This window comes from Nicotiana tomentosiformis, chromosome 5 (genome assembly GCF_000390325.3).
Source record: "Nicotiana tomentosiformis chromosome 5, ASM39032v3, whole genome shotgun sequence".
In the NCBI taxonomy this organism is placed as follows: Eukaryota; Viridiplantae; Streptophyta; class Magnoliopsida; order Solanales; family Solanaceae; genus Nicotiana; species Nicotiana tomentosiformis.
This window is the reverse complement of record NC_090816.1, coordinates 26,643,946-26,788,124: the sequence shown is the minus strand read 5'-3', so window position 1 is coordinate 26,788,124 and position 144,179 is coordinate 26,643,946. Positions and strand designations below refer to the sequence as shown.

At 38.3% G+C, this 144,179-nt stretch overlaps 6 protein-coding genes, 1 long non-coding RNA gene, 1 other non-coding gene and 1 pseudogene across 11 annotated transcripts; 6 read left to right on the top strand and 3 right to left on the bottom strand.

The window, feature by feature from the left end:
* Positions 1–40,546: 40,546 nt before the first annotated feature.
* Positions 40,547–49,555, top strand: LOC104095889 (probable methylenetetrahydrofolate reductase (NADH)). Its single transcript, XM_009602134.4, has 12 exons — positions 40,547–40,847; positions 41,153–41,388; positions 42,322–42,382; positions 42,849–42,931; positions 43,067–43,240; positions 43,814–43,987; positions 44,099–44,199; positions 44,281–44,392; positions 45,931–46,011; positions 46,091–46,268; positions 48,210–48,544; positions 49,194–49,555. Exons 1-12 carry the CDS (start codon positions 40,682–40,684, stop codon positions 49,275–49,277), a joined length of 1,785 nt encoding a protein of 594 aa, XP_009600429.1. The 5' UTR covers positions 40,547–40,681; the 3' UTR covers positions 49,278–49,555.
* A 404-nt stretch (positions 49,556–49,959) lies between these two features.
* Positions 49,960–50,046, top strand: TRNAS-GGA (transfer RNA serine (anticodon GGA)). Its single transcript has one exon. It is a non-coding gene; the product is annotated as a tRNA-Ser (tRNA).
* A 992-nt stretch (positions 50,047–51,038) lies between these two features.
* LOC104095888 (uncharacterized) lies at positions 51,039–52,876 on the top strand. The gene is made up of 3 exons (XR_011407725.1): positions 51,039–51,164; positions 52,338–52,448; positions 52,658–52,876. It is a non-coding gene; the product is annotated as an uncharacterized lncRNA (long non-coding RNA).
* A 2,330-nt stretch (positions 52,877–55,206) lies between these two features.
* Positions 55,207–58,368, bottom strand: LOC104095887 (L-ascorbate oxidase homolog). The gene is made up of 3 exons (XM_009602131.4): positions 57,342–58,368; positions 56,507–56,960; positions 55,207–55,628 (listed from the first exon to the last, which is right to left on the bottom strand). The coding sequence occupies exons 1-3, from the start codon at positions 58,234–58,236 to the stop codon at positions 55,328–55,330; spliced, it is 1,650 nt and encodes a 549-aa protein (XP_009600426.1). The 5' UTR covers positions 58,237–58,368; the 3' UTR covers positions 55,207–55,327.
* Positions 58,369–71,394: 13,026 nt separating this feature from the next.
* Positions 71,395–75,618, top strand: LOC104091027 (2-alkenal reductase (NADP(+)-dependent)). The gene is made up of 5 exons (XM_009596272.4): positions 71,395–71,871; positions 73,309–73,486; positions 74,449–74,615; positions 74,706–74,788; positions 75,075–75,618. The coding sequence occupies exons 1-5, from the start codon at positions 71,596–71,598 to the stop codon at positions 75,451–75,453; spliced, it is 1,083 nt and encodes a 360-aa protein (XP_009594567.1). The 5' UTR covers positions 71,395–71,595; the 3' UTR covers positions 75,454–75,618.
* Positions 75,619–78,099: 2,481 nt separating this feature from the next.
* Positions 78,100–109,398, top strand: LOC104116861 (protein transport protein SEC24 C-like). Of its 4 annotated transcripts, none has more exons than XM_070174752.1 (26): positions 78,100–78,239; positions 78,423–78,555; positions 80,345–81,189; positions 88,768–88,998; positions 89,237–89,311; positions 89,482–89,580; positions 90,477–90,588; positions 91,950–92,077; positions 92,895–93,014; positions 94,934–95,014; positions 95,967–96,044; positions 96,160–96,252; positions 96,960–97,014; positions 98,187–98,263; positions 99,346–99,417; positions 99,536–99,619; positions 99,790–99,909; positions 100,026–100,094; positions 101,180–101,257; positions 101,713–101,851; positions 102,830–102,994; positions 106,389–106,534; positions 106,686–106,865; positions 108,148–108,236; positions 108,410–108,441; positions 108,892–109,398. In XM_070174752.1, the coding sequence occupies exons 3-26, from the start codon at positions 80,368–80,370 to the stop codon at positions 108,996–108,998; spliced, it is 3,252 nt and encodes a 1,083-aa protein (XP_070030853.1). In that variant the 5' UTR covers positions 78,100–78,239; positions 78,423–78,555; positions 80,345–80,367; the 3' UTR covers positions 108,999–109,398. The 4 variants fall into 4 exon arrangements, with proteins under 4 accessions (XP_070030853.1, XP_070030856.1, XP_070030855.1 ...); XM_070174753.1 differs by having other exon boundaries at positions 78,109–78,239; positions 78,429–78,555; XM_070174755.1 differs by lacking the exon at positions 80,345–81,189.
* On the bottom strand, positions 104,991–105,086 carry LOC117281629 (U2 spliceosomal RNA; annotated as a pseudogene).
* Positions 109,399–110,272: 874 nt separating the features above from the next.
* Positions 110,273–111,115, top strand: LOC104116859 (uncharacterized). Its single transcript, XM_009627805.4, has one exon. It carries the CDS (start codon positions 110,367–110,369, stop codon positions 110,922–110,924), a length of 558 nt encoding a protein of 185 aa, XP_009626100.1. The 5' UTR covers positions 110,273–110,366; the 3' UTR covers positions 110,925–111,115.
* Positions 111,116–132,789: 21,674 nt separating this feature from the next.
* LOC117281628 (uncharacterized) lies at positions 132,790–134,226 on the bottom strand. Its single transcript, XM_070175764.1, has 2 exons — positions 133,574–134,226; positions 132,790–133,456 (listed from the first exon to the last, which is right to left on the bottom strand). Exons 1-2 carry the CDS (start codon positions 134,224–134,226, stop codon positions 132,790–132,792), a joined length of 1,320 nt encoding a protein of 439 aa, XP_070031865.1.
* Positions 134,227–144,179: the final 9,953 nt, after the last annotated feature.

Sequence of the window (144,179 nt, the reverse complement as noted above, 5' to 3'; positions counted from 1 at the left end):
CAACATTAACTACAACACCAGTGTTAGTGTTGCCTTCCGGTTCGGGGATGTATACAATGTATTGTGATGCTTCACGCGTCGGCTTGGGTTGTGTATTGATGGAGGAAGGGCAAGTTATTGCATATGCTTCACGTCAGCTGAAGCCCCATGAAAAGAATTATCCGGTACATGATTTGGAGTTAGCTGCGATTATTCACGCTCTTAAGATTTGGAGGCATTATCTTTATGGGGTGTCTTATGAAGTTTACACTGATCATCGCAGTTTGCAGCATTTGTTCAAGCAGAGGGACTTAAATTTGAGGCAGCGCAAATGGCTGGAGTTAATAAAAGATTATGATATTACTATCCTGTATCATCCGGGCAAAGCAAATGTGGTTGCAGATGCCTTGAGCAGAAAGGCGGGGAGTATGGGTATTTTGGCTTTCATTTCAGCAGAGGAAAGGCCATTAGCCTCGGATATTCAGTCCTTGGCTAACAGACTAGTGAGGCTGGATATTTCAAAACCCAGCCGATTTCTTGCATGTGTTGTGGCCCAATCTTCACTATTTGAACAGATCAAGACTCGCCAGTATGATGACCCACACTTGATGGTTCTTCGTGAAATGGTACTACGAGGTGGTGCCAAGGAAGTTACTATTGGTGCGAATGGTGTTCTGCGACTCCAGGGTCATCTATGCATTCCTAATGTGGATGGACTGAGGAAAAAGATCCTAGAGGAGGCACACAGTTCTCGGTATTCTATTCATCCAGGTGCTATGAAGATATATCATGACCTGAGGCAACATTATTGGTGGCGACGAATGAAAAAGGACATTGTTGAGCATGTAGCTAGGTGTCTAAATTGTCAGCAAGTTAAATATGAGCACCAGAGGCCAGGTGGCCTACTTCAGCAGATGACTATACCGGAGTAGAAATGGGAACGCATCACTATGGACATTGTAGTTGGGTTGCTGCGGACCTTGCGGAAGTTTGATGCAGTTTGGGTCATTGTCGATAGGTTGACCAAGTCAGCACATTTCATTCCGGTTGTGACTACGTATACTTCAGAGAGGTTGGCCCAAATTTATATTCAGGAGATAGTTCGGTTGCACGGTGTGCCAATTTCTATCATATCAGATAGAGGTCCTCAGTTTACTTCACATTTCTGGAGAGCAGTACAGAGTGAGTTGGGGACCCGTGTAGAGCTCAGCACAGCTTTTCATCCGCAGACCGACGGGCAGTCAGAGCGAAAAATTCAGATTTTGGAGGATATGCTCAGGGCATGTGTGATTGACTTTGGAGGTCAGTAGGATCGTTTCTTGCCTTTGGCCGAGTTTGCTTATAACAACAGTTACCAATCCAGCATCAAGATTTCTCCATTTGAGGCTTTGTATGGTCGACGATATCGTTCGCCCATCGGGTGGTTTGAGCCCGGTGAGTCTAAGTTATATGGTACTGATTTGGTGAAAGATGTCTTGGAAAAGGTAAAGTTGATTCAGGAGTGACTTCGTATAGCACAATTCAGACAAAAGAGTTACGCAGATCAGAAAGCTCGCGATTTATCCTTTATGATGGGTGAAAAAGTTCTCTTGAAAGTTTCGCCGATGAAGGGAATCATGAGATTTGGGAAAAAGGGGAAATTGAGCCCAAGGTTTATATGCTCATTTGAGGTGTTGAAATGAGTTGGGGAGGTTGCTTATGAGCTTGTATTGCCTCCCAGCCTATCGGGAGTTCATCCGATTTTTCATGTATCTATGCTTCGGAAGTATTATGCCGACCTATCACATGTGTTAGACTTCAACACAGTTCAGCTAGATAATAGCTTGGGTTATGAAGAGGAGCCAGTTGCCATTATTGATAAACAGGTTCGCCAGTTGAGGTCCAAGAGGATTTTTGCAGTTAAAATCCGGTGGAGGGGCCAACCAGTCGAGGAAGCGACTTGGGAGGCCGAGGAAAACATGGGAGTAGATATCCACACTTATTCAGCACTTCAGGTATAATTCTAAACCCATTCGAGGACGAACGTTTGTTTTAGAAGTGGAGAATGTGATGACCCAAAATGTCATCTTTAAATTTAATAATTAATTTTGTGTTCTAAGACCTCTAAAAGCACTATTTATCATTCCTCGACTTGCGTGCACAATCCGTAAAAATTTTCGGAAAGTTTTTATGTGAAAAATGGATTAAAATATGAATTAGAGCTTCAAAACTCAACTTAGTTGACTTTGGTCAATATTTTGAGCAAACGGATTCGGATCAGTGTTTTGACAGTTCCAGTAGGTCCGTATCGTGATTTGTGACTTGGTCGTATGCCCGGAATCAAATTCCGAGGTCCCTAGCCCGAGATATGGAATTTTGATGAAAAATTAAAAGTTTAAGTTCAAATAGTGATCGGATATCGAATTATGTACAAATGACCCCGGAATAGAATTTTGATGATCCCAACAACTCCGCATGTTGATCTTGGACTTAGGAGCATGATCGGAATTTTATTTGGAAGTCCGTAGTGAAATTAGGCTTGAAATGGCTAAAATAGGAATTTAAAGTTTGAAAGTTTGACCGGGGAGTTGACTTTTTGATATCGGGGTCGGAATCTAGTTCTAAAACTTTTCACAGCTCCGTTATGTCATTTATGACTTGTATGCAAAATTTGAGGTCAATCGGACTTGATTTAATAGGTTCCGGCATCGAATGTAAAAGTTAAAAATTCTTAGTTTTATTAAGCTTGAATTGGGGTATGATTTATGGTTTTAGCATTGTTTGATGTGATTTAGAGGTTCGACTAAGTTCTTATGATGTTTTATGACTTGTTGGTATATTTGGTTGAGGTCCCGAGGGCCTCGAGTGAGTTTCGAATGGTTAACGGATCAAAAATTGGACTTAAACAGCTGCTGCGATTTTTCTCTTCTGCTGAAAATTCTGGGCTGTGATCGAGCCTAAGATCGAGGCCCAAAATCGAGCTCGCATGATCGAGCTCCCAAGATCGAGCTCCCATGATCGAGCTCCCTGATCGAGCTCCCTGGTCGGACTGGACAGATCTGTAAGTTATAAAAATAGAGGCATTCGACCCATTTGTTATTTTTGACAAACTTGAACTTGAGCAGAGGCGACGTTTGACAGATTTTCAAGGAAAGACATTTGGGGTAAGTGATTCCAACTCGGATTTGGTCTATATACACAAATATATCATTGTTTTCACCATTTAATTAGTGTTTTGAGAATGAAATTATAAAAAATTTAGAAATCTCATAGAAACGAATTTTTGAGATTTCGGTATCGATTCGGAGTCGGATTTGAGTGAAACTTGTATGGTTGGACTCGTAATTGGATGAGTTATCGAATTTCATAACTTTCGCCGGATTCTGAGATGTGGGCCCCTATAAACAAATTTTAATTAATTTTGGAATTTTTATTAAAAATATAGTATTTTTTATAGAATTGACTCCTATAAATTTTAGTGATTGTATCGAATTATTTATGGGTAGATTCGAGCCAATCAAAGTTGGATAATCGAGGAAAGGCCCTTCTAGTAGATTAAATTCGAGCATATTGAGGTAAGTCTCTTGTCTAATCTTGTGAGGGGGAAATTTACCCCATAGGTGATTAAATTAAATAATTATTGCTAAATTGCGGGGGCTACGTACGCATGAGGTGACGAGAGTCCGTGCGTAGCTACTATTAATGCTAAAGTCCGGGTAGTTTAGGACTCAAAGCATGAATTACTTGTATAAATAGTATTCTTTATTAATTAAAATATTTGATGTATATATTGTGAATTGTTATGAAAGGTAGAAAAAATATAAAATTTTAATATGCTTAATTTTTGTTTAGATTAATTAATTATTGAAATAAATTGTTATCCACTCGAATGAATTTTACAATAAATACTCTTATTCTGGAGGTACATAAGAAAATGGATAGATGCATCTATGGATCGTGCCGCACGTCCCTCGGCAGTGTACACAATATTCTGGATCGGGCCGAACGACCTCGGCAGAAATCGTGCTTAATAATAATAATTACACGATACTTTGATGGTTTATTGTAGCTTGTGAAGCTAATTGATAAATTTGGAAATATTTGGAATTTAAGGATTATTATCCCTGTTAGCTAATGAATTAATGTTATTTCTGTAAATGAGATTAATTGATAAACTAGAGAATTGTTGCATTTGAAGGAATTTAATTATTTCTTCTAGTTAAATAAATTATTGTTATATTCTATGAATCATGTTGAATTATATATTCTAGTTCTATTTCAATTATTATTATTGACCTGTAGTGAGTGTTAAAGTCGGCCATCACATCTCTACCACTTCGAGATTAGGCTTGATACTTACTGGGTACATGTTATTTACATACTCATACTACACTTGCAGCACTTTTTGTGTAGGATCTGAGGCAAGTACTATTGGGGGACCTACCATCTTACACCCATGTTATCTAGGGGCATAGCGGTGAGCTACCTTTCTGGGCAGTTCTGCAGCTACCAGTGTCTCTCCTTGTATTTGTTTTTCTTCATTCTGTCTATTTTTATTTCAGACAGTATTTGAGGTTTTCTATAATCTACTAGATACTCATACACTTGTGACACCAGGTTTTGGCATACACATTGGTAGAATTTGGGTATTTTATTATTTTCTTGGATTAAAAGTTTAATCAATATACGTTAATTTATTAGTTGGCTTGCCTAGCTGTAGTGTTGGGCGCCATCACGACCTATAGGTGAAATTGGGTCGTGACATTTATATCATGAATCCGTGAATTTATGGAAGAAAAATCAGATTTTTATAAAATCTTCCAAAAATATAAAATTAAAATTTGAAAGCCAATCCGATGTCGGAATTCGATAATTTTTATATGGTTGAACTCGTATCAAAACGGGTGTTTGGATTTTGCGAGTTTTTTCGAGATTCGAGACGTGGGTCCCACTATTAATTTTAAAAAAAAATTTAGATTTTTATCCGGAAAATTTATAAATTCATATGGAATTAATTCCTACGAATTGTATTGAGTAAATGAATATATTGGAGCAATGGATTGCACGCCGCAATAGAATTGATTAAAATAAATATATTGGAGGATCGGGTTGCACGCCGCAACCGAATATATTGGAGGATCGGGTTGCACGCCGCAACAGAATTGATTGAAATGAATATATTAGAGGATCGGATTGCACGCCGCAACAGAATTGAATATGAATATATTGTGGGAGCGGGTTGCACACTGCAACAGAAATTGATGGAAATAATAATTGGTTATGACTGCTGAATTGGCTCCAACTGTTAAAATGAGTTACATGATTTATTTTCATTATTGTTGTTATTACTATTATTGCGTACAGGTTAATGTAAGTGACCTGCCTTAGCCTCGTTACTACTTCGTCGAGGTTAGGCTCGACACTTATCAGTACATGGGGTCGATTGTACTGATACTATACTCTCTACTTCTTGTGCAGATTTCAGAGTTGGTCCCAGCGGCGTACAATAGACTTGCTCGGATTTCAGCTACTCAGAGGAGACTTGAGGTACAACTGCACAGCGTCCGCAGTTCTGAAGTCCCCGTCTACCTTATTTTAGCTGTGTGTTTGCTTTCAGACAACTTTATTTTATTCAGACCTTTATTTATATTATTCTAGAAGTTCGTGCGCTTGTGACACCAATTCTGGGATGGTATTTAGACATCGCTATTATTATGGATTATTCACTACATTTCAGACTTTACTTCCGCATTGGTTTTCTTGTTATTAATTAATTTAAAATTATTTAAAAATGGCTAATATTATTCTAACGTTGGCTTGCCTAGCAAGTGAAATGTTACGCATCATCATGGTCCCGAAGGTGGAGATTTCTGGTCGTGACAATCATAAATGAACCAATGTTTGCTTTAAATTCTTTTCGCATTAGCTGTCAACACTCAGTATTTTTTTATTAATATTTAGAATATAAAGAACATCTGTAATTTTCTTAGTACCTAAATTTGTTGGATTGCAACAATTTTATTCCTTTTTTACTAGAATATAATCACCATTTTCAATTTTGACTTTTTTGTTTTCCATAGACGTGAACTTTTTAAAATATGTCTTGTCATATATCATGTGGTTTGTACAACCACTATCAATTTGGGATGTGCATAATTTGGTAAATATCGAATTACCATACCGAAACCGAAAATTTTGGTAATCGGTATTGGTATTTGGTTTAAGTTTTAAAAAAATTTAGTATTAGGTATGGTATTTGGTATTTTAAAATAAAATACTAAAATACCAATGCCGTACCGAAATATATGTTATATTACACAATATACATCTTATTAATTATAATATAAATATAAAAAATCTAAAATTTTACTTTTATTTATTCTCTAAGTTCATCAATTAACTCTAAGCAATTAACAAGACATTTCTAATGATCAAATTTATTCCTTTATGTAGAGTTTTCTCTCTCTGGGTTGATATTTGTTAGTTTTGGACAAAAGTTTTGTCAACAAACGCTTTTAGTTTTGTATTTTTGAGTATTTAATTAAGAATATTACAGTCTATGATCCTATGCACTAGTTAGTATTCAAACTGAATAAACCGAAGTTATCGAACCGAATAAACTAAAACCGAAGGGAGAAAAATCGAACCATATCAGATTTAATTAGGTACGGTACTGGTATAGCATTTTAAGAAATCGAATACCGAAAATATCAAGCCGAAATGTCTAAATACCGTACCGTACCAACCGATGAACACCCCTACTATCAATCATCCAAAAATTAAATCTCGTGGTTGAAAGAAAAGTTGCCACAAACAAGTGATCTTCGTCTTCTTCTTTATTGGCGACTTGGGAATTTGCTTCATACTTTTGAGATTTACCTTTGTAAATTATAGCTACATGACCAAGCTAGTTGTAGATTTTGCACTTTGTGTCTAGCCTCTTTCAACATTTGAATGGTGGATGACTTTTTTTTACCATAGTGATGACGAAGTGGGTAACTTTTTTTTTTGAATTATTACCCTTGCTTTGAGTTTTGTGATTGGCTACCAAGACTCCTTCAATCATACCATCTTGCCTCATGAGTCTCCTTTGCTCTTATGCGTGCAATATATTTAACAATTCTACCAAGGTGATCTTGAATATATCCTTTGTGTTTTCTAAGATAGTTATAGATACTTCATATCATTCCGACACCACAACAAGAATTTTTTCAATAATTATTGAATCTTTAAATCTAGTACAAAGAAATCTTACCTTGTTAACAATATCAAGCAACCTATTTGAGTATTCTTTGACGGTCTCATTTCCTTCATTTTCTGTAACTCGAATTCCCTTATTAAATTCAACACCTTCATGCCGCGTATTCTTTCATCCGTTGTATATTCTTTGTTCATATGATCCCAAATTTCTTTTGCTGAATTGAGTGCTATAACTCTCGTGAAAATTATTGCAGACTCACCAGCAAACAAAGTTGCTTTTGCCTTTGATTTTTTGATTTTTTGTTCCGTTGTAACTCTTGATCTACGCTACGGTAGGATTTTTAGGCAACAGAAGAACATCATAATCCTCTTCCACGGTCTCTTAAAGATCTAAGGTCTTCAAGTAAGTCTCCATTCTCACTGCCCACAGTTGATAATTTTCACTATCAAAGACGGAAGGAGGCAATTGGAAAAAAATTCGTTTCAGTCTCCATCCCGCTCAAGAAAAGATTTCACTCAAGTCCCTTGAGAAGATGACTCCGATACCAATTATTGGTTATTAAGAAAAGAAACTAAGGAAATGTCACGACCCAAAATTCATTATAGGTCATGATGGCGTCTAACACTGCCGTCGGGCAAGCCAACAGTGATTTATCAATTTAATTACTCATTTAATATTTTAAAATTATAATTTTCCTTAATTGAACAGTATAAAATAGAATTTACAAAGTAAATGAAAATATTTACATGAACCACAATAATGAATAACCTGAAAAACCCCCAAAACCTATATCACAAGTGCATGAGCATTTTCTAAGAAGTACAACAACAATACAACATATGTCCAGAATGTAGATAAGACAGGATAAAATAGTTAGTACGATGGAGACTCGGTAGAATGCGATGCGTAGCCTGGGTTGCAGCTCATATAAAGTCTCCTCAACAGATGCGTCTGCGCGCCAAGATGATCTCCAAATGAACCAATCAGATCCTATACATTTAGTATAGAAGTGTATTATGAGTACGTAAATCAACGCGTATCCAGTAAGTATCTAGCCTAACCCGGAGAAGTAGTAACGAAGGATCGATATCGATACTTACTAAAGGTCCAAATAAATAATATGATAATCATAACAGATGTGAAGTGTACAACTATAGTGAAGTAAATCCGTAATCCCATAATTTTCTAATTTGTCCCCCTTAAAGAATAAATTTCCTCAATCTTGTATTCTTCCTCAATATCTCAGAACATGCCAAGTGTCAATACCAAATATACTATAAATTTTCGGGCATCAGTGGAAGGTTATCTCGTGAACGTTCGGACTACTAGCGATATAAAGCATGATTCCACCGAGATCGTTCGGCCCGATTCAGAATAACGTGTACATTGCCGAGGGACGTGTGGTACGATCCATAGATGTATCTATATACTATCGAGGAGTTTGGCCCTCTCCACAAGAAAAGGAAGGTAGTTACCGAATTACGAGACACGTATTTACAATACCATACATGAGTACAAAATGGATATAATCTTTACCGTTTATCAAATAACTCGCCCACAACTCAAAGTGTTAAGGTTTGGACTAGTATACATATATTTATTTCTAAATCAATTTCATTTATAACTTTAATTAATTAAGCCGGCAAAATGAGTTTAAATAATTCAAATATTATATGATAAGATGCTAAGTCTACCCGGACAAAAATATGTTGTAGCTACGTACGGACTCTTATCACCTCGTGCGTACGTAGCACCTACAACTAGTTGCACAAAATAATAATTATCACCTAGGGATAGTTTTCCCCTAATAAGGTTAGACAGGAGACTTACCTCGCTCCGAAATTTCATAACCGGCTCCAAAGCCTCTCTAACACCTCAAAGCGATGTCTGTCGATCCAAAACTAGTCAAACAAGGTGCAAACCAATCAAAATATACTCTAATACCCATAATTAATCAATTTAAACAATTTCCAACTCCGCTCAAAAAATCAATAAAGACAACCCTCGGGCCCACATGCTCGAATTCCAAAAATTATCGAAGATAAACCTTACCCATAACACTACGAACTCAAATTTATAATTTATTCTCAATTCCATGTCCAATTTTGTGGTCAAAAATCAGAAATACCAAATTCTAGGTTTTTTACTAAAACCCCTACAATTTCTACTATTTCCATGTATACATCCTTATACAAATTATGTATTTAACTTTTAATAGATGAGAATCACTTATCTTGTGTTGCTTGATGAACATCTATCCTTGAAACTCCCTAAGATTGCCCCAACCAAGTGAAAAATGGTAGAAAATGGGCCAAATTCCATTTTTATAAAAACCTCACTGCCCAGCGACCTTTCGCACCTGCTGCCACTTGACCGCTTCTGCAGTTCCGCAGGTGCAGCCAAAATACCGCTTTTGCGATCCCCTTCAACCCCTTTGCCTTTGCATCTGCGGACCAGACTCCGCTTCTGCGGAGTCACACCTGTGAAGAAGAATTCGCTTCTGCAGTCTTGCAGGTGCGGTTCAAACCTCGCACCTGTGCCTCCAGCTTGCCTCACTCCTTACCGCTTATGCAACCCCTAGGCCGCTTTTACGGTCACGCAGGTGAGGGAATTCCTTCGCACATGCGGGCTCTTTCCACCTCCCTTCTAGCCGCTTCTATGGTCCACTGCCTCGCTTCTGCGAGGCCTCTTCTGCGATGAAACTTCTGCAGAAGAGGTTGCACCAGCAACCAAAATCCTCCAGCTTCCTTAAGTTCAAAAATTCGATCCGTTAACTATCCGGAATCGACTCGAGACCCCCGGGACCTTGACCAAATATACCAACACATCCCAAAATACAATGCGAACTTAGTCAAAACCTTAAACCACGTCAAACAACATTAAAATCATGAATCGCACCCCAATTCAAGCTTAATGAACTTTAGAACTTCAAACTTCTACATTCGATGCTGAACCCTATCAAATCAAGTCCGATTGACCTCAAATATTGCACACAAGTCATAATTGACATTACGAATCTACTCTCACTTTCGGAATCAGAATCCGACCCCGATATCAAAAAGTCCACTCCCGGTCAAACTCCCCAAAAATCATTCAATTTCCAACTTTCGCCAATTGTCACCGAAATAAACTACGGACCTCCAAATCAACATTCGGACATGTTCCTAAGACCAAGATCATCATACGAACCCTTTGGAACCTTCAAATACCCGTTCTGAGGTCGTTTACTCCAAAATTCGAACCTTAGTCAATCCTTCCAACTTAAAGCTTCCGAAATTAGAACTTTCTTTCCAAATCAATCCCGAACTTCCCAAAATTCAATTATGACCACACGTATAAGTCATAATACCTGAAGTGAAGCTACTTAAGGCCTCAAACCGCCGAACGACGTGCTAGATCTCAAAACAACTGGTTGGGTAGTTACATTCTCCCCCACTTAAACATACGTTCGTCCTCGAACGTGCTAAGGATTGCTCTGGAGTTGTCCAAAATCATTGTTTAACACCTCGTGCACCTACCCGTGCCACCACAATCCAGTTGAACACATTAGCTCAAGTCAGACTAAAGTTCCTCCCTTTTATTTAGTCAATAAGCCTTAGAACCAAATTCTAACCTTTGAATTTCTCTACAAAAGCTAATTCTAACATACGAACACCGTACCATTCACCATACACTGTACCAAAACATGATCATGCACCTATGCTGAAATCACACCATGCACCACCTATGTCGGTTGCCCATAATAACATCATATGACCCCAATAGCTGTAATTCCATGAATCTGATACCCACAATACATCTCATGACACATATAAATATTATTCGAACCCTCGCAATACTGCCACAACGAAAGAGACGTGTAAAAACTCATAACCACCTGCCGAATCAATAATTCATGGAGTCTCTCCTCCTAACAAGAACCATTACCTCATTCTGAACTAAATAACAATGTTTTCTCTTTAATGTACCTTATATATATATATATATATATATATATATATATATATATATATATATATCTGATTGCACTAATTCCAGGTCCAATAATCTCGTCTCACCCAGTACAAACTGCTCGGGCAATAAGCCACCTCAGACACTGCCAAAAATATCATATGACGCCCACAAGCTGCAAACTCGAATGTGATACATAAGGAAAAACGAACTCTGAAAAGGACTACCCTGCCCGCGTAACGAACAAAACGGCCGAATAAATGCTATGAACTTACCTCTGGGATGAAAACAAGACACACAAAACGAGTGTAAGAAACTATGCTCAATATCTCGCTGTTGTAGCATGCAACCTGATTCACACAGGATACCGTTACGGCGTGCAACCCGATCCACACATAGCAATAGAGAGGAAAACACACACATCAAGTCGTAACGCTTACACTTATAAAATGCCCGAATATCGACCATAAGCACGCCAAGTGCATAATATAAATCCTGGGGAGACAGATAGCGCCATGCGCTATGAAACCCAAGCACAACTAAGGTGCAATAAATAACTTGCATCTCACGAGCCATCCTGCTCACATGACACCACAATCTACACGGGACCTCAACACGTGTGCGAATAATCAAGACGTCTCACAACCCACATGGCATAATAGAGATTTACATGGAATAGCTGACGACGGGAATAACATCCCATGCCCGACGACTCCTCTGTAATCAATGCTATGATGAACGAACACATCCAACCTGACGTAGAGCACACACTCACATTAGACCCACCAATGGACCTCGCACCAATTTGGATCACACCATACTGGGCCAACAACCTTTCAAGGATCCACAATGGCTCTATCCATGACACACACGAGTAGCCATCCCATCCGAAATTAAACTCCCATAATCCAAAACCAAAGGAATAGAGCGCCTTTCAGGCATAAATTCTCACATTAACGATAGTACCATAATTTTCATACTTGGTTTCCAATATTTAACAATCAAGTGACTAATATGTCACACTTATACAGATTTCCCCGTGGGATACTCTCACACGACCTTCCGCTCAGGTAGCAAAGTTCACACATCCATACCACCAACCGTACTAATTTCGTAAGGCAAATCATAATCCGCAAATCAATACACAGTGCCTCTTCCACGGAATACCATTCTCAGGCGACACGAAGATAACGCCAGCTTACTCTAAACATCTTAATTCTTCCCTGCTCATCCGAGCTCGTGACATTCTTACCAACACCGGACCGCAACCTTGATCCTCAACTTCCAGTTCCCATGTTGCTCACTGTACCCATCATGCCGCTATACCAGAGTACAATAATCCATCATAGCCCCTGAACTACTAGTAGAATGAACACTTCATTGGCTACAAACCTTTCACTTAGCTCATTTCAGAAGAACCAATGCAACACGTAACTAAATTCCCAAACCGCAGAAAATACAAACCTCAAGTCGTTATCTAGACCGCCATGACTCTTCCGGGATCCATTTACACAACAAGAACATTCGAACCCAATACTCCCCAAATCAATCAAGTTATGGTGGCTTCCAAGCCCGCACGCACAATTACAAACCACATGTATGACTTCACATGCCGAAGTAACTGATCATTGCCACAATCATGTTGATTCAACCATTACTAACCGACCCAACTTCTTCATATTTACTCTGGACTTGCCTCAAAAATAATAATAGATCCATTCAAACATACGAACCCAATCCGCACTCCTACCGTCTCAATACTCATGAACCATCTCATACCCTCCTTATGTGCTTAATAGCATCTCTGACTGGTACACCCATTCTGCAAGCCCTTCCGTGAATCCGAAGCTATTTCTTCCTTTACTCCAATACTGCACCGCATACCCAACGATGACATAGAACATTCCAAGTTCCGTTCGCAACCTACTGCAAAAACTCGGTCCTTAACCACACAACATACCCAAAATCCTTAGGCACTGCACTTTAATTATTGAACCCACTAGGACTGCTTGTTAAGATCACCCACTCTGACCCGATCCTGAATATAACCAAACTCCAATGCTCTGCTAGCACATGAACACCCTCTCAAAGAAGCAACCGGCTGAATTCTTTCCTTGTACATTACATCTATAAGAAGCATAAACTCGGAGTCTTCCCAACTCTTGCACCTCAATCGATAAGGCGACGTATAGAACACATTCATCGGGCTCCTTGTTCGACTTACTCCTGACATTTCCTTTTTCTTAGTCATAAATAATCCACCAACACATCGATAACTAGAAACCGCACCAGAGACAACCACGCGATCCAATCATAGACGGTGGGGCTCCCCCAATTAGCTTTAAGCTACCATCACCTCTTTCTCAATTACCATGATCCCATACCATTAACCCGCCAAATTTTTCAAAATCTTTTGTTAAGCCTTTCATGAACATTCTGAATAATCAGTCACAATCACATATTCGACCTCATACCGAGTAGCAAGTAGTATACTTCGTAGAAGTTTAATCAATATCACGCGGCCGCTACCCTGCTCACAGGAGATAACCCACCTGTGGAATTCCTTACCGACATACTCCAATAACGCTGCACTGGGTACAACTACCTCGAGTTCAGTAAACCCTCCTGAGCCCATGCTCATCCGCTAGTTGTACCAGTCTGTTCCTTCCCTGTTGACATTAACTGAAAGTGCAACAACAACTTCCAAACTCAAAGCCATGTTGCATCCGAAACGATAATCAAATCTTCACACCCTTCTTCATTTCAAGCAAATCCTTTCTGTCATATTCAATCTTTCTCCGTACAGTAACCATCATTCCAAATAAAATCCGTAGACCAAATCACCTTCCGTCACCATTCCCAAGCCGTTTCGCACCTCTCAAGGCACGCGGCTATCCTACCACATATTCCATATGCTAATCTGCCACTCTTACTTCGGTTAAACTATCTCCTTTAAGCAACTTCTCAACCTTTGCTTTTCATACTTGACCTGCTAGTACTACAACAACCGCGAAACACTTCCCGCCATGTCCTTCCTCATTCTCCACTGCTCAAATGTTGCGTCAAATCACAAATCCATCTCTGTAACACCTGAACCGATAAATTATTATCGACTCTAAGCCTCTTCGAAGATCATCTTTCTCGAGCCATCAATATTAGAATTACCAATTCGATTCTGAACCGTTGCACACTGCTATCTCTGATAACTGCCCCTTAGGCACCATTTCACAACGCCCTTCCCCGAAGGCAAAATCAAAGGAGATCATCAAAACACCGGCGAACCGTATTGTGTTTAAACAAGGACGACGACACCGCATCACAATAAAAATTCCACCACGCTCGAAAATACCAAGTCTCGTTACTCCATCGACCAAAACCTGAACATTCATAGTTCGATTGCCTTCCCTTTGTCGGAATTAAATGCTAAACCTCTAAATCATGCACTGAGAAATCCTCATTTAGAGTCATTCACTGCTGCAATCCATAAATAAGCACTCTACCATTACACCAACACGGTGCAGTAACAACTCATGAACATCATAGCAACCCGTGCATAGCCTCAAAACCATCGAAAATACAGCTACTGAGCTGAAATGACAGAACATTCTTTCGCAAGGCGACGATATTAGCCTGCCCGAACACGCAGGGAAAAAGATCCTGCACCACGTTTGTAGTACCAATACAACTCCTGAACGTCCAATTGACAACAAACGCTTCACATTGCATAAGATTGAGTAGGAAGAAAATAAAGGCACAAGCCCCAATGGAATCAAATTGCACGATGAGGAAAACAAGAAGGGAAGTGCTCCTAACATCTTTGTAACCTCTCGAAGATAAGTACCGATGTTTCTGTACCGATCCACAAGACTCTACTAGACTTGCTCATGACTCGTGAGACCTAAGTGAAGCTAATGCTCTGATACCAAGCTGTCACAACCCAAAATCCACTATAGGTCATGATGGCGCCTAACACCACTGTCAGACAAGCCAACAGTGATTTATCAATTTAGTTACTCATTTAGGATTTTTGAAATCATAATTTTCCTTAATTGAACAGTATAAAATAAAATTTACAGAGTAAATAAAAATATTTACACGAACCACAATAATAAATAACCTGAAGAAATCCCCAAAATCCGGTATCATAAGTGCATGAGCATTTTCTAAGAAGTACAACAACAATACAACATTTTTCCAGAATGTAGATAAGACATGATAAAATAGTTAGTACGATGGAGACTCGGTGGACTACGATGCGGAGCCTGGGTTGCAGCTCATATAAAGTCTCCTCAACAGATGCGTCCGCGCGCCAAGATGATCTCCAAATGAACCTGTCAGATCCTGCACATTTAGTGCAGAAGTGCAGTATGAGTACGTAAATCAACGCATACCGAGTAAGTATCTAGCCTAACCCTGGAGAAGTAGTGGTAGGGTCGATATCGACATTTATTAGAGGTCCAAATAAATAATACTCCTTCCGTTTTAATTTATGTGAACCTATTTTCTTTTTAGTTCGTGTCAAAAAGAATTATCCCTTTCCCTATTTGGAAATAATTTACCTTTATGCAATGATTTATAGCAACACAAAATATATGTGCTTCATTTTACACCACAAGTTCAAAAGTCTTCTCTCTTTTCTTAAATTCGTGCCCAATCAAATGGGTTCACATAAATTGAAACGGAGAGAATATGATAATTCATAACAGATATGAAGTGTACAGCTATAGTGAAGTAAATCTGTAATCCCATAATTTTTTTAATTGTTCCCCTTTAAAGCATAAATTTCCTCAATCTCGTATCCTTCCTTAATATTTTAGAACATGCCAAGTGTCAATACCAAATAAATAAAAAATACTATAAATTTCCGGGCATCAATGGAAGGTTATCTCGTGAACATTCGGACTACTAGAAATATAACGCACGATTCCGCCGAGGTCGTTCGGCCCGATCTAGAATAACGTGTACACTACCGAGGGACGTGCGGCACGATCCATAGATGCATCTATATACTGTCGAGGTGTTCAGTCCGCTCCACAAGAAAAGGAAATTAGTTACCGAATTACGAGACACGTGTTTACAATATCGTATATGAGTACAAAATGGATATAATCTTTACCGTTTATCAAATAACTTCCCACAACTCAAAGTGTTAAGGCTTGGCCTAGTATACATATATTTATTTTTAAATCAATTTCATTTATAACTTCAATTAATTAAGCCGGCAAAATGAGTTTAAATAATTCAAATATTACATGATAAGATGCTAAGTCTACCCGGACATAAATATGTTGTAGCTACGTACGGACTCTCATCACCTCTTGCGTATATAGCACCCACAACTAGTTGCACATAACAATAATTATCACCTAGGGGTAGTTTCCCCCTCACAAGGTTAGACAAGAGACTTACCTCGCTCCGAAGTTCCATAACCGGCTCCAAAGCCTCTCTAACACCTCAAACCGATATCCGTCGATCCAAAACTAGTCAAACAAGGTCCAAACTAATCAAAATATTCTCTAATACCCATAATTAATCAATTTAAACAATTCACAACTCCACTCGAAAAGTCGATAAAGACAACCCTCGGGCCCACGTGCCCGGATTCCAAAAATTTTCGAAGATAAACCTTATCCATAACACCACAAACTCAAATATATAATTTATTCTCAATTCCACGTCTAATTTCATGGTCAAAATCCAAAATACCAAATTCTAGATTTTCTACCAAAACCACCATAATTTCTACTATTTTCATGTTTAAATCCTTATACAAACCATGTATTTAACTTGTAATAGGTGGGAATCACTTACTTTGTATTGCTTGATGAATATCTCTCCTTGAAGCTACTCAAAATCTCCCCAAACAAGTGAAAAATGGGAGAAAATAGGCCAAATCCCCTTTTTATAAGGACCTCACTGCCCAGCGACCTCTCGCGCCTGCGACCACTTGACCGCTTCTGCGGCCCCACTTCAGCCTCTTTGCCTTCACATCTGCGGAGTCACACCTGTGACCAAGAATCCGCTTATGCAGTCTCACAGGTGCGGTACAAACCTCACACCTCCGCCTCCAGCTTGCCTCACTCCTTACCGCTTCTGCGAACCCTAGGCCACTTCTGCGATCACGCAGGTGCGGGAATTCCTTCGCACCTGCGGCCTCTTCCCACCTCCCTTCTAGCCACTTCTGCGGTCCACTGCCTCGCTTCTGCGAGGCCGCTTCTGCGATGAAGCTTCCGCAGAAGCGGTTGCACTAGCAACCAGAATCCTCCAGCTTCCTTAAGTCTAAAAATACGATCTGTTAACCATCCGGAATCCACCCGAGACCCTCGGGACCTTGACCAAATATACCAATGCATCCCAAAATACGATATGAACTTATTTGAAGTCTTAAACTATATCAAACAACATCAAAATCATGAATCGCACTCCAATTCAAGCTTAATAAACTTTAGAACTTCAAACTTCTACATTCGACGTCGAAGCCTATCAAATCAAGTCTGATTGACCTCAAATTTTGCACACAAGTCATAATTAATATTACGGACCTACTCCCACTTCCGGAATTAAAATCCGATCCCGATATCAAAAAAGTCCACTCCCGGTCATACTCCCCAAAAATCATCCAATTTCAAACTTTCGGCAATTGACGCCGAAATAAACTATTGACCTCCAAATCAACATCCGGACACGCTTTTAAGACCAATATCATCATACGAACCTATTAGAACTTTCAAATCCCAGTTCCAAGGTCGTTTACTCCAAAAGTTGAACCTTAGTCAATCCTTCCAACTTAAAGCTTCCAAAATTAAAACTTTCTTTCCAAATCAATCCCGAACTTTTCGAAATTCAATTCCTACCACACATACAATTCATAATACCTGAAGTGAAGCTACTCAAAGCCTCAAACTGCTGAATGATGTGCTAGAGCTCAAAACAACCGGTTGGGTCGTTACAGGAAAATAACAAGGAAAGATTACAGGAAAATAAGAGGAGTATACTGGAAAACTGTAAAAGGAACTCTAAAGAACTGAAGCTGAAAGTTCTATATTATTTCACTGCAATCTGGACTACAATTTAAAAGAGAACTACTAACTTCAAAGACATAAAGATCAGTACAAAATCTGTTGAAATAACAAACTCCTAGAGACTAGTTCACTCCTAGATACTAGTTCAAAACCGTTATTTCAAATTCAAACTAAATTACTATAAATAAACTCTAAGCCGAGACAGTAAAATGATTTACTAAGAGCAACTTCTAAAGCATTTTTCTAACAGTTTGCCTAAATTATATATTTTTCAAAAATATTTTTTACTATCTTATCAAACACTAGAAAATAAGTGAGAAAATCAGTTATTTTCCAAAAAAATATTTTTCAGAGAAAATATTTTCCTTTACATCAAACACAATGGAAGTGTTTATGGCTTCAACTCTGGTGTTGAAATTTAAATGGCATGTTTTTTTTTCTTTTTTTTAAATAATTGCTAGAAATTGAGCCTAAAGACGGTACTCACATTCTGTAATCTGTATACAAGAATAACAGCTTCTAGGAATGATGATTCTATTAATCCGGCAATAGTGTACTTAAACGCAAAAAGTAATCTATTACTATAGTATTATTTATAAAAAGAAATTGAAAAAAATATCAAAGCGTTAAAAAATTAGCGCTTTCCCAAAGAAAATTAATGATTTACTCTTTTTGTTACCATCCATGTTCAGCAAATTAATCTAATGTCCAAACTGTTATATTAAGTTTGGGAGCATATAAATAGAATCAATTCAACAAAAAGAGTAAATCATTAATTTTACTATTTTGTTTAGATTAATTTGCTGACATGGATTCTCGTAAATCAAAAAGAGTACATTTTTACACTTTTAAGTTACAAGAAATTCTAGTCACACTATAAAGTATAAGAGTCGGTTTAGGGGTTTAATAAATCCATTAAAAAGGTTTTTTGGATTTAATATGATTCGAATATATTCTTATACCATTGATATACTTTAACCGATTGTGCGTGGCACTTATCTTACGTTTCGAACTCATTATTGAGTAGGCATGGAATCTAAGTTTTTTTTTTTTTGGAAACCTATGATAGGCTTTTGTGGGGCTTTCAGTTTAGCGACTATAAAAGCTTTTCGTTAGGATAAAATGAGCAAAAGGGGAAATTTAAAATTAAATTATTTTATTTATAAAAATATTTTTTTAAAACATATTAATAAAAAAAGCTATTACATAAATTAAAATGGAAGAAGTATAAAGTAATTGCATGCAATGTCTTTAAAATAGAATTTTTTTAGGAAATAAAAGTATTATATATTAATACTAAAGTTGGTTGATAGCATAATATCCCATAGAAACGCCACTTAGAGTATTTTGATTGCCAAGTTATTATCCGAAATAAGTCTAGCAAAATAGGTTGCTTCTCTATCCGCGAAATACTAGGCTTCAAAGAATGGAGGTGGAGCTGCAAAATATATCTGTTGATATAGTTTGCCACTTGATTTCCTTGCCTGAAATATGTCTGACCATCACCTTCTCCAACCGGAGTATTAACAACCTGCAATCACGAATAATAGCGTCATATGAAGGATAACCTTGTTAGAGGCTCTTAATTACTTCTGACGAGTCTGTCTCATTTTCTGTTTGAATGAGCTACGCTCTCATGCCATATGGAGGCTTTCTTTTAGACCATTGCGTAGCTTATTATTATGAAAAGCTCCATCACTATTGAGTTTAAACCACCGAAAAGAAGGTTTGTGCCAACTAACACTTGATAGGCTTTTTCTTATCAAAACTTTGCAGCTGACTGTGAGGAGTTTGTATTCCATTACTTGTTGAAAAACAAGTTTAGGACATAAAATGTGGTTAATGTTTTTCTTATTATTCTTATTTCTATTATTCCAGATGCTCCATATTGCAAAAGAAAAAAGATCCTCCTAGTTGATAGATTTGTGATAGAGACTGTCTTTAAGGTCTTTAATGGCGGGGAGCCAATGAGTGTCTCCATAGTTAGAGGGTTAGAGATACCTAAGCTTTCCCCAAAAGCTTTGACTATAGGACAGAAGATAAGATATGAAAGATAGTTTCACAATCATTTTTATTCATAGGGCAAATATCATTAATATTTATTCCTATATAGCTTAGTGTCACGATCCAAAATTCCACTTTAAGGATCGTGATGGTACTTAGTCTCTAAAATTAGGTAAACCGATCACTAACAACAGCTAAACCAATTAAACATGATATTATGAAGCAGAGTTTAATATAAAAGCGGAGAATAAAGGTGATACAAGCCAATACGGTGATAATCACAATAAATTTCCAAAACTAGATAATACAAAGACATAAACTCCAGCTGAATATATAGAAATATCTCAAAACAAAGATACAATATTGTGCTGATAGAGAATTGACAGTATAAACATAAGGAAAGGACTCCAAGGGATTGCGACGATCAAGCATCTCTACCTTGAATCCTTGCGATCAAGAAGCTAACATTGCCTGGAACCACTGGCTCCAACACTAGTATCTGCACAAAATATGCAAGAGTGTAGTATGAGTACACCACGGTCGGTATCCAGTAAGTATCAAAACTAATCTCGGTGGAGTAATGACGAAGTTCAAGTCAAGACACTCACTAATCAAATAACCTATGCAGAATATCAATATAAAGCTAACAACGGAAAGCAAAGTAACTAAATGGCATAAAGAGAAATCGTGTGATAAAGTAGCAAAATAATCAAGCAAACACAAAGTACAAGTGAAAGCAATTATGGAAAAACAGCGACAATTCTAATCATCAAACCGTCCGGACACAAAATTTACAACAAGAATCACCCCGAGGTACCACATCTCATAATCACAAATCAAAAGTCCCAAATCACAAATAATATACACATGGAACCTCCTGCATATATTATCAATCGCACTCGCATGGCAAAGAACTCGTGCCACAATATAACTCACAACCGCAGGGACAACTCACGTTTTGCACGAATAACTCACGTGCCAATATCACAATCCGTCCGACGTTGTCACAGACCCAATATCACAATCCGTTCGACGTAGTCCTAGGCTCAATATCAAAATCCGCCTGGTATAGTCACAGGCTCAATATTACAATCCCACTGGCGCGGTCAGGGGCTACCAGTTCATCAATATCGCGGAGAAAACAGATATACAAAATACATGTACATGATCAATGAACATCAAGTTTCATACTCCCAGACTGGTATAAAGGACATATTACGATGTATGCATGTGCAAGTGTACTATCACAGCTCAAATCAATAACAACAACAACAACAACAACAACAACAACAACAACAACAATAAACCCAGTATAGTCCCACAAGTAGGGTGTGAGGAGGGTAAAGTATAAACACGCCTTACCCCTGCCTTTAAAAAGAAAAAGAGGCTATTTCTGGTAGACACTCTACTTAGGAAAGAAAAAGGAGAGGGTCAATAACAATCAAATAAATATGACAATCGAAGCGAAAATACAAAATTAATACTAAGTAATGCAATCATAAAATCGAAACAAGGCAGCAACAAGTAATAACAACAATCTAGGGATAAACAACAAGTAATAACAACAATCTAGGGATAAACAACAAGTAATAACAACAATCTAGGGATAAAAAATACACGAAGGACACTAAGTAATGTATCAAAGCTATTGTTATAAATAAGTATAACACTCGGCTACTTAACCCTCTACCTTTATACGCAACCTCCATATCTTCATATCCATGGTCATGTCCCTAGTTAGCTGGAGCAACGCCATATCTTGCTTAATCACCTCTCCTCAATACTTCTTCGGCCTGCCTCTACCTCTTCGTTGGCCCTCCACTGCCAGCCTCTCACACCTCCTCACCGGAGCATCATTTCCTTTTGATAAATAGGGATTTTGACTACTTGTTTACACTATTTTACTTTTGTTCTAGCTTAAAATTGCTTAAACGTATTCCCGAAAACTGATGAAATGCGCTTTCTTGCAGGAGTGTTGGAATATGAGTTAAAGAGAAGAAAATCAACTCAAGAAGGAGTAATTTTAGACAAGGACCAAAACAAAGCTAAAAGGCAAAAATGCGGACCGCACAATATTGAGTGCGGCCGTAGAACATGAGGAAGCCTCTGACAAAATTTCCATGCAAAATGCGGACCGCATAATTATTGTGCGGCCGCAGAAGATGAGATTCAGAGAGATGGATTCTGGGGTCATGAAGACGTGCGGACCTCACCATTATTATGCGGTCGCGCAATCAAAAGTGCGGCCGCACTCAGAAATATACGGTCCGCAGAAGTCTTGCATGTCCAAGCTAAAACTCGAGAGTGCGGCAGCACTCAAAAATGTGCGGACCGCGGAATTTGAAGAAGTGCGGCCGCAACCTAGAATTATGCGGCCACAAAAGTCCACCTTGTCAAGCTAGTGTCAAAGTGCGGACCACATACATAATTGTGCGACCACAGAATCTCCGCAAGGGTAATTTTATCCGATAATTTTAGCTGGGTATAAATAGATTTTTTTGTCATTTTTAGGTTAAGTTTGAACTCCATAAAGTATATAGCCATTTTTCCTTTACTGTTTTGGAAAACTTTGTAATAGTTTATTATTTTAATATTAGATTTTCTTCCCGTAATCATCTATTATGAGTTTTATCTTAATTTCTTCTTTAATTTCTTCATTTTCTATGAGTAGCTAAACCCTTAGCTAGGGTTGTGACCCAACCCTAGTATGGGTACTTAATGGGTGATTGATTTAGAGCTTATTTATGATTGCATATATGATATTTAGCCTAGTTCTTGCTTGAATTTGAGAATTGATGGTTGCAAACATTGATTCATACCTAATTGACTTAGTCTCTATTTGAGAAAGAGAGACTAAGTCTAGGAATACTTGGCTAGCAAGAAATTGGAGTGAACTCGAGAAATTGATAGCCCCAATTAAAGGGTCGAATCTAGAGATAGTAAGACCCGACTTGAGCATTTATCACTTGTTTCGTGAGATACCCATTTGGACTTGAGAAAGTCAATTTGGGCAAAATCACTCAAACTAGAGGTATAGAGTGAATAATCGTGTGTGATTGCTATATTGTATCTCTACCAACCAAACATGCCCTAAAGCTCTCAATCCGTTAGGTAACCAACTAGGCGGAAGTTACAACCCTAGATCTTTTATAACCTGAAAAACAACAATACCAAAAACATTGTCCCTTAGCTTTACAATTGCAAGCATTAGCATAAAAATTAGAAGTAGAAAAGAAATAACCGAATATTTGGAAGTGCAATCTTGGGCACGTCATATAGTTAGACTAGGTATATACCTAATCCAACATAAATCTCTCTGTGGAATCGACCTCGACTCGCATTGGGTATTTATAATTACATCGACCACCTCACAATCCCAATTATTGGTGTGAGTTTGGGCGACATCAATTTTTGGCACCGTTGCCGGGGAGCTAAAAACGGATTTAGCTATATATTTGGTTTTGTGTGTGACTTGTCTTCTTTTCCTTCCGGTTTACTAACCTTTTTGTGAATCGATTGTAGGTACAAAAATGGCTCTTAACAATGATCCTCTCGGAAACATGCCTTTGGGGGATGTGGACGTGGAAGATGACCCAGTTGAAGAGGTTCCTCTTGAACCTCAAGCAAATAGACGAGGCCGACCGCCTCAAGACAATATTCCCGTTCCTCCCCCAAATCCACCAAGAGCGGATCCATACCGGGTGTTGCCGAATGAAGGGTACACAAGTGCCATAGTCCCTCCCCACATTAGGGCGGGCAACTTTCAAATCACAAATGTTATGCTTACATTGCTTGAGCAACGAGGATTCTTCACCGGGGCTCCGAATCAAAATGCGTACAAGCACTTGAAAGGATTTGTGGTCACCTGTTGGGGGAGTAAACAGACCAACGTCTCCGAGGATGCTTTAAGGTTGAGACTATTTCCTTTTCTCTACGGGGGAAAGCCTTGAACTGGTTAGAAAGATTGCCAATCATGGGATGAATTGGCGGAAAAATTCATTGCCAAGTTCTTTTCTCCCGGGCATATGGATACTCTTAGAGACGAGATTCTAGCATTCAAACAAGAATCCAATGAGCCTTTGCACGAGATATGGGAGAAGTACCGCACTACAAGAATCCAATGAGCCTTTGCACGAGATATGGGAGAAGTACCGCACTATGGTGAAAGAGTGCCCGAATAATGATATGACTGAGGCTATGATTCAACAAACCTTCTACAGGGGATCAATACTACCAATCAATGCGTGGTCAACCAATTTGCCGGTGAAAATTTTATGACAACACCATATGCTGAAGATTGTGAAATCTTAGATGAAATGGTGGTTACTTCATCGGCATGGCAAAGTAGAGCAAATGCTCCTCAAGGTGATCCAAATGTGATTCACCTACACAAAGAATTGCATGATCATTGGCAAGCAATTGCAGAGTTGACCACTACAATGAATCAATTGGCCAAAGCTCAACTTCAACAGGTTCAAGGTCCTAAGCAAGTAAATGCAATGGAAGGTGTCAATATGATAGTGAACAAGCGAAGGCAAAAGGGTCAACAAGTGAAAAACCGTGTGGAACAATTTATGCAAGATGATACTGGGTTTGACCAAGACGAATCATAAAATAAGCAAGAGGAAGAAGTGAAATATGTGAATAAGTACCAAGGGCAAAGGAATAACTCTCAAGGCCCGAATCAACAACAATGGCAATCGCAAGGAATTCAAGGAAATTGGAACAATCAAAACCACCAAGGCAATTGGAGTGGTGGTACCAACAATCAAGGTAATTGGAACAATAACAATAATCAAGGCAATTGGAACAATCAAGGCAACCAAGGCAACTGGGGTGGAAACAATCAAAGATATTTGGGAGTGGGGAGGCAACAACCAAGAGGGTTGGAACAATAACCAAGGAAATCGTTGGTCGGGCTCTTAAAGGCCCCCGATGTATCAACAACCAAACAACCTGCCTCCTTATCCCTCTCAAGGTTCTAGTTCTTCCAACAATGAGATGGGACGGATTGAAAATATGTTACAAACAAATGATGGAGAAAAATGCCAACTCCGATGCTCGATTAGCCTCTCACAACACTTCAATCCGCAATTTGGAAGTTCAATTGGGGGAAATCTCGCAAGCTTTAAACACTCATCCTAAGGGGGCGCTACCTAGTGATACGGTGGTGAACCCGAAGTGTGGGAATAACACGGGACATGCCATGGCCATAACAACAAGGAGTGAAAGAGGTGAAGATGCAACCACCTCAAATCAAAGAAGAATTGTGGATGATGAAGTAGTGGTTCAAGAAGATGAGATTCCAAGCAATGTGGTTCAAGCTAATGAAGAAGTGAGAATTGATATTGATGAAAGTGTGGAGGAGACCCAAGAAGAAGTGAACCCATCTAGGGAATACGTGAACCGGAACCGGTAGTGCCAAGGGCCAAGGCACCAATGCCAAGGCCTCCTCCTCCATACCATCAAAGGTTTGCCAATGAGAACCAATTCAAGAAGTTTACTGACATGATGAAGAGCTTATCCATTAATATGCCATTGGTTGAGGCATTGGAACAAATGCCCGGTTATGCAAAGTTCATAAAAGATTTGGTGATAAAGAAAAGATAAATGAATTGTGAGACTATCAAGATGACACATCAAGTGAGTGCTATTGTGCACTCAATGGCTCCGAAATTGGAAGATCCCGGCTCTTTCACAATCCCTTGCACTATTGGGAGCGCCGATTTTGCCAAAGCTCTATGTGATCTAGGGGCGAGTATCAACTTGATGCCCTACTCAGCGTTCAAAACTTTGGGGATTGGGAAACCAAGACCCACATCTATGAGGTTATAAATGGCGGATCGTACTATGAAGAGACCATTGGGTATTATTGATGATGTGTTGGTTCGTGTTGATAAGTTCATCCTTTCGGCGGACTTTATGATTCTTGATTGCGAGGTGGACTATGAGGTGCCTATTATTTTGGGTAGACGTTTCCTTGCTACGGGGAAGGCTCTTGTTGATGTGGAAGCCGGTGAGCTCACCTTTCGAGTGGGCGATGAAAAGGTGGTTTTCCATGTGTGCAAATCTATGAGGCAACCGAATAGCAACGAAGTTTGTTCGTTTGTGGACTTAGTGACTGAGGTAATTGTTGATGATACTAGTGCTATGATGAATGTTGATGATACTTTGGAGGCCGTATTGCTTAATCATGATAATGATGAGAAGGAGGGCTTTGTGGAATGTGTAAATGCATTACAAAGAATGGGTTCGTATACTTATGAACCCCAAAAATTGTCCTTAGATCTTGAGATTCGGAAGACTCATCCAATAAAGCCCTTAATCGAGGAGCCTCCCACTTTGGAGTTGAAGCCATTGCCTCCACATCTCAGGTATGAATTCCTTGGGCCATGTTCTACTTTACCGGTTATTCTTTCCTCTTGTTTGACTAATGTGCAGGTAGACTCCACTTTGACGGTGCTATAAAAGAGGAAGAAAGTTATAGGATGGACATTGACGGATATTTTGGGTATAAGCCCCTGCCTTTTGCATGCACAATATTATTTTGGAGGAGGATGCCAAACCCTTCGTTGAACATCAAAGATGACTAAATGAAGCAATGCAAGCGGTGGTGAAGAAGGAGATCATAAAATGGTTGGATGCCAGGATTGTTTACCCCATTTCCGATAGCTCGTAGACCTCTCCGGTGCAATGTGTCCCAAAGAAAGAGGGCATGACTGTGGTCACCAATGACAAGAACGAATTGATTCCCATAAGAACGGTGACCGGGTGGAGAGTGTGCATGGACTATAGGAAGCTCAACAAAGACACTCGGAAAGATCTTTTTTCGCTTCCATTTCTTGATCAAATGCTTGATAGGTTGGCCGGACGAGCTTTTTATTGTTTCCTTGATAGATATCCCTGCTATAATTAAATTCTCATTGCTCCTAAGGACCAAGAGAAGACTACTTTCACTTGTCCCTATGGTACTTTTGCATTCTCACGGATGCCATTTGGGTTATGCAATGTACCGGCGACTTTTCAATGGTGTATGGTGGCCATCTTCACCGACATGGTGGAGAATTTTCTTGAGGTCTTTATAGATGATTTCTCTGTGGTTGGGAATTCCTTCAATGATTGCTTTAACAACTTGGATAAGGTCTTGGAAAGATGTGAGGAGACAAACTTGGTTTTAAATTGGGAGAAATGTAACTTAATGGTCGAAGAAGGCATAGTCCTCGACCACAAAATTTCAAAGCATGGTATTAAGGTCGACAAGGCCAAAATTGAGGTGATATCCAAACTCCCTCCCCTACATCCGTGAAGGGAGTGAGGAGCTTCTTGGGTCATGTGGGGTTCTATCGCTGATTCATCAAGGACTTTTCTAAGGTGGTAAACCCCTTGTGTAAACTTTTGGAGAAGGATGCCAAGTTCCATTTCAACGAGGATTGTATGAAGGCATTCGAATTGCTCAAGTTCAAGTTGACTACTACTCCTATTATCACCTCACTGGATTGGAGCTTGACTTTTGAGCTCATATGTGATCCAAGTGATGTGGCGGTCGGAGCAGTTTTAGGGCAACATATCAACCAAATCTTCCATTCAGTCTACTATGCTAGTAAGACCACGAATGATGCCCAAGTCAACTACACAGTGACCGAAAGCTCCTTGTTATTGTCTTTGCTATGGAGAAGTTCCGCCCGTACTTGATAGGTACAAAGGTGATTGTACACACTGACCATGTGGCGCTTCGATATTTGATGAGCAAGAAAGATTCTAAAGCAAGATTAATGCGGTGGGTGCTTCTATTGCAAGAGTTTGATCTAGAGATTCAAGACCGCAAAGGTAGTGAAAACCAAGTGGCGGACCACTTGTCTCGTTTATAGGAGGAGGGGAGGCCACATGACAACCTTGAGATAAATGATTCCTTCCCCCGACGAGCAACTTCTAGCCATTTCAATGATCGAGATGCCATGGTTCGCCGACTTAGCCAATTATCTTGTGAGTGGTATTGTACCGAATGAGTTTTCTTCAAACCAAAGTAAGAAGCTCAAACGGGATTGCCTTGACTATTATTAGGATGAGTCGTATCTCTTTTGGATTTGTACCGATGGTGTGATTCGACGATGTGTGCTGGAGGAGGAACAAAGGGAAATTCTTGAGGCTTGCCACTCTTCACCATATGGTGGTCACCATGGTGGATCTAGAACGGCAACAAAAGAGTTGAGTTGTGGATTCTATTGGTCTACTGTTTACAAGGACGCTAGCGATCTCGTCAAGCATTGTGATGAATGTCAAAGGGCCAGTGGGATTTCTAAGAAGAATGAGATGCCACTCACCACCATCTTGGAGATTGACATTTTTGATGTGTGGGGCATTGATTTCATGGGTCCGTTCTTGCGCTCTTGTGGGAATACTTACATATTGGTAGCTGTGGATTATGTGTCAAAGTGGGTTGAAGTCGTGGCTTTACCCAACAATGAAGCTCGAAGTGTGGTGGCATTTTTGAAAAAGAACATCTTCACGAGATTTGGTACTCCAAGGGCCATTATTAGTGATGGGGGATCGCACTTTTGTAATAAAGATTTTGATACCTTACTCACAAAGTATCGTGTCACTCACAAAGTGTCGACTCCCTATCATCCTCAAGCAAGTGGGCAAGTCGAAGTCTCCAACCGGGAGATCAAGAGTATTTTGTCAAAGACCGTGAATGCTGAACGTACGGATTGGTCAAAGAAACTTGATGATGCTCTTTGGGCTTATAGGACGGCTTACAAAACACTGTTTGGTATGTCTCTGTACCGGTTAGTGTTCGGGAAAGCTTGTCACCTTCCAGTGTAACTCGAGCACAGAGCTATGTGGGCATTGAAGAAGCTTAATCTTGAATGGGATGTCACCGCCAACTTAAGGGTGGCACAATTGAATGAGCTTGATGAATTCCGGTACCATGCATATTCAAGTTCGTCCTTATACAAGGACAAGATGAAGTACCTCCATGACAAGTACATCCGGAACAAGGAGTTCAAAGAAGGTGATCTTGTGCTATTGTTCAATTCTCGGTTGCGGTTTTTTGCGGGAATATTGAAGTCCAAGTGGAGTGGTCCATTTGAGGTTGTGCATGTAACACCCTTTAGTGCAGTAGACTTAAAGAACAAGAATGATGAAGTGTTTAGAGTCAATGGTCACCGGGTGAAACATTATCTTGGCAAAGTTGATGATGGCCACGTTGTGGCATTAATCCATTTCAAGTGATTGATGGTAACTTGTCTCGTGCCGCGACATTAAATCAAGCTCTTCTTGGGAAGCAACCCATGTGTCTTTTTCTTTTTCATTAGATAGGCTTTGTTTTATGCTAACTAGTTTTGAAGTGTATGCAGGAATGGATGTGCATTGCAGGGACTGTGTCATAAAAATATTGGCTAAGTGTTGAAAAAGTGCAGACCACACATTAATTGTGCGGACCGCATAATTCTAAAGGCAGCAGCAGAAATCACTCTACGGTCGCACAATTCTGTGTGCGGTCGCATAACTGGAAGACCAAAATTGCAAGTTCTCTGAAGTTGGCCTGTCAAAATTCACAGCCAATCTGTGGCCGCATACAAAATTGTGCGGTCCGCACAAATTCTGCGGCCGCACTCACTTTTGTGCGGACCGCAGAGTTGCATCAAGGTCCAGGTAAGGAGGGCGGTCCACACTCAAAATTGTGCGGCCGCACTCACCTTACGTTTGGGGTGACTTGGTCAACCTATAAATAAAACTTTAATGCACTATTTAAAACTTTACGACTCTGCGTTCTTGAACCCTAAGCAAACACAGTGCACATTCAATTAGTTCACAATCTTCCTTTATTTCATCAGTGTAGATTCTTACCTGCATCCTTCATAACTGGTATGTTCATTACATCTTTAGATTTTGCAATTTATTTTAGTTTTTGTTCTTTTGTGGTAGAGTTATTGTTAGACTTAAAATGTCAATTGTTAATCATGTGTGCTTAAATTCATGTGGGTAATATCATATATGTTCATTGGGGCTTGGAAGATCATTAATCGTGTTTAATTACAAATACCATGTCTAAATTATGCAAACTTGCAAAACACAGAGTTAGTGCCGCGTAATCTCAAATTGTGCGGCCGCACACAAATTTGTGCGGTCCGCAGATCTTAAACTTAGGGATAAAATGTTTCATGAAAAGTGAGGACCGCACTCAAAATTGTGCGGTCCGTAGAAAAATTGTGCGGCCATAGAAAAATGTGTGCGACCGCACTTTGGAACTTCAGAGAACCAGTGTTCTGGAATTAGGATTGTGCAGCCGCACTCGAAATTGTGCGGTCCGCACTTCAGGATGTGCGACCGCACTTCAAAATTGTGCGATCCGCACATGGCAGCCTGCGACCGCACTCAAAATTATGCGGTCTGCACTGCCTCTTCTGCAGTCTATTTTCCTACAATTGTTATGCATCTGCATACACTATTTAAAGCTCTAACTGACTTATGTGCCTCAAATTGCAGACAATTGTTCGTTCACAAGGTAAAGGAGATACATTTAAAGGGAGAGGTGAACCCTCCTGAGGCTGGGGCAAAGGCACTCAACCTTTGGGGGTGCAAAAGAAAACTTTGGCAAAAAAGCAAACCCCGAGGAGAGGCAGGGCCACAGAACCTTCTGAATCAAGCTCATATATCCCGTCTAGGGAAGCCTCTGAAGGTCACTCAATGGGAGAACAACCTGAGGCCCAGTCCCAACCATCACGCTTTCCAAGGAGATACCAACTCTATGACGAACCCTCTACCTCAGCAAGTTCTTCTGAGGGTTCAGATGCGGGTAGCCAGGGTTTAGAGCCCTCATCTACATACTCTCCTCCTTCTCCTATTTATTTAGATGATGATGATGATGATGGTAGAGGAGGTGACACTAGAGTGGGTGGCCTTGAGAGGTCGAAAAAGAAGGAGATGTGGGAAGACAGGTTTGTGAGTTTGACAGCCTTCAACAGGTTCAGAGAGTGGTGGCCCCAGAGATCGCTCACACTTGAGCGACAAATCTTACTGAAGGATTTGGATAAATACAATCCAAATGTCCTTAGGCAGTTTAGGGAGTGCCATGGGTGGATGTGGTTCACCCAGAGTGTCAAGGATGCCAATGAGCACTTGGTACGAGAATTCTATACCAATGTGGCACACATCAAGAAAGGTATCAAAGTTACCAAAGTGCGGAATTTGAAAGTTAGATTCGATCAGGGCACGATGAACCGGTACTAGGGATTCAAGGAGTTAGAACCAGTCCAGTACTTGGAAAAGCTCTCTACGGGTGATGCAATTCGCCATTGGCTAGCAGAGATATTGGCAGCTTCAGGACCACCACCACCATGGATCACAGCAGGGGTTCCCATTGCTCGGGCCACCTTCAATTTTGAAGCAAAAGGGTGGCAAACTTTTGTGTGCAATCGCTTAGACCCCAACCGGAATGAAAACAATCTTCCCCTCTCCCGAGCAGTTTTGGTGGCATCCATCATGGCCGGGTACCCAATAAATGTGGGTGGCATCATGTCGGCCAATATGTCATTGGTGGTCCAAAGAGGTGAAAGTTCTTATCCATATCCCAACACACTCACAGCATACCTCACGGATGCAAAGGTGGAGCCGAGGAGCTTTGATCAAAAGGTACGGGCTAAACAGCCCTTCCCATAGTACTCTTTGCAAGGTCCGAGAAACCCAAAGTTCAAGGGTAAGGCAACTACTACCGGTGGCCAGTCTGATGAGCCAACGGTGGTGGTTACACATTCATCTACTGAGCCTCTACAGCTGCCTTGCCTTCCACAACAGTCGATCCTTCCTCCGAGACAACTGACATGCCACCACCTCCACCCTCTAGACCATCTATATTAGTGCCAGTGCCCGCTTCTTCCACATATCCACTCACTATGTTGGGAGTCTCCCAGACATTGGCGAGTCTTAACAACTAGATGCAGACAACTACTTCAAAGTTGTCCGACATATCCAGTGTTGTTGCATCACAGTCCTTTACCCCAGCAGTACCTCGGGTACCTCCGTCAGTGGAGGACACTTTGAAGAAGATCCTGGAAAATCAGAAGACTATCATGGGTACAGTGGTGGCTCACTGGAGAGCTATTGAGGAGTTGGGCAAACAGGTGAAGAAGATGCGGAAATCTCAGGCATAAAAGAAATCAGTGGAAAGATTGTGCTCCGAGGTGGCCAAGCTTGCATCAGCTGGGGATATTCCCCTTGACCTTCTGATGGAGACAGCACCAGCAACACCAGTAGTTCCACCAGTACCTGAGGCATCAGAGACAGCAGCCGGCCAGTCTGAGCATCATAACTTCTTCATTTTGTTTTCTTAATAGTATAGCTTCTTAGTTACTTTAATAGCTTCTTTTTGATTTGTTAGATCCTTTTTGATTTGTTAGCTTCTTTTTACGTTTAAGTGAACAATAAGCCTTTGATTTTCTTTATGCCACGGTTCTTTCCAAATGTGGGTTTTGTGTGAACCGGGTGGCTCTTTCCAATGATGGATGGCGTGATAACCTTCTTAAGGGATTGAGTCTGTTCTTGATGTTTAGGTAGAAACAGTAGTATAAATGAATAAATAAGGGTCAAGCATGCTTCACTTGGTACTAACACATTTACCTACGGCCTTATGGTTAAAAACAAGTTTTTGGCAGAAAATAACTCTAGTTGTGAATTTTTGACTCTTGTGTTGACTTAAGCATTCATCGAGTAGTTCAGTCGAGCCATTTGTGATTTTCAAATCTTAAATAGGGTTGTTGTGGGACCTCGACTTCATTCTCTTTAGCAATCCAGCAGCGTGAGAGGTGAGGTATTTAGTTGCAAGTCCAAGTACTCGTGCTAATAGTCTAGAACTTGCCCCGAATGTTATTCTAGGCGAAATGCTAAGTTTGGCTTGGCTTGAGAAATGAGTGTAGGCTCTCCTTGATCCAATTTGAAATTTTCCATAGCCTACCAATGTGATATCTCTAGTCAACCCATTTGAGCCTAAGCCTTTTTTCATTTAATAACCACATTACAAGTATGTACCCATCTGCAATGACCCTCTCTTGGCACCCGATCTTTGCTTGGCATTATTGAGAAACAATTTGGCTAAAACATAAGTTTGGGGGAGAGACGAGGAGTTTGAAAGTGATATAAAGGTACAAAGAAGAGGAAAGAAATGAAGAAAAGGGAAGGCAAAGAAAAGAAAGAAAGAACAAAAATAAAAATGCTAAAAAGAAAGTGAATAAAGTAAAGAGTCGAAGGGATTCAAAGAAAAACAAGGATGAAAGGCATGGAGTAAACAAAGAAGGAGAAAATGAATATCATAACCAGAAAAGTGTGACGTTAAGTCTCTCTAGTTCCCCCAAGGAAAAAGAACATGTCTCAAAGAGTCGACAAAGTATGAGCCAAAAAGAGAAAATGGAGTGCTTAAGGAAAGATGATATTCCAACAAATCCTATCTTAGTCGAAAAGCCTTCATTACATCCCGAAAAAGCCCTACGTGATTTCAAATCGAGTGAGCTTGCATTAGTGGTGATTTACATGAGGGGCAAGCATATGGTACTTTGAGCCGTACTTGTGACATTCTTTTGAGAGAGATGAGCGAACTTTTCACAATCCTTGTATTGAGTGTTATATTCTAAAGTGAGATATGCTAACAGAGAGTAGAGGAGGAGGAGTTTGGGATCCACAATGACCTATATGAAAGAGCGAGCTTCCGTGGTGAATAAAGTCAACTCTTGATGCTCTAGTGTCACATTAGAACTATTGTACTTAAAAAGTCAAATCATTGCATTGTTGATAATTCATAAGTGTTGTGGGTAATTGTTGGTCGCAATTGATGTGTGTTTGATTCACCTTAGGCTAGCTGAAATAACTCTTTTCTTGTGGAGGTGGGAATTACCTTATTTGCTTGAGGACAGGCAAAAGCTTAAGTTTGGGGGAGTTGATAAGTAGGGATTTTGACTACTTATTTGCACTCTTTTACTTTCATTCTAGCTCAAAATTGCTTAAAGGTATTCTCGAAAACTGATGAAACGTGCTTTCTTGCATGAGTGTTGGAATATGAGTCAAAGAGATGAAAATCAACTCAAGAAGGAGTAGTTTTTGACAAGGACCAAAACAAAGCTAAAAGGGCAAAAATGTGGACCGTACAATATTGAGTGCGGCCGCAGAACATGAGGAAGCCTTTGACAAAATTTTCATGCAAAGTGCGAACTGCACAATTATTGTGCGGACGCAGAAGATGAGATTTAGAGAGATGGATGCTGGGGTCATGAAGAAGTGCGGACCGCACCATTATTGTGCCATCGCAGAATCAAAAGTGTGGCCGCACTCAAAAATGTGCGGTCCGCAGAAGTCTTGCATGTCCAAGCTAAAACTCGAGAGTGTGGCCGCACTCAAAAATATGTGGACCGCGGAATTTGAAGAAGTGCGGCCACAACCCAGAATTGTGCAACCGCAGAAGTCCACCTTGTCAAGCTAGTGTCAAAGTGCGGACCCCACACATAATTGTGCAGCCGCAGAATCTCCGCAGGGGCAATTTTGTCCAATAATTTTAGTTAGGTATAAATAGATCTTTTTGTTATTTTTAGGTTAAGTTTGAACTCCAGAAAGTAGATATCCGTTTTTCCTTTACTGTTTTGGGCAACTTTGTAATAGTTTATCATTTTAACATTATATTTTCTTCCTTTAATCATCTATTATGAGTTTTATCTTAATTTCTTCATTTTCTATGAGTAGCTAAATCCTTAGCTAGGGTTGTGATCCAACCCTAGTATGAGTATTTAATGGGTGTTTAATTTAGGGCTTATTTAAGATTGGGTATATGATATTTAGCCTAGTTCTTGCTTGAATTTGAGAATTGATGGTTGAAAACATTGATTCATGCCTAATTGACTTAGTCTCTACTTGAGAAAGAGAGACTAAGTCTAGGAAAACTTGGCTAGCAAGAAATTGAGGTGAACTCGAGAAATTGATAGCCCCAATTAAAGGGTCGAATCTAGAGATAGTAAGACCCGACTTGAGCATCTATCACTTGTTTCGTGAGATACCCAATTTGGACTTGAGAAATCCAAATTAAGCAAAATTACTCAAACTACCGAGAGGTATAGAGTGAGTAATCGTGTGTGATTGCTATATTATATCCCGACCAATCAAATATTCCCTAAAGCTCTCAATCCGTTAGGTAACCAACTAGGCGGAAGTTACAACCCTGGATCTTTTATAACTTGAAAAACAACAATACCAAAAACATTGTCCCTTAGCTTTACAATTGCAAGCATTAGCATAAAAATTAGAAGTAGAAAAGATACAACTGAATATGTGGAAGTGAAATCTTGGACACATCATATACTTAGACTAGGTATATACCTAATCCAACATAAAGCTCTCCGTGGAATCGACTCCGACTCGCGTTGGGTATTTATAATTGCATCGACCGCCTCACAATTCCAATTAGTGGTGTGAGTTTGGGCGACATCACCTCTCCTCTTAACATGCTCGAACCATCTAAGTCTCGCCTCTTGTATCTTATCCTCCACAGGGGCCACGTCCACCTTGTTCCAGATAACTTCATTTATAATTCTATCTAACCGGGTATGCTCGCATATCCATATCAACATCCTTATTTCATACACCTTCATCTTCTATATATGAGATTTTTTGACTGGCCAACACTCCACCCCATACAACATAGTCGGTCTGACCATCGCTCTATAAAACTTGCCTTTAAGTTTTGGTGGCACATTCTTATCACACAGAACACCGGAAGCGAGCCTCTATTTCATCCATCCTGCCCTAATATAGTATGTGACATTCTCGTCGATCTCCCCATTCCCTCGTTTAATAGACCCAAGGTACTTGAAACTTTCTTTCCTAGGAATGACTTGTGAATCAAGCTGCACGTCTTCGTCCACTTCCTGAGTCACACTACTGAACATGCACTCCAAGTATTCTGTTTTGGTCATGTTCAACTTGAAACCTTTAGACTTTAGGGATTGCCTCCAGACCTTCAACCTCTCGTTAACACTACCTTACGTCTTGTCAATCAGTACAATATCATCTGCAAATAACACGCAACACGACACCTCCCCTTGAATGTGACGCGTCAGTGCGTCGATCGCCAAGTCAAACAGAAATGGACTAAGGGCTGACCCCTGATGTTACCCCATCACTACCGGGAAGTATCCCAAGTCCGCTCCCATTATCCTCTCCTGAGTCTTAGCTCTATCGTACATATCTTGAATAACCTTAATGTATGCAATAGAAACGCCTCTAATAAATAAGTAATATCAGAGACACCGAGTACCACATTGAAAAAACACAACAAATCATGTAATACGCATGACACAGACAAGTAGGTCAAAAGCAACAACCAAAATATTCCTCTTTCATCAACAACACGCCCCAAGGCTATCACATAACATCCCCAGATAGCCACCCTTATCTCACCACGTTGAAAATATCAATAGCCGCACGTATCGCTCCGCCCCGACAATAACATAATAGCTACCCGTATCACTCTGCTAGACAATAACACGATAACCACCCGTATCACTCCGTTTAGATAGTATATCAATAGCCACCCGTATCGCTCCGCACAATCAGCAACAGTGAAATGTCACCCTTATGCTTCACATAACAACAATCAATCCCTATAACATGTCCACATATGACACAATATTGCCAAAATAATAATACTATATCACAATAAAAGCATAGCCCACGGCTCAACAACAATGTATAAAAGAATTTCAACAACAACAAAATAAAACGGGAAATAACTTGACAATGAAAGATATCCATATAACAACAACTTCAATTAAAAGCATATTAATAACCTAAGAGTCTAAACCGTTCAATTTCCATATATAAGTCCGGCTACACACTTGTCACCTCGTGTACACATATTTCACATAATTCAAATAATGCAATTAGACCAAATCCTATGGGGTAGTTTCCCTTACACAAAGTTAGGCAAGATACTTACCTCAAACAAGCTAAATTAATTCACTAATAAGCCTTTCCTATGCGAATCTATCTCTGGACGGCTCGAATCTAGTCAAAATAACATAATATCATAAATAAAATCCATAGGAAACGATTCAGAATAATAAAGCTTTGATCTTTAATAAAAATTAAAAAGCCAACCAAAAAAGTCAACCCTAGGCTCGCACCTCAGAACCCGATAAAATTCATAAATTCCGAACACCCATTCCGATACGGGTCCAACCATACCAAAGTCATCCAATTCCGACCTCAAATCAACCTTCAAATTATCAATTTATGTTTTAGAAAAGTTTTTACTAAAATTCCCAATTTCTCCAATTCAACCAAACACTAAAGTCGATGTTAGAATCATGAAATATAAACAAATTCGAGTAAAAAATACTTACCACAATCCAGATCGTGAAAATCTCCTCCAAAATCGGCCAAAACTGAACTCTCTAACTCAAAATGTGATAAAATAACAAAAGCCCTCGAAATATATAAGCACTGCCCAATTATATGCATCGCGTTTGCTACATATCCCTCGCGATCGCGTAGAAGATAAGTAGCACACACTGCCAGCAAAAGAACTTCGCAAACACGACAACTTCCTAGTGAACCCGTAGCTCCACTCTATCACAACTTCGCGAACGAGTCTTAACCCACGCGAACGAGATGACCAAAATCCCCCAACTTCTTTGCTGAAACGCGATCACGAACCACAGGTGCAAATGTGAAGAACAAGTCTCTCCATCCCAGATTCCATTATCCGCGAACGCGATGGCTTCCTCATGAACGAGATGAACAACGATCCTAGTCGACAAAATGCCCATCATGATCACGTCTATGCTCCCTCGATCGCGAAGCTCAACTGGAGCATTAGAAAAATCAAAGAAAACAACAGCTCATACAACCTTCAAAATAGTCCGAAATCAATCTGAAACACACCTGAGGCACCCGGGACCCCGTCGAATCACACCAACCAATCCCATAACATAATGCAGACCTACTCGAGGCCTCAAATCACACCAAACAACATCAAAACTATAAATCGCACATCAATTCAAGCATAATTAACTAATGAACTTTGAATTTCTAAAACTCACGCCAAAACATATCAAATCAATTCTGAATGATCTTAAAATTTGCATGCAAATCACAAATGACGCAACAGACCTATACCAACTCCCGAAACCACAATCCGAACCCGATATCAACAAATTCAACTCTCGGTCAAACCTATCAACCTTCCAAAACTTCAACTATCCAACTTTCACTAATTCAAGTTAAACAACCTAGGAACCTCCAAATTCACATCCATACATATGCCTAAGTCTAAAATCACCATCAGACCTAACGGAACCATCAAAAGTCTGATACGAGATCAAATACACAAAAGTCAAACTTGGTCAACTCTTCCAACTTAAGGCTTCTAAAATGATCATTTTTTATAATTGAAAATAATTTACCTTCATGCAATAATTTATAGCCACAAAAAATATATGTGCCTTATTTTATATCATAAGTTCAACGTCATTTTTAGGACGAAGAAGATGTCCGATGAATGGAGGTGGAGTACAATGATTCCTCTGAATAAAAACAAGGGTGATATCTAAAGTTGCAATATTTATAGGGGGATTTAAGCTGCTAAGCCATACTATGAAAGTTTGGGATAGGGTGGTTGAAGTAAGGGTGAGGACCAGTGTGTCCATTTCTGAGAACCAATTCGGATTCATGCTGGGGCGTTCGACTATGGAAGCCATTCATATTGTAAGGAGATTGGTGGAGCGGTATAAGGATATGAAGGAGGACTTGCACATGATGTTCATTGACCTAGAGAAAGCATATGACAAAATCCCGAGAGAGGTGCTCTGGCGATGCTTGGAGGCTAAAGGGGTCCCAGTAGCCAACATTAGGGTGATTAAGGACATGTCTGGTGGAGCTAAGACTCCGGCTAGGGCAGCGGGAGGAGACTCAGAACATTTTTCGGTTATGATGGGGTTGCACCTAGGATCATCTCTTAGTCTATTTCTTTTTTCCTTGGCGATGAACGCTTTGACGAGACACATTCAAGGTGAGGTGCCATGGTATATGTTATTTGCTAATGACATAGTTTTAATTGATGAGACGCGGGGTGGTATTAACGAGAGGCTAGAGGTTTGGAGGCAGACCCTAGAGTCTAAGGGTTTCAAGTTGAGCAGGACCAAGACAGAATACTTGGAGTGCAAGTTCAACAACGGTACCCAGGAAGGGGATATGGGGGTGAGGCTTGGTAAGCAAGTCATCCCCAAGAGAGGTAGTTTCAAGTATCTTGGATCTATAATACAAGATAACAAGGAGATTGATAAAGATGTCACGCATTGTATCAGAGTAGGATGGATGAAGTGGAGGCTCTCTTCCGGTGTCTTGTGTGATAAGAAAGTGCCGATGAGACTTAAAGGTAAGTTCTACAAGGATGTAGTTATACCGACTATGTTGTATGGAGCATAGTATTGGCCGGTCAAGAACTCTCATACCCAGAAGCTAAAAGTATCTGAGATTCGGATGTTGAGGTGGATGTGTGGGTATACCCTGTTGGATAAGATTAGGAATGAAGTTATTCGGAAAAAGGTAGGAGGGGCCCCTGTAGAGGATAGGATGCGGGAGGCGAGGTTGAGATGGTTCGGGCATGTTAAGAGGAGAAGTATAGAAGCCCCAGTTTGGAGGTGCGAGCGGTTAGCCTCGGTGGGTAGCAGACGGGGTAGAGGTAGGCCTAAGAAGTCTTGGGGAGAGGTTATTAGGCATGCCATGGCGCAACTAGAGCTGATCGAGGACACGACCATAAACAAGAGGGTGTTGAGGTCAAAGATAAGGGTAGAAGGTTCGTAGGTAGTCGAGCATTTCTCTTTGTCTTACTCAGTTCGCTAGCATTAAAGTTAGTATGATATCGTTTATCCATAGATGGCTATTACTACCTAGAGTTTGACTGCATTCTTTGATTAAAATTTATTTCATCTTGATGTTATTCCTATTTGTTGTAATTACCTTTTCTTTTTCATTCGTTCTCTAGCCGAGAGTCTATCGGAAACAGTCTCTCTGCCTTTTCAGGGGTAGGGGTAAGGTTGCGTACATCTTACCCTCCCCAGACCCCACTTGTGAGAAACTACTTAATTTGTTATTGTTGTTTTTGTTGTTGTATTTTATATCATAAGTTCAAAAATTTCTCTTTTTTCTTAAATAGATTAAATTGAAACGGCGGAAGTATATATTAGTCAAACTCTAAAAAGTAAAAAATGAAAACCTAAAAACAACAAAGCTTTGAAAAAAGTTAAATGTAAAAACCTGGTGACCCTACAAAAGTCAAAACAAAGTTGGTAGATTTCACGACGGGGCCACAAAGGTTGTTGGATCTTTCCTGCATTCTTCCCTTTGTAGCCGTACATCACCCACCACCTCTCACCAACTCTCCTCATCTTCTTCTACCTATATACCTCTCAACCCTCCTTTCTCTTCATCCCCTGTATCCATTTTCACAAACCCTTCTCCTAACACCTTCCATTTCTTGATACATTGTTTCTTTCCCAGTTAAACAATGAAGGTAATTGACAAAATTCACGAATCAGCCAAAACTGATAGAGTAGTCTTCTCCTTTGAATTCTTTCCCCCCAAAACTGAAGATGGGGTTGATAATTTGTTCGAAAGAATGGAAAGAATGGTGTCACATAATCCTTCTTTCTGTGATATTACATGGGGTGCAGGTAATAATTTTTATTTCATTTTCTTTTTGTTTATTGGTGGCTTGACATGAACTTAAATGGAGAAACATGATCAATGAGGATTCATAGTTGCGGATCCACGATTCTTAGTTTATGAGTTTCAAGTTAATATACAATAATAACTGGTTCACAGTCAAATATTTATAGGTATTTAGCGGATATCTTGATACATATATAGGGGTATAGGCGAAAGCTATTGGATTCACGTGAACCCATACGTAACAATGTGGATCTGCCCCCGACTTATTTGGTACTAATGCGTAGTTGTTGTTGTACACGGGGTGCAGGTGGATCAACAGCAGATCTGACACTTGAGATTGCAAACAGAATGCAGAACATGGTTTGTGTTGAAACCATGATGCATTTGACTTGTACAAATATGCCTGTTGAGAAAATTGATCATGCCCTTGAAACTATCAAGTCTAATGGGATCCAAAATGTTCTTGCTCTTCGTGGCGATCCTCCTCATGGACAAGATAAGTTTGTTCAAGTTGAAGGTGGTTTTGCCTGTGCCTTAGATCTGGTAATTCCTCATGTCCTATCCAATTGCGTGGATCCAAGACTTAAATTTGATGGATGTAGCCTTTAGGTTCTTATATTGAACCCTGTTTCAGTTTCGAAATTATGAGTTCAAAAATTTAGTTGAAATTTTGGTAATATCTATCTATGTTCTACTTTGAAAATACTGGCTAAGTTGAACGCGTTGACTACATGGTCCATCCGTCAATGTTTGCAATAGTTTCAACTGAATACATTGATATTAGCTTCTTGAAACTTGTACACATGAAAAACAATGGAACTTTATATATTTGATGGCCACGTCTACTGTGAATCCAAATCCTGCAATCGGGTTAGGTTTATTATTTGTAGTCTTTGATCTGGGATTTGATTGATTAGTCTCATTCAATAATTCTTCTTGAACACATTGTTTGCCGCAATTTTAAGTGAACATATTGCTTTAGCTTGAAACATGTGGACATAAGGAAAAAATTGGAACTTTATATATATGATGGCCACATCTACTCTGAACTCATTGAATCTAGATCCTGAATCCTACTTACACTCATTATTTGTAGTCTTTGACCTGGGATCTGATTGACTTGTATCATACAGTTATTCTACTACTATTACTACTACTACTACTACTACTACTGGTACACAGAGGCGGATCTAGGATTTCTAGTAAATGGGTGCACTACTAAAAAAAGGAGGAAAAAATGTATTAAGTGGGAATTGATCCTTATTCCTCTTGCTAAATAACTCAACTGCAGCATTCAACCTTCTTAAAGCATGGGTGCCAACAGTTAACATTGTAACCAATTTTAGAAGATATATACATAAAATATCTAATTTTATGGAGACCATGAGTTCACGTTCCCCATAATCCCCCTATGAATCCGCCCTTGCTGGTACAACAGTTGTGTTAATATTTGATTGATTTGGTCTTCCTTCGCAGGTAAAGCACATGCGGGCCAAGTATGGAGACTACTTCGGGATAACTGTCGCAGGTTACCCAGGTTGGTTACCAATTTCTTGGGATTTTTGGTGTATTTACTTGCTCCATTTATTTCAATTTCTACAACACTCTTTCCATTTTGGAATGGTCTTAAATGGTTGTTACTATTATACTTGTATCCTACTTTCACAACTTCAAGAATTCATTCATTAAATAATTCAAAATTTAAACTTTGAAAAAATTAAACTTTTATTTTTCTCCGTCAATCTAACTATCGAACCATTATCTTAATATATTGTTTCACTATTGCTAATATACGATATAATTCATACTTTAAACCCCATGTCTAGTCAAATACTGGTATATAAAATGGAACAACGGAAATTATAACTAAAGTTTCTCCCATTTCAATTTTTTTTTGTTTCGTTTTTTACTGCGGATTATGATTTTCTTCTATACAAATTTTGATAAATTTGAGGTTTTTCTTCGGTTCCTATGCTGTTATTGACTGTGTGATTGCTTCTCAGAGGCACATCCTGATGTTATACCTGCTAATGGAATAGCTACACAAGAGACATATGAAAATGACCTTGCCTATCTAAAAAAGAAGGTAGTTATTCCCAACATTACGCTTCATCTTCGGGTGAATATGATGTATGTTGCATTAATCTGCTGTGAAGAAGAAAAATGGAGTGCTTTTTTCGCTTTTAAGTTTCTGATACTTATGCAAACTCACCTTCTTCAGGTTGATGCTGGAGCTGATCTCATTGTAACTCAACTCTTCTATGATACTGACATTTTCCTCAAGTTTGTCAATGATTGTCGTCAAATTGGGATAACTTGTCCTATTGTCCCGGGAATCATGCCCATCAACAATTATAAGGGCTTCTTGCGCATGACTGGTTTTTGCAAAACCAAGGTATTCCCTTATTAGAGTATGATCTTTTTCTAAGTGTTAATTTATGTGTCTATATGTGGGCTCAAAATATTGCTTTATACATATATCGATGCATGATAATGCCAACAATCTTGAAATGTGATATTACAGAATATTCTGTTAGGTACTATCCTATTGGTGCCTTTATCTTGTATAATGTTATGAAACCTTTAAGGTTTAAGAAGCTTTGTGATATCTGGGCCCTTGAACCCAAAAAAAGGAGTACTTAGGTTGCAGCATCGCTCGCTGGTGAAGATGTTTGGTTTAGTGCTATATGTAGACATGCTAATTGGAAGCTCATTTTACTCTGACCAAATGTTTTAGATCCAACATTTTTCTTCTTGATGTTTCTTAGGTTAACCGCATGCACATGTTCTGGTGAGTATCCATTTATTCTGTATATACTTGGTGACGCTTTTGTGATCCGTTGTTGTATTTTTTATGTTCAGTAAAAATGATGTCTTTGATTAAGACACAAGTTGATTGTCTCCGTCTTGGATGTTTAGCTTCTCCTGCATTGCAGATGCTCATTTATCCTTCTTAATGACATTATAGATCCCAGCAGAGATTACAGCTGCCTTGGAACCGATTAAGGATAACGAAGAAGCTGTCAAAGCTTACGGAATTCACCAAGCGACTGAAATGTGCAAGAAGATTTTGGCCACTGGCATTAAGACCTTGCATCTTTATACATTAAACATGGAGAAATCAGCACTAGCCATTTTGATGGTTATTTCTCTTACCTTGTATATTGTTGCTTTAAAATAAAATGAAATAGCGGTATAATTTCAGAAATAGCATTAATTTTGCTTACAGTTGCGAGTTGTTTGTGATATGTAGAATCTTGGATTGATAGAAGAGTCCAAAATTTCAAGGCCATTACCTTGGAGGCGTCCTACAAATGTTTTCCGTGTTAAAGAAGATGTCCGTCCTATATTCTGGTATGTCGAGATACAAATCAATATCAAAATATTGCTCCTTGTTGTGATTAGCAGCTGATCTGTTATTTGCATTGATGTTAGGGCCAACCGTCCGAAGAGCTACATTTCAAGGACCATTGGTTGGGATGAGTATCCACATGGCAGATGGGGCAATGCTCAAAATCCATCATATGGAGCACTTAGCGATTATCAGGTGATTGCCACAGATTGAGATCATACTTTTCGGTGTCTAAGGGGTCGTTTGGTAGGATGCATTAGATAAAATAATGCATGCATTAGCTTTGTGTGTTAATAATACCTTGTTTGGTATACTTTTTGAACCTATGCATTAGTTACGCAAGCATTAGTTATACACCCTATTTGATATTATCCTATGTATAACTAATGCATTGGAAACCATGGTATTAACAATGCAATGGGGTTTAATGCATGCATTAGCTTTTAGACCAAATTGCCCTTCAAAATTTATGCTTGATTAAAATATACTATTATGTTAATGCAAGTTTGATGTAAAGTTTGATACTAAAATTTCTTCCGCTATTTATATCTATATTCCGCCAATTTCTTCATTGTAAATTTATAAATTTGTACTCTACTACTACGTACTGGAATGCACTTGTAATCAACTCATTTTTCATTTATTTTTTTAATTCAAACTTTCTTTGCCTAATAATCCAAGAAAGTGGGAAATAATATTTATATCCCTAGTATATAAATAAATACTTGGCATATTTCCTTTTTTATAAATAAATATTCAGTTCTATATTACAATATAGGTAGACAAATGAAATAATTTTTCTTAAACCTTTTTCATATAAAAACATTTCTCAACATAAGTTTCTTTTAAAAAGATAAAGTGATAGACTGGTTATGTGGGTATTTTTGTACACAAATAATTCTTTTAGAAATTGTACAATGCTTTAATACATCAAACCAAACAATGGATAAGAAATATGTCAGCATAACTAATGCTAGCATAACTAATACCAGCATTACTAATATACCATATTCAGCATTATTCTTATGCACCCTACCAAATGACCCCTAAGTGTCTTAACTAGTTGAAGAATACTAAGAGTAATAGTTATGAGGTAAAACAAAAGATAGTATAGGATACCACGTAATCCTGGAGCATTGCTGAAGCCCCTTTGTTCTGTTTCCTTTTTAGTCATATTGCTATAACATGTATAAAGTCTGTTGGGGCAAGATGAATAAGGATTTTATTCATTCCGCTTGACTTGTGGAGCTTTAACCTTGTTTGAGGCTAAAGTAGGCCAAACAAAGTCATAGTAATATAATTATTTGAGTAAAGTCCAATGAGAACTGTCTGTTTCCTGGGCTGGGCTAATCAGACTACGTACATATACACTACTTGAATTCTCAATTTAGATGCTACATAGTTGGTTCTCATCCTTCGAAGACTACGGGTGCAATAGGAGTATCCGACAAAAGGATCACCCTAAGATGATCATTTAGCTCATTTACTATTGTTTCTAAGCTTTTATTTCTACCTAATTAAGCTATGCTGTTTATTCCTGCACATCTTTTTGGTTTCATCATCCATCTTGGGAAACTTTGCTCAACATTATTTAGATATGATAATTTCCTTCTTAAATCAAACCAAAATAAGTATAAATTGAAGATACAAACCACCAACTTCGTGCATTTGGTCTAGAGTGTTTTAGTTACCTCGGTTACCTCTGATATACCTTCCTTGTTACTCTCCAACAGTTCATGAGGGCACGTTCACGTGATAAGAAACTTCAAGAGGAATGGGCTGTTGCTCTCAATAGTGTGGAAGACATCTATGAGGTATGATTTTGAGTTACACTGAACTTATTGTCAAAATCGGACTCATTTCCAAGTCCTAACGGAATTTTCACATCATCAGAGATTTATGAACTGCTGTCTTGGGAAGCTGAGAAGTTGTCCTTGGTCTGAGTTAGATGGGCTTCAGCCAGAGACGAAGATCATCGATGAACATTTGGGTAACATAAACACGAAAGGTTTCCTGACTATTAACAGCCAACCAGCAGTTAATGGAGCAAAATCTGATGCTCCTTCTATTGGTAAGTTTGATGCTCAAACTTCTCATCTGTATGCAAGGACGATTAATTTGTTCTTTTACTTACAAATGACTGTAGCTATATCTTTTTATTTCAAATTCCAGATGTCCAAACGTTTTTTCTGAAAATTCTTACCTTGTTAGAGCTCCTCGTTCCTTACTACCTTGTTTTAGATGTGGTGGGTACAACGTTATCTGTTCACCACTGTCAACATCCCTCCACCCTTAGCTGCCTACTGCTTGTGGATTTGATTGCAGAGTTTTGGTTGGTGACATCACCCATTGTTAATGATCTAACTAGGTTGCCGGTGGACCCATTTAAAAACTAAAATTCTTTGTAAGGGGCATCTTTTTTCTTTTTGGATGCCAGAGAAATCCATTGTTTCAGCTTCAAAACTCGGGGATAATGGTCCTGCTCCTCTACCCATCTCCAATTAAATGACAGAATTGGTGCAACAACCGTGTTTCGGATCCTGACAATTGTCAACCACACATCCCCGTGCTTGACCACCTTTGGGCTGAACCAAAGCCATGGGGCTTATGGGGGCATCTTTCTTTGTTTTTTATCTCAAGACTTCTCTAAGAAACTCTGGTTGCGAGCCGTGGGTAACTGTCCACCTATGTCTGGCCAGTCAATTGCCAACTGGCAGCAACCATAAGATACTCTTTTGCTTGGACCATAATGAAGTAGTGTTCGTCCATGAGTGATGGACATAGATCAGATTTATTTTGTTTGGTTTTGGGGGGGGGGGGGGGGGTTGAAGGTGGGGAGAGGTGCCTATACTTCGGGTCACTGTTGTCTAGCTGTGGAAGAAATACAATAATCTACCTTATCTTTTTCTTCCCGTTGATTCCCCCGACTATCAAGCTGCAATTCTTTCTAACAAGTGGCTGAGAGTTAGCAAGCAACCTTGGCCTATTGGCAGCAACCTTGGCCTATTGGCAGGAGGTTCACTGTCCCCCTCCTTTCCAGTCCAGCCGCAGTACGGCACCTGAACTCGAAGCTACGATCAGATCTGATTGGATCTGGTCTTTGGTTGATGAATTAAGACTGCCCCTCCATCTGAATGAAAGCCCGAGGGAATATGAAAGCTACCTAGAGGATCTTGGAAACAAGGCACACAGGCCCCTGAGCTGAGCTCCTTTAGTTTTTCATTGTAACTGCAGATGTTTACCCTTGAGGGGCCAATCTCTTAGCTAACCTCCAAACAGGGAATGCCCCATGTCTCCGCTTCTCAAGTGTGATCAAGTCTTTTGATATACTTCCCGCGCTTACTCTGTTCAATTGATTTGATACTTGAGAAACAAACACAAGGCTACAACAGGTAAAACTTAACTAATAGTGCAGGAGTCCTATGTTTGACAATAAATGAGAGGTAAAATGTAGGTTCTAATTGTCAAAAAAGTAGTAATTGTTGGAGGCCCAAAGTATTGTTTCCTCATGTGTTGACACTTATTTTCACAATGCTTAGTTTTCGTTAGCTAGTTGGTGTTTTTTCCTCTTTTCTACTTATCGAGAGGGTGGGGATCCTAAGGCATTGAAACTTCTTTGCTAAGACCTTCCTGGCCTATTATTATGGAAACTTGATCAAGATATGCCAGTTTTAAACCCATCGTTGCTTCATGAAACCAGAAGTCCCTAAATGCCTGATGGGAAATAACTAATAATGCAAAATCCTTTATGGGCTGCAAAGTACTTTTATGCCACATCCTGCTTCACATTTCAAGGATGCTCTATCTACCCTTACTTTTCTTGCCATTGCCACTAGTTAACTCCATGTTGTCGATTAGTGCCTACTTTTGATTACTAGAACATCATGTTTTTGTCCTAAAATGTATGCTGATTCCTTCATAACTCGTGAATAATATAAATGCATGACGTCTTGCCGGATCTGATTATATTAGCTTTCCTGTTTTGCTTAGCTTTTTGACTTCTTTTTTACAGGATGGGGCGGCCCTGGTGGATATGTTTATCAAAAGGCATACTTGGAGTTCTTTTGCTCTCGCGAAAAGTTGAATGCTCTTGTCGAAAAATGCAAAGCTTTCCCCTTCCTTACCTATATGGCTGTGAACAAGGAAGGAAACTGGATTTCCAATGCCAACCAAACCGATATCAATGCAGTGACATGGGGAGTTTTCCCAGGTAAGGAGATTGTACAACCAACGGTGGTCGATCCCGCCAGCTTCATGGTGTGGAAGGATGAGGCATTTGAAATCTGGTCAAGAGGTTGGGCTCAATTATACCAAGAGAGTGATCCATCAAGAAAATTGCTTGAACAAGTACGTTCACACACTTGCTCTTTCCTGATCAAAGAATTTGTCCCTTTTCCATTCATCCTAATTTGTGATGTATGTTTGCTGAGTTAATTTCACGGATGCTCATCCAATTCTCAGTTTATTGCACCAAAATCATAAAACTAATAACGGAATCAACTATGCATAATATTACAAAAAATAAACAAATGCTGGAAAATGCTAAATCTGTTCTTGCAAACACAAGGTGGCTGCTACTTTTGCAGGTCACCTTACATAATATTCTAGCACCACACCAAAAAAAGAACCGGAAAACATATATTCACACCCAACCGAATACCTGATCTCTTTCATTATATGTCATGTCATGGGTTTTTTTAGTGTCAAAAGATTGTTTTCCAAAATATTTTCCAGTGGTGCCACGCCGATTATTTAAGGTGAGTTGCTGATGTGACAAACTTACATGTCAATTTTATACATGTGGCGTCCTACTTGCATTTTTTCGAGATCAAATCTAACATTTTCCGGCGTTTATTAAATTCCAATGATATATAAGCATAGTTGTCTTCTTTTATTGTTGCAAAAATAGTTTTATGACTTTGACGGACCATTGGTGAAACTATCCCTTCTGTGTTCTTGAACGGCTAATAAAATGGCTTCTTCATTTTGTTCACAGGTTCAGAACAGTTACTTCTTGGTTAGCCTTGTCGACAACGATTACATCAATGGAGATTTGTTTGCCATCTTCAAGGATATCTGAATGTAGCAGCCATACAGAGCTCCTAATTATTTATTTACTCACAATGAGGTTTCTTCTTTGGATTTGAGTACAAGGTTATGATTGTTGTTTTATGTTCCTGTAACAGGAATAATTCACTGGGAATCTGTTCCCTTCATTTTTTAACTGCAAGTTTGATATACATTGTTCCTCAAGTCTTTTACAACAATTATGAGCAAACACTCCCCTCCTCCCCTGAGCATCTGTATACAATTCTTAGTTTAGATGTCTAAATATATAGACATGGCATTATTCTTCCAGATATAATTGTTAAAGTTGAATATTTTTACTTTGCGTTTTTGTAAGGCACAAAACTAATACAACAACAACCAATCTAGTGTAATTAGGGTCTGTGGAGGATAGTGCATACACAACTTTAGCCCTACCTATATATATATATATATATATATATATATATATATATATATATATATATATATAGGGAATGTTGTTTTTGCAAACATGAATCGAATTTTTTTTTCACAATTTTTACGCAAAATTGTATCTTTATCCCGGAGCCTCGAAGGAAAGAAAAATCGTTCTTTGCTTTGACTTTGATGAAAAATTTTCAGTTAAAATGGATTGGTCGTACCTATCCAATAATGGAATATGGATTATGACTGACTCGCTATTCACTCGGTTTTTGGGTCATAATCGTTATGTAGGAGAGATGGCCGAGTGGTTGAAGGCGTAGCATTGGAACTGCTATGTAGGCTTTTGTTTACCGAGGGTTCGAATCCCTCTCTTTCCGTACCTTCGCTTAATTCACCAATTTTACTAACAACAAGGGCTCAAATAGCAATGGATACCATTATTCCAACAGCTAGACCCTTACTTTGATCTAAAGATATAGATTCTCAATTCCTAATTGCTGTGACGCGTAAAATAGAATACTAAAAAATAATCATAATCAAAATACTGGAAAGAAAAGAGTAGACAAGGAATGAAAATGGATCCTTGGTCTATGATAAAAAAATGGGGGAAATCCAGATCAAACTCGGATTTATCTTACTTAACCTTAGGTAAATTTTATTTCATATATGATAATTTACACTTATATATATATGACAAGCGTTGATGATTTATTCTCAACTGTTCATTACATCGCTCGAATGCTTGATCGGTGAATAAATAAGAAAATAAATCTTGATGTTTAAGTGACTAGATGCTCCGGTATAATGAGTGACTAGATGCTCCAAGATGTTTACAATCGACGGAGTCTTGAATATTTTATTTGAATATTTTATTCTCGATCACCTTATTAGTACTTTGCTCGGAGTGGATCAATGTTCTAGCATTTTGTTATTAATGGATGATCCAGTCAAATTTCTTTTAGCTGAAATAAAATTTGTGTTTGCTTACAGCATTATTCTGGAGTAGTGACTACTTGAGTTGAGTTGAGATCTCAAAAGTGATTTATTGGATCAGTTAGTGACTGAATCTGTCAAAGATAGTCATTGACCCTTCTCCCATTTATGGGCCAAGTACAAGTGGAAATCAGATGCGTTTCACAATTTACATTGCTGCCTAATGGTCTATTGGTTTTCTGGAGTATTCTATTGTCAAATTCAAAAGTTTGTTCAACACAACAATATTAACTGTTGGGCTTTATCTAGTATTTTAGATTGGGTGGGACGAACACTGAATAATTATTATTATTATACAAAAAAAAAAAAAACAATATAGTTTGTACTACTATAAAGTTGGATCCATTTTATTGGTAATTGGAATTTAGCGTTTTCCTATAGACACGTGTTTGTACACAAACACGTGTATCATCCCTATCAATGAGCAGCTCTCTTCTTAAAGTTCTGGAGTCTAATTTACCATCCATTCTTCTGTCCAACGCCATGGGCCATGACTACAGAGGTTTGCCTTCGAGTTTAATTTGCTGACGTCTCTTTTTTTCCTGAGTTTTCTTATGTTCTTTCTCTATTTAATCATTCAGTAACGGACCTTTGTTGAGTCTCTGTTACTTCTCATTTTTTGTCCAGTTTTTTCATTTTTCATTTTTTTGACTTCTCTCTGTAACTTTGTTTCATTTGCAGACACATAAGATACATTCATGCATAATTTTGGATATTTGATGAATACAAATCTTATTTTTGGGCAATCAAACATACTCCCCTTTTTCCCTCTTCAATTTTTGGGGATTTTATTTCTCCATTTTTCTGTTTATCTTTCCGAATTTATATTCACTTTATTCCTTCTGGTTTTTTCTACTTTTCCCCTTAATATTGATTAACATATGAACATTACGGTTGTTTGCGTTCTAATATATTATTCTCTCAGCTTATAATAAAAAGGTTAAGACAAGATATTGCGTTTAATATGGGTGTAGTCAGGCTCCTTTCTTCTCCTTTGACTTAAGTTTTTAGTTGTAGTAATTATGGTAGTGTTTACTGTTCAAAAGTTTTGAAAGCTCAAAGATTGTAAGTATTGGAGCAAGCAAGAGCAAGATAAATGATTTACCAATTTAACGACCTGATTAGAAATGACTTAAATGACAAAATACTGAACTATAATAGTATCCATTACATTCTTTTTGGATCTTATTAATTGAGATATTCGATCCACCCCAAGTGTTTGATGAAAACTAAATAATAGTTTATTATTTTTTTCGTTTGACTGATGTTCTACAACATATACTCATCTATCATTCATAATTCGAGAGGTACATTATTTACATCTATTGGATAGTATTGATAAGCAATATTTATGGGGCATGTGTATTTCTGTTAAAATATTGCCTCAATTTATCTCTTATCAAACGAAAAAAATTGACGCTATTTGTCGAACTCTCCTTTCAAGAAAATTAAAAATAACTTTATTTTTTCTCAATTGGGTGTTGTATGAAAAATTAATTGAGCTGAGAATATGGACATAATTGATTAGGTGGGTATTAAATATAAATGTGTAGTAGATTTTTTGGCGACAACCAAGTCACGAGAGGAAGAACATAGAATACTATTCAGTAATATGTCTATGATATACACAACAAATGCGTCTTGGCTAACAAATATTTAATTATTTTAATTGCAGAATAAGCTTGATCCCGGGGTTGAGAGATGAAGAAATAGGTGAAAGAAGGAAAATTATAACCGAGAAGACCTATCCATAAATAAGGTTTGCCGGTTTCTTACTATTATATATGTGAGTATTTACCTAAAATAGAGTTGTACTCAAATTACCTTTTGATGCCAAATGTCCATTTAAGTGGTTTTTCCTAACCTATTGGTTGAGAAGTTCTCAGTCATAATCTTCAAAAATGACAAGGTTATGGTGATGAATATTTCCCAATGTCTTAACGTCCCTTTCAAAATCTTCCTGAAACTTAAAGCAAGTTTTTTTTTGATTCATAGGTCTCTGTGTTCAGATATCAGGTCCGAATCCAGTTGCTCTACGGACACCAAGGTTGACATCACATGAATTTGAGATTTCTAGCTAATGAATGGAACTTACTTGCATTAACGTTAGAAGATATATTTGTGTTTTGTACAAAAAGTAATGGTACATAAAATACATTTTGTATGTACAGCTCTAATGCAATGGCAATTAAGATACTAGCCTTTACTGAAAAACTTTAGGTAGATTTGTATACCAAATGAATCATGTTTGGCCCAACCTTGCTAGTTGTAATTAAAGTAGAAGATAGAGAAAATACTCAAGTATGTGTCCTGAGTAGATTATCTACTCATGTCATGACCTTAATCTGACCACTTTACAAATGATGAAATAGAGGTATCTAATCTAACTAGAAGCATCTCCTAACTAGTAGAGGCGGAACCATCTCCTATCAATCTCCACTTGTGACTTTTGTCCACTCAAACACTACGACCAGGGGCGAAGCTATGTAGGGTGGTCAACTGGTCAACTGATCATCTTTTGTCGAAACATTATACTATGTATAAGGTAAAATATTATTTATTATTGATTAAAAATAGATTTTGAACACTCTTGTATAGCCCATTGGCGAATTTGAACACCCTTATTAAATTTTCTGGCTTCGCCATTGCTACCAGTTGCCCGCTGATCCCGCAACTCGGCGTTGTTTGTGCAAATGACTCGAATTTTTGGACAGTGAATATGAGATACTTCAAGTTAGTTAGGCTTGGTAAAATATCCACACATCTATATCATGAATCTCTAATTAATAACTTTTGTTCCTTGTGTTGAATGCTCAAATACTTTGGACAGTACAACCACATGTAATAAGCACAAAGACTCATATTCACCAACTACTCACAATTACCTAGAATATCGACAAGGCTATTGCTTATCGTCAGGGGCGAAGCTATATTACACCAAGGGTGGTCAACTCCACCAAGGGTGGTGGAGTTGACCACCCTTCGTCGAAAAATTATATTATACGTATAAGATAAAATATTACTTGTTATTGATTAAAAATAGACTTTGAATACTCTTGCAGCAAATGTTTGAACACCCTTATTGAATTTTCTGGCTTCGTCACTGCTTATAGTACACAACCCGAATTTTAGGGTTTTTACAATAACGCAACCTTTTAAATAGTGAGCATCAGCTAATATATATCCATTTAGCTAAACCGCTTGAACAAATCTTCCCTGGAATATATATAACGCTTTTCCAATTATAATACATTCCTGAATTCAATGAATAAATCCACCCTCCAGAATTTTTAACACAAGAAAGCGAAATCCCTTGGAGTTTATTTCATTTTTAAAAGTTGCATCGTAACATGTAACAAGAGCATGTCCAAAATGATGAAAATGAAACAATTCAACATTAACACCGTGTGATGATAGAAACTTGTCCACAATCGACAGTTTTTTCTTACGTTACAAGGAATAATGCCTGCCATATTATAATTAAAATCATTATTACCACCAACGTTTACATAAAAAAAAAAAAAGCGAGATAAGAGCCTAGCTTTTATGTATAATCTAAAGGTTTTGGTAATTGGTACTGGAAAAAGGTTTCTTTTTATTTTGTTTCCCTCTACCTATAGGACACTTTCACATTACTATCTCTCTAGATCTTCTTTTAACCCTAAATATTTTTTATAACTCTCCATTTACTCCCTTTCTTTCGTTTTATGTGGCATGTACTTGTGTAGGTCAAATTACTTAATTTGTAGTGTAAATTTGGACATAAGCTTTTTAGTAAGTTTCTTTGACATAAAATTCATATATTTAAAAGCTAAACAAAAAGTATTATAAGCGACAATTGGAGTAAATTTCATGGATAATATGTAAATTAATGTTTTGTTGTACACAAGTACCTAAACTTAATACTGCAATTGCCCGCAGTATACCTATATACAGTGGCGAAGCTAGTAATTTACTCAAGGGTATTCAAATTTGAAAGAAGTGAAAAAAAATTCCGACAAAGAGTGTTCAATATGTGTTATATACCTCTAAAACGTAATATTTTATCTATATACACAGTGTAATTTTTTGACGAAGCGTGATCAACTGACCACCCTTGTAATCATGTGGCTTCGCTTCTGCCTGTGTATAATAAAAAATAGCAGTCACCGCCTCACTCGAAATATCATATTTCCGCTAACTTCCATGAAAATTTACTTTTAAAACCCATGTTTTTCATATTACCCATTTTTTAAAATCAACTACATTAATTTTCAAGATTAAGTGATTTTACTGAGTGAAAATATGCATTAATACCGAATTAGCTTAAATAGAGATTGTCTTTATATGGTAATAGAATGTCTTTATTAGGTTGGTTAAAAATAATATATACTACTCCATCGTGTGCGCTATATATGTACAATATTTTTTCCTTTTGAATTTAAATTATATCTACCGATATTTTTGATAGAGTAACTTACTGATATAGTGGGTGATATTATTATTCCACTGGTATTCCTAATACACAGTAAATAAAAACTGAATAAAAAGACAAATGAGAGAAATTACAATGTGAAAATGCGCCATTCTCAATTATAATTTTCTTGGAAGATGATGTACAATTGGAAATCCTAGTAACTAGGAGCACAAAAAATGATACTTTAAGAGAATACAAAAAGTGTGTTTTTATATAGAGTAAGGTTTTGGAAGAGGCAAATCCTTGATAATGCCACACAAGATATCATTGTCTGGCATGTTATACTCATCTTTCAAAGAGCAAGATGGGGAAAGAACACTAAAGTAGAGTTGGTGGCCCAAATATTGCCTCTCTAATGAATTGGACCTTAGGTTCCAAAGCCCAGCATTGTCAAGAGTTGTCATAATTGCAGCCCAAGAGTTTGGGTAGACTTGGATTGTGTTCCTGCTCACTGCATCAAGTAAGTTGTAGTTTTGCCTCCTCTCTGGTTTCCATCTCCCTGCTTCAATCCTGCATGTGACATGTCATATTCCATTAGTTGAGTTTTAGGAAGAAAAAAAATTAGGAGACAACATAAGAGCTTTTAGGATACTTTAAAGAGGCTCAAAAGTATGGACGGATTTCATATTTAGGTCAATCGATCGTGCACAATTCAACATGATCGACGAGAATTCATATAGTCGACTCCAACTACTTTGGAATGAGATTATTGATGTTGTTTGGAGAGGCTCGAAAATATAGGTATACTTTAAAGAGGCTCGAAAATATAGGAAGATTTTATTTTGGGTCAGTCGATCAATGAGAATTCATATAGTCGACTCCAATGATATTATTGATGTTGTTTGGAGAGGCTCGAAAATATAGGCTGACTTCAAAGAGGCTCGAAAATATAGACGGATTTGGTATTTTAAGTCAGTTGATCGTGCACAATTCGACATGATGAATGAGAATTCATATAGTCGACTCCAACTTGCTTGAAATGAGACTATTGTTATTTGGAGAGGCTCGAAAACATAGGTTGATTTGCAATTTTAGGTCTTTGATGTATATTTTAACGATGAGTATGCACTAAATATGTATGTATGCATGATGTCTATTGTATATGTGACCTTAAAGAAGTGGCCAGCATTCCCTACCAAAAAGTTACCTGATACCTCCGTCTAAAAATTGAACTCAAATTTAAATTTTATATTCAACTCATCTCAAGCTTCGTATGGTCCACATTCTATATGGCGTTGACATTTATAACTGCCAACCTAATAGCTTCTTTTTTTTTTTTTTTTTGGCCAACCTAATATTATTTCAAAATAGGTTTAATAGATACTTAGTAGTTTTCATTTGAGCAAAACGAAAGTGATGTTTAGAAGAAGAAAGTTGGGGGTACTCACGCAACAGCAAAGAAGTTGTAACCAGCCAAGTGCCAAGATTGAACACTCTTCTCATGGTTCTCAAGTATGATTTCCACAAAATTGCGGTATGTAGCATTAACCACATTAGGTGCGAGAGTGATCTTTTCATTACCACTTGGAGCTATATACTCATCCTTAATCAAGTCATACTTGAACACTTTGTCTGCAACACCATAGAGCTCAGCCAACTTAATTGGAGTTGTAGGATCCACATGTGAGACGCCGTTGATGGCGTATCGACGTTTTCCATCGACATCCCCGGCCGTGCTCACCAACCTGATCGTACGCGTGATGTTGATTTGGCCGTAGTGGTAACTTCCTTGTGGATTAGGCCTAGCTGCACTTGCTGTCAAATTCCAACGGAATGAGCGGAATTGGTTTAGAGACCATTCCCATCCTTCTGGGGCCTTTGGCAATTCAGGTGAAGCAGGATCTTTAATTAAGTAATTAAAATCGTGTGAGGTAAACATTTTTAACATTGTATTAGAGCATGTATACAACGTCCTAGGTTCATTTCATTGTCATCCAAAAGCAAAAAATATGTTAACGTGTTTGACTCATGAAAAAGAATCGAATATACACTTAAATGGGCGCATTCTGAAATAATATAACTAAGTAATTGGCAATGTTACTACTAGAAATCTTTGGATTTTCCACGGATGTCCTTGTCAGAAAGTCATGGGTAATTTGTAATTTCTCACGACTATTCATTTCAAATAATTTTCAACGGATTTTCTTGATAATTCTTTCTATTAATATGTTTTCTCTAACATTTTAAACTTTTAGATGAGATGGTCAGACAATTCAACATTACCATTGGTATAACGGATGGTGGCAGTGGCGATATGGGGTTCCTTCGTAAAGCGCGAAGAAGCCACGAGGAAATAGTCCTTGGGTTCTTGATCAGCAGTCACCAAAACGGATAAACATTGTCCCAAGTGAATATCCAATGATTCATACATGTTTTGAACTGTATGAGATCCTTCCATTTCTACCAATTTCATTGTATGGCCTTGGAATCTTACATTAATAGAATCCTTCATCCCAACATTGCAAAACCTGTACCTATATGTCTTTCCAGAGACCATAGAAAACATAGGCTCGTCCTTTCCATCTCCTTTCCCATTTTTACCATTAATAATAATTCCTTCTGGCCTTCCTATCGAACGTCCTTCATCTAAAATACTTCTCAATGTTTTATGACTTTTAGTGTACCAATCACTAACAAAAACAGAGAATTCTTCCTCAGGGGAATCAAATGGGACGGGAATTAACAAGCGACTATGGATACTTATAGGACCATAGCCACCAGTCGCACGATGTAACGCGGTGGTGGGATAATAGTAATAGCTTCCAATTTGGTCCTTGACCTGGAAATGGTATGTGAAATTTTTTCCAGGAAGGATTGGACAATTTGTGCCTAAGGTACCTTCTTGCCACGAGTTTTTCCTCTGTTGGATTCCGTTCCATGTAAGAAGGAATGGCTCGTCCAATTGGTTGAACACATTGACAACTATGTTATTATTGGATGTGCAATTAATTTTAGGTCCGGGGAATTGACCGTTGATTAAAATGACTTGTTGAGGCACGCCAAGGGGAGAAATAGTTCCATAAGTGACATTCCAATCAAAAAATAAGTATGGATCCTCTCCATGTACCTTTACCAAGCAAGAAAATAGCAAAAGAAGAACAAAATTTAGTCTATCCATGTTCTTCTTTTCTTGTAAATGTTCTCTCACTTTTTTCCTCGTTTGAGTCTAACATATAAAAACCATATAAAGTTTATATGTTGATGAGAGGAATTAAGGACAACCTAGGACAAGTTGACGTTTTGTTGGAAAAAAAATACTTTGCTCTTTATATATACGCTACGTGAGGTTACAAGAAAAAGACAGCCATCTAAATTTCATGCGTAACCCGGAAGTACCGTTTGCTCTTGTTTTTTGCCAATTGCTCGTCTTGCGCTATACCTTTCTTTATTGTTTTTTAAGGGGAAAATATAATATTGGCCGGTCGATCAAAATTAACTGCATTTGCTAGCCAAAAAGTATATAAAGTATGTATATTTTATGTACAAAATACACACACACACACACATATATATACATTTTGTCGGCTATTATTTTTAGAAGTGACTAAAAGTATACATTTCTCATTTTTTTCTTAATGCGGGGAGGATACATAGTTACACACACACACACACACACACACACACACACACACACATATATATATATATATATATATATATATATATATATATATATATATATATATATATATATATGTCGGCTATTATTTTTAGGAGTGACTAAAAGTATATATTTCTCTTTTTTTTTCTTAATGCCGGGGAGGATACATTTGGAAGCTAAGGGTTAAGTCGAACCAAATAAATTTGACAAGCTTTGTATATGTTGTTAAGAAATCTATTAAATAAGTCTAAATAGTAAATTTTGGACTTTGGTACCTCAAATGGTCAGTCAGTTTCGGGGCATTCCGAACCCATAAAGTTCAAATCTTGAATTCGTCTTTGCTAAACACCATAATGAATATTTAAATTGAGTTTTCCTTGCGTAAAAATCAAATCTATAATTACAAGGAAAAAAATACAAATTAAAAGAGTGAATTTTGTACCTTGAAAATGAAAACTATACAAAATTTGAAAACATTGATTATAACTATTGAAATTAGGCTTCCGAAATAAAGTTATTTTGAGCTACAACTTTTCGACTCCAACGTCATGTTACTTTCTTGTTTTCACTATGTGCAAATAATAGATGATTCAAAAAAAAAAAAAATGAAGTTTTTGTACTTAAAATTATTTAAGAACTGCAAATTAGTCTGTATTGAAGAAGTTATTCTTTCTATAAAAAATTAAGTTATATATTTCTGATTGAACGTAGTGTCTTTGTTTTATCTTGTGAAAGTTTAACTTAATGCATATAGATAAAGATTATTGGAGTTGCAGTCTAAGTTTTGTTATTATTCTTTACCCCCCAAAAAAAAAATATATATATATATATACACACTAATATATAGATGCGATTTATGTATTTAACCATTGATGTAAGTCTCGAATCTAAGCAAAATCCTTCCTCTTTTCCCCCATTTCCCTTTCTCACTAGACACGTAGCTCAATCCGACTTCTAAAGAAAATTAAATAAAAAATTCTTGGTGAAGAAAGTCAATAAATTTTCAAATTGTGTTATTAATATTTTGATACATAAACTGCATCAATCTATTATATATTAAGTATGCTTTAGTTTAAAGTGTTGTATCAAATGAATATTTTTTGCGATCTGTCAAATCGGCTCCAAGTACACATTTATAGAGAACAAACTTACTCACCCATTATTTACGCCATACCACATTAATTTATGATGATAAAACGGTAAAATTAAGGTAAACTTTGCATTAATTAATCATGTGAAATAAAATTGCATATAAATGACATCCTTGTGACGTATTCATAGGTGTACGTATGGAATGTTGGATCACCAAAAGTCTTGGCACCAAGTACTCCTCAATCTTTAACTAGAGATTTCAAGTTTGAGTTCTGAAATAAAATTACAATTTGGTAGGAGCATTTTATTTTTCGGCACGAATCCAAATTAATCTTACCTCAAATCGGGGTACCAGACGAGAACCAACAAATAAATATGGGATCTTTACATAAATAGCTGGACATGCTCATTATTTATCTTTTCTAGTCGGTATATATAAATTACTGTACATAATTCTACATGTATTATATATCTGTCGGTTATGTTTGATTCTTCAAAAAATATGGAATATTGTGGTACATCTTGCACCGTTCAATATACAATAACTAAAGTAGGGGTGTTCGTCGGTTGGTTGTCACGCCCCGAACCTAGGAGCGAGACAAGCACCCGGTGCCTCACCTAACCTGGCGTACCAAATTGCGACTAAGGGACTCTGAACACATAATGTCATACTTTGGCCATGGGGCCACCTTGCAAGACAATTTGCGAAGCAAAATATAAAACTGAATGGAAACTAGCGCTAACTAAACATCAATATAAAGCTAGGCTGAAAAGGCCGTCATAGCTACTACAGCTGACAAACCACCAAATTATACATACCAGGCCTACAAACCCAACATACTGCACTAACCAACAGGATATGTCTACAAGTCTCTACTGATAGATATATTGTGATCGGAACAGGGCCCCGACCTACCCATATTATATATATAAATACATACATAAGATGCACACAAAAACCTAGACCCGATAACTCCGAAGGATGTGGAGCTTACCGATCAGGCTAAACTCTGGAAACACCTACTGAGGAGGTCTACTCGTCTGTCTATCTGAACCTGCATGCATGAAATGCAGCGTCCCCGAAAAAGGGACGTCAGTACGAAATAATGTACCGAGTATGTAAGGCAATAACATAACTGAAAATCGAAACTGAACTGATAATATAATAACTGGAAGTAACTGGGAGTCAAAGATGATCTGGAGATATACTTACCTGCTGATAGTGACTAAACTCCTTCAATATAGTAAGTAAAATAAATGTCCGGCCATATAAGGCTCGGTACGTGTAAATGCTCGGCCGTAGTAGGCTCGCTCATAGGCGCTCGGCCATACTGGGCTCTGTATCTCGGCCATCCTGGGCTCGCTCATAGGCGCTCGGCCACAGTAGGCTCGGTATATGTAACTTACCATCTGATCAGAGGTTGCCCAATAGGGGCCTGCCCACCGATTATAGCTCGATGGTGGTGAAAATAGTGTAATACTGTATATATATATATAGACCCTCTATATATATATAGAGCATATATATATAGACCCTCTGCTCTCTTGACTGAATAAAGACAAAACTAAACTGAATATGAAGTCCCGATAAGGAATAATATTGTAACTTATGAGACTAGAATAATGTGAATAAATTCATGAATACGAACTTCTCTTTATGTCTCATTATTAACACATGTAGCTATGAGATCATGCCAAAATGAAGGAAGGGCTTAGCCTTAACATACCTTATCACAATCTTTCCAATCACCAAGTTGAACTCACCTCTTTGCACCTTAATCTACAAGAATAATAATAATGCTATCGTTAAGTTACGAAAGGTACAACTATCGCACAACGAACGACAAACTTATTTTGTATTCAAACGGACAACATCTCCCCTATAATCCTTACTTCCTCCAAATTCAAGATAACACCAACAATACAAGAACAGAACAATAACAACATATATACATCATATTCCAGCCCTATATACACCATCAAATACTACAAAACAGCCCAACACACCCCAATCTCTTCGTACACAAAACGACCACCGTAGTAGTGTCAAACGACCCGAAAATGTTATGACGAACGACCAGCCAACCACCCTACATTTATATGGTGTTTATAAACCCCCTTCCTCCTCCAAAACTCCACAAAATAGTAGTAAAACACGCAGCCCAACAGCAACACAAAACAGTCCACAAAACAGTCCGCTACAAGTGAATAACTCGAACTCACGGCTTCCGATCACCGTCCCGTGAGTTCTTACAAGTATAGAACGACTTACCATGAATTTACAGAAGAAAAATTGGATGAAAGAGAGCAGTAAACTCACCTTATTTGTTGGATAACTCAGCTCTTATCTTGGTTCTTCAAACTCTAGGTTTTACCTCCAATTAGAACTTGAAAGGGAGAGAAAATCAATTAGGGTTTGTGGGAAATTTTTGGGAGGATTCTTTGCAGAGCTTATGTCTGGTTATTATGCTCTATTTTAAGTCTAATATATGAAGAAAATAGGCCCTTAAAAGGCCTCTTTGGACGACCCGAAATGGCCCATTTTTGGGCTTTCATTTAAGCAAGTAGGTGACACACCTACTTGTCACCTAGCAGCTTGCGCAGTATCGCAAAAATGCACATATCTCTCTACTCCGATGTCGTATTGACAAATGGTTTAATGCGTTGGAAAATAGACTCATAGATCTTTAATTTGATGGGTGGAACACCCCATAACTCTAAGTATATTGGGAGAAAATTGCAGTTACATTTGACCCAAAGTTTCAGTAAAACTTATGAATGTAACTTGTGATGACTTTCATCGACTTTTGTTCCACAACTCGCTTGACTTCAAAACATAACACACGGATGTCATACGACTAATATAAATCATAACATAATCTCCTTATCATGTTAATCACCCTAGTCTCACCCCAAAGGTACATGTTATAACATTTCCAACTTGTCGACTTTCGACGAAATATTGTTTTATTTAATTGCTTTAGCTTTTGAACTGTCCAACCCTCTTTGTACTTGTTGTTCATGATCTTCAATATTTGTAACCTTAGAGGTAACATGATTAACTTACTTTATATACTTTTAAATATTATCTCATTTTTTGTCCTACATTAGTTTGGTTACGACACACTTTTACGTACGAAAATATAGGGTGTAACATCACTCCCCCCTTGGGAACATTCGTCCTCGAATGTTTACTCTTAGAGACTTTGGAAAATTTTGCCAAAGTATCCTTCGTACACTAGGTTAAAACCAACCTGCACATAGCCAGAAAACATATTATGCATGCCACACATGGCCAATCTTTATAAATAGCAGCAATTTGCCTCACCGACCGTAAATTATAAATATTGAAAGTGAAAAATAAAAGCTTACCTGATGACCTGCTAGCCTACATAGAGCTATGTTGTAGCGTTCCATCTCGAACCATATCTTCAGTTTGAAATAGGTGGGGGTATTTAGACTTCATTTCTTCCTCCGATTCCCACGTCATCTCTTCTACATTCTTGCTCCTCCATAAAACCTTTACTGAAGCTACCTCCTTATTTCGTAGATTGCGGATTTGTCTGTCTAGGATGGCAACTGGAATTTCCTCGTATGACAAGTCCTCTGTAATCTGTACATCATCCGTGGGCACCACTCGGGTAGGATTGCCAATGCACTTCCGTAGTATAGATACGTGAAAAACCGGATGGACAGACTCCAATTCTGAGGGCAACTCTAACTCATAAGCTACTTGGCCCACTCTTCGAATGATCCTATAAGGCCCAATATACCGTGGACTAAGCTTGCCTTTCTTGCCAAACCTCATCACGCCTTTCATAGGTGATACCTTTAAGAATACCCAGTCATTAATCCTGAACTCTTAAGTCTCGTCGCCGCACGTCAGAATATGACTTCTGACGACTCTGAGCTGTCAACAGTCACTCCCGGATAATCTTTACTTTCTCTATGGCCTGCTGAATCAGGTCTGGCCCATGTAACCCAGATTCTCCAACATCAAACCACCCTATAGGAGATCTACACTTACGCCCATACAAAGCCTCGTACGGAGCCATCTGGATACTGGAGTGGTAACTGTTATTATATGCAAACTCGATAAGAGGTAGATGTTCATCCCAACTTCTTTTAAAATCCAACACACATACTCGTAACATATCCTCGAGCGTCTGAATTGTGCGCTCGGCTTGTCCATCAGTCTGTGGATGAAAAGCTGTGCTGAGATTCACCTGAGTCCCTAGACCTCTCTGAAATGACCTCCAAAAATGTGCTGTAAACTGAGCCCCACGGTCAGATATAATAGAAACTGGTACTCCGTGTAGCCGCACTATCTCCTTAATATATAACTTTGCATAATCTTCTACTGTATATATAGATCTGACTGATAGGAAGTGAGCTGATTTCATGAGCCTATCGACTATCACCCATATGGAATCGAACTTACGATTAGAACGAGGTAAACCCGTGATAAAGTCCATGTTTATCACCTCCCATTTCCATGTCGGGATCTCTATAGTCTGCATTATCCCTCCAGGCTTCTGGTGCTCTACCTTCACTTGCTGGCAACTAGTACATTGGGCGACAAACTCAGCAATGTTCTTCTTCATATCGTTCCACCAGTACACATCCTTAATGTCATGATACATCTTCGTCGACCCAGGATGGATGGAATACCATGAATAATGTGCCTCTGACATAATCCTGTCTCGTAGCCCTGCTACATCTGGAACACACAAACGACCCCTATATCTGAGAACCCCATCTCCCTTTAGCTCTAACAGTGGCTTCTTCTGCTGCGGAACTCGCTCTCTCAGCTCGACCAACTCTGGGTCCTCGTACTGCCTTTCCTTGACTTCCGCTATGAGGGATGATTTTGTAGTGTTTTGGAGTACAACTCCACCATCCTCAGAATCTACTAACCGAACCCCCAACGAAGACAATTGATGAATCTCTCTAGCTAATTGTCTTTTCTTGGGCTCTACATATGCTAAGCTACCCATAGATCGGCGACTTAAGGCATCTGCTACAACATTAGCTTTCCCTGGATGGTAGAGAATGTTAACATCGTAATCTTTCAATAACTCAAGCCATCGCCTCTGTCGCAAATTCAACTCTTTCTGCTTGAAGATATATTGTAGGCTTTTATGATCAGTAAATACATCAACATGAACACCATATAAATAATGCCGCCATATCTTAAGTGCATGGACAACCGTAGCTAACTCGAGGTCGTGGGTCGGATAATTCCTCTCGTGCTTCCTCAACTACCTTGAAGCATACGCAATTACCTTCCCATGTTGCATCAGGACACATCCTAACCCGACACCTGATGCATCACAATACACGGCATAACCCTCTAGACCCTCTGGAAGTGTTAGAACTGGAGCTGAGGTCAACCTGTTCTTAAGCTCTTGGAAACTCCGCTCGCAAGCCTCTGTCCATTGAAACTTAGTTTCTTTCTGTGTCAACTTCGTCAATGGTGCCGAAAGGGAAGAAAAACCCTCTACGAACCTCCGATAGTATCCTGCTAAGCCTAGAAAGCTACGAACCTCTGTCGGAGTGGTAGGTCTAGGCCAAGATTTCACGGCCTCAATCTTCTGAGTGTCCACCTTTATCCCTTCATCTGATACAATATGCCCCAAGAATGCTACAGACTTCAACCAGAACTCACATTTAGAAAACTTAGCATACAACTTACGATCACGGAGGGTTTGGAGTACCGCTCGTAGGTGGTCCGCATGCTCATCCTCTGAACGGGAATAAACCAGAATATCATCAATAAATACTATCACGAACAGATCTAAAAATGGCCGGAATAGGCTATTCATCAAGTCCATAAATACAGCGGGTGCATTAGTCAACCCGAAGGACATGACAAGGAACTCGAAGTGGCCATATCGGGTCCTGAAGGCTGTCTTCGGAATATCTTTTTCCCGAACTCTGACCTGGTGGTACCCCGACCTCAAATCTATCTTTGAAAAGCATCTAGCCCCCTGCAACTGATCAAACAAGTCATCGATCCTTGGAAGTGGATACTTATTCTTAATAGTTACCTTGTTCAGCTGCCTATAATCGATACACATCCTCAGCGAGCCGTCTTTCTTCCGCACAAATAGTACTGGTGCACCCCAAGGTGAGGTACTGGGCCTGATGTAACCTTTCTCCAGCAAATCTTTTAACTGCTCCTTCAACTCCTTCAATTTGCCAGGTGCCATTCTATACGGAGGGACGGATATTGGTTGAGTTTCTGGAAGCAAATCGATGCTAAAATCAATCTCTCGCTCCTGAGGAATACCTGGAAGCTCATCTGGAAACACATCTGCATACTCTTTGACTACGAAAATAGACTGAAGTGTAGGTATCTCAGCATCTGCATCTCTAACTCGCACAATATGATAAATGCACCCTTTTGCGATCATTTTCCTCGCCTTCAGATAGGAAATAAACCTACCTCTGGGTGTTGGTGTATTACCTACCCATTCAAGGACTGGCTCACCCGGAAAATGAAATCTGGCTGCCTTTGCTCGGCAATCAACTGTGGCATAGCAAGCTGCCAACCAGTCCATGCCCATGATAGCATCAAAATCCATCATCTCTAGCTCAACTAGGTCAGCTGAGGTCTGACGACTACAAATTGTCACCGTACAACCTCGGTAAACCCGTCTAGCAATAATCGATTCTCCGACCGGTGTAGATACCGCAAAAGGATCACTTAGTATTTCAGGCACTATACCAAACTTCCTCGCGACAAATGGGGTAATATACGATAAAGTAGATCCTGGGTCTATCAAAGCATAAGCATCGTGAGAGCAAATGGTTAATATACCTGTCACAACGTCTGGTGAAGACTCCTGGTCCTGTCGACCCGCTAAAGCATAGATACGGTTCTGATTACCACTTGAACTGGAACCTCTACCTCTGCCCCGACCTCTACCAGCCGAAGACTGAGACTCGCGCCCTGAAGGATGCACGGACATAGATGATCCTGTTGCTGAACTTGCTGGTTGTGCCATTCCCCCCGAATCTCTATTTGGGCAATCTCGCATCATATGCCCTGGACGCCCACATGTATAACAAGCATCAGAACCTGCTCGGCATTGGCCCAAGTGTCCTCTACCACAGATGTCACACCGTGGAGGAAATGACCATGTCTGCGCAGATCCTCGCTGTCGCTGCAAACCCGACGCCCGTGAGCTCTCACCTGGTCCTGACTGAGTATAGCGGTCATACCTGTAACCCTGTAACTGAGGTGGCGGAGGCCTAGGTGGCCGTCCGAAGTACTGGGTCCTATAACTACCCTGATATTGCTCCTGAGACCTGGGAAATCTCATCCTCTTACGTTGCCCTTGCTCAGCCCTCTCTGTACCCTGCTGCCGACGCCTACCCCTTTCTATATTCTGGGCGAATGCCTGAATCCGGGAGATATCCATACTATCCTGCAATGCAGCGGTGGCACATGCCTCGGTTAACTCTGGGGCTAACCCTGCTATAAACCTGTGAATCCTGTCCCGCATAGTAGCAACTATGGATGGTGCATATCTGGCCAATGAGTCAAAACAGAGACTATACTCTCGAACACTCATATTACCCTGCTTGAGGGCTAGAAACTGATCGACTCGAGCCTGTCGGATCTCCCGTGGTAAGTACTGGTCAAGGAAGGCATCTGAAAAATTCTCCCAAATAGCTGGAGGTGCATCACATCCCCTGGACCTCTCCCATCCCTCGTACCAAAGGATGGCTATATCTCGGAGTCGAAAAGCTGCTAGCTCAACTGCCTCTTTCTCCGTGGCATGCATAACACGAAAAATCCTGTGAAGCTGATCTATGAAATCTTACGGGTCCTTCCTCTGATCTGTCCCCGTGAACTCTGGGGGACTCAAAGCAATAAACTCTCGGACCCTTGAACTCCCAGACCCCTCAGAAGTTCCTGCACTAGCTGATGCCCTAGCCTGTTGCTGGGTAGCTACCAACTGTGTCAACAAATGCACCGCACTCCTCAAGTCCTGATCTGATGGAAGTGGAGGGGGAACTGGATGTGCGGTTTCCCTAGGAATCTCCGTAGTTGGTGGAGGAGCCGGTAATGGCTGAGTAGGGGTCTCACCTTGAGCCTCAGACTGGGCCCCATCTACTGGGGGTACCCTGCTGGTCCCCTCACCTACTGCTGTATCTCTCCTCTGGCTAGCCGTAGTCTTCCTAGTCACCGTCATCTGTGCATGCAAACACCAACACATAAGTTTAATTCAAATTTCCTATAACTCAGTTCTGTAGCACGATTTAGATTTCAAAGAAGGGTAACCAACTCCTAAATGCCCTGTAGTGCCCTGCTTATATAATGTGGTGCACAACACATCTATAAACAAGACCCTACTAGACACGGCTTGTAGACTCCTAGGACAGAACTGCTCTGATACCAAGTTTGTCATGCCCCGAACCTAGGAGCGAGACAAGCACCCGGTGCCTCACCTAACCTGGCATACCAAATTGCGACTAAGGGACTCTGAACACATAATGTCATACTTTGGCCATGGGGCCACCTTGCAAGACAATTTGCGAAGCAAAATATAAAACTGAATGGAAACTAGCGCTAACTAAACATCAATATAAAGCTAGGCTGAAAAGGCCGTCATAGCTACTACAGCTGACAAACCACCAAATTATACATACCAGGCCTACAAACCCAACATACTGCACTAACCAACAGGATATGTCTACAAGCCTCTACTGATAGATATATTGTGATCGAAACAGGGCCCCGACCTACCCATATTATATATATAAATACATACATAAGATGCACACAAAAACCTAGACCCGATAACTCCGAAGGATGTGGAGCTTACCGATCAGGCTAAACTCTGGAAACACCTACTGAGGAGGTTTACTCGTCTGTCTATCTGAACCTGCACGCATGAAATGCAGCGTCCCCGGAAAAGGGACGTCAGTACGAAATAATGTACCGAGTATGTAAGGCAATAACATAACTGAAAATCGAAACTGAACTGATAATATAATAACTGAAAGTAACTGGGAGTCAAAGATGATCTGGAGATATACTTACCTGCTGATAGTGACTAAACTCCTTCAATATAGTAAGTAAAATAAATGTCCGGCCCTATAAGGCTCGGTACGTGTAAATGCTCGGCCGTAGTAGGCTCGCTCATAGGCGCTCGGCCATACTGGGCTCTGTATCTCGGCCATCCTGGGCTCGCTCATAGGTGCTCGGCCACAGTAGGCTCGGTATATGTAACTTACCATCTGATCAGAGGTTGCCCAATAGGGGCCTGCCCACCGATTATAGCTCGATGGTGGTGAAAATAGTGTAATACTGTATATATATATATAGACCCTCTGCTCTCTTGACTGAATAAAGACAAAACTAAACTGAATATGAAGTCCCGATAAGGAATAATATTGTAACTTATGAGACTAGAATAATGTGAATAAATTCATGAATACGAACTTCTCTTTATGTCTCATTATTAACACATGTAGCTACGAGATCATGCCAAAATGAAGGAAGGGCTTAGCCTTAACATACCTTATCACAATCTTTCCAATCACCAAGTTGAACTCACCTCTTTGCACCTTAATCTACAAGAATGATAATAATACTATCGTTAAGTTACGAAAGGTACAACTATCGCACAACGAACGACAAACTTATTTTGTATTAAAACGGGCAGCATCTCCCCTATAATCCTTACTTCCTCCAAATTCAAGATAACACCAACAATACAAGAACAGAACAATAACAACATATATACATCATTTTCCAGCCCTATATACACCATCAAATACTACAAAACAGCCCAACACACCCCAATCTCTTCGTACACAAAACGACCACCGTAGTAGTGTCAAACGACCCGAAAATATTATGACGAACGACCAGCCAACCACCCTACATTTATATGGTGTTTATAAACCCCCTTCCTCCTCCAAAACTCCACAAACAGTAGTAAAACATGCAGCCCAACAGCAACACAAAACAGTCCACAAAACAGTCCGCTACAAGTGAATAACTCAAACTCACGGCTTTCGATCACCGTCCCGTGAGTTCTTACAAGTATAGAACGACTTACCATGAATTTACAGAAGAAAAATTGGATGAAAGAGAGCAGTAAACTCACCTTATTTGTTGGATAACTCAGCTCTTATCTTGGTTCTTCAAACTCTAGGTTTTACCTCCAATTAGAACTTGAAAGGGAGAGAAAATCAATTAGGGTTTGTGGGAAATTTTTGGGAGGATTCTTTGCAGAGCTTATGTCTGGTTATTATGCTCTATTTTAAATCTAATATATGAAGAAAATAGGCCCTTAAAAGGCCTCTTTGGACGACCCGAAATGGCCCATTTTTGGGCTTTCATTTAAGCAAGTAGGTGACACACCTACTTGTCACCTAGCAGCTTGCGCAGTATCGCACAAATGCCCATATCTTTCTACTCCAATGTCATATTGACAAACGGTTTAATGCGTTGGAAAATAGACTCATAGATCTTTAATTTGATGGGTGGAACACCCCATAACTCTAAGTATATTGGGAGAAAATCGCAGTTACATTTGACCCAAAGTTTCAGTAAAACTTATGAATGTAACTTGTGATGACTTTCATCGACTTTTGTTCCACAACTCGCTTGACTTCAAAACATAACACACGGATGTCATACGACTAATATAAATCATAACATAATCTCCTTATCATGTTAATCACCCTAGTCTCACCCCAAAGGTACATGTTATAACATTTCCAACTTGTCGACTTTCGACGAAACATTATTTTATTTAATTGCTTTAGCTTCTGAACTGTCCAACCCTCTTTGTACTTGTTGTTCATGATCTTCAATATTTGTAACCTCAGAGGTAACATGATTAACTTACTTTATATACTTTTAAATATTATCTCATTTTTGGTCCTACATTAGTTTGCTTACGACGCATTTTTACGTACGAAAATATAGGGTGTAACATCACTCCCCCCTTGGGAACATTCGTCCTCGAATGTTTACTCTTAGAGACTTTGGAAAATTTTGCCAAAGTATCCTTCGTACACTAGGTTAAAACCAACCTGCACGTAGCCAGAAACATACTATGCATGCCACATATGGCCAATCTTTATAAATAGCAGCAATTTGCCTCACCGACCGTAAATCATAAATATTGAAAGTGAAAAATAAAAGCTTACCTGATGACCTGCTAGCCTACATAGAGCTATGTTGTAGCGTCCCATCTCGAACCATATCTTCAGTTTGAAATAGGTGGGGGTATTTAGACTTCATTTCTTCCTCCGATTAAAAGAAAGTAAAATTTTTGGTTATTTTGTATTTATGTTATAATTAATAATACGTGTTTTGTATAATATAATATATATTTCGGTACGGTATCGGTATTTCGGTATTTTATTTTAAAATATCAAATATCATATATAATATCATATTTTTTTAAATACTTAAACCAAATAATATGCCGAATACCAAAATATCGAATACCAAATAACAAAAATTTGGATTTCGGTACGGTAATTCCTTAATTTAACAAATTATGTAGATGCCCTAGACTAAAGTAGACAACAGGAGGTAGTTAGGGAGGAACCCAACTCCAGCTATAACTACACACTTTCTCAATCCCCACCCACCTTTCCAAACCCCAGTTCACTTCATCACTTGCCATGGTCTAGTGTAGCTGTGTAAGGGAACAAGAATATCACAAAACTGCTATCTTGGGATCAATCCAAATTCTAAAACCACTGCAAAAAGGCCTTATTGAGGTGCATTATCTGTAGTTGTAAAACATGGAGAAAAAAGCAGGAAAAGAAGAAGCAGAAGCAGTGGAGCTGCTAGGAAAAACAGTGGAGAACAAGCAAATCATATTCAAAGGATACATAGAAGGAATACCAAAGGAAACTGACATGGAGTTGAGAATTGGAAAAAAGTTGAAGCTAGAGAAAGTGCCAAAAGGGTCAGGTGGTTTATTGGTCAAGAATTTGTATTTATCTTGTGACCCTTTTATGCGTGGACGAATGCGCAATTTCACTGGATCTTATATCCCTCCTTTCATTCCCGGAGAGGTAATTCAGATTTAACTTATATACACGGATAGCATCAACAATTTTCTAGACAATTTAATTTAACCTGCTTTAGCAAGTCGCCCGCCTTATTTTCTATGTTGTTGATTCCACTTTCTATGTGCAGTTACGTGTAATTATCTTTTAGGTTACATGACGTTTGACAAATTTCTAACTACTGTACTATATCTTACAACTTGCTTTACAACAACTACCATGCCTAAAAAATAAAGTCAGCCCGACGCACTAAGCTCCCGCTATGTGCAGGGTCCGGGAAAGGGCCGGACTACAAGGGTCTATTGTATGCATTCTTACCCTATATTTTTGTAAGAAGTTATTTCCGCGGCTGGAAACTGTGACTAACTGGTCACATGACAACAACTTTACAAGTTACGTTACGCTAAGGCTCTCCTTCAACAACTGCTATGCCTCAATCCCAAGAAAATTGGTGTTTGCTATATGAATGAATACTCACAATCCATGTCGCTCCATTTAAGCCCGTTTTGGCATCTTGCTAATTGATTTAATTGGAATATTTTGGTTATGTTTAATGTTACTTATCTTATAAGTTGTAATGATCTCCCTTTTATTGTTGTAGTTATTAAGATCCTTTTGTCTCTTAATTTAACCTATCCTCAATCTCAAACTAGTTGAGGTCGGCTGCATGAATACTTTATGCTCAGAGGAGTCATGGTAATTTAAAGTATTTTTACGCAACCCTCCTTCTTTGTCCGGATTTTGAGATTGGCTATGCTCGTTCTCTAATATTTGGAATTTCACCGATTTCTGCAAAAATTCACCTGTCCTTAAATTGTGTTTATTGGTGCAATAGTGGTGCGGTTGGGCCTATTTGAGTCTTTATTGTCACACTGCGATTGTCAGCACAATTTCTTTGGTTCTGGGAAGGTGAAAGGGCTTTCTAATTCCAGTGAAACTGGATGCTTAGTGTACTTATGCTTAATTGCTCATACAAAGTATTCTAAGTTCAATTATGTTTATCTAACAGATAGATTTGATGGTGGCAATTTGAATCTTTATTTTCTTGAACATAGCCGTAGCTTCATAGTTCCTTTGTTTCTGGAAAAGAAAACTACATTGTATTTATATGCTATCCGTATCATAAGTTCAACACAGTTGTCTAACAGATATATTTGATGGTGGCAAACTACAAATCGCAGAACAATTAAACTGCTCTTTTTGAAAACATCATATGCTGCCGGTGCATAAAAAGCAAATTTAATGAATTCCCTCTGGCAATCCTTAGATGCACCGCGCAAGTAGCAACAAAAAATCCAGTTGTAGCAGCTGCATTTATAGTTGAATTTTGATGTAGTACAAAGATAACAATGCTAGTATTTGACATTTAGGAGACGTTCTTTTCCTATTTTGTCTTGGCCATAAGTTTATTGCAATGAAGCTTAACTATAAACATTTGGAAAGGTAATTGAAGGATTTGGTGTGTCCAAAGTTTTAGACTCAGATAATTCAGACTTCAAGCCAGGTGATATAATCTCAGGGTTCACTGGTTGGGAAGAATACAGCTTAATTTACAAAACCGAGCAGCTGAGGAAAATTCAGGCTGATGATATACCTCTCTCGTATCATGTCGGTCTTCTTGGTATGGTTAATCTTGACCTTAAGTCTCTTAACTTTATTAGCACCATAACATCCATATAATTTAGTAGGCGTTTGGACATAAGAATTGTAAAATTTCAAAAAATGGTGAAAAACATTTTCAAGTGAAAATGGTATTTGAAATTTAGAGTTGTGTTTGAACATAAATTTCAGTTTGGGTTGTTTTTTAAGTTTTGTAAGTGATTTGAGTGAAAATTTTGAAAAACAGCTTTTTGGAGTTTTTCAAATTTTCGAAAATTTCCTAAATGCATTTTAGTTTGGAAATTTTACGAACAAACGCTAATTTCGAAAAAAAGTGAATTATTTTTGGAAAAAAAAGAAAAAAAAATTTATGTCCAAACGGGCTCTTAGTTTCTTCGTCTGAGCTTTGTGCAAGCTTGTTTTCACCTCTTTAGTATCAATTTCTTTTATCACCAAACTAGTGCTTTTGTGTTCAATGGGATACACAGTTTCTATTTTTCTGAGCTAAAATTTCTTGATCTGCACTGGTCCATCAATGCAAAGTTACTTATCAAAAAATAAATAATTGAAAAGAAAAAAAAACGTCATATAGTTAGACTTCCTCTTTTAATAGAATTTAAGACCTTGCATCTCTCAAGTTGAGTGCTGGTTATGGAACTCTCTTTCCATTTTGTGTTTCATGATTGCTTTACTTCTGAAACGTTTTCTTCGATATGCTAAATCCCACCCCCAAGTCCCCAAAATCAGGAGCCCAAAAGTGGGACTTTTCCACTTTGCTCTCTTGGTGATCGAATTACTCTGTCACCTTACCCTGCTATTTTAAGTTTGCTATTACTAAAAATCTTTAGCTAATTTCAGATATCTGCAGTTTAAGCCGATCTACTTTTGTCGTCCGTTATGGGAATTTTTTAGACGTGATTTTCCAGTTATTTTTCAATGTCTCGTTGCTTCTTCAAGAGTCTGATGAATGTGGACTTTATTCAGGCATGCCAGGTTTTACAGCTTATGCTGGATTTTATGAGGTTTGCGTACCTAATATAGGAGAATATGTTTTTGTATCTGCTGCCTCAGGAGCAGTTGGCCAGCTTGTTGGCCAACTAGCTAAGTTACATGGATGTTACGTTGTAGGAAGTGCCGGGTCAAAACAAAAAGTAAGTCTCCTGCCGCAGATTGTGAGGTCTCTTAGAAATTGCATTGTTACTTTCATGTTATTGACTGCAAATTCAACCTCATATTTTTAGGTTGACATATTAAAGGATAAGCTTGGATTCGATGGAGCATTCAACTACAAGGAAGAAGCAGACCTTGATAAAGCTCTTAAAAGGTGAGGGAAATGTCTAAACAAACTTTTAACTGTCGGAAAGTGGAGTAACTTAGAGCCAGAGGCAGATATAGGGCGGATTTTGTGGGCTCAAATGGATTCATCATTTTCTTGTCGAACTATACATATGGAAAAAAAGAAAAGTACACATATAATAAGATCACACTCATTCCGAACCCAACTGAGTCTAATCCTGGATTCGCCTTTGCTTAAAGCATTATAAAGATGAACGAAGTCTATTTTCATATTAACAATCAAATCTAACTCTTGTTTTCACTTTGCTTGATAGACACTTTCCCGAGGGCATCGACATTTACTTTGACAACGTAGGGGGATCCATGCTAGATGCGGCATTGATCAACATGAGGATTAACGGCCGAATTGCCATCTGTGGGATGGTATCTCAGCAAAGTCTTTCTGATCCGCAAGGGATACACAACTTGATTCAACTCATCACGAAGCGTGTTAAGATGCAGGGCTTTCTCCAAAGTGATTATCTTCATTTATTTCCGCGCTTTCTTGAAGATGTTACTAGTTTGTGCAAGGAGGGAAAGATTACATATTTAGAAGACATGAATGAAGGCCTTGAGAGTGGTCCGTCTGCTTTTGTTGGGCTATTTTCTGGAAAGAACATAGGTAAACAGGTCATCCGTGTGGCGCACCATTAGACTATATCAGACCCCTCATTTGCTCTATAGATATAAAGATCTTACTTCTATCTCCGAGCTTGACAATCTAGTACTGTTCCAGTTTTATTTAACAAACAATAAAAGAACCAGGTTGTCTAGATCTTTGTAATAGTCTTCTATCAGGCAAGTTTTTTGTTCTTTTTTTGTCGCCGCTTGTGAATATTCGGAAATATGTTAAAATTTAGAATTAATACCCTAAAACCCCCTTAAACTATCACATTTTTGTTAGTTTCCTACATAAAATTCGGTGTCCCCAAACCTCCCCCGAACTATGTTGTCCTTCATATTAAATCCCTTTGTTGCTGACCTAGCATAACGTGTGAAAATACTTGGCTCACGTGACAGAAAATAATGACTAATTAGCCTAAACAACAACAATAACAATTCAGTATAATCCCACTAGTGGGGTCTGGGGAGGGTAGTGTGTACACAGACGTTACCCCTACGCTGGGACCTCTCTCCAAGAACTCCCACCCTGCTTTTGGGGTGACTCGAACTCACAACCTCTTGGTTGGAAGTGGAGGGTGCTCACCACTAGAGCAACCCACTCTTGTCAATTAGCCTAAACCTCTTTCAAATTTATTTTTAATAAATATTCTCCTTATTTCAGTTATATCCACCTTTCTTCCTCAGTTTTTCACCATTCTTCCTTATTTTTCACCTTTCTTCTTTATTTTTCACCTTCTTCTTCTTCTTCATTTTTAACATTTTTCCTTCAGTTTTCCATGTGGGTTTTCACTGAAAAATTTCCCCCTCTCTTGTTTCCTCTGAAATGATTTATTCTCTTTCTTGTTTTAGTCTTCTTTCATGTCTTACACATATGGTTGAAAGAATACCAATTTAAATCTTCTTATTAAATTCAACACCTTGTAGAGAAAATGTTGAATCTCTTGAACTTTCTTTATCTAATCTGGAATTAGAGAATGTAATTGCTAGCCAATTGATTTTTTAAGAAATGCAACACTATATGCCTTTATTTATATTTTTACGTATTGTGCTACAAAGTGAATATAAATAAGGACTTATTCAATTGGAGTTTAGCATAAAGTACAATCACAATTAAACCTAAAATTAATACAGTTTATTAGCTATTATTTTGGCCAAAACTCCTAAAATTAATACAGTTTATTAGCTATTATTTTGGCCAAAACTCCTAAAATTAATCAATCATTCGAGAATAACACATCATGAGTAAACTATATAAAAAACTTTGTACAAACCACAAGTTAATATAGTTAGACAGACATGCCTTTAAAAGTCCAACAAGAGGTCTAATATATAGCGGAATATAGTTCGGGGAAGTGGGGGTTTTTTGGGGCACTAGATAGTTTAAATAGGGAACTGACAAAAAATGATAGTTTAGGCGGGTTTAGGCTGAGTTAAATAGCCATGTGTAGTACTACATGGCACGGATTTTAGAAAATTAGGAGCATGTACTAGACAAATCTCTAAGAATGCAATGAGAGAGTCTTAATATGAAGGGCAATATAGTTCAGGGGATTTTGGGAACACCGAATAGTTTAAGTAGGAAACTGACAAAAAATAATAGTTTAGAAGATTTTAGGGTATTAACTCTAAAATTTAAGATTGCATTTATAAAAGAGTTAATATCCTAAAACCTCCTTAAACTATCATATTTTTGTTAGTTTCTTGCTAAACTATTCGGTGTTCCCAAATCCCTCCGAACTATATTGCCCTTCATATTAAAACTTTCTCGTTGCTGACGTGACATAACGTGTTTAAATACTCGCTTGGGAACGCGTGACAGCTTAAAAAAGCTATCAAAATGGTCCACTTTACATAATATAATGGCTAATTAGCCTAACCCTCTTTTAAACTTATTTTTTTAATAAATATTCTCCTTATTTCAGTGCCACGTGTGCATGCCACGTGGTGTCCACCTCATAAAATCTAGTGCCACATGTGATTAGGCGTCCACCTATATAGAACAACTCCAACGGAGGAAGGGTTTGTTTGATCCATTTGGGTAACGGTAGGAGTATTTTTAGACAAATAGTATAACGGAGGGTAAACTTAATCTTTTTTGCACCGTAGAAGGACAATTTTGACCTTTTCTCCTTAAAAAATTGCTGACACACAAGTTGTCCGTGAAGACTTGTGGTCAACATATAATAGTCCGCTCGAGGTATGACCAAGTTATGACGATCTGGTAGGACGCAAGGCAAATTTTGCCCATATATCATAACTTAATTTTTTCCAAACTTATTTAAATAGGGTAACAACTTAACAATCACATTAAACATATCCTATTTATGGCCGTGGTTAAAATATGGAATCTTTAGGTGTTGTTATTCAATGGTATCTTGACAATCTTTTTAGAGTTTTAAGTTATATATACACTTTTGCAATATAAAGATTTTTATGTGATGGTGTAAATTTTTTTCTTTTTATAGAACTTATACTCTTAATTTTGTGACCAAAAAAATACTTCATATTTCCTTATATAATGTCATTCTCATGGCTTTTGTCCAATCACAATACGTTATTCATCCAAGATTCCAAATCAATAATATCATGGTTCCAATTTTATGGATGGCCCCGAAAGGACCAAATCAAGAATATTAGGAAAACCAAAATATTGTGCAATCTAAGAGTAAATATATACACACACACCCCCTTCTCCCCCCCTTCTCTCCTTTATTTTTTTTGATATATAAACCGTTAAACTTAAACCCCTCCTCCCCTTAATTCCCCTTAAATTCCATAGCTTTGCGCCTGCAATCTTCGTCCCCTAACATCTTCAGGTTTCTTCTCCCCTTTACCCCCTTAAAAATCATAGAATGGCACTTAAAACTTGCGGTTTATTTTTACAAACAATTTTTAAAAAGTGTATCGTTGTATTGTACTGCATTTTTCGCTCTCTCATTCTGAATGCGTCTCTACTAATTTTGAAGTTTAAAGTTTTAACAATCTCTAATTATGTTTAGTTTCAGGTCGCATTGATCACTAAAATCAGCGGTTGATTTGACTGTTCACTTGTAACGGTCTCAGTTAACAAAAGTTATCGCCTTTTCTTTGCCGCCGGCGAAGACGTCCGTTAATTCCGTCGACGGCTTGCTGGTGAGATTTCTTTTTCAATGTTCTGCTACTAAAAGATTTTTCTTTTAATTAATAGGTTCCAGTTTTTAAACTTGTGGGCGGAAATTATTGTCCTTTTACACACGTCATAGAGGTTATTTGGTAAGCTTATAAGCGGATCAAACTAGCTTATAAACAATTTTTGGCTTATCTACGCGTTTGGTAAAGTTAAAAGTCAAAAATAAGCCAAAAGCCATAAGCTGGTCACCCACTGCTTATGAATTTTTAGCTTATAAGCATTTAAGTTTGACCAAAATTTTTACTATTTTATCCTTAAAATATTCTTTTTTAGGAAAAAACTCTTACATCGATACTCACTGCCTCAAGTATTGTTTCAACATAAACACCCTGCCTCTTCAAGTTTTGAATTCTCACTATTTAAGATAAGCAAATTCTCTATTCCTTTGCATATTTGTATCTTTGTGATAGTGTATTAATCTTTGAACTGTATGTAATAGATGAGGGCATATCAAAATTTTTGGTGTATTACTTTGAATACTTTCTAAGTGTTGTAGTGATGAAGACAGTGTTTGTTTCTCTTCATATATTTTGTCCTATTTAGGTTTATTTTTTACTGAGAAACTTTTGTCAATTCATTAACTATTATAACTTATAATTATATGCTTATCATAAAATAAATTATATTTATCATAAATTTTTTTATCTAAGCACATTTGTATTTAAAATAAAATGACAAATAGAATATTTTGTATTTGAATCGATCTGGAATCTAAAATTTTGAAAAAATTACGCCCTTGTAAATATAAATCATTATAAGGTTATTTAAGTCATTTTAATAGAAAAAGAGCTTATCAGCACTTTTTTATCAAATGCTGCAGCAGCTTATTATTAATTTCAGCACTTGTATCCAAACACGAAACTGCTTATTTATTAAATCAGTTTCAACACTTAAAAAGTGCTTTTCAGCACCTAATACTTATTAGCTACTTCTAATCAGCTAATCCAAACGGGCTCATAGTTCTTTTTCATATCACTTGTGTCAGGTAGACATTAATTTTAATCTTTAATACTAAAAGATATTACTCTTTCCGTCCCAATTTATGTAATGGTATTTGACTTGACATGAAGTTTAAGAAAAAAAGAAATAATTTCGAAATTCGTGGTCTAAAACAAGCCATAGACCTTTTCCTTTTGATAACGGTGGTGTCATTACTAGCTTGCGCGCACATGGACTAATTCCATGATATACCTGTTATCTTCCACCAGCAACAGGTATCGGATAATTCTATCCACCAAGGCTTGGACAAATGGTAAGAATCACCTAGTATTTTTTGTCTTCGCTGGGATTTGAACATGAGACTTCATAGTTCTCAACCCACTTCATTGACTACTAGGCCACAATAAGGCATAGACTTTGTGTGATTATAAACCATCTCATTTAAGTGTAAAATCAAAAGTTTTTAAAGTTAAATTATTTCTAAATATAGAAATGTGCTCTTTTTCTTGGAACAAACTAAAAAGGAAAATGTACCACGTAAAATGGGACACAGGAAGTAGTATAAATGCATTTTTTGGTACTTCATGGGTGATCCTCCTTTTTAAAAAGGATTGTCATATGTTACGTTATACGAAAGCAACTACTTGAAAAAAGATCCTGTAAATGATTCTACAAAGTAAAATATTTTTCATGGAAAACATTTCCGCTCATATCAAACGCACATGATGTATCTCTCTTGTTTTCTGTGTGAGATCAAGTGGTCTTGGGACAGAGGTTTTTCCATTTTTCTGACTTGGAATTTTTTTAATTTAGGTGGGAAATTTGTTTAGTAATTGATGGCAGCTCCAGGGGGACCTAGACCAGGGAATATAACACCCAATTACAATCCTAATGCACTTGCTGATGGAATGCAAAATTTGCAAATTAATAGACCCAATCGCCCGCCTTCAAACCCCAGTGGTAGTCCTAGGCCTAGTGCAACGCCTTCTGGGCAGCAGCCACCTCCTTTTGCTGGTGTGCCACCTGCGAGTCGTCCAGGACCTCCTCCACCTGGCGCATTCCAAAGGGGTCCTACGCAAGCTACATTGCCTCCCAATTTAATTTCTAGACCATCTGGCCCTCCTTCTGTGGGTCAACCTACACCACCCTTTGCATCTAGGCCGCCTCTTGCTGGTGCAGTGCCTCCTTCTGTGGGTGGTACTGCCATTCGCCCGCCACCTAGTGCTTTGCCTTCTGCACAAGGTCCTCGTGCCGGCCCACCAGGACCTTTTGCTGCTTCAACAAGCCCTCTTGTGCCGCCTTCTGGTGTTTCTAGTTCAGCTAGTAATGGTCCACCTGCACTTGGTCCGGGGACAATGCAGAATGGACCACATTTTTCTCCGGCAAGCAATACAATGAGGCCACCAGCTGGAGCTCCTCCATCAGCAATGTTATCATCTGGAACTCCTTCTCACCCTCCAAGGATGCGTTCACCCTTTGGAAGTCCACCTGCCAGCACAACATCAGTTACTGCACAACCGCCACCTCCATTTCCGGGATCAGCTCACAATGTGCCACCTCCTTCAGGTTCCTTCCCCTTTGCATCACCAGTCCCAGCCATGCCTCCTCCTATGAGTGCTGCTTATGGAATGCAGACATGGCACACGCAGCCTCATCAGGTAAAATATGCTTACCATATTGTCATTGTACTTTTAAGGTAATATGTTTCGACTTTCCTGAAATTAGTGTAACAGTTGTGCGCATATCCTATTTAAGGAAAAATACAATATAGTTTACATCCATGGTAACAGAGAATTTATAGCTAGTTTATTTGCCAAGTGTAGTAGCATGACATATGAAACTTAAGAGACAGATGTGAATAACAAGTTATGAGATACTTATTGCTCCATTATTCACACTAGTAAAAGTCAACAATTTATCGCAAAGAGATTACAGCTCAAGGGAGTTCAGAAAATATATATAAGTTGTCTACACCACTTACATTTTTTTGTTTGATCAGTAAGTCACAGGAGAATTATGAGTTTAATGAGTTCTGTAAACATAAAATTAGCTGCTTCTTGGTTCTGGCTGCAGAAACAGCTTCAAGGCTTCAGTAAGCCTAATGATACAAGAGATTCTCACTGACTTAATTGATAGAAAGAATCTATCATGTTGAGAATCATGAAGCCTTTTGATGCTGTTTACCAGTAACTTAGCAATACCTTGCTTCTATTGGGCTGTTAGGAAAAGGGCAGCCTGGTGTACAAGCATCCTGCGTTCACGCAGGGTCGGAGAAGGGACCGCACCCAACAGCCTAACCTAATGCAAGCATTAGTGGCTGCTTCCACGGCTCAAACCCGTGACATATTGGGCTGTTAGTATCGACAAGAAATTGATTTTTGAAGTAGTAGGGTCTTAAAATGGAGAAAGCAATTTTAAGACCTTACCATGAGGTAAAGGGCATAAAGTGAAGAAAAGTAGAGAAGAAGAAATTAAGTCATTTTGAGTTGAAGGCTTAGAAGTCCCTTTAGATAAGGTTTCATTCATTAGATAAGTACCTTCATAATCTTTGTGAACTTGAGATGAGATAACCAGAGACTTTACATTGATGATCATGAGTTATTATGTTCATTCACTGTCTATGCTTGACAATTGTGCTTCAAACCAATAACCTTATAAAACAAATTAGCTACATTGCTAGCTTGAGGAACAACAACAACAAAAAACCCAGTAGTCTCCCACGAGTGGGGTCTGGGGAGGGTAAGATGTATGCAGCCTTACCCCTACCCCTGGAAAGGAAGAGAGGCCGTTTCCGATAGACCCTCGGCTAGAGAACGACTGAAAAAGAAAAGGTAATTGCAACAAGTAGGAATAACAGCAAGATGAAATAAGATCGAATCCAAGAATGCATTCAAACTCTAGGTAGTAATAGCCATCTATGAATAAAAGATAACATACTAACACTAATGCTAGTGAATTGAGTAAGACAAAGCTCGACTACTAACCTTCTACCCTAATCTTTGACCTCCACACCCTCCTGTCTAGGGCCATGTCATCAGTCAGCTCCAGCTGCGCCATGTCCCGCCTAATAACCTCTCCCCAACTAAGTTGCTCAGACTCGGGTGCGGGTGTCCGATACGGGTGCGTATCTAGAGGTCAGATCCTTCATGATCTAAATTTAAAGATTAGGTGGTACGGATCCAGGTACGGACACGGGTGCGGGGATTCGGCTAGAAATAATTCAATTATTTAAAAATAGAGTTATAAAAATATGTCTAAATTATGAGACATTATGTGGAAAACTTACAAGGTATACCGAGAAGGAGAAAATATTGAACAAGAGTAGAATTTTAGAAGGAGATAAAAAAAAAGGACTAACATAGAAATTTATATATACAAGGTATTCCATTTTCTTCCATATCACCCTAGCTTTTGATTTGTTTTCAAAAATCATTGTATCTGTCCCAAATTTCTCCGTATATTTTGGTCAAAGTACCCAAAATTAGTTGACCAGATCCGACACGGATCCCACACCCACACCCACGTCGTGTCGACACGGGTGCGACACTGAAAGTGAAGAGTCTGAGCAACTTAGCTCCCCAAGACTTCTTAGGCCTACCTCTACCCCTCCTGCTGCCCACCGAAGCTAACCGCTCACACCTTCTAGCTGGGGCTTCTATACTTCTCCTCTTAACATGCCCAAACCATCTCAACCTTGCCTCCTGCATCTTATCCTACACAGGGGCCCCTTCCACCTTTTCTCGAATAATTTCATTCCTACTATTATCCAACCGGGTATGCCTATACATCCACCTCAACATCCTCATCTCAGCTACTTTTAGTTTCTGGGTATGAGAGTTCTTGACCGACCAACACTCTGCTCCATACAATATAGTCGGTCTAACTACAACCTTGTAGAACTTACCTTTAAGTCTCAGCGGCACATTCTTATCACACAAGACACCGGAAGCGAGCCTCCACTTCATCCGTCCTGCTCCGATATGATGTGTGACATCTTCGTCAATCTCCCCGTTACCTTGTATTATAGATCCAAGATACTTGAAACTACCTCTATTGGGGATGACTTGAGTATCAAGCCTCACCTCCATATCCCCTTCTTGGGTACCGTTGCTGAACTTGCACTCCATGTATTCCGTGTTGGTCTTGCTCAACTTGAAACCCTTAGACTCTAGGGTCTGCCTCCAAACCTCCGGCCTCTCATTAACACCACCCCGCGTCTCGTCAATTAAAACTATGTCATCAGCAAATAACATACACAATGGTACCTCGCCTTCAATGTGACTCGTCAATGCGTTCATCGCCAAGGAAAATAGGAATGGACTAAGAGCTGATCCCTGGTGCAACCCCATCCTAACCGGAAAGGGTTCCGAGTCTCCTCCCGCTGCCCTAACCCGAGTCTTAGCTTCATTATACATGTCCTTAATCACCCTAATGTAGGCTACTGAGACCCCTTTAACCTCCAAGCCTCCAAGCTAGCTTGAGGAAGTATTTTCTTAATTTTTAACAGGAGTAAATTCAATAAAAGATAATTCAAATTTTTAATAGGAGTAAATTCAATAAAAGATAATTCAAATTTTGATATACTATATAGTTTCTATACACTCACTTTACCAGGATGATGTAACTCATTTATGGTGTTGTGAAGTTAGTGTCATAAGATTGCTCATTGATGCATGGTGATGCTTAGATCAGTCGCTTCTTGGAATTCCTGTAGCTGCTCCCTTGACCGTCTCTTTACCTATATCTAATGAAAAAATGTGTATCCTACTTGGTGTGACATTTCAACATTAACCTTTGACTCCAAAAGCTTTCTCATTATAGGGGTCGATTTTTTTGGAAAATCCTTTGGGCTTTTGATGCTTATAGTTTGTGATTGTAATTCTTGTAGATTCATAATATTGTTCTTCAGTATAGGTAGGTTAAATTCCTTATTATTTCATGTGAATGAAGATGTCCTTTAGGTAGAAGCATACTGCTGGCAGATCTTTTTTCTGTTTGTGTCTAGCCTGTTAAGAGCGAGAACCAGCATGTTTAGCTATGTTTTCTACTGTCCGCCAGAAATTGGCAGAATACACAAGCAACAGTATGCTTTGTCAAGGGAGAAGTAAAGACTATTTCCTCTAATCTAATTAGGAAACTCTATAAATTCTCAAGCTTCTTGTCAATCTTTACTTCAAGACCATAATATACGCCAAGTCGCGTGCAAAATCCTTTAATCAAGTCTTCTGCTATCAATTACCATGAATAAAGAATGATGTGTATGCTTTGATCAACCCAGATCTTTCCTATGGGAAAAGAGATTCATGCTCTCTTCCAAACTCACCTTTGTTATTTTCGATTAGAGTAACTCTGAGCCATTCCTTTTATATGAAAAAGAGTGTAGAGTAACACTGAAAAAGTTGGATCTTCTTCTTTTGAATTTTCAGAAATGTTGAAGTGTGTGAGAATCACATCTAAATACTTAAACTGTTAGAGAGCACATATTATCTGTTATATTTCTGTATTGCTGTAATAAACAATTAAACTTTCTGAAATATATAAACAAAACAGAAAGTTAGTAATACTTATTTAACGAAATAAATTCTGAAAAAAAAACAGTATAGGAATAAATCGAGCCCACTGAATACACAGTGTGTCCTTAAGGAAATTATTCCCCTCAAGTACCCGAGGTGCTGGAATATATCCTCCCAGGATAGAACGATTTAACTCACCGAAGTGTTGGTACCAAACGCCGGTGAACAACGAGCCACTCGAAAGCTGTAAAACACACTGGATTTTTTGTGCAGAAGAAGAAGAAGAAGCAGCTCAGAAAATTTCGTAAGGAAAGATTCTGGGATTCAAACTCTATTTATAGAGTTGCTGGCATTGTTTCCGAAAAGGTTTGCAACCTTTCAGAAACAGCCATGGCTGTTGGAACAGGGTTATTTGAAATATTGCGGGAAAATGGATTTAAAATAATCCGGGAAAGAAAACGGCCTGACCGGATCGGGTCGCGGGTCATGGTTTATTCCGGATTGAATTTTTCGTTAATTATTTAATTAATTAATTAAATAATTGAAAGGAATTTTGTCCAAAAAGATTAATCAATCAATCGATCTTTCACCAAATCCGAATCCGAATCCGAATCTGAATCTGAAGCCGAAGCCGAAGCCGAAGCCGAGCCGAGTGAGCGACGACGACGGCGCGAGGCTTGCCTTCTTCTTAACTCTTTAAGAGTTAGAAGAAGAGCAATTATATATATACCCATCAAAAGCCTTTTCTTCCTCCAATATGGGACAATGTGAATCTGAAGCCGAAGCCGAAGCCGAAGCCGAGCCGAGTGAGCGACGACGACGGCGCGAGGCTTGCCTTCTTCTTAACTCTTTAAGAGTTAGAAGAAGAGCAATTATATATATACCCATCAAAAGCCTTTTCTTCCTCCAATATGGGACAATGTCCCTTTGCCAAGGAGGGAAACTCAAATATTTCATTTTTTCCTCCATTTCTCATTCACGCTCTTTAAGCTACACAAGCTTAAAATCCCAACAATCCCCCACATGAATGGGGAATGGCTAAAAAATAAAGGAATGCACGGACGCGTGTGTGTTTTACATGCAAGACTTAATTGCATCTGGATAATTAGGTTTCCCTTTGAACTTTCCGTAGTGAACTTATATCGGATATACTCGGTCAATCGGTAGATTTGATATCTTTGAACCGTCGAGCTTTGTTGTATACCTAGACAACATAAGTCACACAATCAATCCTTAACCATCTATGGTTCTCACGGCTGTGTTCGTTTCAGCCATGAACACCGCCTGGTTTCATGAGTGCTTAGAAAATGGGCCTTTACTTTCATTCCCTTTGAAGCGGCTTACACTTCACACTTACATAGGTGATTTCTAAACGTGTAATCCTATAGACACACTATCTGGTCATTTTCTGCCAGACTTAGCAAATCATTAAAAAAACCTTTAAGCTTTGTTGACTCATCAAAAAGCCTTAATGCTTTACCTCGATTTCTGAACATTGTCTTCATCACGAGAATGGGTTGAGTTATTTGACAATGTTCAACCGTCATTCATAACTTTGTTTGATCTCTTTGAACCTAGCTCGTGGGATCTCCAGTCTGCTAGGTAGAGTTACCGCCATGATGACTTGTCCTAGACCTTAACCCCATTCCCTTTGATGATCTTTCAACTGCCTCTCTAGATAGGCCTTTTGTAAGTGGATCCGATACGTTATCTCTTGACTTTACGTAGTCAATTGTGATAACACCACTAGAGAGTAGTTGTCTAACGGTATTGTGTCTCCGTCGTATATGACGGGATTTTCCGTTATACATAACGCTCTCTGCCCTGCCTATTGCCGCTTGACTATCACAATGTATACAAATAAGTGCCAAAGGTTTGGGCCAAAATGGAATATCTTCCAAGAAATTCCGGAGCCATTCAGCTTCTTCACCAGCCTTATCTAAAGCTATGAATTCAGATTCCATTGTAGAACGGGCGATGCATGTTTGTTTGGATGATTTCCAAGACACTGCTCCACCCCCAATTGTGAAAACATATCCACTCGTGGATTTAACTTCAGATGATCCAGTGATCCAATTTGCATCACTATATCCCTCGATCACGGAAGGATATTTGTTATAATGCAAAGCGTAATTTTGGGTATGTTTGAGATGCCCCAAAACTCGTTTCATTGCCATCCATTGTATGTGATTGGGATTACTTGTAAACCGACTCAGTTTACTAATAACACATGCTATATTTGGTCGCGTACAATTCATGATATACATCAAACTTCCCAATACTCTTGCATAGTCCAGTTGTGAGTCACTTTCACCTTCATTCTTTTGAAGTGCATAACTCACGTCAATTGGAGTCTTGGCAATTTTGAAATCCAAATACTTGAACTTGTCAAGTACCTTTTCAATATAGTGAGACTGTGATAATGCTAGACCTTGTGGAGTCTTGTGAATTCTGATTCCTAAGATCACATCAGCAACTCCTAAGTCTTTCATATCGAATTTGCTAGCCAACATGCGCTTAGTAGCATTTATATCTGCCATGTTTTTGCTCATTATCAACATGTCATCAACATATAAACAAACAATGACTTCATGACTTGGAGTGTTTTTAATGTAAACACATTTGTCGCACTCATTGATTTTAAACCCTCAAATTTGGCATGCCATTGTTTGGGTGCTTGTTTAAGTCCATAAAGCGACTTAACAAGTTTGCACACTTTCTTTTCTTTACTAGGAACCACAAAACCCTCAGGTTGTTCCATGTAAATCTCTTCCTCTAATTCTCCATTTAAGAAAACTGTTTTAACATCCATTTGATGGATTTCAAGACAATACACGGCCGCTAGTGCCACTAACACCCTAATGGATTTAAAATAATTCGGGAAAGAAAACGGGCCTGACCGGACCGGGTTGCGGGTTATGGGTTATTCCGGATTGAATTTTTCGTTAATTATTTAATTAATTAATTAAATAATTGAAAGGAATTTTGTCCAAAAAGATTAATCAATCGATCGATCCGAAGCCGAAGCCGAGCGAGCGACGACGACGACGACGGCGCGAGGCTTGCCTTCTTCTTAACTCTTTAAGAGCTAGAAGAAGAGCAATTATATATATACCCATCAAAAGCCTTTTCTTCCTCCAATATGGGACAATGTCCCTTTGTCAAGGAGGGAAACTCAAATATTTCATTTTTCCCTCTATTTTTCATTCACCCTCTTTAAGCTACACAAGCTTAAAATCCCAACATTATCTACTTAATTATGTGGTCAACACTACCCCTCACGTATTGTCCTGATTCTTTTCAATGGGCCAAGTACATGGAAATTCTTTTGCTTAATTGGGTGGCTGTGAGTGATACTTGAACTTAGGACCTCTTCCTGCTTTGGTATCATTTTGAAGTGTGTGATCATTTCATCTAAATGCTTAAGTTTGTAGAGAGAGAAAAGTGATGCTATAAAGAATAAAAAAATCAACCTGTCCTGTATGCAATTGGAAGTGGCATACTGATCTTCTGCCAAAAAAAAAAGCAACATCTATAAACATGGTGCTTTTAAAAGTACTTTTCTTCCTTGTTCCTAATGAAATCCTACAACCATGATGACTAAGTTATTGGATCAAGTAGATTCAAGTATGCCTTTTGAACTTGGTCCTGCTTTTTGTATGCTTCTTGTACTATATTTCCACTTCATATGACGTATTTATGATGAATTTACCGGTTTTATAGGTGGCTCCACCTTCTGCTGTACCTGCTTCAATGCAACCACCTAGGATGTTTGGGATGATGCCGCCACTTTCAAATCAAGCAGAGACTGCAATAACTCCTTCTATGGGTTATGCTGGATCTGCATTAACTGGGCAATCAAACATTGATTCCGATCAAGTTCCGCGCCCAATTCCAAATTCTGCAGTAATCCTGCACGCAACTCGTCAAGGCAACCAAGCCAACCCCCCTCCGGTAAATTATATCTTAGTTGCAGGAAATAAATTGTTTTGCTTCAAAGTATTGTTTACGGTTTCCAGGGATTGTGTTTATTGCCTTATGAGCTGTGCTTTTCCGTAAATAATAATCCTAGTGTATTGTAAAGGTTCATATAAATTTACTATAAGAAAAAAGAAGCCAAGGTTCATATCAATTGAAGTTTCTTTTCCTTATTCTTTTTCTAATGTCCTTCTATTTCCCGTCTCTCTTGAAGCCTGCCACCAGTGACTACATCGTTAGGGATACTGGAAATTGCAGCCCACGGTACATGAGGTGTACTATTAATCAGGTGCATCATCTTCACTATATTTTTGTGTATCTGTACATTACCATTCCATCTAATGGATTTTGTGTATTTATACCTTCTCTTGTTCCTTGGGAAGTGCATGCTTGTTGACCAAAAAATTCTGACCATGGGAACTGATAGTAGATGATTGGTCCTTGTTGTTTGTTCAACAGATTCCATGCACCGTTGACCTTTTGACGACCTCTGCAATGCAGTTGGCTTTGTTGGTCCAACCTTTTGCTCTTCCTCATCCGTGTGAAGAGCCCATTGAAGTAATTCACCCTTTCTCCTTGTGAACATTTTTCTTGCCAGACATTTCATATTTATCTTGTTTCCTTTTGTTAGGCTTCTAGCATATTATTTCCTCGATATTTGAGTCTCATATGTAAGTTTTCAAGTTCCTTCTATGTTGATCAGAGCCATCCATCCATGCTAAAAGAACATTAACATGTGTTGAAAGAGTTAATTAGTTATTCAACATTAGTTGTTGCATTTGATATGTCAGCCCTAGTGTTTAGTGCTATTAGGCGGGAAGAAATTGCTTGAAGCAGGTGGTGGGACTAAAGATGCATCTTATGCTATACGGGCAAAGAACTGTAGTTAGTCAAAGAGTTAAAAGAGATCTATTGGCGGTGGGAAGAAGGCTAGGGAAATGCTCATATATCACAGAAAGAGAGAGGAGAGCTGAAATAAGACAGTTAACATGACAATTAACTAGTCTGTAACATTGCTGGAACTAAAGAAACACCTTTTAGTGCAAGTTTTTGCTTATATGAGATGGTAGTGAAATTTGTGGATGATGCTAGTTTGGTGGATGATTAGTTTGATCTCTTTGGTTTTGGTTGGCATACTTGACTAGCTTTATGATATATTTCATATATTGTGTCAATGAAAATCCTCCTAGGTGCTAGTGGGATGCTTTTTCCCATGTTCTTTTTGTGACTATAACAGGGATAAAATTGAGTAGCAGGTAGACCTTATGGAATTGTGTGAAGTATCAACTGAATTTTGTATGCTTCTTACATATTTTGGTTTATGGCTACTCCTTATTGTGACCATTAGGAGGAAAACAGCTGTTATTGGGTTCTCGTTGCTTACGTTAAGTGAGAAAATACTTGTGTTGGTGTCTTTACTTTCTTCTCACATGACATGTTGCATTGTTTGATAGGTTGTTGATTTTGGGGAAAGTGGTCCTGTTCGTTGCTTTCGTTGCAAAGGCTACATAAATCCTTTTGTGAAGTTCATTGATCAGGGAAGACGTTTCACTTGTAACTTGTGTGGTATGAATAAATTCTTTTCTGCCAAACTTAATACTTGGAGTTCAGAGCATGCTTATTGATAAACTTAGTCAGACTCGTATCCTTGTCCTAGGGGGCGTGGACACAGACTCGGACAAGGATACGAGTCTGACATGTGTGCATGACAACATGTAAGAAATATAGGATATGAAACGGCAAACATTGAAACAAGAATTTTCTTGTCCTAAGTTCTGCTCGAATTAGACTTATTAATAAATTAGCTTTCTAAAGAACATTCTTCTTTATCAACTGACCTCACGTGAATCATCATTCTTTGCATTTCACGAGACAAAAGAGAGTAAAGTATCCTGAAATATAATGTACTTTGTTGACACACTTGAGGCATATTAATGAGTCCCACTGCAGTAGTCATACCAAGGAGGAACTTTTTGGGCACTTGTCTTGTATTAGAAGATTGATTCTAGTGTTAAGTACTTAAGCATACATTTGACGATCTCATTCTCTGGAAAACATTTTTTGGTTATAAATTGGCAGCAGAAGTTTATAGATTCAACAGCTGGTTTGATGTTTGAGGATTATTTGGTGGTTGGATTGGCGCAAAACATAATGGGCTGATTGCCTGTATTAGTGCGAGTTATTAAAGTATTATTCTGGGCTGGGTGAACAGTATTACCGTACCCTGAACATCACAATGGCTGATTCCCTGTATTGTTGCTATGATGTAGTGGCATAACAGCCATATAGGAAAAGTGATGTAGTGGTAGAAGGAAAAATTGGATTTCAAGGACTGGTGGGAACAGAGGCTGGACATGGTCTACCCTTAGATAAAGAATGAGCAATTCAGCTGCAGAGAACTGGAGAACAGTGATAAGGAAGATGTCTAAGAAATCCACCTAAACTTCTCTTGGAATACCACAGCAAGGCTGCATAAAGCAGTAGAAATGACAAAAGCTTAATCAAGAGGACAATAAAAGTTGGACATAATTTCTCCAAACTCTTGAATCAAAAGTGTATTTCCTAGTACGGTTACAACTAAAGAAAAAGAAAAACTCTTAAATGCCTCCTGTTTTGGGTTTCTAGTGAGTTTCTCTTGCTTCCACTCAATTAACAGTGCAAGATGCATCTTATTTCCAAACTCACTTTTCCTTTTAGATAAGTATGACTCCAATATAGCAGGAAACCATAGAATTTCATGATTAAAAACTGGCATTGTGCTTTTCATAGTGCAATGAATCCTAAAAGATAAGAAACACACTAATAGCTGCAACTGATAAAATTAAGACAGAATCTGAACATGAAAATTCTTACCAATTCCCAATATTGAAGTTTGAATGAAATTGTGAAGTTTTTAATTTTCCATATGCTTCACATCTTTTTTGCAGGATATACCAATGAAACTCCACGTGATTATCACTGCAACTTAGGTCCAGATGGCAGGCGTAGAGATGCTGATGAAAGGCCAGAACTATGCCGAGGAACTGTTGAATTTGTAGCTACTAAGGAATATACGGTTGGTGACCTTTTGTTGGATTTTGATATGGTGGTATGATTGGATAAGTTTATTGATGTAGAGTCATTTGAAATTTACATTCCAAGCTTGCACACCTTGATTAGTGGCATGGTTGGATGAGTTTATTGAAGTAGAACCGTCTTTAAAATGAACACCAAGCAAAGGGTTATCATTCACTTAAGAGAGCAAAGAGCTTTCAACTGCTATCTAGATTTGTTTTGATATTTAGGGAAGTTTGCACGTCACCTAGTGCTTATATCCATTGGAAATGTTTGCTAACGTATGGTTTTTCATCAGTAGTTCATTAGTATGTATGTGCTGTTCTATTGCTAGTTTAACCTATTTAAGAGGAACGGAGTTTTATATCGATAGTCATCTTGAACTTCTTATCTTCTTCAATAGGCTTGAGGAGGAAACAGTTCTGCTCTAATAATTCTTTTAAGTAATACTTACTAAGATTTAAACTAATGCAAATAATTATGTGAAGAGAGAAAAGAGGAAGGTAGGGACAAGGCAAAGGGATATACTACATTGTGGCTGATTTGTCAAGTTGCTGGTCCGAGATGCAAGATCTGTGGACAGCAAAAGGGATTGGTGGTTGTGGTGATGGGTTGAACACGTTTAATTCTATTTTGACTGAGATGTTTATTGATAGACAATCAATCATGCTTTTAGCTCAAGACTACTCTTTGTTTATGGTTTTTCAATCAGCTTACAATTATGGATGCACTTCTTGTTCTTGGTGCAGTGATTTTCCTTGATATAGGCTGTTAATGTTTTTGATTTTTCAAGTGATAACTTGGAAATTTTGTTTCAGCTGCGCGATCCGATGCCTGCTGTATATTTCTTCCTTATTGATGTCTCCATGAATGCCATACAAACTGGTGCAACTGCAGCTGCTTGCAGTGCAATAAGCCAAGTTATTTCTGATCTTCCTGTAAGTCTGTTGGTTTATTATTGGTTATTTAGTTCATTAATTGACAATGTCTTTACATTAAGGACAGATTAGGATATGTGTTCCTGTCTTTTTGAGTGGAAATCCTTTTGAAACAACTTCATTATCATATTAAATTTGTTGAAGTGGCTGGAAGTTCAGTGTTAATATAAACATGTACAAGCTACTAGTTTTTCTGTTCTATCCTTTGAGATGTTGATATCGGTTTCTGAGCTTTTTGACTTGAGGAAATTCAAGTTTGTCTTAAGTCCTTTATGATATGGTGTGGTGAACCTCGATTTATTGGGCAGAATGTGTAATTGAGGTCTGCATTGAGTGCGTTTCTATGAGGGAGAGGTGTTTCACAAAGGAACTTTCTGTGGGATGCGGCGGATGGAACTAGAAAGTTTCATCTAGTGAATTGACAGACAGTCACTTCCCCAAAGAAGTGGGGTGGACTTGGAGTGAAAGATTTTAGGGTATTTAACAGAGCTTTAATGGGAAAGTGGCTGTGGAGATTCGGGGTAGAAGAGCATGCTCTATGGAGGGAGGTCATAGTAGAAAAGTATGATTCAACGGGAGGGGTTGGAGGACCAAGGCGATCACAACACCTTTCGGGTGTGGCATGTGGAGGAGTATCATGAAGAATTGGGAAGCATTCAGTGGCAATATCACTTACAGGGTGGGAGATGGAAGGAGAATCAGCTTTTGGAATCATCATAGGTGGTGTGGAGAGGATACTCTGAGGGTCTCCTTCCCCCACGTCTTCAGAGTTTCAAACCAGAAGGAACTGATGGTCCAACATATTCGCAAGGAGCATGAAGGGGGTAGTATGGGACCTCTCATTCAGGAGGAACATGCAAGATTGGGAGATTGCGGAGCTCCAAGTTTTGTTGGCACTGCTATACGGGCAAGACAGGCTCCAGCCATCCTGCGACTCTTGGAGATGGGGCTTGCGTGGCGATGGTTTGTTCACCGTAAAGTCCTTTTACCCGAGTATGTTGGTGAGAGAGGAGACCACTTTTCCATACTCCTCGATCTGGATTCTTAGGGCGCCCACGAAGGTGTGCTTTTTTGCATGGCTAGCGGCAAGGGGAGTGATCTTGACTGCTGAAAATCTCCGAAAGAGGGAAATTACACTTGTTAGTTGGTGCTACATGTGCAAAAGCTCAGGGAAGAAGTTGATCACCTTATGTTGCATTGCCCTGTGTCCTCTGCTTTGTGGAGGGCAATCCTGAATCTTTTTGGTGTTCAATGGGTGATGCCAAGCACTGTAAAGGAAATGTTATATAGCTGGGGCGGTTTTCGTAGAAGAAGAAAGCAAAAGGCGTGGAAGTTCGCCCCGTTAGCTCTCATGTGGGTAGTATGGGGGGAGAGAAATAGGAGAGCTTTTGAGGAGATTGAGTCTCCTTTTTCTGAGTTTTTCACATCTTAAGAATAGTCTTTTATCTTTGATCGCTTTTTGGTGCACTCATTTAGCCCCTACTTGTATAGAAGATTGGGCGTCTTTTGTAGAAAATCATATTCTGATGTAAATTCTCTACGTCTTTGGTATACTTCGTGTATACGGGAGTTCTCTTCCTTTTGATTAATACAATTTACCTTATCAAAAAAAAATAAAAATTCACCCAGTTTGTGATCAAGTCAAGTCATGTGTCCTAGTTGAATTCACTAGAACATGATTTGGTAAAAAGGAGCTACATCAATCTAATGTAAATCATGAGGGAAGATATTAGTCAGGTGGTTAGACATTGCCTTTTACTTGTCAAAGGATGGGTTAACTGGGTCTATGGAAGTTAGTGATCATGATACTCTGCTATTTGAGCTATCTTGCACTATTATGGTTGGTTTGATTTTTAATGTACATCATTTATCGGGAGAATATATGAGCTGTCTCTGATGTTGACAACTTGTTATTGCAGGAAGGTCCTCGAACATTGGTTGGGATTGCTACATTTGACTCGACTATCCATTTTTACAATCTAAAACGAGCACTGCAGCAGGTTTTACACACTGGCAATGCATCTACTCTGCTAGATATAGCTTCTGTTCCAATTAAACAAAAAGTGCTTTTTCAAAATCACCAAATACTTATTGTCTTTTTTCTTTTTTATGTGTATGATGACTCACAGTTTCTCTCAGATGGAAAATTAAATGTAGAAACTAGACATCTGGATACAATGTTTGCGCAGCTTTCTAAAAGTTATTTCCTGTTAGATTCTATGTAAATGTAGCCAAAGGTTTTAGTTGAATACATTTCCCATTTTCTCGGGTAAATTATAAATGAAATAAAAATCTAGCCAATAGATTGTGAGGGAGTGGAGTAGTTTCAGAAAAAGGAACAAAATGGCTTTATTTCATTTTACTTTTGTCTGGTCTGTTGGTAATTGATAATTCATTGGTTTAATATGAGAAAGAATATTTGCCAGTATTCAGGAAAGAGTTATTCCTCAGCTGCTATGGTCTCCCTTTATTGGTAGTCCTGTTCCATTGTCCTTGATTTTGCAGTTTTGTGTTTATTCTTCTTGGAATATCTGCATTCTATTTCCCATCTAGTTGTTTCTGATATGATGACGTTCTTTTATTTAATCTATTTTATTTTCTTTTGCTTCTTACTTTTTAAATACACCTTGAAGTGGGTTCTCTTATTGGTATGCATAAACTAATTTACTTTGTAAAAGAAATGATGGTACTTTCTTTTAAATTTGAGATTGATACCAATGTGCAAATTAAGATTGTGGCAAGTTGTTTGATGCTATGTTGCTCGGACTCTCCAAAAGTGCTGCCGCACCCGTGTCGGATCCTCCAAAAATGCACTAAATTTGGAGGATCCGACGCGCACCCAACAACATTGTTGAAGAGTCCGAGTAACATAGGTTTGATGTACTTTGAAGTAAAAGTGCATACTCATTTGATCACAAATCTATGTTTTTGATCCCGATTCTGTGTTTGCAGCCATTGATGCTTATCGTCCCTGATGTCCAAGATGTTTACACTCCCCTTCAGAGCGATGTTATTGTGCAACTCTCAGAGGTTGGTCCTGCAAAATGTTGACTTTCTGTTTATTTTCTTTCTCCTTTTTCTGGAAGAAAATGGCTAAAGCATATCAGTTGTGCCCAGTGAAAGTGGTTATATCTTTGCATTCCAGTGTCGTCAACATCTAGAGCTTCTCCTAGAAAACATCCCAACATTGTTCGAACATAACAGGACTGCTGATTCAGCTTTTGGTGCTGCAGTCAAGGTATGATACTTTACATGATAAACTTGGGAAAATCCGTAGATAATTGCTGTCAACAAACTTAAAGAGACAGGACACAGATCATTCACCAATAATCTGTTAATGCCATTGGTCACTCTCTTACCGCATGGTAAGAGGATATCTCCTAGCTTTCCTTGGGCATCTGCAGGTAACCATTGACCATACTACTCGATAATCCTGGAACCATTTCAGCGGCAGTTTTCTACAGTGCTTTTAAAAGCAATAGCTTTGTTGCATAAATGTCAGAGTGATGTAAAGCCACAAATTTGTTTGGGATAAAATATTTTAATGTTTAATGATTTATTATCTACTTTCTGTTACTAAGTACTTTGCTCCACTGGTTATCAAAAACCAAGTGCTTTGTTCAATTATCCTTTTATAATGAAAAAAGTTTTCTCCCACTCTCCTTAAAGTTAGCTATTAACTTCTTGGCTTTGAAGATACATAGAGCTCGCTTGAATGGCAGATATTCTATTTGCAATGCACATGTCATTTAGTAGTTTAGACAAAAGAAATAGTTTTCATGCATGCAGATTGGAGTAAAGAAGATTTAAGGCTATGGAATGATATATAGACATTGAAAGTTTGTGTTATGCATTATTGTGTTACTGCATGCAGGTGAGTAATTTAAGTCAAATCAGTGTTGGAATAATACGTTTGTTGTTTTTGTTATTTGCTTGTTACTTTAGGCTTCTTTCTTGGCAATGAAAAGCACCGGAGGGAAACTACTTGTATTTCAATCAGGTAAATCACTAAATATATTGATTACTCATAGGCAACATGCACAGTATGGATACACTGCTTCAGTATCGTCATGTTCCTTGTGTAAGATACAAAGTAGGTAGTATGATCTACCGTCTCAAGTGGAGTAGCCTGCCCTCGCTTGTTCCTCTCCTATCCAAACCAATTGGAAGTGAAAAAAATCACTTTTGCTCCTCCCAACCCTTAGTTTTAAAACCGGTCCCACCTGGGCAAGGGAGTATATGAGTGAGCAGAGCCAAGGAAGCAGGGAAGCTTTCCATAGAATTCTTTGTTTACGCATTTACACTTAACCTTCGCATAGGGAATTGATAGTATTGTGCTGGGTCTCTTGTTAAACTGGCTTCTGTCGTAGGTTTCTTGTTTAAATGAATCGACATTTGGGGATGATTGTTCATTTGGAACTCTTCTATTTTTGTTTTTGACTTAATGGATAAACCACTCTAGAGTCTAACAATTGGACCTGTAGAGCCGCATAGTTAATATAACTCTTATAGTTCAGGGTTATGCTTTCAACTAGTAGCTGTTCCATTGATGCTGCTTTCCTTGCTTCACGTAAAGGTGGAAAAGTAAAAAAGCGCTCATATTGTGGATGTAATCTAAGATAAGTTGGTATGAGATATCAATATCCTCGCTGAACAAATAGGAGGTCTGGGCCATAGGTGAACACCCATCAAGATGCAAACCCCTCCATGTGAGACATTATCTTTTTGGAGCTTTTTAGCATTTGAAGTCCAGAATATGTCTTCCTCTGCACACTTCAGTTCAATAGAATACTGTCTTTAATCATGTTCTATTTTAGCATGTATCGCTGCTTCCTCGTTCCTTTTGTTGGGTTGGCACCTGCAAGTCAATTCTGAAGAATGATGAGACTTTGTACTGAAACATTGTTGTTTCTATCTATATTAGACGGTGCATGAAGTGTTTAAAAATTGTTTAAGCAGCATATTTGTAGTGTTTATATAATTTAGTTTACAACCTAACGACCAATTGCATGGATCACAGTCTGGAGATCTAGCAACTATTTGCAGGGAACTTTAAGTACCTCGTTTGTCCCTGCTCCTTCACCCTTGATTGTATCTTGCATGTGCTAGGTATTTACTGTCTCTGTAAATTGTTGTATAATATCATTTCTCCATACTTGCTCTATGTTACAGTCTTGCCTTCTACCGGTATTGGAGCCCTTTCTGCTAGAGAGGCTGAAGGAAGAAGCAACATATCAGCTGCTGAAAAGGTAAAATGTTACATTTTCTATTTTGGACTTTCTCCTCTTAGGCAATAGGCTGCTTGTTTAGACGATCAAAGCTGTTTCTCTTCTATATTGTTCATCACTTGACATACACTCTTTTCACTTGAGTAGTCTTGAATTTTAGTTCATATATGCTAGCACTTATTTTAGTTGTTGCTAGATGTAATGTGTTCATCGTTTCTTAAAGAAAGCCGATAACTGCATTCCACTAGTTATCCCTGCTGCCCATCATCCTCTCACAATCATGTAGTGTAGGAGTCAAATGGGTAATGTATGATACAGGTGTTAGAGTCTGTTGCCTGCTAAGATATTGACATAGAAATAGTTATGTCTATTTATATTACATAATTATATTATGTCTCAACACAACCCCTCAAGTGCTGCCATGAGTCTTTTCATGAGCCAAGCACGTGAAAGTTCTTTTTGATATGGGTGGCGCTGAGGCTCGAACCTAGGACCTCTTCCTGTTCTGCTACCATATGAGATGGCACATAACTCCATCATGGTATATCCGAGCAGGAGGTGTTAAGACATAATATAATTAAGTAATTTAAAAATGTGCTCTCTAACATGGAGGGCCCAATTTTTATTTTCTTTAGATAGTTATTTTGCTGCAAGTTCGATTGATACAAACTAGTGTCATCCTGTTTTGCTTATTTAGGATGGAGTAATTGTTCATGGACTGAGGACGCCACTTATGCATAGAAAATGATAGAGTAATAAGAGGTATTTGGTAGTTTGTGTGTGGACAAGGTAATCAGTTACTGGGAGGGAGAAAAATGATAGACCAAGATTCATGTGCCCACCTGGCAACTATTAGACAAATAATGATTTTTATTTCCACTTACCTAGAGTTCTGTGGAATTGCGACTCTTATTCACTTTGCTGTGTATGACATTGATGTATGATAGCTCAAAAGTTGCATGATTCCTTTTTTCGACAGCACGTTGGAAGTATCCCTTCTAAAAATCAAATAGTGTATTTTTTGTCACATTAGCTAGTAGACTTCTCAATCACATGGAACCAGTATTTATTCAGAAGACTTTTGTATATAAATGGAATTTCAGGAGGCTCATAAATTACTCCAACCGGCAGACAAAACCTTGAAGACTATGGCTGTCGAGTTTGCTGAGTATCAGGTGAGCTTTCACCTTCCGCCTCGGAACACTTCTCCAGTGCTAGAATTTTTCAATGCAGTTAGATCTTCTTAATTCATTTGCCTACCCCCATTGATTGATAAGATCTCAACTCCTTCAGGTCTGTGTTGATTTGTTTCTTACAACACAATCATATGTAGACATTGCCTCCATATGCGTCTTTCCTAGAACTACTGGAGGGCAGGTAAGTTTGAAGTTACATACAATTCTGCGTTGTCTTTCTCCAGAAGGTTCTTAACATGATAAACATTTCTAATAGTTGGCATATGTATGTTCTCGTTGCCTTTTCATCTCATGCTCCTTAATTTTTTTGTTATGTCTTGCTTTGGACCTTAAATTTTCCACTTATTTCAGGTGTACTACTATTTCCCTTTCTCTGTTATTGCTGATACTGCCAAGCTCTACAATGATCTTCGATGGAACATTACTAGGCCCCAAGGGTTTGAGGCTGTAATGCGTGTAAGATGCAGTCAGGTATTCTTCCCTGTTTTCTCGCTTCGTCTGTGCTCCTCCCTAAAGGATAAGTGGAAACATAATGCATTAATGACTACAGAAGTGCAACATTCATGCTGGATTTGTTTCTTTTGCAGGGTCTTCAAGTTCACGAATACTCTGGAAATTATTCTAGACGAATTCCAACAGATGTTGATCTACCTGTGGTTTGTTTTCTCTCTTTCTCTACCTCCTTTCTCCTGGAAAGACTTTTATGCACTTTCTGCGAAAAAGGCGAAAAAACAATTGGCATGGTTGGACAATGATAAATAAAGTAGACACATGAAAAAAGGATTAAATTAGTTTACCAGGTCTTTTGAGCTCGTCCGAACTTCCATAAGCTATTTGACAATACCTGATTCTGAGCACAAAGATGAGCTACTATCTGTAATTATTTTTTATGGCGATTCTACCGTTCCTTCCCTGCCTTAGTTACTCAGTGAGGTTCTACCAACTCTCTCACCCAGCCAACATTTGATAGTCTTTTTTTTTTTTTTTTTGGGGTGGGGAGGAGACACAAAGAGGCTGATAAATCTGTTTTCTTGTGGTATACCAAGTGCAGATCTTAACAGTCTTCTGCGTGTCATTCCATACTGAAAACTGTTTTGCAGATATTGGGAATAATGCTCATAGTGCTTACAACTTTATTTATTGAAGTCAACACCAATATATTGTTATAATATATTGGGGCGACGGAAGGGTTGGCTATAATAGGTTTTAAAATGGGCTTGTAACATTAAAACTTCGAAGAAGTAATTTTCAAAGTCATATTGCACGCTTTTTCCTCATTACAACTTTACTATATCTTGTATAGGCTCATACCAGTATCCCGCTTTTATCTTGTTTATCACCCAAAAATAAACCTCTAGACTTTTCTTTATGGGCCGTTATGTTATTAGGTTCTAACTGATTAAGGAAGGACCTCAACCGTATTCTACATATTAATAACTTGCATTGACTTCTCATCAATTTCAAATCAGTCGGGGCTGGCTGTATGAAATATGTTCACTAGGCTCTATTCAGGTCATAATTTCAACAGTACGAGTTTTTCTATAGAAAAAGTAGAAATACTGAAAACCTCCTTTTTTTCTGCTGCTTATTTTTATACTATAGTTGTAACAGCTTGCAGTTTTGCCTTTTCTTTTGGGTGCACATAGCATATATGTTCCTTCGTCAATTACTATTGCAAGCTTGTGTGACTGATTTCTGAATATAATGTGTTCATACCTTAAAAAAGCTTTCTACTGTGCAGATTGACTGTGACAAAACTATAATGGTAACATTAAAGCATGATGACAAATTGCAGGATGGTTCTGAATGTTCATTTCAGGTAAAATTGGTGCTCTGTCTTCTATAATGCGTTGGACAGTCCTCATTTCTTGAGCTACTTTTGGGGTTGAGTTAGTTCTAAAGTCCATTTTCTTAACTTGGTATTAGAGTCGGACCCATCCTTCTTGTTGTGTTACCTGGTGTTGGGCCCCATATGTTGTTATTCATGCTCCAGATATCTAGACCTGGGTGACGGGGGGTGGGGTTGCTAGAGTCCCCTACATCGGTTGAAGAAATGAATTGTAGTTTCTTTATTTGGTCCTAGACAACCCTCACATCTTGAGTTAGCTTTTGGGGTTATGTTAGATGCAAGGTTCATTTTTCTTAACAAAGGGTGTTTGGTCTATCTTATATTGCTCTGTTCGTAGTCTCCTATTCCCCATCCCCACTTTTTTGCCCCTTTTCCCACATACAGTTTGATGGCCATTTACAATTGTTTTTTTCCCATGTCTCCAGTGTGCTCTCCTTTACACCACCATCTATGGCCAAAGAAGAATCAGGGTTTCTACTTTATCTCTGCCTTGCACCACTGTGTTGGATAATCTGTTTCTATCAGCTGACTTGGATACCCAATTTACTTGCATCTTGAAGCAAGGTAATGATACTATGTCACAAAGCACACATTTTTCTCAAGTACAATTTCCTCTTTTCTTCTAAATCTATCTTTTCCCTTTTGTGAAAAAAGGCTGTTTGTGCATCTACCTAAACATTAAAGGCCTTTGTGCATATTCATGCGGTCCTCCACATTTTCTGTACTTATTGCAAGATTAATTTTCACACCAGGGTTCTCCCAAAATTAATGTCTTTATCTACTGCCAAAAGGTAGGTTAACCTGTGTTTGCTCCTTTCTCATATGCACATCCGCAAATTTTTAAAAATTATCCATCGAAACCTTTCCCAATCAACTGAATCATATGTTTTCCCTTAGGTGCAAATTGGGTATCATGATTTCTACTATGGTGCTTTCTTTATTGATTCTTGTTCCCTGTTTTGAATGGTTATGGTATGAGTTGGATAGATGGATGCATTCAAAACTTTGAGTAGCTTGCTGTTACCTTCTTTTTGAAAAGGTAGGGGTGGGGGTGCTTTTGGGAAATCCATGCTGAACAAAATACTGAGAGACTAAAGGAAACAAAGAAAAAAAAGAGATGTTGATATTGTTTGGATAAGCAGAAACCTGATGTTTTCCGTGTTTTCACTCTGTGGCTTTGGCTTCTTTTGTTTGATATTTGCTTATGTTCTTCTTTGATTGGTAATATGATAAACAAGATTGACCAATCTGCACTTAATTTTGGATTGTAGATCAGTAATTTAATTCGGGGGAGCATCCTATGAGAATCTGGTGGCGTGTTAGATTAATTGTTTTCTTAAGGAAAGTAGTGACTATATTAGATCTTCATGGAGGACACCAGTTATTTATGAGCATCACATGTGCCTCCCCCTACCCTCACTTTTCTGTATTAAAGTTAACCCACTCACTATTGCCTAATGCTTTAATCGCATGAAATTCTTCTTTACTCTGCTTCTTTTTCGTTTAAATCTAATCATACAGATGCTTTTTTCTCCCATGCAGTGGCCAGTGAAGTTCCAACAGCTCCTCTTCCACAAATCCGAGAGCATGTGACAAACCATTGCATCAACATTCTACACTCTTATCGTAAAATTTGTGCCACTGTCTCTTCCTCATCACAGCTTGTTCTTCCTGAGGCACTTAAAATTCTTCCTCTTTACACACTAGGTATGTCTTGCATTGCTTTTTAGCCAGGCCTTTCATTTTCCAATGATTTGATGGAGTCGGTTTATCCATATAGTCAATTATCAATTAACACTCTTCTGAAGTTTGCTGTTTTATTTTCTATTAGTATAAGCAAAAGCTGATATTCCACATAATCCTCCTTTTCTATTCCACCTTAGTTTTCATTTACTGCTATTCAAATTGGAGGAGCGATTAGTCCTCTTTTTTATTTCTCTTAGTATATTAAAAACAAAGGAGATATTCAAAGTTGTGCAAACTATCGTATTAAACTTATGAGTCATATGACGGAACTCTAGGACATAGTGATAGAGCGTACTAAGTATACTACAAGAGTGGCTGAGAATCAGTTGGATTTATGCTCGGTAGATATACAAAGGAAACTATATTCTTGTCGCTAAGAAGATTGATGGAAATTTATTGTGAGAGGAAGAAAGATCTACACATAGTGTCCATTGACCTGGCGAAAGCATATGATAGAGTACCAAGAAAGGTTGTATAATGGGTGTTGGAGAATAAGGGAATTCATGTTAAATATAAATGTCATAAAAGACATGTATGAAGGAGCTATCATTACCGTAAGAACAGTAGTAGGAGATACACATGATTTTTCCATAACCGTGGGTTTACAACAGGGATCGTAATTGAGCCCATACTTGTTTACCTTAGTTATGGATGAGCTAACCAACATAGTACAAGGTGAAGTTTCATTTGGTGACATTATTGTGTTAATCGATGAAACCAACGAGGGTGTCAACCAAAAGTTTGAATTATGGAGAAGCACGCTATTGAGTAAGGGGTCGTTTGGTTCATGGGATAAGGGATAACAATCCCAGAATAAAATGTGGGACTATTTAATCCCGTGTTTGATTGAATTTTTGTTTTCGGTATAAGCAATCACGTGATTAGTTATAAGTCAATTTTGTATTATTTTTATACCACATTCAATGGAGGATAATAACTCGGGATAGCCAATCCCAGGATAAACCAAACAACCAAATAACAGAAGGTCCCTTCTCAAAAGCTCTTCTTCCAAAGTTCTTTAGTCAAGGGTAAAATTGGAAACGAAATTATATCCAAGTTTATTTATTATAAAACCAAACACATATTTTATATTATGCTCGGTATATCCCATTCTTAATCCAATGAACCAAATATCTTCCAAAAAAAGTGTATCCACTAAATAATCTCGTTATTATTTTAATCCCGATATTATGATTCCCACATTGTAATCCAGGTATAACTTGTTTACAAACACAAGCAACCCCTAAGGGGTTTAGAATAAGTAGAAGTAAGATTGAATATATGCAACGCAAGCTCACTCGGCATATGAAGAATGAAGTTAAGGTGAGATTATATGGATTTTTGTGCCTAAATGCAAACAATTCAGATATATTTAGGCTCATTCCAGGAGAATTGAATGATAGATGAAAAACAACACATGGAATCAACGTCGGATGTTTGAAATGAATAAGTGCTACCGGAGTATTATGTGGTAGGAGGATGCTTTTCAAATGAAAGGTAAGTTCTATAGGATAGTTACAAGACTTAAAATGTTATGTGGGAGTCAATGATGGGCCGTTAAAATCCAACACATCCACAAGATAGTGTAGTAGATGTGCAGATGCTAAGATAAATATTCGATCATACAAATGCAAGATTAGAAATGAGCACATTTGCTAGAAGGTGCAAGTAGCACATATTGAGGGTAAAATGAGAGTAGGTCACTTGAGATTGTTTGGTTATGTTTTGTCTTAACCTCCATATGCACTGGCCCGTAGGTGTGAGTCATGGTGAGTGTTGGTGTTAAAAGGAGACAAGATAGACCTAAATCACAAGAAAGGAAGTTGTCTTGAAAGACCTACAAGCTCTTGGAATCAATACAGACATAGTGAAAGATAGGGCAGAATGAAAGAAAAGGATTTATATAGGTAATACAAATGAATTGAAAATATATTTTAGTGATGTTAATATTTTTACTTTAGGTTCGATGCTTTCTAGGAGTTTTTTTACCTTATTTTAAATTGATAAGAACAAATACTTTACTTTGATCTTAGCCAAAAGACCGAGAAAGTATAATATTATTAGAAATTCTTATGCCAGTATTAAATGTAGAGTACTTCTAGTACTTTTTATTTATATTTTTAATTTGTATAATGTTAGCTTGAGATGAAATGGAGCAAGGGATGAAATGGAGGCTCACATCCAATGTCCTATGTGATAAGAATGCATCACAAAGACTTAAAGGTAAGTTGTATAGAGTGGTTGTTAGACCAACTATGTTGTATAGGGTAGACTGTAGAGTGTTGATCAGGCAAGAACTCATACATTCAGAAGATGAATGTAGCGGAAATAAGGATACTTAGATGGATGTGTGGGCATACTAGGACAACAAGATCAGGAACGAAGATATACCGGGCAAGGTGGGATTGGTCTTCGTGGTGGACAAGATGCGGGAAGCGAGGCTGAGATGGTTCGGGCATGTGAAGAGGAGGACCAAAAATGCACCAGTGAGGAGGTGCAAGAGGTTGGTAGTGATAAGTCTAAGGAGAGGTAGAGGTAGATCGAGGAAGAATAACAGGACATGACACATCTTCAGCTCACCGAGGACATGACCATAGATAAGAGATCATGGAGGTCAAGGATTAGGGTAGGCGGTTAGTAGGTAGTCGAGCGAGTTCTCTCTTTTCTGTAGGAGATCATGGTTCTAGTTTAAAACACCTTATCTGCTCCCTCTTCTCCTTATCAATATTATTAATATTATTCAATTATTGTCTTATTCTTTAACTTTTTGACTACTATTGTTTATTTTACTTTGGTTATCTTTATTATTGTTGCTGTCAATACTTTTCTTTTGTTCAGTGTTCTCATCTTAGCTATTTTACTCTTTTATCTTTTAAACTTGTTTTGAAAATGCTTTTCTTGAGCCGAGGGTCTATCAGAAACAACCTCTCTACCTCACACAAGGTGTAAGGTCTGCATATACTCCATCCTCTCCGGACCCACTTGTGGGATCACAGGATTTGTTGTTGTTGTTGTTGTTGTTGTAATGTTAGCTTGAGATGAATTCAAATGGGAACACGGTAAGTGAGGATTCATATAGCCTACCCCAACTCTTATGATATTGACGTTATACTACTTGTAGTTGTAGCTAATGTTAATGGTGGCAACTGACAAAGGTAATGATTACTTTTAGTTGGACACAGTGAAGAGTTATCTTATTTTATCAATATGCACATTTAGCTTGTACATACTTTTCTTATGTTTTATTACATCTTGAGCTGTTGAGCATGGTTACCTTTACTGCTGCAAAGACATTCTCAAAAGAAGTATGATAATATTAAATGAATCTACTCACACAAATCCTCCTGATATTCAGCTCTGGTTAAAAGCCCTGGATTGCGAACTGATGGACTGATTGATAATAGGTCCTTCTGGATTAATTATGTTTCCCCACTGTCTGTTCCATTGGCTATCCCTTGGGTACACCCTAGATTGATAGCCATTCATGAATACAATATAGAGGTATGGATTATTCTTGTATTTATGGACCGTATGTATTTCCTTTGCTTTTTTGCTTTTCCACAAGTTTTCACTGTTAATTCATTCTTGATTCATTCAAGATTTATTTTCCATTTTCATTTCTAACATCTCACTTTGTTCTCTGGACTTGCAGGAGGGTGAGGAATCTATTATTCCTCCTCCTATTCCACTTTCCAGTGAACAGATTAGTGACAACAGTATCTATCTTCTGGAGAACGGCGAGGACTGTTTAATTTATGTTGGAAACTCTGCAGATCCTGGTGTTATGCGTCAACTTCTGGGCATTTCATCTGTTGAAGAAGTTCTTGCACAGGTAATTTGACGTATCTTCACTATTAAGATGTAACATTATCGTAAATTAATGTTGAGGTAAAATATGTATTATCGTTTTAATATAGGAGCCTGAGAAAGGTACATTAAATATGTATTTTCTTTGTTAATGCCTTCTGGTCAAACTATATGTACTATACAGGGGCGGCTCAAGAAGATTGGGGGCCTAAAGCCAAACTATAATGAGAGGCCTTAAAATAAAAAAGTTAAAAGAAGTTATCATTCTACCTTTTGTAGATGCAAAGTCATTAATAATTCCTTTTCCATTAATAATACAATTAATCTATTTAATCTCTCTTGAATCATTTTTTATCTTAGGTAAGATTCTACATTTTAATTTTCTTCTTTTCGCTGAGGAAATTAAACCATTACATGAATTGTTAAAATTATTTTATAAGCAATATACGCCTTTAGAAAAGAGTCAATGTTAAAGGCAATAATTTTTCACATAATCTACGGATCTCAAGATGCACATTCAAAGTTGCAAATTATTTTTCTCTATATTTTTAGAGGAGAAAAAAACCCAGACCTCATAACGTCTATTGGCAACATCAATATACATATATTTTGATGGTAAACTTTTGCTAACTGAACTAACCGCAATCAGTATATTATACCAAATAGTCATACCCAATAAAAACTCAAAAATTTCAAGCTCATTTAAGAGTTAGGTTGGATACATTATCTTGTAACATATTTCATCGCTTATTAGAAGAAGAAAATAGTGGATATATACGTTGTATTATTCTAAAAATGTATATAGCTTGTACAAGAATTAACTACGTCACATAATACCAATTTAAATTATAACAATTTTTATAAAAAAATATATATTAACATGAAAAATTGGGGCCCCCAAAATTTTGGGACCTAAAGCACTTGCTTTAGCTGCTTTAGGCTTTAGCCGCCCCTGGTACTATATATGTTTGGCATGTTCCGTTGGTTATGGAAATTGAAGGATGAAGTCATGCAGCCGAAACCTCTCCCAATTTGAGTGTTCAATTTTGTGCAATTCCATACCATAACATTTTCCATCTAGAAACTAAGGCTGGTCTAGTTGGTTTCTCCTCCATAGGTCCGAGATGGATAGCAGCTGAGTGTCCGTACTTGTTCTCGTAACTTATTTTCCTCATAATGCATTAAGCTCCTTATGGACCAAAAACAACAAACTTTTCTCCCTTGGTGGACTAAAGTGATTACCTAAATGTAATAAAAGCGATCATCTGTCTATCGAATCTGACATATTGCCTCTGTTTTTTCTGTAGTTTGTTCTGCAGCAGTATGACAATCCACTCTCTAAGAAGCTCAATGATATCATTAATGATATTAGAAGCCAAAGGTGTAACTACCTCCGGTATGATGTTTCGTTTTCTGCGTGCATGCCCTTTTTTCACTTCTGTTATTTTAGGAGATGGTTTGTTATTTAAATTTGATTACTTGTAAATTAGAGCGGGCATTCACGTGATTACTCTATGTTATCACTTCGTATGCCATATTTCTGATGTGTTTTTTATTTGATCTTGCCAGCTTAAAAATATGCAGAAAAGGAGATTCATCAGGTTTGTTATTCATTAACCCATATTTATCCTCTCACACCGCCTCCAGTTAAAATGAGGTTTAGGATAGGTCTGAAAGAAGGGGAATTCGGTGGAATGACCATATCATGCGGATGATCTACATAGATTTTCGTCCCTTTTAATCAAGTCAATTTTGCACCGTCTTACCCTTGGATGCACAGATACATCATATGAGATCATACAATGATGAATTAGCCTCCAGATATTATCAAACCTAGATTTTATTTTATGTTACTTAGCCATCAGGGTTAAAAAGGCACTGCTTAAACTGCATTTCCGTAAACTCATTTTTCCAGAAAGATTTTTACATATGTCAGATTGGTACGGAATGCAGGAAGCTCAAAGTACTGTGTTTGATATATTTTGTTGATTGTGTTATTCATCTTTGGTCATCTCCAATTGTTTTCTTATGTTTGGAAAATCTCTATTCAGGTATGTTGTTTTTCTCCAACATGGTAGAAGACAAGACATCGCTTGGGCTTGCGTATGTCGACTTTCTGGTACATATCCATGGGCAAATTAATAGCAAAATGGCATGAGAATTTTGTTCATAAATTTTGAGGATAGAGAATAGGGTACACATGAGTTCAAGTTGATCAAGGTTTAGATAATTGGTTTTACCTGCACTACAGAAATGGTTACATTCGTGATATTTTGTAGGATAGCAGCATAGTTTAAAAGTCAGAGGTTTCATGGTTTTAGTTAGAACATTGTAGAGCACATTTGAAAAAGAATGACAAAAAAGCATAGTCTCATGTTTTCGTTTTCTAGCCTGTGCATATCTCAATTATTGCACCGGTACCTATTACTTCCTACCAGCACAAATAGTGATTTCTACTTGGTATACTTGACATGCTATGTAATGTCAAAATGCATAACAAGTTTCATTGATTGAAATATAAGGAATTACTTCTAGAGCAAATTTTGTCTGTTTGTTTTTCCAATGACTTAATAAAGAAGTGTATCAACTTCTCATAAACAAATCATCATTTATACACGAATTTGGCTTGTTTGTTGTTCCAATATATCAATTTTGATACTTATACATGCAGAAATAATATTTTAACAAACTTTAGTAGTTTATGCTACTAGTTGATGTTTTAAAAAAAAAACTAATTTGCATCTCAATGTTCGCAACAAACCATGTGAATTAACCATAAGAGTCACAAGTGAAAGTGATGATACATATGAATTAATCATGATTAAATGATAAAGTTGGACAAGAGTGGGTTGCTCAAGTGGTAAGCATCCTCCACTTCCAACCAATAGGTTGTGAGTTCTTGGAAGGAGGGAGCCGAGGGTCTATCGGAAACAACCTCTCTACCCAGGATAGGGGTAAAGTCTGCGTACACACTACCCTCAGGCTCTACTAGTAAGATTATACTGAGTTGTTGTTGTTGTTGTTGTAAATGGTAAAGTTGTGTAAAAGACACCTGTTATTAAAGTGTCACAAGTGAAAATGATAACACATAATTAGCTACAATTAAATGATAAAAAAATTGGGTAAAAGACTTATTTATATTTTTTTAATCAAATGCAAAAACACATTTCCCAAATCACCTGCTGCCCCTAAGAAAAATAAAAATAAAAATAAAAAGAAAAGGGGAAAAGGTGAAAATAAAACAAAGGAAAAATATAAAAGTAAGGACATATGGATCCTACATAGTCAATAGCCGTTACACCGCCAACAATTTTGTATATTTTCCCTTTTCCCAACGGTCTTATTCCCATCAACCTCAGATTTCAAATATGACCGTTAAAACCTCCTCGTATCCTGAAAAAACCACCTTATATATACAAAGTACTTCTCTATATTCTCCTCACTTCACTTCTTTGCATCAAATATCAGAACCCCATTTGCCAAAATCTCTTAAGAAATCATCAAAAAACCCAAATTTTGAGGAAAAATGAAAATGGGATTCAACAACTACTCAGATTCAACTGACTCCCATCACCGCACTCACAAATTCTTCCTCTTTGTTAACTACATTCTTCTTGGTGCAGCTTCTAGCTGCATTTTCTTGACTCTTTCGCTCCGATTAATCCCTTCCCTTTGTGGATTCTTCTTCATTCTTCTCCATATTCTCACTATTGGTGGCGCAGTTTTTGGCTGCGCCACCGTGTCAGCTACCTCAGGTGCTGGAAAATCATATGGAGCTCACATGGTATCCACTGTTTTAACTGCAATATTTCAAGGCTCTGTTTTCGTGTTGATTTTCACGAAAACGGGTGATTTTCTTGGGAATTTGAAGTCTTATGTGAGGGAAGAAGATGGTGTGGTGATTTTGAGATTAGCTGGTGGATTATGTGCACTCATCTTTTGCCTTGAATGGGTAGTTCTCACTCTTGCATTTTTCTTGAAATACTATGCTTATGTGGAAGGCAATGGAAATGTTGCAATGAAGAGTAGTTCTAAGGTTCAAGATGAGGAAAACATCAAGCATTGGCAGCCTTTTCAAGTCTAAGTAAAAAATGGTCATTTTTGCAAATGTCAACTACTAGTAGTATATGGTTATTTGTTAATTCATTCATTTATTTGATTTGTTTTGTAACTTAATAGGATCTTCGTTTGCATTGTCATAGAAGGTTCACTATATAAAAGATATGTACTTATGAGGAAATTGAAGTTATGGAACATTTGGTACTAGTTTTATAAGCTGATATTTTAATTATTAATATGTTACCTATTGAGAAGGGAATACTACAAGATTATTTGGAAAGAAAGTAAAAAAATGCTCTTTGTAGCGAACACCTTTATACTCAAAAGACACAGCAAAATCTACTGACCATGTTGAGTAATATGGTACAAAGAAAATGAATTAGTAAAGAAAATGAGAGTATTATCTGATTCATACTTATAAGACAAAAAAGGAAAAAAAATATTTATTAGAATTTTATTGAATATTATAACAGACACAAGGAGAGTGAGAGTATCTTAAGGAGTTCCATTTAGCATCCACCTTAGCCTAATTTAAAAATGCTTTTGTTGTAAATTTTCTGTGAAAGTAGTAAACATAGAAAATAGAAGCAGCATTCTTATGTTTAGACCTAATAATGTTTAACAGACTCAAGGAGAATATAATGAGTTTCATTTATCATCCACCTATTTTAAAATCATTTTTTCTGTGAAAGTGAAAATAGAAAATAGACCTAAATCGGTAAGTAAACACTCGAAGACTCCTCCATAAGCAGTACTATGGAATATGAACACACCCGATCTGATGTAAATCTACTAGTGGATCAAGCCGATTCCGCTTATTCCATACTGGGCTAATAACCTTCCAAGGATCCACAAGGATTCATGACACAGATCGTGTGTGTTTCATTTAGCATATAATGAGTTTTATTTAGCATCCACCTATTTTAAAATCATTTTTTCTGTGAAAGTGAAAATAGAAAATAGACCTAAATCGGTAAGTAAAAAATAAAGGACCAACACTCGAAGACTCCTCCATAAGCAGTACTATGGAATATGAACACACCCGATCTGATGTAAATCTACTAGTGGACCTCAAGCCGATTCCGCTTATTCCATACTGGGCTAATAACCTTCCAAGGATCCACAAGGATTCATGACACACACGAGCAGCCATCCAATCCGGAACAAACTCCCACAGTCCACAACCAAAGGAATAGCGCGCCTTTAGGCATAAACCGATAGTACCAGAATCTCCATACTTGGTTTCAATCCTTTACAATCAAGTGACTAACATATCACACTTATACAAATTTCCCCGTGGGATACGCTCCTACGACCTTCCGCACCAGGTAGCAAAGTCTGCACCTCCATACCACCAACCGTACGAATTCTGTAAAGCAAATCAAGAATCCGCAAATCAATACACAAAGCCTCTTATACAGGACATCGTTCTCAGGTGACACTAAAGAAAATGTCAGCTCACTCTGAACCTCTGAAGTCTTCCCTCACTCCTTCGAGCTCATGACATTCTTATCAACACCAAACCTCGACCTTGGTCCTCAAATTCCAAATTTTCATATCGCTCACTGCACCTATCATGCCACTACACGAGAGTACAAGAATTCATCATAACCCCTGAACTACTAGTAGAATGAACACTTCACTGGCTAGGAATCTTTCACTTAACTCATTTGAAGAACCATTGCAATACGCAACTGAATTCCCATAACCGCAAAAAAAAAAAAAATACAAACCCCAAATCGTGGTCTAAACTGCCATAACTCTTCCGGGATCCATTTACACATAACAAGGCCATTTGAATCAAATGCCTCCCAAATAAATCAAATTATGGTGGCTGTGAAGCCCGCGGATACAATCACAAACCACATACATAACTTAACACGCCGGAGGAACTAATCATTGCCACAACCATGCTGATTCAAACCATTACTAACCGACCCCACTTCTTTCAGTTTACTCTTGACTTGCCTTAGAAATAATAATAGCTCCATTCAAAAATATAACGAAACTCAACAACACTCAACCCGAGTGACCTAATTCACGAGACCATATCATCTCAATACCCATGAACCATCTCATACCCTCCTCACACGCACAATAGTATCTCCAACTTGTATACCCATTCTGAAAGACCTTTCGCGAATACGAAACTGTTTCTCCCATTCGTCCAATAGTACCCCGCAGACCCGGTGATAACATAGGAAATTCCCCAAGTATTTCTTCACATTCTGCTGCAAAATCCCGGTCTTCAGCCAGACAACGAACCCAAAATCTTTAGACACCGCGCTTACATCCTCGAACCCACTGGAACCACTATTGAGAGTCACCCACTTTGACCTGGTCCCGAATATAATAAAACTCCATTGCTCTGCTAGCACACGAACACCTCCAAAGAAGCAACCAGATGAATTTCTTTCCTTGTACAACACATCCATAAGAAGCATAAACTCCGAGTCTTTCTAAAACCTGCACCTGAATCGATAATGCGAAATATAGCACATATTCATCAAGTTCTTTGCTCGAATTACCCCTGATGTTTTCTTTTCTTAGTCATAAATAATCTACCAATGCACCGATAACCAAAAACCACACAAGCAGATAACCACGCGATCCAATTGTAGACGGTGGACTCCCCCACTTAGCTTTAAGCTACCATCACATAAATATAGAACCCACAAGGATTCCTCATTCTCAATTACCATGATCTCACACCGTCAACCCGTCAAATTTCTCGTGGTCTCTTGTTAAACTTTTCATGAACATTCCGAATTATCAGCCACAATCGCATATTCGACCTTCTACCGGTAGTAAGTAGAACTCTTCGTAGAAACTTCATCAAAATCATGCAACCGCTAACCTGCTCACAAGAGATAACCCACATGTGGAATTCCTTACCGACATCTTCCAACGACGTTGTACTGGGTACAACTACCACGAAATCAGTAAACCTTCCTGAGCCCATGCTCCTCCACCAGCTGTACAAGTCTGTTCATTCCCCATTGACATCAACTGAAAGTCCGACAATACATTCCAAACTCGAAGTCATGTTGCATCCAAAAATGATAATCAAGTTTTCACACCCCTCTTCATTTCAAGCAAACTCCTTTCAGTCATATTAAACCTTCCTCAGTACAGTAGCCACCGTCCCACATGAAATTTATAGACTTAGTCATTATCCACCATGATTCCCAAATCACTATAAACTTTTCTCAAGGCATGTGGTTGTCCTACCACCGAATCCATATGCTACTCTGCCACTCCCACTTCGGTTAAACCATCTCCTTTAAGCAACTTCTAAACCTTTGCTTTTCATACTTGACCTCCTAGCAATTCAACCACCGTGATACACCTCCCGCCATGTCCTTCCGCATCCTTCGCTACCCAAATGTTGCATCAAATCAAAATCCATCTCTGTAGCACCTGGACTAATAAATTGCTTCCAACTCTAAGCCTCCTCGAAGGTCATCTTTCTCGAGCCATCAACATTCGAAACACCGATTCAATTCTGAAACCGCCATCTCTGACAACTGCTTCTTAGACACTATTTCACCACACCCCACCCCAAAGGCAAATCAAGAAGACCATAACACCGGCGAGCCTTAATGCGTTCAATAAGGACGACGACATCACATCACAATCGAGAATTCTACCACGCTCGAAAATATCAAGTTTCGTTACTCCATCAATCAAAGCCTGAACATCTATAGTCTGATTGCCTCTTCTCCGCTGGAATTAAATGCCGAACCTCTAAACTATACACTGAAAAATCCTCCTTTCGAGTCATTCACTGCCTCAACACATAAACAAGCACAGTACCATCACACCAACACTACGCGATAACCACTCATGAATATCATAGCAATCCGTGCATAGCCTCAAAACCATATGCAATACTAATATAGGGCTGAAACGACAGAACACCCTTTCACAAGACGACGACAATAGCTCATTCGAATACGTAGGGTGATACATTATGCACTACATCTGTAGTATCACTGTAACTTTTCGATGCCCCATTGATAACAAGCACTTAACATCGTGTAAGAGTGAGTGGGAAGGAAATGAAGGTATAAGCCTTGATGGAATCAAATCTCACAACGAGGAATCAAGAAGGGAAGTGCTCCTAACAGCCTTATAGCCTCTCGAAGATAAGTACAGACGTCTCTGAACTGATCCGCGATACTCTACTAGACTTTCTCATGACTCGTGAGACCCATGTGAACCTAGAGCTCTGATACTAAGCTGTCATAACCTAAAATCCCCTAAAGGCTGTGATGGCGCTCAACGTCGCCATCAGGCACGCCAACGGTGAATTATCGACTTAATTACTCATTTTAAAAATTCTGAAATCATAAATCCCATTAAATAAATAAAATAAACATCGGGTACTCGTAGGAGCCCGTGAATTCTCTTTATAAATTTCCGTATAAAGTATAAATTACAAGGTAAAATGATAATAATTACGTGAACTACAATAATGAACATCCAGTAGGAACCCCCAAAATCGGTGTCACAAGTGCATGAGTATCTACCAAGAAATATAATAAAATACAATATATGTTTGGAATACAAGTTAGACAGGAGAATATAAATAACTCTGATGGAGACTCTATATGCTGCGGATCATAACATGAAATGCAGCTCACCATAAAGTCCCCGCAATAGTCGCGCCTCTGCGCCTAAAAGACCACCGGGAATATTATATATATATATATATATATATATATATATATATATATATATATATATATATATATATATATATATATATATATATATATATATATACACACACAAAAAGTGCAGCAAGTGTAGAATGAGTACGTAAATTAACGCGTACCCAGTTAGTATCTAGCCTAACCCTGGAGAAGTAGTGACGAGGGGTCGACATCGACACTTACTAGTGGTCCAATAAATCAAGTACAACAGAAAGTAAACAAGTATGAGGCATGGTAAAAATAGTGTAAACAAATTTAAGCATGTGGTACGATCCTCCTCTGAATAGTAAACACAATCCCTCAATTATCGGTCACCTCCTCAACCGGAGTATATATGAAAACTGGTTCCCACCAGATAGATCGTCACAACTCAAATCAGAAAAACTCACGGATACGATGGCTTCTTGCCAAATATTATGCACGACGCTGCCGAGGCGAACGACTCGATCCCATAAGTGTATTTATAGAAATGTTGAGGCGTATGACCCGATCCCATAGTAATGTGTGCTCTGCCGAGGGTTGAACGACACGAACCATAGATGCATCTATTATATTGCTGAGGCGAACGACCCGCTCGCATGAGAGTATGAAGCTTTAACGGGTCCTTGACCCCACTGATAAAGATACGTGTGAGTTATGAAATGTAAAGAAGCTTTTCAATGAAAATGTACAATGCGCGAGAATTTCGTAGGGGAATACACAATTATTCCGCGGCTAATCAAGTAGCTCGTCAAATCTTTACAATAGCGAGTCTATCACTCTACGCAAGCCTAGTCTCAGGTCGCAACGCGAAATAAGGGAATTATATAGGCAAGGATAACTCAAATAATACAATTAAAGCATGGCGTGAACCTAAGTTTACCCAGACATAATCAGGAACTCTAGCATACGCACGGACACTCATCACCTCATACGTGCGCAACTCCCACAACATGTAGCATACAATAAGAACAACACCTACGAGGTAAATCCCCCATCATAGGGTTAGACATGAAACTTACCTCGCGCCGAAATTCCATAACCGGCTCCAATGCCTCTCTAGCTCCTCAAACCAATGCCCATCGGTCCGAAACTAGCCAAATAATGTGCAAATCAATCAAAAATATACCCCAATGCTTATAATTAATCAATCCATAATAATTTCCAACTCCGCTCGAAAAGTTAATAAAGTCAACCCTCGGAGCCACGTGCCCGGATTCCAAAAATTCTTGAAGAAAATCACTACCCATAACATTACGAACTTAAATATATGTTTTATTCCTAACATCACTTCCAAAATTATGGTCAAAATCCGAAATACCAAGTTTTAGGTTTTTCTCTTAAAATCCCAAAATTTTCACAATTTTCCATTTGTTTACAAGCCCAAATTCGAATCTTTAACTCGCAACTTGTAGAAATTACTTACCTCATGATAGACGATGAAAATGACGCTCCAAAATCGCTCCAAGACCGGCTCCCGTGGAAAAAATGAAATGAAAATGAGTCAAACCCACGTACTTAACAAGGCCCTCTACCCAGCGATCATCCACCTTAGCCTAATTTAAAATTGCTTTGGTTGTAAATTTTCTGTGAAAGTAAACATAGAAAATAGAAGCAGCATTCTTATGTTTAGACCTAATAATGTTTAACAGACTCAAGGAGAATATAATGAGTTTCATTTAGCATCCACCTATTTTAAAATCATTTTTCTGTGAAAGTGAAAATAGAAAATAGACCTAAATCGGTTTAAGTAAAAAATAAAGGACCAATCTTATGCGCTTGTGCTTGAAGGGGCTAATTCCTCTTTCTGATAAACAGCCCCAAAAATGGAAAACTAAGGCTAGCGCTGGTCAAATATGCAAACAAATAAACATAAGAAAAGGGTCATACTAGTTTAAGCTTGATCTTGATAATCCAAGCTTCACAAGAACATCCTTCTTGTTAAAGGAATAATTAACTAAATAAAGTATACATCGTCTATCAGTTTAAGCGTTTAAATAATATAGTTTCACAGATTTTAACGTAGTATCAGAATAAGCAAAGGTTGTAAGTTTAAGTTTCATTGTCACCTATTCTCATAAGAAACAAAATGTCCAACTTGTCCCTGTACTATTCAAAATTGAACAATTTTGCATTTGGTCAATAATTACTCTAAGTTTTACCCATTCAAAGTAATCTCTTTAGACAACCCACAACAAGGGGGCCGGCAGGTTTAGCATATAAAGTATAATTTTGGTAGAATTCAGTAACTTTCTGTATAAGAAATTTATTAAATATGTATATATAATAAATTTCAGAACTCATGTACACCAAACCTATGTATATATAATAAACTTCAGAACTCATGAACGGCAAACCCATAAACTTTAAATTTTGAGTGCGCGACTACTAACTTGCTTTCTTTTCTTGCACAAAGAATACCCTGCTCTATGGACTACATCTCTTTAAAACAGAAAGATCCTAAGTGGATCCCCTAGGATAGGATTCCTTCTAAATGAAGCAGCCAATGCCTCCTTTTATAGGCAGTGGGGAAATAATCCTGTGCAACGTCATGCATGAAGTTGGCAACTCATTTTTACTATTTCACCCCACTTTTTCCTTTATTTCTATTATTTTTCATTCTTTGCTTTTGCTTTCTTCATTGGCGTTTTTGTCATCAGATGGGTATGATACTTGTCACCAAAATAGTAAACTTCATTTTAGGAGCTCAACCTTAAAGAATATATCATGGACCTCACACGACAACGACAACCATACACTTTAAATTCAAAATTGATGAAACTTAGTGGACGTTTAGACATAAGAATTGTGAAATACTAAATTGACCAAAACAAATTGTGAAATACTAAAAAGAAGTGAATTTTTTTCAAGTAAAAATAATATTTAAAAATTAGAGTTGTGTTTGGATATGAATACAATTTGGAGGTGTTTTTAAATTTTTGTGAGTGATTTGAAATAAAAATTTTGAAAAATAGCTTTTTGGAGTTTTTGGTCCAAACTCTCTCTATATATATATGTTGCCATTGATATGTATATATAGTAAATTTCAGAACCCATGCACGTCAAATACAGAACCTATAAATTTCAAATCTTGAATGCGCCTATGCAGGCACAACTTGCTTTCTTTTTTTACAGACAAAATCTGAGGTGGATTTAGGATATGAAGGTGGCGGGTGCCATAATTTTCTTTAATGTGTACCTTGTAATGACTAATACAGAATTTGTTAGGAACGTTTATTCGGGTCAACCTAATAGGTATTTTTTATTTGTAAATATAAAAATTATATCTCTGATATAAAAAAACAAACGTAATTAGCATTTTAAATAAGGAATCACACCTTTATTATAACAACATAAGTAAAATTAACATTTTTACGAGGAAATTACGTCTTTTTCTGTATATTAAAAATAAATTTACACAAGTAAGATAACAACTTCAATAAGGGAATTACATCAACCAGAATAAGAAAATTTTAAAAAATGTCTTCAATAGATAAAGAGATTTAAATTGTATTTAATAACCATAGAATAACACAAATTTTTATGATATAATAAAAAAGATAATTTTTTTTATCTCAATCCAAAATTCCGATTAGGACCCAAGTTTTTCGAATTTGAAAGAAGAAAACTCATAAATTTAAGATAACGAGGAATTGTTATTTTATATAATTTTAAAGTTTTGGAGTCTCCTTTTTGAGTGTTCTTGCTAGAGACCACATATAAAATAATAGAATAGAGAAAAAAATATAATAAATAATAAAACGACAAATAGAAAATTGGGGGTAGCCGAAAAGAAAAATCATTGGGACAAAAGGAAATAAAAAGCACAAAGAAAAGGGAAAGTCGGACAAGGCTCGAGATAAGTTCCAACTTGAATTTTATACACGGAAAATATTTTTAAAAAGATCTACCAGTCATAACACCTCTGTTTAGTTTACGGATGCGGATGACATGATCAGATATTTGACCTAGTTTAAAAAGAAATAAACATAAATATATAATTTTTTTATTATTTTAGTGGGCCTTCTTAAAGGGGTGGATCCGCCACTGGACAGAATATTCTGCTCTGTGGACTACATTTCTTTAATTCATAAAGATCCTCAGCGGATAGGATTCCTTCTTTTATTGGCAGCGGGAAAAAAAAATCCTCTGCAACGTCATGCATGAAATTGGCAATTCCTATAATTTTCTCATTTTTAGTATTCTCCCCACTTTTTCCTTTATTTCTATTTTTTTTTTGGTAATTATTTCTATTGTTTTTCATTCTTTGCTTTTGCTTTTTTCATTGGCCTTTTTGTCATCACATGGGTATGATGACTTGTCACCAAAATAGTAAACTTCATTTTAGGAGCTCAGCCTTAAAGAATATTATGGACCTCACACGACAATGACAAGCATACACTTAAATTCAAAAGGGAAAAGGGTCAACTATGTGATTATACGTTGAAAAAGGTCTAATATTACCCTCCGTTATATTATCAATCCAAATATACCCCTAACATTATACTATCGATCCAAATATACCCCTAACATCATAAAAGTTGTACAAACCTATCCTTTCTACGTTAACTGCCTCCCCTATGACCACACTTTATTGCTACCTCACCATTTCATCCCGTTTGCTGCTACCAAGTTCAATGACTTTGAAGTTCTATCATTATTTTGAAGACTTCACTCCCTCAACTTTCTCTTGCTTTTCAAAATACCTATTGCTTCTCAGGTCGACCGTGGAATTATACGTATCTTTCACTTGACCTTACAATTTTGTGTTTCATTTTGCATTTCATTGTATTGCCGCTGAATTTGTAAGACCTATTAAGGAAAATTTTAGTAGCACTTTTATATTAACATAAAACGTAAAGATAGAAAAAATGGCAGCCTTCCGGAAATGTGGTTGAAGAGAAAGAAACAAAAAAAAAACTCTCATGCCTAGGTTATTTTTCTTTCTCACCATGGAATTCAATTTTGAAACCTTAAACTAGCTTGCACTTAGATTTTTATATAAAACAAAATGTATTTTCGTTCGTACAAGCATGGATTGTGAATAGAAAAATCAGAATTTTTTCGGTTCACATTGTTTCATATTATCTTTAGTTGTTGCATTTCTTTTGGTATAGTTTGTTTGTATATCTATGATATGTGATTTTTCTTCAAATGAAAGGAAAATAAAGGTTGTGGGGAAGGGATGGAAATGGGAGTAGAATAGTGAGGTGGCAATGATTGTGGTCATAGGGAGGCAGTTAACGGAGGAATGGTAGGTTTGTACCACTTTTATGATGTCAGGGGTAAATTTGGATCGATAGTATGATGCTAAGGATATATTTGGACTGATAGTATTACAGAGGGTAATATTAGACCTTTTCAATAGTATAAGGGCATATTTGACCCTTTTCCCAATTCAAAATTGATGAAATTTAGGGTGTGTTTGGTATGAAGCAAAATATTTTTCGAAAAATATTTTTTAATTTTTTCATGTTTGATTGGCTTAAATATTTTAAAAAATATTTTTCTCATAAACTCATTTTCCTCTAATTAGAGAAAAATATTTTTCCTATCAAGAGGAGGAAAATATTTTTCAGAATTCTTTTTCAACCTTTCCCACTCTATTCCCTATCCCCATCCCCAGAACCCAAAATTTTCCGGAAATTTTTTTTCACTCACCAACCAAACAAGAAAAAATAAGTGATAAAATCACTCATTTTCCAAGAAAATATTTTCAAGGAATATATTTTCCATGGAAAACATTTCATTCGTACCAAATACACCCTTAGTTATATATGATTTTCACTAATAATATCACTTCATTTAGATCCATATAAATATAATTTTTGAATATCTTGATTTTCTAGCACTATAAGTTTTTTATATTTTCGGCTGATATACTAATCTTTAACAATACTGAAACGTCGCCTTTCTTTTATATTTTAGATTAGAATGTTCAAATTTGAAATATATATGAATATTAAGATATTGTCTCTAAATTCAAATAGGGGATTATTATAAGAGTATTTATTTTGTCAGCATTTGATGGTGTATAATCTATCTTTATTTTAAAAAGTAATAAATATAAAACTTAAATAAAATAATAATTATACGTTATATCCATAAAATACTAGAAAGAATCTTAATTTACATGGTGCTGTAAAAATAATTTATTTGAGAAGCACGCTCTAAAGGCTCACAATAGTGGCAGTTGAAAATAGTTGTCAACAGTAATGGTTGTGAAATGGTCATGATTTATGAAGGTAGCTAGCGATGACTGTTCATGATTCGGTTTGGATAAATTTTTCTTTAAAAAGAAACCAAACCAAGTAATCGATTTTTCAAATATTGAAACCAAACCAAACCAAACCAAACCAATTAAGTCGATTTTTTGATGATTCGATTTATATCGGTTTTTGTCGGTTTATCATTTTTTTTTGATTATTTATTGGTTTTTTCTTAAATATGAGACATTTACTACCAAACAAATATTCTGGCGACTACATTTCAACGTAACACTATTAAACCATTTGCTCTTTTAGAAATCTATCATTTACCAAGATATATTGATGATAATTGAATCAAATAGTGATGAATAATATAATAACGCAACTAAAAGTAGATTATTTTTAACATGAAATAGATTCTTGTACTTAGTAAAAATGTAACGCCTCGACCGGTCGTTTTGAAAATCAGCGTCCCATTTGGTGGCTTAAGGTCTCGAGCAACTTCGTATCATGTATTATGACTTGTGTGTATGGTCGAGTTCGATTTGCGGATGATTCGAGATTGATTTGGAAGGATGATTCTTTCTTTAGGAGCTTAAGCGGTAAAAGTTGACGGAGTTTGATTTTTATGTAGACGACTTCGGAATAGTGTTTTAATGATTCCAATAGCTTTATATGACAATTTTGGACTTAGGCGTGTGTCCAGATTTTGATTTGGAGGTCCGTAGGTTGATTTGATGCATTTTGACAAAAAGTTTGAAGGTTTGAAAGGTTGAGAGGTTTGACCGGGAGTTGACTTTGTTGATATCGTATTTAGATTTTGATTCCGGGAGTTGGTATCACTCAGTTGTATCATTTAGAATTTGCATGCAAAATTTGACGTCATTCCGGGTTGATTTGATGTGATTCGGCGCGAATTGTAGAAGTTGAAAGTTCATAAGTTCATTAAGTTCGATTTGAGGTGCGATTCGTAGTTTTGATATTGTTTGATGTGATTTGAGGCCGCGAGAAGGTCCGCGTTATGTTATGAAACTTGTTGGTATATTTCGACGAGATCCCGTGGACCTCAGGTGTGTTTCAGATGGGCTACAGGTCAATTCTCCGTGTTTTGGAGTTGCTGATAGCTGGTGCCTGATAACCTTCTTGCCGATCGAGAAGTGTTGGCCGCGATCGCGTAGTGTATATGGTGACTTGCCACAATTTCTTCTTCGCGTTCACATGGTTAGGTCTGCGATCGCGGATAAGTGGCTGTTGACTCAACGCGGTCGCGACAGTGTAGCTGCGGCCGCGTAGTGGGTGATCATGCTGGGAAGGCCAAGCTTTCATTCATCGCGTTCGCGTGGTCCCTTTGGCGATCGCGTAGGCTGGAGGTTTAGGTGCATCATGTTCGCGCCCCTGGTTTCGCGATCGTGTAGTCTTTTTGTAGGGGCAATGTTGTTTCTTCTTCGCGATCGCATGCGTATATCCGCGATCGTGATGTGCAAATACCTAGACAAAATATAAGAACTTTATTTCGAGGGCTTTTGATATTTTATCACTTTTTGAGTTAGAGAGCTCGAATTTGGGCGATTTTGGAGGGGATTTTCACGTGTTGGATTGGGGTAAGTGTTCTTTATCCGAATTTAATTATATTTTGTGATTCCATCTTTATTTTTAATATTAAATTAGTGATTTGAATGGGAGAAAAATGAGAGTTTTTGTATAATTGTTTAAAAATGTAAAATGAGGATTTGAAGGCCGATTTGATGTCGGAATTGAATAATTTTCTTATGGTTGGACTCGTATTGGAATGGGTGTTCAGATTTTTTGAATTTTGTCGGGTTCTGAGGTGCGGGCTCGGGGTTGACTTTTTAGTTTTTTTAAAGATCGAAGCTTTATTATCCGAAATTAATTCCTATGATTTTTATTTATGATATGAAGTTATTTTGGCTAGATTTGAGCCGTGCCCAGGTTGTTTCACATGAGAAGATCATTTTAGAGTACCAGTTTAGCTTCTTTGAGGTAAGTATCTTTTCTAACTTTGTGCGGGGGAACTACCCCTTAGGATTTGAGTCGTTCGTGCTATTTTTGTGTCATGTGGAAGCCGTGTATACGAGTGACGAGTTTGTGCACGTGCTTAATTATATGGTATTTGACTGTTGTAGACTCCTAGACTTCATCCATGCATTTAATAGTATTTGTCATAACATGTTATATTTTTCGTTATTGAAGTTTCTCTTACGTGCCTTACTTCAAGTTGTTAGTACATGTTCCATCTTTTATTGTCAAGTTTACTCCTTATCTGCTTAAATTGTTAATGGCAATTACTTGTTGAATTCATGCCTTATCTGTTACGTGCCTTAATTGTTAATTGATTCTTTGTAATTGTACTTTTATTCATGAACCGTCACTACTTGCTATTTGACTTTGTGAGTTATCGTGTAACTTTTTCATATGTTGTGACTTTTTTGTGTAGCTTCGTTATTGCGTTGATTTTGTGATATGCCATAGTTAGTTATAGTTTGGTTGCTTAATTCATATTGCTTGGGGAGCGGGTTGCACGTCACAAAGGTATTGATAATGATGATATGGTGGAACAAGGAAAAATTATGATATTGATTAATGATGATATGGTGAAATCGGGTGCGTACCGCAACAGTTTGTGTACGTGATAATTGATATTGATAAATGATGATATGGTAGAATAAGGGAGGATTATGACATTGATAAATGATGATATGGTGGGATCGGGTTGCGTGTCACAAATGGATTGTATACATGATAATTGATATTGATTAATGATACTATGGTGGAATAAGGAAGGATTATGATATTGATAAATGATGATACGGTTGGATCGGGTTGTGCGCCGCAACGGATTGTATGTGTTGTACTTGATTTTAATGTTATGTTTTATGTGAGTCATGCATCCTATGTCAACTGTTGTATTCTGTGATTAGCTTTATGTTATATCCTGCACAGGTTTACATATCTGGTAGGTGACCTGGCCTCGTCACTACTCTACCGAGGTTAGGCTTGATAGTTACTGGGTACCGTTGTGGTGTACTTACGCTACGCTTTTGTACATTTTTGTGCAGATCTAGGTAGTTATGATCGAGGTGGTTTGAGACTTATGTCTGCGTGGCTAGAGACTTCAAGGTATACCTGCTTGACGTTCGCAGGCTCCGAAGTCACCTTCTATTGTATTTTATTTCCATTGTTTCTATTATTCTGGGACAGTAATGTACTTGTTATTTCTAGTGACTCTTAGAAAATCTTATGACTTGTACTATCGGTTTTGGGGTTATGTAACTGATGTTGGTTCAGCTATGTTGTTATAGACATTATTTAATATATTGCAGTTAAGTTAGTTAAGTTCCATTAATAATCAGCATGTGTTAGACTTACCTAGTCTTAAAGACTAGGTAATATCTCGACGTCTTAAGGTGGAAAATTGGGATCGTACTAATCGTCGCGATCATGGTAGGGTCATGAGGTGGATGTTAATTTTAGGATAGTGGGTGGTATTAGAGACTAAGTGGTTCGTATGAGATTTCTACTTAGTGAAAGGTACATATTATCATTCAAGGCACTGGAAGAAGCTAGTTTGACTGTCACAAGGATGGATATGCGCTTAGTAGATGATTTGAGGTATCTCATGATTAGTGTTGTACAAGCTATAAGGGTTAGTATTATGGATCATCGGATGTTGTGTTCTATGGCTTCGCGCCAATTGGGGGAGTCCACTATCAACGATCAGATTGTAGGGTCATGTGTTATATCAGTTCTGGCCTACGATGTATATATGGTATTGAAGGTTCCCCGAAATCTGTGTATAATTAAGATCTAAAATTTGCATGGGATAATGCTAGGACTTGCGGTATTTCCGTGTCATTAATAATTCTACACTTAAGTATTACAGACGTTAGAGACACAGCTTCAGACTCACAAAAGGTCTCTTTGGAGTGGGTATCTCGATTGCGGAATTATGGGGTGTTTAAGAGGAAATATAATGGTTTATGAGCTTAGGGGCTACATGGTTCGTGCTAGGATCAGCTGCATTGAGCTTTGGTTTTGGGATCGCTGTTGTACTTACAGGGCTTTCTAGAGAAGTGTCACCATATTCTTTGCACCATGGGAATTATGAAGGTGAGCAAAGTTGCTTTTACTACATTTCAGCTGTCGGGGGCAGCATATCAGTGGTGGCAGGTTTATGAGGAGAGTAGACCAGTCGATGCAGCACAACTCACTTGGGATGATTTTCAGAGATGTTTTTGAGGGAGTTTGTTCCCCAGACCCTTCGGGATGCGTGGCACACAGAGTTCGAGCAGTTGTGTCAGGGCACCATGATGTTGTCAGAGTACGCCATCAGATTAAGTGAGTTATCCCGTCATGCACCTACTTTGGTTCCTACAGTCAGAGAGCGAGTCCGCAGATTTATCGAAGGGCTTAGTTACGGCCTTAGATTTAGCATGGCACGGGAGTTGGAGACTGATACTCTATTTCAGCAAGATTTCTAGGAGATTAGAGCGTATTCGGGGTGAGGAGAGGGAGGACAAGGAGGCTAAGAGGTCTTTTGGTTCTGGAGGATTCAGCGGATTCTACTCTTCAGCTATGGCCCATTATAGCGGAGGCTCGGGCAGTCGGCCAGTACATTCCGCACTTTAGACTACTCGTTGTGCTAGGCACTCTTCGAAGAGAAGGTGTTAGGCACTCTTCGAAGTCCACAACTGTAGATCCCGACCGAACTTAAGACTATGTGGATTATGTAATTAGGCTAGGTGACCAGATAAATAAGAAATATAAAAGTTGAAGAAGTTTCATTATAACACAATGAGAATTGATACAAATATTAAGGACTACAAGGATACGACTACAATGATCTATATTAAATGACTAAGTGTGAATAGCAAGTATATAAAGGAAGGGGGCGGGTCCTAAGTGTTTTAGCCTAAAGGATCACCCCGTGCAACATAAATAATACTTCGCAACTTCATTTAAATAGGAGTTGCTCATATTATTCAGCGGGCACAGACAATCATCTCCTGCTACCCGATTACTATGTTGAAGTTGTTTACCTAAAGCATTCTAATTCAATTCTAAGTCTCGGCCTATGCGTGCACTACCCGTCCCATGCCTATGGTCCAGGAGGCTTTGGACCTCTATTTGGGTGGTTCTAGACTTACTTAGGCTGCTAAAAATGATAAAACTAATCGCGCATTCAAGAACAAAGAGGACTGCACATAATAGCAGAGAGTGGCTCATGTTAGCCTCCACACATAAACGGAGAAACACACAGACTAATTTTCAGATTAAGCAATAGAATGTTTCGAACTTGAGACTCAGAATCTTTTGGTTCTATAGGCATGATCTCTATATGATTCCAATATCAAGCAGGCAATGTTGCAAGGCTAATGTACAAATTAAATCATTATAAGTCCTATAGACATGGTTTCTAAGTGATTCTGATTTTAGCAATACATAGGCAACAGATTTGCAGGTTACAAACCTATAAGCATGATTTCTAGATTGTTTGCGTAAAAAGCAGGGAAACGACCCCATAATCATGAATTACCAGCGCTGATTTTATAGATGAGTTTCTTAGATGGGTGACAAGGTCCTAGGAGCATGATATCTATAGTTGGCAATTGACTCCATATAGTTTTATCCCTATAGACATGTTGTCTAAGCGAGGCAGTACAAACGATATGGGCATCTAATTGATTATTAAACCTATACGCATGATATCTAGATGAGCAGTACATTGATAATTGAGGCAATTGATAGACTAGTCATTCGAAGTCCTATAAGCATGGAACCTAAATAAGTAGAATATTGCATTGCTACGCCCTATAGACATGCTATCTAAGAAAGCACAATAGAAGAAACAGGTACGACAAATACTTAAAATGGCATGCGTTGGTAAGTTAAGTGATGTGTGTGCATGTGACTCCTATAGGCAGGCTTTCTGCACATAAAACTAAAGCATGTAATAGCAAATAGACCACATAAATCCTATAGGCATATTTTCTACCCATTTATATGAGCATTGAAGTACCCTATCCCTTGTTTTACTAATTTTCCCATCTGTTTTGTTCTTATAAATTATTACAGACCCAAATAGAATAATTACAAGCACAAGTAGAATAATTACGTGCCCAATAGAACAATTACAGACCCAACACAAATACAAAATAACCCACTGATGCTTCTGGGCCTTCATCACAGCCCCAATCTTCGTATAAACCAACAAGCCCAAATTCCAGTACTTAGGGATGATTAAAGCACGGTTGAATTCAGTGTTCATGTCCAACAATAGCATGGCCCAACAAATCAGGCCCAAACATGGAGGCAATTGTCTCGCTTACCCATTAACAAACAACAGGAACATAGGAACATAAGTGCAACTAGTCATTCAGGTGACTTAGAGTCTGGGCAATGATACATACACATGGATTCTTAGTAGCAAGATTTCTAAGTAACCATACTAAAGGCGATTTCTAATAGGTGGAAGAACACATGAGCACATATAAAGGGCTTTAGCAAACACATAGAATGAGTAGTAACAAACAGATTCAAAGTGATAGCATCACAGAGATAGACTTTCAGAATAAGTAAAGTTTGATTGCAAAAATCTGTTAAACAAGAGTTCTTATAGCAATGGAATTAAGCATGAGAGTTTAAGATAGGCATGGTCATGAATTAACTCTAAGAATTAGCAAGTAGCATGTTATACATGAATTATTTAAACATCAATTTCCCTAAGAGGTTTTAGTACAAAAAAAAGTCCAAAGCAGGGCATGAAGATCAACTCATAACATGCAACAAATGCATCAATCAAGTTTAACATAAACATAATGAACCCAAGGAGGTCAGGGATCAAACCAGTTAACCACGTATAGTGAACATATTCTAAAAATTTAGGACTTAAATATATTTTGATGCTAGAGAACACTAGAATTGTAGAATAATATTAAGACGAATAGAATTGCATACAAAGGTAGCACAATATCCAAATCATACTGGCTCACAGAAGTTCAAATAATATTAGTATATAGAACATGAACATAAGCAGAAAAAAGGGAATAGGATTGCTAGAGTCAAGAGCACTAACCCGTTGCAAATTCAACAAACAAAATGAGAGAAAGGCTAGGTGTCAGAAACAACTCGAATATCACTAGCAAAGAGAACAACCAAAAGACCCAAATCCTAGTGCGTTAGAGTTCACAAGAGCCTCAAATGGACCCCGAGAAATGCTTGCACTAGGGAGGTCGTTAGAGAGGATTCTGATGGCCTTGTCTTTCAGCTGGCCAAGAGCAATAGATTCATAATGGTATCAAGTGAGTGAGAGTATGGGAGAATAACAGTGGTTCTTTAGTGATTCTAGTCCGTTCAAAAGGGAATTGGGGAGGGGTTTATATAGCATCAGAATTAAGTACCCAGCAAGGAAAGACAGTAGATTAAACACAAATAAGGAAAATATAGCATGCAAAATCAATTAGAATCAATTTAGGGAGAAAATCCGGTAAACCCTAGTTCAAAAGGAGAGCACAGATGGTTGAAAATCTCATTGAATCGGATTATATAGCCTGGTAGTGAGTGCATATAGACGAAATAACGTCTAACTCTAAAAGGTTAAAGGCAGTGTCACCCTATTTGGGGATTGGTACTTGCCAAAATTGAGGCAAGTCTTATGTAACACCATAGTCTTGTAAGAAATGATGAGATGATCCATAAAAGGTAAGAGAATCGTAGGAAGAATCCATGATTGATCGGATTTGGGTGAAGATTGAGGAAGGCGACTGCTAGGGTTTGTGAGGAGGAATGTTCGAGAGGTTCTTGGGGCGACGAGATGGGAGAGTGGTCTTTAGGGTTAGGGGTTTGGTGGATAAAAAGAAGGGGATGGTTGGTGGATAAAAAGGGTCATGTGATATTGGGATGGAGGGTTATTGAGGGTGTTGGGCTAATTTTGTTTCGAAAAGTAGCCTATTTTGGGCGAGCTCTTGAAACCCCTTTAAAATTAATAAAATAAATTATTAAAATGTTTAATAAAATGGTAAAAAAAAATATTTATGCTGTAAAACTATTAGAATAATAACTCAACATTATAAAAATATAAAAATGATATTTTGGCATAAATAATATAGTAAATGCAATTATTTGTAGAATATAGGTCATTTTTGCAAAATTATGTAAATAGATCAAAAAACATAAATACAAATGTAGTTATATGAAATGAAGTAAAATATTATGAAACATATATGTGGATGCAAAATAGTAATTTGGATGATTAAGTCATCATAAAATAATTTAAGGGATAATTAATAAATATTTAAATAATTTAAATGCAAGAAAATTAGTTTTAAAGCCCTAAAAATCATGAAAAACTTATAAAACTATCTTTATAAATCTTGTAAATTGAGTGATGATGCAGAATGAAATTTTGAGAATATATATACTATTTAGAAAAATATGAGGGCAAAATTGGGTATCAACAGCTGCCCCGCTTTACCCGGGAATGATGAAAGAGTTGTCGGGTAAAGAAAATGATGACCAATTTTGGCCGAATTGAGTGGGGAATGATATGATTTAAAAAAGAATGGGGGCCGAACCCTGGTTCCTGAGTTGCCTACATATTCCTAGTATTACAGAAATCAGGCCGTGTGTAGTTCTGGATCCAACGACGAACAAAACCGATGGAGTTGTTACAAGAATGGTCGTATGTTTCGAAAAGATTCTTTTGGGTAGGATAGTGTTGTAAGTAACAGACAATTTTAGGTGGAGTCATGAATGTGAAAAGAACATTATGGATGTATTACAAGGCTGATATCTGAACGGTCATGGAGTAAATGGTAGTCAATTACTGGTAGTCGGTTATGTTTCAAGGTGGTCAAAGGATGTGAACGTTGTGAACGGAAAATGGAGTTAACGGAAAATGGAGTGAAGATTGCTCTCGTTTTTATAACAATTATCTCCCGAATTACCTACAAAACTTAAAACATAGTGCATGCGAACATATATGGGTCATTGCGATAATTTAAACATGATGCAAATTCCCTTTGGACCATGAAGGTTATCTTTGGACGATGAGGATGTTGTCCTTAGACCATGATGTCCTGGGCCATGAAGCGTATGATAAGGGATTAGCAGGCCATGAAATGGTATCCTTGGGCCATGAAGATGATGCATCTGGACTATGACACCTTTGAATAATGATGTACAGTTTTGAGAGATCCTCAGGCCATGGAATGGTGTCTCCTGACTTTGAGGATGGTGCTTTCGAACTATGATGCCTTCAGACAAAAATGGCGATATTTCAGCCTACGAATTGCAAAGATGTGATGTTTAGTTGTATGCGAGGACGAGACAAGAAAAGTCTTAGTCTTATATGAGATGAGGGCAGTGCTTAGCCCTATGCGAATAAAGGGGGGTAGTGCTTATCCTTATGTAGTGTAGTGGAGGCGGTGTTTAGTCTCATGTAAGGAAATGAGACAATGCTTAGTCTTTGACAAGAAAAGGCAATGCTTAGCCTCATGCAAGGAATAGAGACAATGCTTAGTCTCATGCAAAGGAGGGGAGACAATGCTTAGTCTCATGTAAAGAAAAGGCAATGCTTAGCCTTATATAGTTACGGAGGCAATGCTTAGCCTCATGAAAGAAATAGAGACAATGCTTAGTCTTTGACAAGGAAAGGCAATGCTTAGCCTCATGCAAGGAATAGAGACAATGCTTAGTTTCATGCAAATGAGGGGAGATAGTGCTTAGTTTCATGCAAAGAATAGGCAATGCTTAGCCTTATGCAATTACGGAGGCAATGCTTAGCCTCATGTGAGAAGTGGAGACAGTGCTTAGTCTCATGCAAGGAAAGGCAATGCTTAGCCTTATGCAATTATGGAGGCAATGCTTAGCCTCATGCAAGGAATTGAGACAATGCTTAGTCTCATGCAAAGGAAGGCAGTTCTTAGCCTTATGCAATGAAAGACAGTGCTTAGCCTTATGCAATTACGGAGGCAATGCTTAGCCTCATGCAAGAAATGGAGAAAATTCTTAGTCTTATGCAAAGAAAGGCAACACTTAGCCTTATGCAATTACGGAGGCAATGCTTAACCTCATGCAGGAAATGGAGACAATGCTTAGTGTCATGCAAATAAAGGCAATGCTTAGACTTATGCAATAAAATCAAAGGATAGTTGTGAGAGAGTGGAGTATTTCTTAGCTCGATGTGTTTGCGTTTGGTAACGTTGTCGTTATGAAGATAGTGATTTTGCTGCGTGTATCTATTTGCGAATATTCCTGTTGTGTTTATTGTGCCTGCATCCAAAGAAATATTGTGAGTTTGTGGGGAAACGGTTGGTTCATGCTCTTGATTCCTTGCTTCGCCTTTACTCTTGTCTTGAGGTCCTGCTTGAGTTACCCTGGGTAACATCTGGCTGCCACAGAAACAAAGTTTTCGAAAAACATGTATGCACTTGATAAATTGTTTTGCAAAAGTGTAGTTGTTTTAAAATATATAATAATGCATGAGATCAAATAATTTAGATGAACCGGTGACTACGACACATTTAAAGACATTGCAACCTCTTTGCTTTAGAATTTTGAGGGTCCTCCTCAAAATTCTGCCCCAGTTTAAATGCATACTTCCGGCAACACATTCCTTGGTTGTTCTATACGTGATGAAGTCGAACAAACTCGAAATCTTTCCACAGTTTCTGATCATGGAGGAAATGAAGATTTTATTAGGATGTGACCGAACCCATAGGCTTCCTATGTATCCTCTCTTAAACGGGAATCAGGTCAAGCGTAGTTCAGTTACATCAAATGAAAAATGCAAACAATCTTAAACATAGTATCTATTGACCGCATCTGAATTGATAGGTTTCAGCTAAATCTCTCCATCCATTTCTGCAAGTATAAGTGCTCCTCCTGTTAGTACTCGATGAACCATGTAGGGACCTTGCCAGTTGGGTGAGATCTTCCCCTTGGCTTCATCCTGATGCGGGAAAATTCACTTTAGCACCAATTTCCCCGGCGTGAATTGCCTTGGCCTGACCTTTTTGTTGAAAGCTCTTGCCATTCTGTTCTGGTATAGTTGACTGTGACATACTGCATTCATTATTTTCCCATCAATGAGAGCTAGTTGTTCATAGCGTCTTCGTATCCATTCTGCATCGCTGAGCTCAGCTTCTTGTATAATTCTTAGAGAAGAGATTTCTACTTTGGCAGGAATAATAGCTTCAGTACCATAAACCAATAGGTAGGGAGTTGCCCCAGTTGATGTGCGAACTGTGGTACGATATCCAAGCCAAGCAAATGGCAGCTTCTCATGCCATTGTTTATAATTATCCACCATTTTCCTCAATATCTTCTTGATGTTTTTGTTGGCAGCTTCTATAACTCCGTTCATTTGTGGCATATATGTTGTGGAATTCCTATGCTTGATCTTGAATGTTTCACACATGTCTTTCATCAAATCGCTATTTAAATTGGCGGCATTGTCGGTAATGATTGACTCTGGTACTCCGAATCGACAAACAATGCGGTCCCGAACAAAATCCGCTACAACTTTCTTAGTTACTGCTTTATAAGACATAGCTTCAAACCATTTTGTGAAGTAGTCTATGGCCACCAGAATGAACCTATGCCCATTTGAAGCAGTGGGCTCGAATGGGCCGCTGACATCCATACCCCAAGCGGATAAAGGCCAGGGTGAACTTGATGCATTGAGTTCATTGGGTGGTACTCGTATCATGTCAGCATGTATCTGGCATTGGTGACACTTCTGAACATACTTGATGCAGTTTGTTTCCATAGTCATCCAGAAATACCCTACTCTTAGTATCTTCTTGGCTAAGATGAAATCATTCATGTGCGGTATGCAAGTTTCGACATGTATTTCCTCGAGCAATCTGGATGCCTCCTTGGCATCAACGCACCTTAGTAACCCCAGGTCAGGAGTCCTTCTATATAGAATTCCCCCGCTTTGAAAGAAATGGCTGAATAATCTTTGAAGCATGCGCTTCTTAGTATGGGTAGCAGTCTCTAGGTATTCTCCTTTTTCCACGTATTTCTTGATGTCGTGGAACCATGGATTTCCGTCAATCTCTTCTTCAACATGAGCACAATAAGCAGACTGTTTCTGAATCCCTTTTGGGATAGGATTGATGAAATTCATGTCCAGGTGTTGTATCATGGAAGACAAAGTAGCTAACGCATCTGAAAACGTATTCTGAATCCTCGGAACATGTTTGAATTCTATCTTTGTGAACCTTTCGATCAACTCTTGTACGCAGTGCAAATATGACAATATTTTGGTGTTCTTCGTGTCCCATTCCCCTAGAACCTGGTGCATCAAAAGATCTGAATCTCTGATTACCAGCAGCTCCTGAACATTCATGTCAATGGCCAACCTAAGCCCCAAAATGCAAGCTTCATATTCTGCCATATTATTTGTGCATGGAAACTTGAGTTTTGCGGATACCAAATAGTGTTGGCCGATTTCTGATACTAAGACAAACCCGATACCCACTCCTTTGAAGTTTGCTGCTCCATCGAAGAACATTCTCCAACCATCATATGCCTTGTTGATATATTCTCCTACAAATGACACCTCCTCATCGGGAAAATACGTTTTCAATGGTTCGTATTCTCTGTTTATGGGATTTTTTGCCAGATGATCTGCCAATGCTTGCCCTTTGACTGCCTTCTAAGTTACATAGACGATATCGAATTTGCTCAACAATATTTTCCATTTTGCTAACTTGCCCGTAGGCATGTGTTTCTGGAAGATGTACTTTAGCGGATCCATTCTTGATATGAGATATATAGTGTGTGCACAGAAATAATGCCTCAACCTCTGAGCTATCCAGGTCAAAGCACAGCAAGTGCATTCCAGCAAAGAATACCGGGCTTCGTAAGGCATAAATTTCTTGATCAGATAATATATCGCCTGCTCCTTTCTTCCAGTTTCATCATGTTGTCCCAAAACAAAAACAAAAGCTCCCTCCAATACGGACAAATAAAGCAGCAGAGGTCTTCCTGGTTCTGGTGGGACTAGAACATGTGGTATAGATAAATACTCCTTGATTTTGTCGAAGGCTTTCTAGCATTCTTCAGTCCAACTTGTTGCAGCATCTTTCCTCAGCATCCTGAAGATTGGCTCACATATCACAGTTGACTGTGCTATGAAGCGGCTGATGTAATTGAGACGCCCTAAAAAGCTCATCACATCTTTCTTATTCTTCGGAGGTGGTAGGTCTTTGATAGCTTTGACCTTTGATGGGTTCAACTCAATCCCCCGACGACTGACGATGAATCCTAACAATTTTCCCGTAGGGACTCCGAAGGCACATTTTGCAGGATTCAACTTCAAATTGTATTTTTGAAGCCGGTCAAAACCCTTTTTCAAGTCTACTATATTATCCGAATTCCTTTTAGATTTGATGATAACATCATCAACGTACACCTCTATTTTTTTATGTATCATGTCATGGGAGATGGTTGTCATGGCTATCATGTAGGTGGCCCTAACGTTCTTCAGACCAAACGACATCATTTTGTAACAGTATATCCCCTATGGTGTAATGAAGGCTGTCTTTTCGACATCCTCTTCGTCTATCCAGATATGATGGTATCCTGCGAAGCAATCCACAAAGGATTGGAGCTCATGCTTGGCACAATTGTCAATCAATATGTGTATGTTGGGCAGTGGGAAATCATCGTTGGGACATACTCTAACTTTCCCATATTTCTTTGGAACTGGCACAATGTTGGCCAACCAAGTCGGATATTCGACCACTCAGAGAACCTTGGCTTTGATTTGCTTGGTGACCTCTTATTTTATCTTCAAACTCATATCCGGTTTGAACTTTCTGAGCTTCTGCTTTACCGGTGGACACATGGGATTAATGGGTAGCTTGTGAGCCACTATAGATGTGCTCAAACCAGTCATATCATCGTAGGACCATGCAAGGATATCTTTATATTCTTTTAGGAATCTGATGTACTTTTCCTTCTCTGATGGTGATAGATGAATGCTTATACATGTTTCCTTGACCGTTTCAGAATCCCCTAAGTTAACGGTCTTAGTTTCCTCTAAATTAGACTTTAGTTTGTTTTCAAATCCTTCCACTTATCTGATGATTTCCTCGGGTATCATATCTTCCAGATCCTCTGAATCACTATCCGTATCTCACATTGTCTCATTACATGTCACAGTCGTAGGTTCATCGGGATAAGTAACAATAATACTAAAAAATAAAATATAAAGAATAATAATAAATACGAAAGCAGCAATGCATTAATAAAATCTTAAAATGTCAACAAGCATGGTTCGATGACTCAAGCAATTATTTCAAAACAAAATACTGAAAAATGTCTTAAATGCTCAAAATTTAAAGTAATTCATGCTAATTTGCCAGGTTACCCAGGAACTCGACGAGCCCGTGATGGTGCAGCAGTCCAGTTTTTGAGAGCAGCTCCTTTCTCCATGGTCTGAATAGTAAGGTCTTCCTCCTCCTCCTCATCAACTATTGCACTACAATCCATATCCTCTTGTCTAGAAACAGCTTCCTCATGCCTGCTAAAACTTCATCTTCCTCGGATCCCCACATCATGTCTGCTTGATGGAATGCTTGGTACGGAGGTTGTACTGGTTGTTCAAGTGGATAATAAGGACCACGCCATGGTGTTGACCAATCCTGGTACTCCTGCCATGTATATTTATATCCGAGTCCAAAAGTCGTGCCATAACATTGTGGTTGTACGGGTTTAGTGATCCCTTGGAGATTTTTTCCGAGACCCTTGCCGGGTTACCCTGTCCATAGCAGTATGCTTTCTATCTTGTTGCTCCTCCATTGGTCCATTTCAATTGCGTTGACTCGCTCAATGCGATGGTATGTTTCTCCACCCATCTTCTGTCTGTATTCGATGACTGGAATAGTCTGATTGGTGTAGATGGGGTTACATCTATCTCCATGAATAATTACCTCTTGATGATTCCACTCAAATTTCATAGCCTGATGCAGGGTTGAAGCCATTGCACCAGCAACATTTATCCATGGTCATCCCAATAATAGGTTGTAAGTAGCAGATATATCCAGCACCTGAAACTCGATATCAAACCAAGTCGGGCCCATCTGTAGACTGAGGTTGATCTCTCCAATGGTAGCTCTCTGAGATACATCAAATGCTTTCACATTCATGCTTCCCATCTGTATCTCGTGCAGTCCTTTACCTAATATCTTCAGAGTAGTCAGTGGGTATATGTTGAGACTTGAACCCCCGTCTATCAGGACCCTGGCGATGAACTTATCCTCAAATCGCACTGTGATGTGCAGTGCCATGTTGTGACTCAATCCTTTTTGTGGTAATTCATCTTCATGAAAGGTGATTCTGTGACTCTCCAATACCTGTCCGTCCATGTTAGCCTTCTTCCCACTAGTGATGTTGGTGGGTACATAAGCTTCACTCAACACCTTCATCAAAGCATTCTTGTATGTTTCTGAGTTTTGAAGCAGTGACAATATTGATATCTGAGCGGGAGTTTTGTTCAAGTGGTCAACAACAGAGTAATATCTTGCTTGCACCTTCCTCCAAATATCATCATTGCCAGTTTGACAATAGGTAGCTTAGAAGCGGTTTCCTTGCTTGTTCCTCCCAGGTTCTCAGGAGTGTAAACTCGGCCAGTTCTAGTCATACCTTGTGCTGCCCCTGTTTCTCTATTTTTACTTTTCCTTTTCTCCTTGCTTCCACAACATAGTCCCATGGGATGGTATCAGACTGGTAGGATAGCGTGGGTGCTACCATCACGGTGAAGAGTGTAGATACCTCAACTTCAAATGGCACATGGGTTTGGACCACAACCGGTGTGAGGGTGACTGGATATGTTTTAGGAGCATCTCCCTCTCGAATGAGTCCTATTGACCCCTCCGAGTCCCATTCTTCATCTGTCTCTTTCACATTCACTCCTTCGCCTCTATGATCTGGGAGAGGATTGTTACGAACATTTAGTGCAGCTTCCTTCGCTTGTATGACCTTAGTGTCGATCAATGTCTGAATTTTATCTTTCAATGTGCGGTAGTCATCAATGGTATGACCCTTCATGCCTGAATGATAGGCACATGTCTTGTTGGGGTTGATCCATTGGAAAGAATTATCCATAGCAACGACAGGAATGAGAGTGACGTAACCAGCAACCTTCAGCCTCTCGTACAATTAGTCTATGGGTTCGGCAATTGGGGTGTATTGTCTAGGTGGTCTTCGATCAAAATTTGATCGTGGCTTTTAGTAGTTTTGGTGGGAGGGTGGTGGAGAATGGTAATATGCGGGTTGAGTATTATAGGGATGATAGGTGGTAGCAAGTTGTTGGTATCTGGGGGTTGAGGGTTAGTATGTGGGTGGAGGTGTTTGGTATGTGAGAGGAGACTTGGGACTCTGGGCTACCATTACGACACCTACTTCTTTCTTTTTCGAAATACCTCCCGATTGCAAATCTTTGTTAGTGGCCTGCAGCGCCTCGAAGTTGGTTACCATCCCACTCTTAATCCCTTCTTCTATTCTTTCTCCTAGCTTGATGATGTCGGAGAATTTGTGATTTTCAATAACCATCAACCTTTCATAATACCGCGGGTCTTGATCTCTGATGAAGAACTTATTCATTTGTTATTCTTCAAGTGCTGGCCTTACTTTCGCAGCTTCTGATCTCCAACGAGTAGCATACTCGCAGAAGGTTTTTGTTGGCTTCTTCTTGAGATTTTGAATGTAGAAAACGTCTGGCGCATTTTCTGTGTTGAATCTGAATCTGTCCATGAAGTCTAATGCCATGCTTACCCAACTAACCCACTTCTTCGGGTCTTGACTGATGTGCCAAGACAAAGCATCTCCTGTGAGGCTTCGCATGAACAACTTCATATAGATTTATTCATTTTTGCCTACTCCTACAAGTATGTCACAGTATGTTCTCAGATGCACTTTTGGATCACCAGTCCCGTCGAACATTTCGAACTTGGGAGGTTTGTAACCCTCTGGCAGTTCCACATTCAGCTGAATACATAGGTCCTCATAGTTTATACCTTCAACGCCTTTACCGACTTCAACATTATGAACTCTACCAGTGAGCTTCTTGAGTTCCTCCGCCATGTTTTTAATAAGCAGGTCTTTCTATGTCAATTCGAGTATGTATAGGGTTTGCTGCGGGGTGTGGGGTAAAGTTTACACATATATCGGAGTACTTTGATGGATTCCCGGCATTTGGGTATAAGGGTGGTCATTGGTTGAGTTTTGGGGATCGGGAGTAGGTTATGGCGCATTCTGGGGAGTGTGATAAGTAGTGGTTTGTGGGTATTGTGTTGGATGATGGTGGTATTGTTGAGGGGTTGGTATTGGTGGCAGGTTAAGGTTCTGGGGAGGTGCGGGATAGTAGTATGGCATAGGAGGATTGGGTGGTGGGTTTTGGTTTTGTGTGTTTTGCGGCGGTGTTTGGTTATGGGTAGTCGAATTTTGCTGGTTGATGTCAGGGACACTAAGAGTGAGGGAGAGATGTTTGCCAAATTTCGGACCTGCTCAAGCTCGCCTTGTAATTCCAGGATTTTTTGTTCTAGACGTAAGACCAACTCATCCTGTGCCAGAGTACTTCAGCCATCTAAAGTTTCAACATTTTCTGCCATGGCGGCGTTGTCTTTTCTTATACCACTAAAATCATCCATTTTCCCTTTCCTTTGTTTTTGCCTTTAGGATCTCTTGGTGGAGGAGGAGGTGGAGGACCTCTGGATATAGTGTGATATGCTGATGATGCCAGTATGCACGAACTAACCTTGGGGAATGGGAATAATCAAAAGAAAGAAAAAGCAAAAAGGTAACCAAGTTAGTAAGGGATATTGAAAGAATGATTGTGGTATTAAACATGTTTCACAAAGTCATGCAATAATTCGCGTCCTAATTTGGGGACCTCATTGTGCCCGAGGTAGGCCTGAGCGACACGTAGACTTGGAGAAATATTGATGCCAACATTTGCGTCATTTCATTAATACCGAAAATAAGTCAAACCTTTACTAAATCGACAATAATAAAAATTACTAATGGCATTTAGCCTTATTATAATCTCAATCTAAAGCTAAGCTAGAAAGCTGTAAAGAACATCATTTCTTAGTCTACTTGGTCCCTGAAGGACCTTCTCCGTGCTTAGCTCTTTTGACCCCATCAATCAGGTTTCCCAGATCGTGCATATCCAACAGTAAGTAGGCTTTTGCTAGATGTCCTCCTTCACTGCCATTCGTGCCTTGACAATCTAAGAGTCTCTTTCTCATCTTTCCCTCGAGATCCATCAATCCTTGTTCCAAGTATTCCAATCTTTCCGTTGACTTAGTGGCAATACCCTTCCATTCCTCTATCGCTTCCATGTTCACTTTGTGCTGTTCCATATGTTTAGCTTCAGACTTGAATACCCTTTTGCGTAGCCTTCTATACTTAACTCGTGCTTCAGCTACTTCATCTATGACCCTATCCATCAAATTGACTCCCGGATGGACGTCTCTTGCTACGTCATCCTCCAACCCTGATAAATAGTAGTACATATGACCAGCGTGATACCTGTCTGGCTCAATGGTTTCTTTTTCCACAATGACCTTTTGGTTCCACATATGTTGTGCCTTGTACTTGAATGGAATGACGTATCCTTTGAAATTTGCCTTGTACTAAACCATGTTGGAAACCTGAGGTATGACTTGTTTTCTCCCTGCTTGCCTAATTACCCTTATGGGAGCATAAGGATAGATGCCTCATAACCCAATCAATATCAGATGAGTAGTCCCTCTTGACTTGATGATGAACTCACTGCTAGGAAACCATTCAAACATCCAATGTACCTGTTCGTCTGTGAGATTGCTGAAGAAACATACCCAACTTACAGCATGTCTAGGTTGTGCAAACCTGTCTCGGATAAACGTCATTTTCTTTGGGTGGTGGTAAGCTATGTAGTCATTCAACGGCCGTCGCAGAAGTTCTTGATTATACTCTCCTCTCTGAAAGTGTTCCAGCAGCCAGACTTGTATTAGCAAATTACAATCCTCAAAGTGTCCAAATCCCTGCTTGTACCGATCTAGAGCGTGGTACATCTCAGCCAAGATCATAGGGATGATGGTATAAGTTTGTACTTCGATGACCTCCATCAAAGTCCTGGCGACCATGGCTAAGCGAGTATGAATCATTCCCCCTTTCGTTGGGAATATCAACAACCCCAAGAAGCAGACAATGAACACATAAACCCGACGTTGCGTCCAACCCAAGGAAGTAATAGCAAGTTCCTCACAATGAAGACGATATGACTTGCTATGCCCATAATGCTCATAAAGAAATTCAAAAGGGATGCATGGCTTCTTTAAACAGAGCGGCTCGTCATTTTTCTTAAAAACCAACATCTATAGAAAACCGCGAGGAGTGTGATTCTCTGGTACCCATAATCCCGGACTATCCCATGGTACCTTGGCGAAGCCTTCTATTTCCTCTAGGAGAGGAGTCATTTCTATATTGCCAAATCAAAAAATGGCTCTTTCTCATCCCAGAACATGGTAGCGGCCTCAATCGATGCCCTATTTGGTCGAATGTTCAGCAAGGATGGAAGGTCACCCAATACCCTTCTCAAATGATTCTTGTCGCAAGGTGCAATGTCTTTCCACCAGTCAAGTAACAATGGTGGGATGTTTTGGACCATACCGAACCTGGGGACTTCATGCTTCATTTTTCTGCAAGCAAACAAAGGTTAGCCCTTTCCCCCTCCAGATTTGACTACTTATGCAATAACGATCAATACGTTGGCGTATTTTCTCCAAGTAATGCACATAATATGATAGTGCCCATTAGGATTGTGGAAATCCCGTTCGACTTTGGACAAGGTTCATCTTAGCGGGTTGTTATGTTAATAACGTTCCAACTCGTACTAGGTTTAGCATGATGCATGTACATTTCAAGTTGGAGTGGGGTTTCTAGAATGATTTAGATTGGTACTCCCAAGTGGAGAACTTGAGAGGGAAAGGCACGGGACCGTCGATTGCACTGTTGATCGACTAGTCTACCGCAAATAAGCCTTTCTTCCGATTTAAAGGGTAATTTTTGGAAGAGCGCGGACACTCATCATGTTCCGCTATGTTGATAGTTGTCACGAGTGGAGTATGATGTGGATCATGCTTTATGCATAAATAATAACACGTTGTCAAGTATTTGCATGACATGTAAAAGCAGTAAATAATATAGCAAAGGTAAACATGGAAAGAATATAGAAGAAAGACAAAAGGAAGGAGTTAGTTTAGTTCATAAAAATATATGCGGGAATGTAATAAAGTAGGTAAGGAAGTAGGAATGGGAAAGGCATGATATAGCAGTCTCAGACAAGATGAAAAGAGATGAAGGGTGGTCATAGTAAACGAAGGTAAATAGAGGAAGGGACGTGCATGTCATAGCATATTTAAAATAAATGTGAATAAGGGAAGGGATGTGCATGTCATAGCAAATTTAAACAAATAAAGGTGAAGAAGGGAAGGGATGTGCATGCAACAAAGAAAGTAATCCACATAAGCCAAGTTCATTATGGTAAGAGCCTAAGTATAATCCCCAGCAGAGTCGCCATGCTGTCGCACCCCCTTTTTTCTCGCGAAAGCGGGCTTTCGACGTGGGATAGCTCTTTTAAAGGAAGGGTGTTAAAAGAGAAGAGTCGCCACCTAACGATTTTGAGGTGCGTCAGGGCACCTATTATGCAAATAACTCTGTTTGACTAGTCAACGCCACCAAAGATCGGGTAAGGGCTCAAATTACCTCAAAGAGAAGGTGTTATGCACTCTTCGAGATCCACAACTATGGGTCCCGACCAAACTTAAGACTATGTGGATTACGTAAGTAGGCTAGGTGATCAGATAAATAATAAATATAAAAGTCGAAGAAGTTTCATTATAATACAATGAGAATTGATACAAATCTTAAGGACTACAAGGATACGACTACAATGATCTATATTAAATGACTAAGTGTGAATAGTAAGTATATAAAGGAGGGGGGAGGGGGTCCTAAATTTTTTAGCCTAAAGGATCACCCCGTGCAACATAAATAATACTTCGCAACTTCATTTAAATAGGAGTTGCTCATATTATTCAGCGGGCACAGACTATCATCTCCTGCTACCCGATTACTATATTGAAGTTGTTTACCTAAAGCGTTCTAATTCAATTCTAAGTCTCGGCCTATGCGTGCACTACCCGTCCCATGCCTATGGTCCAGGAGGCTTTGGACCTCTATTTGGTTGGTTATAGACTTACTTAGACTGCTCAAAAATGATAAAACTAATCGCGCATTCAAGAACAAAGAGGACTGCACATAATAGTAGAGAGTGACTCATGTTAGCCCCCACACACAAACAGAGAAGCACACAAACTGATTTTCAGATTAAGCAATAGAACGTTTCGAACTTGAGACTCAGAATCTTTTGGTTCTATAGGCATAATCTCTATATGATTCCAATATCAAACAGGCAATGCTGCATTTTAGGCTAACGTACAGATTAAATCATTTATAAGTCCTATAGACATGGTTTCTAAGTGATTCTTATTTTAGCAATACGCAGGCAACAGATTTGTAGGTTACAAACCTATAGGCATGATTTCTAGATTGTTTGCGTAAAAAGTAGGGAAACGACCCCAGAATCATGAATTACCAGCACTGATTTTACAGACGAGTTTCTTAGACGGGTGACAATGTCCTAGGAGCATAATATCCATAGTTGGCAATTCACTCTATATAATTTTATCCCTATAGGCTTGCTGTCTAAGCGAGGCAGTGCAAACAATATGGGCAGAAAATTGATTATTAAATCTATAAGCATGGTATCTAGATGAGCAGTACAATGATAATTGAGACAATTGATAGACTAGTCATTCAAAGTCCTATAAGCATGGCACCTAAATAAGTAGAATATTGCATTGCTACGCCCTATAGATATGCTATCTGAGAAAGCACAATAGAAGAAATAGGTACGACAAATACTTGAAATAGCATGCGTTGGCAAGTTAAGTGATGTGTGTGCGTGTGACTCCTATAGGCAATCTTTCTACACATAAGACTAAAGCATGTAATAGCAAATAGACCACATAAATCCTATGGGCATATTTTCTACCCATTTATATAATCATTGAAGTACCATATCCCTCGTTTTACTAATTTCCCCATGTGTTTTTGTTCTTACAAATTACTAGATACCCAAATAGAATAATTACAAGCACAAGTAGAATAATTACGTGCCCAATAGAACAATTACAGGCCCAACACAAATACAAAATAACCCACTGATGCTTCTAGGCCTTCATCAGCCCCAATCTTCATATAAACCCATAAGCCCAAATTCCAGTACTTAGGGAT

Bases quoted from the DNA above. Each gene is read 5' to 3' on its own strand.
- LOC104095889 (XM_009602134.4), top strand. From the start codon at position 40,682: ATGAAGGTAATTGACAAAATTCACGAATCAGCCAAAACTGATAGAGTA. The intron at 42,383-42,848 runs GTTGGTTACCAA...ATTGCTTCTCAG, and splicing joins AACTGTCGCAGGTTACCCAG to AGGCACATCCTGATGTTATA. The intron at 42,932-43,066 runs GTAGTTATTCCC...CACCTTCTTCAG, and splicing joins TTGCCTATCTAAAAAAGAAG to GTTGATGCTGGAGCTGATCT.
- LOC104095887 (XM_009602131.4), bottom strand. From the start codon at position 58,236: ATGGATAGACTAAATTTTGTTCTTCTTTTGCTATTTTCTTGCTTGGTA. The intron at 56,961-57,341 runs GTAATGTTGAAT...ACTTAATTAAAG, and splicing joins CACCATCCGTTATACCAATG to ATCCTGCTTCACCTGAATTG. The intron at 55,629-56,506 runs GTGAGTACCCCC...TGTCACATGCAG, and splicing joins TACAACTTCTTTGCTGTTGC to GATTGAAGCAGGGAGATGGA.
- LOC104091027 (XM_009596272.4), top strand. From the start codon at position 71,596: ATGGAGAAAAAAGCAGGAAAAGAAGAAGCAGAAGCAGTGGAGCTGCTA. The intron at 71,872-73,308 runs GTAATTCAGATT...ACATTTGGAAAG, and splicing joins CTCCTTTCATTCCCGGAGAG to GTAATTGAAGGATTTGGTGT. The intron at 74,616-74,705 runs GTAAGTCTCCTG...TCATATTTTTAG, and splicing joins GTGCCGGGTCAAAACAAAAA to GTTGACATATTAAAGGATAA.
- LOC104116861 (XM_070174752.1), top strand. From the start codon at position 80,368: ATGGCAGCTCCAGGGGGACCTAGACCAGGGAATATAACACCCAATTAC. The intron at 96,253-96,959 runs GTATGATACTTT...TTGTTACTTTAG, and splicing joins CTTTTGGTGCTGCAGTCAAG to GCTTCTTTCTTGGCAATGAA. The intron at 106,535-106,685 runs GTATGGATTATT...CTGGACTTGCAG, and splicing joins TTCATGAATACAATATAGAG to GAGGGTGAGGAATCTATTAT.
- LOC104116859 (XM_009627805.4), top strand. From the start codon at position 110,367: ATGAAAATGGGATTCAACAACTACTCAGATTCAACTGACTCCCATCAC.
- LOC117281628 (XM_070175764.1), bottom strand. From the start codon at position 134,226: ATGGCAGAATATGAAGCTTGCATTTTGGGGCTTAGGTTGGCCATTGAC. The intron at 133,457-133,573 runs GTATGTTCAGAA...TATGGATGTCAG, and splicing joins ATGGAAACAAACTGCATCAA to CGGCCCATTCGAGCCCACTG.